Here is a 140,673-nt window from a genome sequence, read left to right on the forward strand (position 1 = left end):
GGGCAGCAGGGGGAGAGAGAAAATGGGGTGGCAGAAATAAGGAGAGCGGACAAGAGGGTAGCAGAGAGTGAGTGTGAGAGAGAGCAATGGTTCCACCTGCATTGGATCCAGCCCCCAATTGACTTTCCCTGTGAGTCAACAGCCCTTCATAGGGAAAAACAATTCCCCAAGAAAGAAAGAAAGAAAGAAAGAAAGAAAGAAAGAAAGAAAGACTATATCCCTCCAGCTCATCCCAGTCTCTCTCTCTCTCTCTCTCTCTCCCTCTCTCTCTCTCTCTCTCTCTGTGTGTGTGTGTGTGTGGAGAAAGAGAGAGAGAGAGAGTTGTTCACCATGGTTTAGGAAATCCTATGCATACTTATCTATGAGCAATTCAGAGGACATCACTTCCAAGTTAACCTGCACAGGATCAGGCAGTAATAAAGTGTTATTAATAAATAATAAATATCACTTCACTTTTTAATAATAATAATAATCTTGATGTGCCTCTTCCAGGTCATTCACACATGTAAATGTACCCGCATGCCTATGGAGGGGTAATAGCCAGTCATCAAATCATATCTTTGGCTGATATCATCTGCTTCAAGACGCCTTCTTTAGGTGACCTCCAATACTACTGTGCGTGACAAAAATTATGTATGCAGCTTTGGACAAAACTGCTAGTGGGGTGTCAGTATTAATAGACATGGATAACTAGTAAAAGCCACATGGGAAGGGAAAAAGCCAAATGAAAGATGTATGTCCATTTTAATTTATCATCATGCGTTAACTTGCTTATATGCAATCTGGGACCAAGATCATTTGTTTTAACCTAAGGACAGAAGTAAGAGGTTAACAAATGTGAATTTCTATACATTTGGAGGGGAAAGGCACTTCATTTCTTTCTTTCTTTTAAAACTGTTTTAAAATTTGTGTATAGTTTCCTTGTCAAACGATATGAGGTTCTGTCTTGTGGTGTTAGTCAGCCGTGATCTTACAATGTGTTCTCTGCCTCCTGTCAGACATATGATACTTTGTCCCGTAATAGACCAAAGTATCTCACAACCAGCTGAGCTCAGGGTCATTCCCAGGTCAGACTGGTTAAAGATGGCTGTCAACTCATTGCCAGAGTCACAAATGCACTTTAAATCACCTTTATCTCACTTAAAACATTGATGCTTTCCAGCGATGACTATAGCCATAATCATAACATCAAGATGCAATTTAGGGGAACGTTTTGTGGAACTACTGAAAACCTATCCCCATGTATGTTTATGCAAGGTCCAGCATAGTTAATGTTAGGGTAAAACCATGATATTATAAGTCTCTATATCATTAATAAAACAGCTAAAGTATTTGCAATATGCCCCACCGCCACCACCAAAAAACCCATTATGGTTTCCAGCTACATTACAAATGGTAGAGATGATCTTAAGAGAGAACCATGAGTGAAATCCATCTTTTTAAAAGTAGAACACTAATTATTATTCTGACAAACGTATGCAATGGAAAGAGTAATGACAACAAAAGACATTATAATCACGGGTCCATGTCACCTGGTGTTTTTATTGTGATAGATAGTCTCTTTAGATCCTTGTGCCTATCGAACTTCTCCATGTTTTTCACCAGTCTCAGTGGTATACCAGAAAGACAAGCCTTAATTATAAATTTGCACATGCTTTATTAGTGTGAAGACATTTCTCTGGCCTGTCATTCCTGTTAGCTACATTTATGTTGACATGCACCAATCACACACACACACACACACACACTTATATATAGCCCAGAGTCTTTAGAACAATCACATTACAAATATATAAGAAGCTTGCAAACAAAGAATTGGCTGGTTAGTTCAAATGGACATGTGAAATTCAGACTCCCCATCTGCCCCTGCACTGCTCAGCACATACACAACACATACCTCCCCCTTGCTATTTTATTATAAGAAGCTGATTTCCTTCCATTATTATTAGAAGACGCCCTATGTAACTGGCAGGATTTCTTTGTCAGGTCTACTTCAGTCTTTCCCAAGCTGGTGCGCTCCTTGTGTGGGAAAAATCTGTACCCACTGCCTTGCAATACATCTTTGGGAGTAAACCCTACACAAATCCAGAATAGAGTCTCTAAGATGGTTGGATGGTGCCTCATATGCCTCCTTCTGGCAACTCCTGTAGCCAAGCTGGTGCCAGCTCTGCTTTCCTTTGGACCACATCAGCGAGGCCGAGAGGGGTCTTCCCAACTGGGCAGCCCAGGACCTCCATACACACTGCCCAGGCTTTCGCCCTGGGGCGGTCACTTCAGTGCTGCTAACACAGCAAAATGGCACGTGAGGCAGCAGTTACAAGTTACTGGTCTCTGCAGCCACAGCAGTTTGACTTCACCCCCCAGAGGTGTCCTCCATTGTCTCTCAAGACAGATGGATGCTAACAACAGTTCCCATCACCCATGACCATTGGCCAAGCTTGCTGGCACTTAATAAGAGTTTGATTTCAACCATGTCTGGCAGGTACCCAGTTGGGGGTGGGCCTCTCTAGACTGTAAACTAGCAGCCGTGTGCCTCCTTAGCTACCTTGCCTATAGCACTCCCAAACGTCACTTACCTTGTCCATTTTCTTCTTACCAATAGTGCACAATCCTGGTCTCAGGTTGGTTGGTTGGTTGGTTGGTTGGTTGGTTTTTTAAGTCAGAGTGACATAGTGGTTAGAATGCCAGACTAGGACCAAGGAGACCTGAGTTCAAGTCCCCACTCAGCCCATGAAGCTGACTGAGTGACCTTGGGCCAGCCACTCTTTTGTAGTCTAGCCCTAGCTCATGGGTTTATTGTGAAGCTAAAGGGGAGAGAAACCCACATAAAGCCACCCTCGGTTCTTTAAAGGACGATTGGGATAAACATGTAATTAACAATGCCCTTATTTTACTTCTAATTTTGCTTCATTCCTAATTTCTCTGGGGCTTCTCATTTTCTACATTTCCATCACCCTGGGGTCCTCTCTTTAGGCCAGTGCCTAATGCGGTCATCAGCAATGCCTCCCCCTGACTTCCCTACTTATCTCTTAATTAGGTTGTGTTTTATACTCAGAAGTTCAACTAATGGTGTTCCACCCCAAGGGCACTCAGTTCCAGCCCTCCTGCTTCTCGCTTCTTTTCTGAGACTTACTCTCATGATGGTTGGTCAGCAACAGAGACGACTGGTGTGGAGAGCTTGTAGCAGACATCTCACCTTGAAGGCATGAGTACTCATGTGAGACTTCCATTGCTGCCAAGGAAGCAGGGAATAGTGGTGACTGGCTCAGTCCATTATACTGAGAGACACAGGGAACTCAGCTTCTAAGATTCTCTGAGAGCAATGGATGCCCACATAAATCTTTTAATTTCTGTTGGTGCCATAGGCCATCCCATGCTGCTGGACCCCTTTCTCTATAAGTTTTGAGAGAAATAAAATAAATAAAACATGGGGGGAGTTCAGATAAGAGGAAGGTTCACAGCCATTAGCTCATAAAGTAAAGTACAGTGAATTAGATGTTGCAAAGAAACAAAAACAAACCTGATCTGATACAGAAAAAAATACAAAACAAATGTTATGAATATCAAATAAAGCCATGTTTCATTGGAACTTGCCAGCAACTTGGAAGGCTTTAAAAGAGGATAAGACAGATTCATGGAGGAGAGGTCTATCGATAGCTACTAGCTTCCACAATTAGAGGCAGCAAGGCTTTTGAATACCAGTTGCTGGAAAACACAGGAGAAGAGAGTGCTGTTGTGCTCAAATCCTGCTTGTAGGTTTCCCACAGGCATCTGGTTGGCCACTGTGACAACAGGATGCTGAACTAGATTGGCCATTGGCCTGATCCAGCAGGCTCTTCTTGTGTTCTTAGAATATAAACAATTATAAAACCTTGAAACTTTCCATTCATCATCCATCCAAATCTACCTCTGCCTATTTTTATTTATCTATCCCTAATAGATGCATGTAAGGGACGTGGGTAGCACTGTGGGTTAAACCGCAGAGCCTAGAGCTTGCCGATCAGAAGGTCAGCGGTTCAAATCACCGCGACAGGGTGAGCTCCCGTTGCTCAGTCCCAGCTCCTGCCAACCTAGCAGTTCGAAAGCATGAAGTGCAAGTAGATGAATAGGTACCGCTCCGGCGGGAAGTAAACGGTGTTCCCGTGCGCTGCTCTGCTTCTCCAGAAGCGGCTTAGTCATGCTGGCCACATGACCCGGAAGCTGTACGCCGGCTCCCTTGGCCAATAAAGCAAGATGAGCGCTGCAACCCCAGAGTCGTCCACAACTGGACCTAACGGTCAGGGGTCCCTTTGCCTTTAATAGATGGCTATGCTATAACCTCCATAACATATTTCCGAACTGCTTCTGGCCTTTCAGCCCAAAATTGCATTGTGACTTTAGGCTGAAAGAGCAGAAGCCATTTGGAAATACAGTAGGGGCCAAAAACCCCAAAGTGTCGCCCACTATCAGCATTCCCTACCAGTGGATATATTAATGTTTACAGAATACATCACCATGCGTCCTAAGGCACATGTTATGCTACTGCACAGGTTCTCTGCTTGGATATTAGTGTAGAGAATTGCTGCTATGTCCCAAAAGCATTGTTTATAGTCAAACGATCTGGGGGGGGAAACCAAGGGTCACACGGAGGTTTACCAATCTTCATACAGGCCAATGAATTCCCTTCAGGGAGCCTCTCTAGCTAGTCTGACACTAGAAACACAGTGGCTTGTTGACTGAGAAAGTTAGCTCTTCTCAATTTCATGAAATCTAAACAACAAACTCAGTTTTGCGTCTCAAACAAGGGATGCTTTTGAAGGAAACCACCAAGTATTCAGAAACACATCGAAGAATCAAATGCAATCGCATTCAATTTCCAGGTTCTGATAGTGTAATAAGCAATTTAAGGAGCAAAGGGGGGGGAGCTGAGAGTTCCTTCAGTTTACCCCACAGGCTTCTGAGTCCATCTCTCAGATCCCTCTGCAGAAGCCTGTCAGCTCTCATTCCAACTCCAGCGTTTCTATATCTGTGTCTTGACCTCTGCCAGCACAAGCGTGTCTCTAGGGTTTGTGCCCCAAACAGAAATCAAACCCTGTAATCTGTTTACATGCCTAGGAAGTGTTTCTTTCTCAAACTGAAATCCCCAAAGATTCAGAACCTTGAGTCTCCTTGGAGACGTATCAAGGTGTCATGCCCTGCGCCGGGGTGGGTGGGGGTGAGGTAAAAAACAGTAGACCCATGTCCAGATCTATTAATTGCTTATTAGCTGGCTTTCCCCGAGGTACACATATATTTCCACAAAATAGACTTCCAAGTCACAGCTGGTTGCAGCTAGTTACAAAGCGAAGCTGGTATATGTCGACTTTCTAGACAACAGCTCCTAATCCCTTGTTAGAGTTCGCTGAAGGCCAAGATGTCACTAAGTGCAATTCCAAGCTTTTGAAGTCCTTCTGCCATTGGCTAGAGAGGGCTGCGTCATGAACCTTTTTAGTATTAAGAAGAACCAGGTTGTGGTGATGTGCAATAGCTCCGCGTATTCTTGAAAGAGATTAGACACCATTTGGCTTTTTCCACAGCTGTGATCCTGAAGGCGCTTCCCTAAAAATACAGTGGTACCTCGGGTTAAGAACTTAATTTGTTCTGGAGGTCCATTCTTAACCTGAAACTGTTCTTAACCCGAGGTACCACTTTAGCTAATGGGGCCTCCCACTGCCGCTGCACTGTTACCATGCAATTTCTGTTCTCATCCTGAAGCACATTTCTTAGCCCGAGGTACTATTTCTGGGTTAGCGGAGTCTGTAACCTGAAGCGTCTGTAACCTGAAGCGTCTATAACCCGAGGTACCAGTGTACATTCAAGCATATTTTGGACTGAGAAGTCCATATTTTGGGCCAAGAAATGTGCACCAAGAAATGACAGCACTGCAGCATGAAGTTTGTTACTTGGGCATTCCAACTGAAATATTAAGATTACTCACCAGCCCCTCTGCCCTGGGACCTGGAATTCATGGGTCTAAGAAGCCGTGCCGCTAACCCTGCCTAGCTCCATCCTTCTCCTTTGCCCATAGTTGTGCCTTGCAACCACTACCATCTCTGCACACTCCTCACTCATCGTGTGACCTGGGTGCCCAAAGGGCTGGTGCTGTTCTCTTGACCCTCTCTTATCTCCCACCCTGCCTAGTACTTGGATGGCCTGTTTTTGCAAGACCGTATCCTTCCTTCCTTTACCTAATGCATGTATGCTAAGGCTGCATTCAGAAGGGAAAGTCCTGCCCCTTGGCTGCTGCACAAACTACAATTCTCCTGCCTAAGGCCAAACCTGAGTCACCATCAGTATGTGATGTTTGCTAACCTTTGTGACATGATTCGGCTTGTACAGCAAAGAATATTTTTATAGCCTTATTGAGCATGCACCCTTCTTTAAATTTGACAGACCTGTTCACAGCCTTAAATATATAAAATAGATTAACATCAAATACATGGGGATTTATGCACTCATGTTCTTAAGACTATGCAGTAAAAAAAAAAAAAATCCTCAATAAATATATAAGTACACATTTTTTGACATTCCCCTGTCTTAGTATTTTTTATTTATTAGATTAGATTTAGTATGCATTTGTATTGCATATTCTATATGCATTACCTATACAGAGCACTGAATGTGTATATATTAAGGCTGTGTTTTATTTCATTCATAGGAAGTTCTGCCTATGGCAATTATTTACCGGTATATCTAAGAATATTCTTTTTTTTTTGCGGAATGTGGGTGGTGCTGTGGTCTAAACCACAGAGCCTAGGGCTTGCCGGTCAGAAGGTTGGCGGTTCGAATCCCCATGACGGGGTGAGCTCCCGTTGTTCGGTCCCAGCTCCTCCCTACCTAGCAGTTCAAAAGCACGTCAAAGTGCAAGTAGATAAATAGGTAGCGCTCCAGCGGGAAGGTAAATGGCGTTTCCGTGCGCTGCTCTGGTTTGCCAGAAGTGGCTTAGTCATGCCAGCCACATGACCCGGAAGCTGTCTGCGGACAAACGCCAGCTCCCTTGGCCTATAGAATGAGATGAGCGCACAACCCCAGAGTCATCCTCGACTGGACCTAATGGTCAGGGGTCCCTTTACCTTTACCTTTAGGAATATTCTTCACACCTGAAAATCTTTGTTCAGTTATACCAGGTGTGTGCACTAGAATTCTATCTAGATGCAGATTTTGCTATCGCCTCCAGCAATACAGGTCAAGACTAGACATCAGGACAACCCTCTGTTTTAAAGCATTTGGTCCATTCATATAACCATGTAGCAATGAAATTCAGTTGTGAATATCTCTCCCTTTCAATTTAACTGTCTCCTTCCTGAACCCACAACTTAAGTAACCAGCAGTGGAGGGCAATGAGGGCATCAGGCTTATCAAGTTGAGCTCCTTTTCTGTTTTATTTTATAGGTTTGACCTTTCTATCAGGAAATATTATAGATGAACTTGCTGCAGCTCTTCACCTGGCTAGCAAGCAGCTAAAGAAGAACCTAGTCTCCTGTGTTTTCTCTGCTCTTAAGTTCATGTCACCATTGCTAGAAGACGGCCAAAGATGTGGGAAGATGAACAGTGTGAGGAGAGATGCATCTTCCTTTGGTCTCAGCTTGATGGGAAATGATGAAAAACATCTGGGGCTATGAAAATGTCCAGTCCAAGTCTCTGTTTACTGAACTCTTTGCAAATGCCAGCATCTGTCACCAAGGAACCTCTGAAGGGGTTACCCTATCGCAAAATCCTGATGGCACGTCCAATACCTTTTCCCTAGAGTACATACACTGTTGTCTGAGGCAGTGGTGAAAGAAGCAAATGAAAGCAGATCCAGTTTAGGCAATCAGCTTATTAGCAGAATAAAGAAATCAGAGCATGAGTAATCAAGCAAGATGCTTCATTCATCTACCAAGATTTTAAAGAAGAAAGTATTTTCTGCAAGCACAGGGACGATATTGGATTTGTGCATCAAGCATATAGCATGCATTCCCGCCTACCATTTCAAACAGCAATAACTTGCTTAATTCTCATACGAGTTCATTGCTTTAAGTTCTGTGCCGATTGACTCTTCAATATAGGCTAAATCATTATTCTGTGAACGGCCCTGAGATCCTATGATGAAGGGTGGTATATAAATCAAATCAATCAATACAATGATCCCCGGTGCGTCATGAAGTGTAGTGGCTATTTCAGATTCTGTTGTAATGCCTAAAAGAGTATAGGTGCTGTCTGTGCCTTTTGACAAGGGAAATCTACTACTTCTCTCTGCCCAAGAGGACTGAAACACTCAGGAACCCTTTGCTCTGTTCCAAAGTAATCCAGGACAGGGACACATCCATAATTCAAAACCTGGCACTAAGTACAAACCATGCATAAGTGAATGCACCACCCACCAGTAGATCCAGCAGCAAGATGGCTGTGGGTTTAAAAAAAAAAAAAAAACTCATTTAAATTTCCTTACCTTCCCCATTCTTGTCCATGCAAGAAATTCAACCCTTTGGGTCAATTACTCACTCTCAGCCCAAATTACCTTGCAGGGTTATTGTGAAGATAGAATGTGGAGGATAACTATGTATGCCACCTTGAGCTCCTTAGGGAAAAGATGGGATATAGATGCAATAAATAAATGCCTTCTGTAGTCAATTTGTCTGTGGAAATCACAGAATTGCAAAGTTCGAAGGGACTCCAAGGGCCACCTAGTCCAACACCCACAATGCAGGAATCGCAGCTGAAGCTTCCCCAACAGATGACCACCAACATCTGTTTAAAAACCTCCAATGAAGGGGAGTCCACCAACTTCCTCTCTTTATTTGGTCAGTGGCACTTCCTGGTCAAATGTTTGGCCAGTGCAACCTGTATTCTCAATTTATTTTTAAGAGCAGTAAGTTTGAGTTCTTGCATTTCCTAGACAGAAGCTAAAGTCTTATACTTGCTTACCTGGGAATAAGTTTCACTTGAACACAATGGGACCTACTTCTGAGTAGGCATGTATAGGAACATATTGAAAGTGGTTTTGCTTAAAAAAAAAAAATTATTGAGGTTTTGCAAATAAATGGATTTAAGCTGAGGTTCTTTGATCTAACTGGTTTGCAAAAGACAACCTTCTCTTTGCCCTCTGTTGAAACGGAAGAGAATGGATACCTGTTGAGATGACCTTTTCAATTTATTTCTTCTCCACCATTTGAAAAACAAGTGATAACCAGCATGGTCAAGTTGACATAAACCTGTACTTGAATCTGGGCACTTGGGTAGGTACACTATGTGGCCTTAAGTTGCCTCCCTCACTTCTGCACCTGTAAAATGGGAATAAAATACCAATTTGGCTTAACAAGGTTGTTGACATATCCAACACTTTGAATTATGAGTACCCCTGGGAAGAATTCTAAATCATCATATCTATGTATTTGGGTGAGTGGGATATAGCAAAATGATATGCAAATAAGACAGGCACAGCTATTAGAATCCAAGAGAGTTCTGTCACTGGATCTGACATAGATTGTAAAACTGAAGTGCAGATAGAAAAATCAAATAGGAATTGAGTGCTCTTGATTTATGGATTAAAAATGGATCAGTCGAGGCAATTTTATTGGAGACTATTATTCATTTTGGGCTGTTTTCTCCACGGTTCTTTTTTTTTTTAATTAAAAAAAATCCTTTGCAGAATCAAAGCAGCTATTCTGTCTGCAGCGCTGTTGGTGTGGCATCTCTCGTCAAAGTCTGCCTGACAGTCCCCCTCCCCTGAATCATTAGGCGCAGGCCACACATTTCGGCTTGTGATCTCCCTATGAGTACATTTGCGTTCGACTTCAAGAGGATGTGGAATGGATATTTAACCAAAGAAGCAACTGTATTAAATCCAAGACGGGTTTTCTACAGGGTTGGTACCGGTGCCCAGGTGGCTGGGAACCCGTGCGTTCTAGGGCACCTTGTGAATATGACGCACGTGTCAGTTGCACAGGGTTATACGCTCGTTGGGGATCTGTGACTGACAGAGAATGTTCTGCGCACCCATTTCAACGAGTGCGTTTCCCATACCCTGGAGCAGCCTTTTTATTGGCTTATGAAGCCTGAACTGCTCTTATTAAACATAAGGAACCACAAGCAGCTACAGCACCTGAGTAGAACTGTGTTAAAAACTGCTTTTCTTAACTCAGAAACATAAGAAGAAAGCGATTGGGGAGGGGGGGTACCTATCGGAGTTCACGCGGTGTCTTTTTTTAAACTATGTTACCTTCCGGTGATATTTTGTTAATTCGGCGCGCTTTAATTTTTTAATTTTCATGTACCGCAAAGGTGACTCAGTGCAAACACATCCTTTCCGCGTGTTCACTGCTAAACCCGAAAACTGTCAAACTTTGAACTTCGAATATATTTTTCTTTCTCTTGTTTGCGCGCAAGTTCCAAATATTAAATTGCGCGCGTCTCGCATCCATAACGACGCCTTTGTCTGCAAATGGTCTGCAAAATGAGTTTACATTTTTGTTGCGGTCCTATATAAAGGAAGGGGCTGCAAAATTTCGTTTCATTTGTAGCCTTGGAGGATTAATACCGAAGTAAGCCACTTGCAATTATTGCCTGTAATTCGACCCATTGGTGGGGAAGCTCTTTAAAGGAGGTCTCTACCTATGTCGGTGGTGGTCGTGTGTGCTTGCACCCATCTCTCTCAAGACCGGCCTTCTTGACGTTACTTTCTTGTCTTCCTTTCTTGCCGTTTTGCTTCAAGAAACGGAGTTGCGCCTGTTTAAAATTAGAGTCTCTGCGGATTGCTAAAACGATCCCGTGGTTAATGGATGGCGCAGAAGTTTAGCAGAAGACTCTCCCCAGTCTTATCTCTCAGATGGTTCCCCGGCCCAAGTACCGCAAATCCGCCTGCTTTTAAGCCCACCAGTGACAAACGCGCATTGTTGAGTCCGATCAGTTGGCTTGTTATGGGGGGCCATTCGGATTCAAACCGATTTCGTTCCATTTAATTGTCTGACGCAAAATCTGGCGGGCTGCAGCGCGGCGTGGATCTGGAAATGCCCAGTTGTTCGCATTTGGATTTCCCGCAAGATAGTGATATAGATTATATCCACTAGCGTTCCCAGGTTTCTCACCCCAGGGGTTGCTTACCCTCCCTCTCCCCCGCCCCGCCCTGCACTTTTCTGTGTTTTATATTGATTTAATCTCTTCTGGAGCTTTTCCAGGGGAATCGTGTTCGGACCTGGTTCTCTGGAATTGCCAACGCCTTCGAGAGCAAATGTTCCTTTCTGATTCTCCCTTGACAGATTGTGCGAGAGGATTTCCATCCCAATCCTAATCACCCCCCCCCCCCCGCGGAATCAAAGAGAAGCAAAAGGAAGCATCCGAGAAAGAGCAGAGAAACGGAGAAGAGACAAATGCAAGTCTCTTCCCCTCCCCTCTCCTGCTCTGGATTCCCTCGAACTCGAGTGGGCAAACCGGGTGACAGGGATGAGCTTCACAAGCCAGGCGCGGGCCCCGCTGGGTTGAAACACCTTCCTCCTGCAGATATCTCAGCCTCGATCGGGTTTGGCCGAGGTTGTCCCTCTGAATTCCTGAGCTTGAGACAAAGAGCGGGGGGCACCCAGGAGAGTTTATGATGCACAAGCCATTTAAAAAAGAAAGGAATTTCAACTGTGAAAGACAGTCGAGGAACATGCCTAGAGGCCACAGGAATGGTGGAGGGGAAGTCTTTGGGGGTTTTTTACGATTGACCCCACCAACACATCTTTGTATTAATCGGCTGCATATTTTTAAAATTATTTTTAGTATGCCCAATTATTTTATTTTTAACCCATCTTCTGCCTTTCCTCGTAGGTGAGTTTTTATCAGCATCCACCTCTCTTCTCTTCTTTTTAAATGTGGTTACTAAAAAGAGAAAAACATATGACCCCTAAAACGCCCCCCTGAAACTAAACTCAGCGTAATATATTCGGTTACCAGCGAGAATCTGAAAGCAGGGGGTCCTGAAAACCTTTGCTTTGGATTAGTTCCGCAGATCTAATATGTGCGGTATGCCAGAAAGAGGTATATCAGGATCAGAGCTTTGGAAATGCGGCTGAATTTTCTTCCCCCAGGAACAGTGCTTAGAGGCGCACGCTTAAGAATCAGTCCCTCTGTATGCCTCTGCCTAGCGAAACGGCGCAGCATCTTTCAACGTTATCCCTGCGCTAGGACAAAACAATTAAAGATGCTCAGCATCTCAAAGGAAAAATGGGAAGCCGCCGAGTTTATGGGTGATAGTTCCTGCTAGCCAATATGCTAATGAAAATTAGATTCTGCCTCGAACGTGATCTGCCCGGAGAAAAAGGCTAATAAATTCCCATTCCGGATGCATTTATGCAGAGATTAGGTGAACTTTGACCTCTGGAGGGTTGTTGCAATTAGACACAACGTGCAGCACCTTCAAATGTTCGGTTTTTGCGTAGTCCCGAGGTCCCTTCCCGCTTGCTTTCATTAAAATACGGGCCGGGAGGAGCGTGCAAACACGTTAAAGAACTCGCATTTGTTCACACGAGCAAAGGCGCGCCCGCGCGCACACAGAATTTGAATTGTGCTCGCCTTTCGAAGCGTCTCAGCGGGAATTGTTAAGAGGCTGGCTGCATTATTATAAGGCAAGTTCTGTGCTTTCTCGATTTGGAAGCCCGCTGCCTTGATCTCAGGTAGGGCTTGCTTCAAGGAACATCTGAATCGCCTCAAATGGCCGCCTCTTTCGAGTGCTTCTTTCCTTGAATAATGCCGCCAAAACTGTCCTCAACCCAGTTAAGTCGAAGCAATGGGATCTACGGCTTGGCTGGAGACGGGCGTGGGGGTGGGGGAGGAGTTCCTTTAAATTCTCTGGTTTGTGTAGATACTGCGAAAAAGTTTGATCCAAAAACGCATTTACCGGGAAGAGCATTCTTGCTGAAGTCATCAGGGCTTGCTGCCCAGAAAGCAGATGAAAGGCCCGCGCTTTGCTCTGTATAATTGAAAAGTTGTTGTTGCAAACAATCTCCCTCTTTCACTCGCTTAAAAAAATGTGCACTGATTTTAACAATGGCTAAAGATCATCAGGGCTAGAACAAAGAAGGACTAGAAGGAGACGAGGAGGAAACAAGATTTTAACCCCACAACTGGGGAAAAAAATGTTTTTAGTTTTAAGTCAAAGGATCAAGTTTAGCATTAGAATAATAGACAAGAGGCTCCGCTGGGAGATGAGTGTGTGTGTGTGTGTGTGTGTGTGTGTGTGTGTGTAAATAATTGTTGCCTTTAGCAGAGAGCTGAAATAAACCACTGGGACACATTCTAAAGTGACCCACCGCTGAATTCATTTCTGCTTGAACTTTCGGTGAACCTGAGATTAAACAGGGGTGAGCAGCTAAGCAGTTTGTTGCGAGCTGCCTTTTCAACAACCCTTTTCAGACTGAGTAAATATTGATCGCTTTCAATCTGATTGCCCCAGAGGAAAACACCGAGCATCTCAATGTAGCCTCCAAAAGTAAACTTTAAAGGTGAACATCGAAAATAGATCTCAGGCTTGAAAAAAGACGCTCAATTCCTTGAGACGTTTGGCTGAGTTGAGGGTAATAAATATATACACAGTCATAAGAGGACCAGGATGCAAATAAGCAGACCAAGGATAGTTGCTGTTGGCATCTCTATCTCTATTTTATTATTATTATTATTATTATTATTATTAATAATAATAATAATAGGTGACACCCTCCCTCATCCTTTTGCACAATTTGGGGGAAAGGATGAGAAGATTAATCGCAAATTCTTTTGTAAATAAAGAGAACATGAGGCACTAATCGATTCACAGGTGTGATTAATCGATTTGGAGCAGCGATTGACTAATTCAGCCGCGGAGACAGCAGCGTGGGTTTCGGAGAGCCGTGAAACCGTGAAGCTCGGAGGAAGTTACCCCGAAGCATGCGTTCACAAATCTTCATTAGCACACAGTGTGCTTGGCTTTTATTTCATCCAAAGGAAGTCCCAGAGCCTTTATATCTCCCCTCAAATTAGGCCATGCTTTGGGGTCTCCTTCCAAATACCGTTCATCGATGAGAGAGTCCGCCGACCACCACACCATTTTAAATCCGCTTAGGATCGAGATGTCAGCAATGTTATTTGGCTGACAAGCCTATTGATCAAATGTCATATATACGTATATATCTATAGATATATGAGGGGAGAGGCCTCAGCTCCCAGTGAAGGGCGGTGTTTCTGCCTCAGCATAAATGAAGCGGCTCGAGAGGAATGCTTTTTCTTGCTGGTCTTTGTCCAAACCAGAGAAGCTGCAATTTCACACAATCTTAGTGGGGAGCAAGTCCATACTCAGCTGGGGGGGGGACGACAGATTTCAGGGTAAACGTGCCCATGGTCGAACTGGTTATTATTTAGGAAGCACTGCTGCGGCGGGCGTCAGTCAAGAAGCCTGCGTCACGAAAAGTGAGTTATTTATTCCTGAATAACCTCCACACGAAACGTTTTAGCAGGAAGGAGGAACTTTCTTCCTGGGGGATTTGGCCCTTTGTTGATGTCCCCGAATCTGATCTAAAGCGGATCGCAACGGCAGCCCTACTAGATGGTAAAATAATACGAATAAGGAATGGGTCTCGAAAGGCATGCTCGGGTGAATAAGGCGAAGATGCAGATCAGCGCATTTCCCCGCTCCCCACAAGAATCCTGGGAGCTGTGTTGGGAACTGTAGCTCTGTGAAGGATAAACTACAGTTCCCTAGATCCCTGGGGACGGGCGCTAATATGTATTGAAATGCAGAAGGTTATCTTAGGACAGCCTCTTCCCTTCACCGCCTGGCACATGCGTCCTCCTTTAAAAACACCCGCCAAACCCTCAATAATATTATTGCCAGCCTTTTGTTATTGTTCTCCCGGTTCCACCAAACGAGTCAGCAAGGGAGGAAGAGCGCAAGGGATGCGGAAGGGTCAGACGGCCGCCGCGTGCTTGAGGAGGGCCAGCCCTCTCCGAGAGGTGATCCCGATCAGGCCCTCTCGGCATGCAGAGATAGATGCCCTTTGGGTCACGAAAGCCTCTGGCAGAAGGCCATCTGCTGAGTTTGCAACCTCACCCTAGTCAACAAAATGATTTTATTTTTTTATGTATATAAAAGTATAAAGCGAGCGGGCGGGCGGGGGGCCAGCAGAGGAAGGGAGGATAAGATGAAACCTGGGTCTCCTGCTTTGAAGTTACAAGAAGGCAGTCAAGGGAGCCCTTTGGAGACAAGCCCTGCGCAATAGCAGGGGAGAGGGGCGGGAGGGGGTCTCTCCTCCTCGCCCTCTTGATATGGCCGATGCGCCTGCAAATTCAGGCTGCTCTGCCTTTGACACTTCAGCCGAGAAGCCTCAGACGACTCGCGCGCTCCGGCTCTCTCAAAACCAGCAGCCTCCGCTGTTGTTTTCACAGCCCGGGCTCAAAGCTTGTAAAAGTCTCCTGCAGATCTTGCAGCCAGGAGGGTGTTTTGTTTTGTTTTGTTTTGTTTTGTTTTGTTGTTTTAAATCCCCAAAGAAAGAAACACAGCTCTTCAGACGGGCTGGAATGGAATGGAATGGAATGGAAAGCCTCGATGTTCTGGCTAGAGAGCTTGGAAGAAAAAGCGGGGGCGCGTTAGAGGGTTCTGCAGATCTTTTAAAAAAACAAAAACAAACTTGTTTGCAAGTCTTTTCAGGAAGTAACTTCAATTCACCTGCCAGAACTTGTTTTCCAAATAGAGGGGGGCGGGAATGGTGTGGGGTTTGCAAGGACACGTTGGGTTGAACATACTTGGGTTAGAAAATTGTCTGCAGACCACGCAGGAATCGGAGTGGGATCAACAAGGATCTCTCCCTCCCTCTTTCTCCCTCTGTGAACTTTTATCGTGCTTTGTGCCTTCAAGATGTCACTGACGATTTAGAAGGCAGGGAGTGACGCTGGGGGTTCCTTGGACAGCTTTATACCCAGGGATAATGAAATGTGACTCTCTTAACTGGTGGCTTGTGATGTGAGGAAAGACCGGCCGAAGACAGCTTCTGCTTTTGAAGAGGACTCTGTTTACACACAGGTCAATATTCAGTTCGGGGTGAAAAGGTTAGCCCTTGACCCAGGAAGTTCCCGCAAGTATGGTTCAAAAATAGCTCCGCTTCCTTCGCCTTTCTCTTAATTGCAGAAGATAAACATGGATCTTTCTCTTTCTATTGATTAATAGACCTACTTTGTATAATCTCGGGGTACTGTACATAATGTGCAGTCAAAGGGCGCGAATAATTCGATGTAGGGATATCTGAGCAGCCGATCAAAAGCCACTCCAGGGGAACTGCAAAGGGTGCAGAAAGCTTAACCTCAACCCCAGACTCCGCTTTCCAAAAGATACCGAAGCAAAGTAAAAACCTGAGATATGAATATATTTATTACAGAGATTTGTAGGACCCGTAAAATTCTGCTCTGGATTCCTTTCTCTTTTTTTTCTTTCTTTTTAAACACAGAATCTCAGAACCTTGGATGATTGTACAGAAAAAAATCAGAAAGTACTCCATCACAAATGACAACTGATAGAACTCAGTGTTATTTTCACTGAGTACATCCAAGCGGTTGTGCATCATGCAAGTTCCGTCCACGAATCACATAAAATATACATTCGTTTGGCCATTCATCACATTCAGGAATTGGGCTGAAAAGACTTCAAGTCTAAGGAACGTTTCCTGGGGGTGGGGGGGGATCTCCCCTCTCCCTTTTTAATGATAATATTGGGGGTTGGGAATGTTCCAGCACAGAGTTCGGGAAAGGGGGGGATTTAAAGCGGGGGTAGACACTAATAAGCAAGGTTTATTTTTTAAAAACCTAGTGCAATTTCCACTTTCTTTTCTAGCTCGTTCAAAGAAATAGTAGCAACCTATGGTTTTTGAGGTATCTGATTGAGTTGAACAACTTTTCGTTCGTGACATCCTCACTTTTCGCTATAAAATCGAATCCAGTGTTGAGAATGTAACCACCCTGTTTAAGCTCATCATCTTATCTAAACATTTCTAGAAAATCCGTAAAAAGATAAATCTCTGGGACAAAGTATTTACAACCAACAAAACTCATACACACGAGAAGACAAGAGACATTAAATTAAAGTGGTGAAAGTTCTCGAAGTCGTGTAAACGCTTTCAATAGTGCATCTATTCGTGAATTTGGGTCTGACAGGTCTTTGGTTGGAGGAGAAAACGGTAGCAATGTCTTTGGCAACTCGATTCTGATCTAACAAATTCTCTTGATTGTTCCCACAATACAGTCTTTAGAGAGATGAAAACAGATCAACTCTGAGGAGCTGAGGCAGGCTTAGTGAGTGAATAAGCTACTCAGAGTGAGGTCCTAAACTCCTGGGCCACAACCCAGACAACGTGAGCCAGCTCCCATTGAAATCAACTGAGTTTAAAATAGTCACAAAGTCCCATCCCGCTCCTTTTCATGGGATTTAGGGATGATTTAACAGCGCAGTCCTGTGGCCTGCCTACTCAGGCGTGTTGGCTTCCAGAGAGCTTGCTTGCAGGCCTTATAGGATCTCAGCCTCAAAGTTGCTAAATTTGTGAGAGAGTTCCATGCAAATCAATGAGACTTGTCTCCAGATCAAAGGGTTCAGGGTGAGAGTTTGGGTTGCTCTCTCCGCCAATTGCGTGAGAGTCGGAAAATAAACAAGGGGATAAGTTCGAAACACAATAAATTTACTCTTAGATTGTGCCTTAGAGGGAGAATGAGGAGCAGCGTGTCTTTCAATTCGAGGTAGTCAGAGTGTCTGAGGTAGAGGAGGCTGGCGAAGGGGTACAGGGGGATGGGCTGGACTTTTCCGAGGACTCCTCCGCTTTCTCTTCGCTTCCTGTTGGGGTAGCCGGAGAAATGGGGAGCAAGCCCTCTTTCTCTCGCTTCTTCTGCTTCATCCTGCGGTTCTGGAACCAGATCTTGACCTGAGTCTCGTTCAGCTGCAGCGAGGCGGCGATCTCCACCCTGCGGGCCCGGGTTAAGTATTTGTTGAAGTGGAATTCCTTCTCCAGCTCCGTCAGCTGTTTGGTGGTGAAGTTGGTCCGGACCGTGTTGGGCTGGCCAACATAACCGTACTCGCCAGCTTTCCCTAGAGGGAGAAAGGAAAGAGAGAGAAGAGGGGGAGAGAGAGAAAGAAAGGAAGGAAGGAAGGAAGGAAGGAAGGAAGGAAGGAAGGAAGAAAACAGCAACAACAACCCACATCAGAAGCGTTAACTCGTAGCAATGATTTATAGGTGACATGAATCAATAGGCAGGCGCGCGCAGGTACAAACCATAGAGAATGAGCTCTTTAAGTGAAAGGAACTTTGTGGGCCAATCGGAAACCTGCTTATTCCTAAGTAAAGACCTAGCGAATGCACATGGGCTAACTTCTTAGTGTCCGCCCGTCCAGTGAAACAGCAACTGAACTCACCTAGATCAGGGGAGATCTGACCACCGGCTGCTTTGTGATCCACAGCGGGGACACAAACACATCAAACTGAGCATTATAATACGAACCCCAAATCACAACACGACCTTCCCCCCACCTCTGGAGAACCGGTACGCTTCAGGATCCCAGCCATACCTGTTCCCATCGTACCTGGGACCATCAAGTTGACCTGCATCTACCTTAAATGCAGATCTTCCGCGTCCACCTTACAAAAATAATAATAAAAAGAAGAAAACTTCGGGCCCGAACTTCCCGAAGTCCAGAGTGATCGCTCAAGCAGGTGACTCACCTGTTTTGGGAGGGTTCCTCTTCACTTTCATCCAGTCGAAAGTCTGGGCGGGAGGAGAAGTCTCCGACGAAGGGGAACCGCAGCCTTCCTGGTGATTCGAATGAAGTGGAGACAGGGGGTGGCTGTAATTGGTTAGGGTTAGGCTCTGTTGCTCGTCGCCATAAGAGGGGTGGATGTACTGAGCAGAGCCCACGGGGCCCCCAGCATAAACCTGGGGCTGCTGAACCACGGACGACGAGACGTTTCCAGAGTAGAGCGCAGGAGCGCCCTGGGGGAAGCCCCCATTAATCTCTGCCTCTTGAGCGAGTGGGTAGTGGCTGTAGCCCCCCGCGCCGAAGTTCTGCACGCCGTAGGTGGGCCCACAGCTCGGGTGGGCGTAGGACATCCCCAGGTTGGGGTGGTGCTGGTAGGTAGCAGTCTGGTGGTGGGGATGGGGGCTGATCTGGACCCCCCTGCCCACGAGGAAGCGGTCGTCCCCGTTGCAGTTGTTGGCACTGACAGCGCAGGACTGGAACGTGGTTGTGGTAATCCCATGGTCGGGGTGGTGGTGGTGGTGGCGGTGGTGGTGGTAAGCCCGGGGTGAGCAAGTGGCGGACTCGCCGTTGAGGATGGGCGGATAATCAAGGAAGGAATTCATCCTCGCCGTGTCCATCTATCACCGGTTGACCGGCTCTTCGGAGTCCTGGGTGACCGTGCCAACTTTCTCACTTCCTCCATGGGGGCCAGAAGAAAAATGATATGAATGTACAGTGAGACGGCGGCCACGTGAGGGCGGCAGCCAATGGCTGCTCCTCCTGCCAAAGTTGCCCTGCTCCTTCCTGGTGATGGATCACCCTGGCTGTGGCATTTAAATTCCGAGCGCTCCTCCATCAAGGTGACGCGCAGCCACCACCACCTCCCTCTCTCCCTCCCTCTCTCCCTCTTTCCTTCTCTCTCTCCACACCCCCCATCTCCTCCCCCGTCCCCAGTCAGCGCGTTGGGGTTTGAGAGCCGGGCCGGAGAGGCAGTGCGCGCCCAGGCGCTCAGCCTGAAGCAGCAGCAGCAAGCACAGAGCCGCCGCCGGAGGGGGCTGCTCTTGCATGGATTTACGAAGGGACAGCCTGGGCTTGGCAGGTAAGCAAAGGGACCCGCGCAGGGCGTCCCCAGTTGGGTAGCTGCTCCTGCTGCTGCTTTCTCCAGGGCTGTTGTCGAGAGAGCACAGCTAGGCTGAACCCTCTCGGCTACAGTTAGATCGCTTGGATCATTATGGTCTGCCTTGGGCAGTCTCCAGCAGTCTGGGGTTGCTGTGTGTGAGAGAGAGGTGGGGAGAGAAAGAGAGAAAGAGATCAAAGGGGCTGGGGGAGGTTTGGGGGCATGGAGAGAGGTAGGAGGCCGGCGGCTGAGCTCTGCCAGTTGCCGATGCGTCCTCAGACAGACCCCGGCGTGCGCGCGCGAACCGGCAAGAGTTAAAATGCGCTTGGTCCAGCCTCTCTCTCGCGGTTATTTGCATGGAAATGAGGCTCTCTGCAAGGCAACGCCATTGTTGCTGCTGCTGCGGGCAGCGTGGTTGGCTTTAACGCACGGGAATGGCGCCGTTGGCTCCTGGAGACGGGGAGTCAGTGGGGGGCAGTTGGAGCCGGCAGCCTGGGCTGAAACGGAGGCGGTAGTGTGCCTGCCTGGCGACTGGGTACTGGGTTGCTGTTTTTTTCGGACGATCCGACGCTGCTGGGCGCGGTTAGAGGAAGGAAGCGCTTATACAAAGGTTGCCAGGGAAGCTTTCTCAGGTTCTCTCCGGCAGCTGAGCCGCCAGAGCGCCTGTGCAAACTGTCAGGCCTCTCCTCTCTCTCACCTCCCATCCACTTTTGCTCCCCCACCCCGCTTCTCACGTATAACCTTTGCCTCCCTCCCCCCACCCGCAAGGAGTGTCCACGGGTTGAAACCATGAGGTCTAGAAAGATGCGAGTTTTTAAAATAGCAGCCCTCTGGATGGCATGGCCAGCGGTTAGGGGGAGGAGACTGTCTGGAGGAAGGGGCGAGGGGGTCGACAGCGCTCCTCCAGGCGCTTGATCACTAAGCTGCCGCCCTCCTTCCGAGGAGGGAAAGGGGGAGCCGAGGGAAAGAAATGGCCGGGCGTTGGGAGAGGCCTTTCTGGATTCCCTCGCGAGGACCGCAAGTGCTTTCTTCTCGCAGATGTAAATCCCTGATTCTGCTCAAGTCCGTGGCGCCAGGAGAGACGCCTGGCTTTCGGTGGGGCTAGACCTGCCCCAGAGGAAAGGCAGGGTCAGCTTAAACCTGGAGGAAAGCCCCTGGGTTGGAGGTGGGGAGGTGGTGGGTCCCACGGGGGCTTCATCTGCACAAAAAGGAGAGGTGAGCAGGGAGGACTCAACAGCACAGAATTCAGCATAAAATAATAGAATGGTAGAGTTGGAAGGGACCCCAAGGGTCATCTAGTCCAACCCCCTGCAATGCAGGAAGGAAAACAGGCCTGACTAAAAGAAGGCAAACTTTGCCTGCCGGAGTCCGGAAATAACTATGTGCACTTCTTATGCTTTCATCTTGCAAATGTCGAAATCAGCCCAATATTTAGTATTAGTGTGTTAATGGCTGTTGCTTCTATGTTATCTACACACACACACACACACACACCATGTATGATTCCGTACCACCCTAGTCCCTCTGAAACTATAATACTATTTTCATTCCTAAAATGCTGCTGATCTGGATTAGGCTGTTCTCCAGCTTCCCCTTTCTTCCTGCTCCCTCTCTCAAAACCGAGGCCCACTCAAAATATTGATAAGTATGCATTGTTTACTAAGACAAACATGCCCCGAATCTGGCTGTGAGACTTTGAAAGTCTCATGCGTACTTCCTGGATTTCATTTGGTAGAGCTAAACTCGCTCTGAGTGGGACTTTTAAAAACACTTCCGTTTGGCCCTGTAGTCACACCTCGGATTCTCTCATTCTCTTCCTCTCTCTCTCTCTCTCTCTCTCTCTGTGTGTGTGTGTGTATGTGTGTGTGTGTGTGTGTGTGTGTTTAAGAGTAATATTTATATATTCTTCAATTTACTGGAAGGAAGGAAGGAAGGCTACAGGGTTCCCTTTACGAGTAGCCCCATTGATTGCCATTCTACTCATTGCACGCACAGTCACGTATTGCCCAGGCACGACGGTCTGGGAGTAGATCGCATCGATATGAGTGGCCAACTCGTGGCCCGAGGAGTGGATTCACGAGGAGGCGTTTTGTAAAACAAAAGAACGTTCATGTAGGGATTTAATATTTCCCTAACAGCTTTAGATGTAAAACTATGTTGGTGCATGCCGGCTTTGAAAACAGGGTATAAATCCTGATCTAAAGGAAGCCTTGTTCCCTATGAAAAGTTGGTCATTTCATTTGGGCCCCTATCCTCTCCCTCTCTTTCTCCTTCCTGGCCGCCTTTCTCTGAGCAGAAACCTCCCTCCCGTGCCTGCTGCTTCGTTGCTCCCTTCCACACTTTCTCCCCCATTTCTCCGCCATTGTTCAGAAGAACTCTTTCCCCTTTTGTTATATTGTCTCTGTGGCCCAACGCTTTTGCATTCTGAAGCCAACACAATTCCTCTGTTTTACCAGAATGCAGAAGGAGACACATGGAGGGCGGGGTGGCGGCGGCCGGGGAGATCGGGGGAGGGGGACGCCTTTCCCAGTGTGGCGAAGCAACCACATTTCCCATTCCATGTCTGTCTTCTGGAAAACGCAAGCAGGCCCACAGAAAAGCCCCCTAAGCTCGACTACGACCTTTTCCAGAGCAGGCCCTGCCCCCCCCCCACCGGTTTCTCTCCCCCCCCCCCACCGTCACCCTACATCCGCCTTTGTTGACTCGGTTCCTCTGGTGGTTCTGAACGTCACTAAACCCATCTCTGGCCTTCGTTCCTGCGGCCAGGGCGCATTCTGTTTTTGCGTTCGAAAAATAATCTTTCGAATTTCTCTCTTGTTCGTTTTGAAAGAGGATATCTGCAGGGCTTGGCCTAGTTCTGATATGCGGGGGTGGGGAAGAGAATCTGCTGTGGGGGGAGTCGATTTGTACGCAAGGCTTCTTTTGTTCTTTGACCCGGGGCTCCCCCCCCCCCCCACACACACACACAACAAACCTGAGCGCTGCCTTCTCTGTATAAAAGGAAAACGTTCCGAAATGCACGCCCGGAGTGGAATTTTCTGTGTCACAAACCAGGCAAACCCTTAACAAAAAGCGGGGGGGGGGGGAGAGAAAAAGAGCGGGGGAGTGCCCGGGATTCCCTGCCGCACCTGAAGCTTAGCCAAGCTGTTGTTTTAACAGAGCAATAAAAATGAATTATGACTAACCGCCTCCTAGCTTAATGGTTTCAGACGGGGATCCCCAGCCCGAGCAAATACGTAAGAGGATTTTTATTTGTGCATGTGTTCCTGCAATTGATCTCTTTGATGACATTCTCATTCACAGAAAGCGTTTGATTTATGACTTTAGGAAGAATTGCATCCAGTCTTTCCAGCTATAACCCACGCAGCTCAGCGCCATCCCACTTAGAGGGGGTTTGCAAAACAGGGAAGCCAACGGCGACCACAACAAACGCGCGCAGAGGAGAGCAACCAGGAAATCGGCGCCTGCAAAGATCTGGGGAAGTTCTTAAGGAGCGGGCTATAAATATCTACGTTGGCATATCTACATACACACGAAGATGTATGCTAACACCTACTGATAGGGACAAAAAAGGAGGAGAAGAAAAGGGACACACTGGATTTTGCTAACAATCCGAATTGAAATCGGATTAGAGAATACACACAGCTATCCCCGCCTGGTAACACTTTTAAACGGACCTCATGACTCTACACTTGTTAGTCCAGTTCCAGTAGGACTCGATGCCCTCCAACAGCTTTTGTTCCGTAGACCTGGCGAAAACCACAGGATTTGAAAGCGATTTTTCATATGCGTTGCATACATCCTAACCGCGTGTGCTTGTGTTTTAATTCTCTCCTCTGATTTCCTCTCTTTTAGGTTTCTTTTCTCGGGGCCTTCGGACAGCTGGGAAATCCATCAAATGCCTTCCTTTCTCAGCTCTGGCTCTCCACACCACCATCCCTCCCCCCTTTCCAAGGCACGGGTCGCAAAAGAAATAGTTAAAAATAGCGTTCAATAGTAGAAACCAGTATACACTTCTGTCGATTTCTGGCCGTTTATGCAGCAAGGCTTGCTGTAGTGCTTTTTGTTTCCCCTTGCAATAATATGATATATTCTGCCTATAATACAATATCAGTTAAAACGTAGAAGAGAATTTTTATATAATGTTACGATATATTCAACCTATACTATAATAAATCGTTTGCGATAGCACAGAAACATTTTAACTTGTGCTTCTAATGTCTTATGTGCATTCAAGGGAGGGGGGATATATATTTTTATGTAAGTTTTGGAGTTATTTTAGGTTTCTTTTTTTCTCTCTCCCCCCTATTTGAATATTGAGAACTTTGGAAATCCATCATTTACCGCTGGCTTCTCCCCTAATAAATATATTTCTAACGAAAAAGGACGAAGGTTGTGACCAAATTGTGTTGTTTCTTTTAATTTTATTTCAGGACTAGGGGAGGGGCGGAGATTAACTTCCTTGTATGAAGCAGAGAGAAAGAGAAAGAGAGAGATAAAGAGATAAGAAAAATGCTTGTAGCAAACAAGAATTTATTCTACCAAAAATACTTATGACAACGCATCCTAATGTAATACAAAAATAAAAAGAAAGTGAAGATACAATTTTGATATGATCACTTTCTTACAGGCCTTATATATTGCTTTTCATAGAAGGACCTAGAATGGGACTAGGTTTAAAACCCGACACAACTAAAAATGTCATAGGCAAACGGCAAAATAAGCTCTCCAACACACCGAGAAGGAAAAATAAAAATAACCAGGAAAAGGGAAAGAAATTAAATCAAGTCATCCCCCTCCCCCTCCCGCTCCCCCAAAAAAGGGAAAGGAGAGGGGGGAAAACCCCTTTTCAGAAAAGTTGGTCTGTCATTTCTCAGTAATTCAGATGCTGCAAGTCAATTGTGGTAAGTGTATCTGTAAAAAAGTCAAAGCTGTCAGCTGAAATATCTACAGGGCTGTCGAGGGACCCTGGCAGACTGGGGGAGACTGCGTCGGAGAGCTGTAGGCAGGAATCTGCGGAGAAAACGCTGAAGTCCTGTAAAGAAGGCACCTCCAGGGCCTCAGGACTGTCATTGTTCAGGCCAGCTGCACAGTTCTGGGCCATTGTTGACAGGCAGTTGGGAACAGTGGGTGACTGATGCTGAAAATGTTTCAGATTTTTCTCATTGCTCGTTAAAGGCGAAACTGGGAAACTTTGGGACTCTCCATTGTGGACAGTGACAGCCTGCTGTTGCGCTAGTGCATTCTGCTGAAAAGTATAGCCTTCCCTTTCCGAAAGCGCGCCTGAGACATTGTTGAGGGCTTGCTCGAAGAGGGATTTCTCCTCCTCCTCCTCCTCTTCCTCCTCCTCCTCGTCGTCTTCTGCTTTCTCGGGATCCTCCAAGCCTTTGAATTTCCCTTCGCTGTTCTGGTTCTCCTTGCACTGGGTCTGCCTCTTGTGCTTCATCCTCCTGTTCTGAAACCACACCTTGACTTGCCTCTCGGTCAGGTCCAGGAGAGCGGCGATCTCCACCCGCCTCGGTCTGCAGAGGTACTTGTTGAAATGGAATTCCTTCTCCAGCTCCAAGAGCTGCGTGTTGGTATAAGCAGTCCTCAGCCTCCTGGAGCCCCCGGTCCCATTTTCGGAAATCTCCAGAGATTCTGCTTCAAAGGAGACAACAACAATCACCATTAGAAAGAGAGATATGAAAGGGAGGGAAAGAGAGAGAGAGAGAGGAGGGAGAATGTCTTATTTTAGGATTTTGAACATCCAAGCCTGGTGGGGGGAAATGAGCTAGTTGAAGCTGGGGGGGGGGGTTCTTTCTCTCTCTCTTAAAGCATTAAAATTTCAACTGCAACAAAATGGCCGCCCATGAATGCAGTAAATCCATTGTGTTTGCACTCCTGTGAGCCCGGTCTCTTGGACCCACTTTTGCTTCTCCCCCCACCCTCCTCGCTTAGCTCCAGGAACTTGATTTGCCTCCATCTCCCCAACCTGCCCATACCCGAGCAAACTTTGATATTAGCCATACAACAATTTATAATTAATGCATCAGCTGCTTAGCTGAGCAAGAGCAATCTATCACTCTTCATTACTGTCAAATATCCCAACTCTAGGACAGCGAGACAAGAGGAGGGTCACCTCCAACTCAAATAAATCACCCCACGCTAAACAAGTTAGGGGAGGGAAAAAAGAAGAAACTTTGTTTGGGGTGGGGGGATTTGGGGGTGTCGGCGGGGTTGGTTTCTGAGGAATCTGCCTGTGGATCCCCCACCAGACCTCCAGCGAACCCGGATTGGAGTGCCGTAAGTTAGGGAGGCACCCATCCAAGCGAGAGGGAGTGGGAGAGGAGAAAAGGAGATTATATGGAGATAGAGAGAGAGATCTCTGAGTCCCAGGAAGGCTGAAGGTGCAGCAAAGTCTTTGAACTGACCTTTGTGGCTCAGGCAGGCTGGTCCAGTGGCGGAGGCCGAAGGAGGCGGCAGGACAGTTTTCTTGGAGGCTTTTTTCTCCTTCATCCAGGGGTATTCCGGAGGCTGGAGGGCGCCGGCTGGCACTGGGCTGCCGCTGCTGGCATTGGGGCTGTGCTTGGGGCGGCTGCTGCTGCTGTGGCGAGGGTGGCTGCCTGGGTTCAGGCTGGGGATGGTCTGCTCAAAAGGAGGAGGAATCAGTGTCGAGTGTGAAAGCGTCGAGTTCTTGATTGATGAACTTTGAAATGTATCACCGACAGGGGGAAAAGATGTCAGGCACTCAGCGAGCGATGGCTGACTATTGATAAAACCAATCTCTCGCTCAAATTCGAAATTCATGGCCTTCAACTCGCAGCCCCCTTGGAGAAAAAGTTCCCTCTTATTTAGCGCTTCTGGGAGGGGGAGGGGGGAGCAAGGCCCAGGAAAAGGGGGGGGAGGGGAAAAAAACCGAGAGAGAGGGAGAGAGAGAAAGGAAGAGGGAGAGAGAGAGAAAAGGGAAAAAAATATCATAGAAGATCGCTGGTGGGGTGTTTTTTTTCTAATTCACTGATTACAGCCGTATGGGGACCGTGCTACTATTAAACTATTGAATTCATGGAGACAAGGTTGAAATTGGACCGAATTGGCTGTCACATGATTGCCTCTGCCCAATGACAATTTGGGCTTTAATCAAAAGAAGCCACTGTCTGTTTGATTGATCCAAAAAAGTCGGGAAGGAACGCCTCATTGGGGGCCAGCAAGGCATTATTTATACTTTTTAAAAGGGGGGAAAGGGTATCTCCGCCGCGCGCTCTCTTGCTCGCTCTCCCCCTTTTGCCTCCTAATCTGAAATGATATCTGAGGGGGAGAGAGAGAGAGAGAGGGTGTGTGTGTGTGTGTGTGTGTGTGTGTGTGTGTGTTTGCCTGGGTGGGTTGTCTGAGCTGCTGCTGCTGCTGTTGCTGCTGCCTCTGATGCTTAGCTTGGCCGGGGAGGCTCCTTTGCCCCGCTTGCCTCCCCTCCGCACACTCCCCCTTCTCATTGTTTGGGACTGTCAAGCAAGCGCCTTGCACCTCGCAAATCACGGGCGCACCTCTATCGGACGCCCTGAGTCATTAACGAAGTCATCCATTAATCTCCAAAGTTGTGACACCGCGGGCCCCCAACATCTCCACCGCAGCACAAAAAGTTCCACCCGGCCAGGGGATGCCAAGGAAGGGAGTCTTTGCTTATATTTGATTTGGGTTTGTTTCCCCCCCCTCCCCCCGCCCCCCCATCTCCAACAAAACCCGGACCCAACTCCGTGCTGAGGACTAACCACTTCCTTAAGAAAAAATTAAAGGACGGCAAGGTTGGGGTTTCCTCCCCCTCGATCACGACCTGGCATCCTTTCCCCCCGCAATTCTCTCCCCGTTTCAGCTGAGGGTACAGTATGGAGAACAATTGGCCGCCGGTCCCTGCCTCCATCCATTGTGTCGAAGGAATTTCTCCAGCAGCTTCGCTCCTAGGGGAAGAGTAAGAGCACGCAGGCTGGTGGGTCGCTACTTTCTCCCCGCAGTTGTCTTGACAGAAGCGGACGATTCAGAGGAGATACAGATTTCCATTAGACCCTGGGACTGTAAACACAGGTTCCGATCAAAAGAGGAAAGAAAAGCGGGGAGGGTGTCACAAAACAACATCCAGAGCATTCACACAAACGACACTGGGATCAGCTGACGCATTTTCTTTCCGTAGCCCCAATAAAATGGGGTCCGGCGAGTATTTCCCCCCCTCTCGATTCCAGTGAAATATGTCAAAAGTCAATGTCAGGGATTTAAAAAAAACGAAACAAAACCACAATAAGGCTGCAGATTAAACCAAAGAGCTCTAAGGACTGTGGAACTGACTATCCGTTTCTGCCCTTACCATCTTGTTTTGGAGCGCACGGTTTATTCGATTTGCTCATTCATTCCGCGATGCCGATGGTTTGGACAGGATAGCTCTTCAATCGCCTCAATTACTATTATTATTATCATTTTTTTATAAAAAAAAAAAGGTAAATGAGGGGAGGGGTGGACAGAGCTGGAGGAGAGAAGAAGATCCAGAAGGACACGGTGGGAACGAGGCGAAGGTTTCCTCTTCTTCAAAGCAAACCAGGAAAAAGGCCGCGCATCCTCCGGTTTTTTTTGGAAGAGGGCTTTCTGCAAGGCGAGAGGGGTGGGATGGAAGAGCTCTCTTTCTATATTTATACATTCCAGTGAAGCCCGAAAGTGCTCCATCCGCTACCTCGAGTCCTTGTTAGATTTCAGAGCAGAATCCTGAGCAGAGCTTGGAAGCGCTTAAAACAATAAACTGACCATTACATCTTCAGGTGGAGTGAAGCTAAGCAAAAAAATAAAGAGAGAGAGAATGTTTTTAAAGGTGATTTTTTTTAAGCAAAAAAGCAGCAAAACCCCCTTTTAATTTCAAGCAAATAAACTCCCACAATATGGATCAGGGGCTGAGGAAGGGTGGGGGAGGGGCCGAGATATTGCAATAATTTGTTCACATTTTTAAAAAAAAATGTAGATTGGGGTTGCTATTTAATGCATCTTTGACAGGAAAGGAAGGAAGGAGGGAGGGGAGGGAGGGAGGATGGAAAAGGGTGCCTTACAAATATACATGCTGTTGGAAGATGTAGGCTGGGTTTCTTTCCTCTCTCTCTCTCTCTCTCTCTCTTTTTAATTTTCTTGCTTTTACTCCAAACAAAGATCCGCTGAAGCCTGCGCACGATCAATCTTCCCGGGCCAAACGCTTTGACAGCTTCTGGCCTTTAAGAACACATTTGAAGCTTCTTGCTCTTTCCCAGATCAAATGTGGCTGAGAAAAGAAGGGGGGAAAGAGAGAGAGAGCAAGAAACGCGAATAAACAAGGAAAAAGAGGACGGCGAGGCTGATTCTGCTCCACAAATGGATTTTATTTTCCTGTATTAAGGGTGGGGATCTTGCTCTTTTTCGCATTACCCTGAAAGACAGCTCCGATCCTGGGGTTTTGTTTTTTTGTTTTTTAAATCTTCCCCCCCACCTCCTACAGAATATAGGTGCTAGAAGTGAAATGGGTGGGAAGGTTTGTTCGAGGACCCGCTAGGAGGAAAGGCGAACGTGGGAGAAGGCTGGGGCAGTTGGGTCCAGGAAGGCTTTGTGAGTCAAATCGGCGTGGGAGGGTTAGGGCCAGCATTTTGGGGTGGGAAGCCTAATAGAAAAAACACCTGGAACAAAGAGGCTGGCCAACAAAAAAACCCCATGTCCTCCACTCAAAACCCTCTGCAAAACCAAAACAACAACAACAGCAAAATTTATGTTTCTCTAAATGAAATCCGAACAGTATGTGATACAGTCGAGGGAGTGCAGGGAGAAAATTTAGGTGACCCCTTTCCTGTAAAAAAAAAAAAAATTCACGAGGAGAAAATATATGCTTTTTGACTTCCCCTTCCCAGAAAATTGTCTTAAAAGGTTGGTTTTCAATACTCAAACAGTCAGCTATTCGCCACTGATATAAGGCATCATCTCTCAAATTAATTTTGAACAGGAGAATATCCACCACGATCCATTTTCGCTTCATCTTCCTCCAAATGCTGCATTCCGGAGCTCCAATTTGGGAGTTTTCCCCCCCATTATAAGACTCTTTAAAAACAGATTAATGAGTTTTAAAAGGCTGGGTGCAGCATTTCTGCAGTCTGGAGCGCGTCGCTGTAAGTATATATGGGACTTGCCTAACTCAAGCTATAATAAGGTTTGTATGGATGGCAAAATAATAATACAGAGTTACGTTTCTTTGCATTGTAGTTAGCTACGCCTTGTGTTTATTTTTTTATATTGGGGGTAGCAATGTTATTGGGACAAGAAATCAGGAAGATTCTTAAGACTGTGAAAAAGAGAAGAGATGAATAATATTTCTACCAAGGTGACCAACATGGCGACAATCTCCTTCAGATTGAAATAACAGATGCTGAGTGTAGAATAGTTTCCCTCTAAATGCACTATTGTGTATACCGGTGTTCTTAGAATCCCAAACCCAATTGCTACAACAAATAAGCCCCACCGCTTTAAATTATCTGTTTACTGTTTGGATTTATTATAACTCGTTTATTAGCGCAGATCCATGCATGACGGTCTTCGAGACCAATTTGCTATGGATATATCAAAAGGTATTTCGGAAAGAAAGGATTTCATTTATTTTATTTCCCCTCCCCCTCCCCCAATAGAAGATTTACATTCGATTGCCTCACCTCGCCCACCCAATCTAGAAAAGATGTGGGTGGGGGTGCAGGATGGGAAAGGACGCTCGATTAACAAGTCGTGCGAAGATTATTAAAGCCCTTCAATTTCTAAGACCGCAGATGAGCAGCTCAGTACGTGGAGAAGACCATAAGGAACAAACTCTCTCTTTCAACCCCGGGGATGGGCCAGATCGCTTGGCAAACAGGCCTGATTTATTATTGCTGAATCTGTCCCTTCATTATTAGGGTGATGAATTGTATTTTGCCTGTAAACAAATGTGCTTTTGAATTCGTGCCATATCAAACATGAGTCTAACTACATGAGTCTTCGTTTTTTTAGCCTTAAGTTTATTTAATTTCGCCTCTTTTTCTTCTCTCCAAATCCCCACCCCTTCCTTTCCTTTTTAAAAAAAAATATTTCCCCCATCATTCAGCATAAACAGTCGCTGAATTGTCCGTTTTGGTTCCCGAGAGGAGCTTTTAAGTGTGGGAGTAGCGAGCTGCCGATCGGCTCAAAGGTCCCCAGTGCGGAGGCGAGGAGAGCCTTTTCTCCCATTAGGAACGGCTGGCTTCCTCCAGCAGAGAGTGGACCCAATATGGCGAGAGGGAGAACAGCCTGCAAGCGGGACCCAGCTCATCCTGCGGCCTCAGGAGAAGATTCCCTTCTGCAGAGGCGACGCAGCCACCTGAGCTTGATTTACAGCATATCGCTCCAGACATGAGGGACACAGTTTCTCTTCCCCACCTCCACCCCTTCCTCCGCTTCCCTTCGACCACAATGAATGCAACAAAAAACGAGCAAGCTGCCACAGCTACCTATGGGCTGCGTTTATGAAAAACGTCTGGAGAACTGCAGTCCTCAAGCTATGGTCGGAAAGGGCGGATCTTTTTCCATCTTGGATATTTTCAATGCTCCATTTCTCCCTACTGTTGTTGTTTTTTGAGGAGTGGGGAGACAAAAATGTGTAAGGCTTCTAAGCCTTGAAAGCTCAGAGAAACAGAGAAGACCTGAAGGTTGGATATCGGAGATTTATGTATTTAAAAGCTCCAAGGGCGTCAGTCCTTGTTCTCTTTCTCTCTCGCTTTTTTCCCCCTTTCTAAAATCAAATGATCATATCTTAAGTCTGTATTATTCAGAATAAAAACTTTATTTTTTTTTCCAGAATGTGAGCAGCAAGGAATGTATAACTTTCAAAACAAAATCTAGCTTTGTGTTGTTCTCGTTCAGGTTTACACATTTCCCTTTAGTTCGATGTTAACAGGCACCCGTTCCTGTTCCTGTGGTGGCCTGCTGTTTATTTTTCAGATTTTATTGCATTTTTTTTTCCTTCTTCTTTTTAAATAAAGGAGTTTAAGTTCCCCCTTCCAAATGATATTTCCTATGTATGTCATTTAACATACAGCCAGGTAAATATCTCCTGAATATTCAGGGTACAGAAGTTTATTTTTTTTAATATATTTATATATATAAATATGAACAGATGGGGATAAATAAAAAAATTTAAACACTTAGATTATTCAAAGTTTGCAAAAAAATATAAATAAATCTGAAAGTTCACCAGCATACACACGTTGAAAGACGTACACGTATTAATAAGTTCGCTCAGGGAGCCCCTGTTCAAGCGCCTTTTTATTTCTTTCTCGCTATTTAAAAGAAGTGCAATTAAAATAAAAATGCTTCCCCGGTTGGGATCGATTATGTACGAACAAATTCACATTTAAGAACCATCTGTATAGAAAATTTGTTCATATACCCTGTTTTGATAAAAGTGTTGAAGTTAAGAGTAGAAAGCCTATGTATACTCTCAAAGGGAGAACACAAGGCAAAGAGTTCAAGGAGATAAATATCCACTATTGAAACTAGGGAGCAATTCAAGCAACAGATATTGCTACGTCACATAAACTAGAAAATGCTTCTTCTTTTTTTAACCAAAAGAAAAGAAAACAGAAGCAAAACAGAAAGGGCAGGGGGAGGAGTTTAAAGTATTTTTCTTTTCTTTTCCTTCTTTTTCCCTTTTTCTTTTTTTTTAAAAAAGGCTGGGGGACTTTTATGATCCACTAAGTAACTGATGGTATATTACAGATGGGTCAGTTTGGGCGCTTCCTGAATTCTTCCCTGAGAAGGATGGTGAGAAGTAAGGTCTGTATATGTTGGGTGTGGGTCGCACGGTCCATGGTGATGATTGTTGCCCATTGGCCCACTGTAGTCCATGTTGGCAGAGGAAGGATGGGGGAGGTGAGTCAGACCAAAGATGGAAGGCCCAGAATTTGCCATGGTGTCCACATAATTGCCCCCAACATAGACGGGGCTTCCCTGTATATGTGGATTGCCATAGCCATTCCCTTGAAGAGGATGAGGGTCATATTCAGGAGTCACTGCTGCAGTTCCGGTATATCTCTTTTGTGGAGGTGGGCAGTTATTGAGAGGAGCCGGATATGACGTAGGGATGCCATAGGCGTTCTGATGAGGCTTGCTGAAGGATGGCGGTGACTGGGGTTCATATGGAACACTGTTTACTAGGGAATGCATAGAGTTCAGGTATCCTCCAGCAGCCGGAGGGACAGGACTTCTGCTGGGGGACTGTCCTCCTGAAGAGGTCATCATGCCTTTGCCCTTCTGATCCTTTTTGTATTTCATCCTGCGGTTTTGGAACCATATTTTGATCTGTCTTTCTGTGAGGTTGAGCAAGTTAGCCATCTCTACCCTTCTTGGCCTGCAAAGGTATCTATTGAAGTGAAACTCCTTTTCCAGTTCTACCAGCTGAGCACTTGTGTAAGCCGTTCGGGCTCTTTTAGAGGAAGCTTGCCCTGGGGGGCTTTTATCACCAGCACAACTCTCACCTATGCAAATCACACAAAGAACAAAGTGAGTATGGGGGCACCTGAACACACAACAACCAGTAATCATCAATCAGCCTTGCCTGAGCTAGTACATTGCAGGGCCTAGTGCAGGGGTCAGCAACCTTTTTCAGCCGTGGGCCTGTCCACCATCTCTCAGACCATGTGGTGGGCCAGACTATGTTTTGAAAAAAAATTATGAACGAATTCCTATGCCCCACAAATAACCCAGAGATGCATTTTAAATAAAAGGACACCTTCTACTCATGTAAAAACACCCTGATTCCCCAACCGTCCGCAGGCCGGATTGAGAAGGTTGCCTACCCCTGGCCTAGTGGTAGCATTGTCTCCTCCACACATGAGGTTGTCTGCTGTGACCAAAGATATGCTCAAGTGACAGTCATTTACTGCACCAATATATGCAAATTGCCTGTATCTCTGTAGGATCAGAGATGCGGTCTTTGAAAACCACTAGAAATGCGTCTGACCAGAAACCATGCTTTCATGGGAAAGATAAACACCATGGCAAATAAAGGTATGGATTTTGGGGTTACATGTTGTCAGCTCCCAAACCGCTAAAACAAAAGTTGTTTGCTATATGAATTGGATTACTCCCAAGTAATTGAATGAAAGTCCAATTGAAGTGGTAGGTTGAATTATTTCTTTCATATGGAACTTTAGAGAAGAGAAAACTTGACTCTTTTAGAATCAACCGCAAAAGTCCCATTGACTTTGGTGGGGTCAGGATAATGCGGCTGACATTCAGAGAGGTCCAGAGAACTTCAAAAGGTATATTCCATTAAGTATAACAAGATAGGTATCTATGTCAATACGCCGAGAATCAGAATACAAAAAGCCAAAGACAAACATCCATACTCCATCCACTTCCTTCCCCAAATATAAAACCAGCCTGGCTGCCAGCTCCACACACCAGTGAAGAATTACTTGGCTTAAAGCCAGCTTGGACACACTCAAGTGAATGGAATGGATAGGAACACAGGGCCAGCTCTGTGACTGGGAAGGACAAAGGGGCCTGCTGTAGGCAGTGATTTTAGGGTACCATTAAAGGGCAGCAAAATGGTTAATTGTTCAATTCATTGTGCTGGTTTTTTACCACCATGGTGGGGTGGGAGTGGGGACACTTGGACATTTTCCAAAACGTATTCAGCCTTCGCTGAGTGCACAGTCCAAATAAGTGAAATATTTCTGAAGTCACATCAAACTCCATGAGATTTTGGCTTTAATCCTATACCTTCTTACCCAGGAAAAGTCCCCATTGAACTCAGTGGGATTCCTCCTAGGTAGATAGATATAGGAATACACTGTTAAGCAGAGTTCCTAAGCCCCACAGAATTCCAGGAATTTGCTTCCAAGTTTAGTATCAAGCCTACATTACATTCAGTTCTGTGGGACTGTCCTTCCAACAGTTGCACCTAGTGAGGTATGTCTGCAGTCCTCTGCATATTTACTAATAAGCAAGGCCTATTAAACTGAGAAGGGTTTACTTCCAGGTTGACATGTTTAGAATTAGGCTGCCACCCTTAGTACTTTGACTGCCCGGGGTTTATGGATCAGAGCCAGGGTCCTAGATGATATAATATGCATGTAGATAAATATACAGTTTAAACCACAGTACATATCAAATAATCAGGCTTGTCAGTGTTGATACACCACTGTAACAATATTAGAAATGCATCAAAGAAAACATTTGCAAAAATTTTAGAATCTATTTTCACAGCACAAGATAAACTGAGGAAGTAAGTGGTAAACAGGAGCCAAATGCCTGGGGAGACTGACGCTAATACTTTTCTCATCGATTTGGGTTTACTTATGTAATAGCACTGTTGATAAACACTATAATCCACCCATAATGTATTTATGGACCTGCCTGCAAAGTGCTAAAGAAACCTAAGCTTTGTTTACCGTGCTTGTAAGGTTGCCAGTCTGTGCGCTAAAATCAAAAGAGGTTATGAATATCAAACAAAGCATTGATCTTGACTGCAGATAATGATGAGCTATTTTATTCTCATTACACTTCAGCAGGGATAGGTCACTGTCTTGTGACTGTAGCACTGTGCCAAAAAAGAAAAGAGAGAGAGAGAGAGAGAGAGAGAGAGAGAGAGAGAGAGGCACACAGGTCTTGCCACTGGTTGAAGATAGGCCTGGACCTTTGTATCTGGACATGATTTAATAGAAGCAGAAAGAAGGAGGGGGCGGGTTGTCTATGGAATGCTGAGGACTCCGAGGTGCCTGTTACAGTCATCTCAAAGTCTGCAAAGAGAAGAGCTTGGAAGCTAAGCAACTTCACATTCTTTTGCAAGAGTTTAACAGAGGTCATGCAAAGCAACCAAACTTCAGGCGTCCTCCTCTTTCTGGAGATCAGCCTCTTTGGATGTGTGTGTGTGCGTGCACACACACACACACGCACATGCACACACACACACACACACACACACACCATTACCTAAATATGTGCAAATGTAGCTGTATGTATGTATGCATTTGCATATCTATCTTTTGCTGTGTGTATGTGTAATAGATATAGATATAGATTAGATATAGATATAGATATAGATATAGATATAGATATAGATATAGATATAGATATAGATATAGATATAGATATAGATATAGATATAGATATAGATATAGATATAGATATAGATGATATAGATGATATAGATATTATAGATATAGATATAGATATAGATATAGATATAGATATAGATATAGATATAGATATAGATATAGATATAGATATAGATATAGATATAGATATCTCTGTGTGTAGCTATAGATAAGGCAATTTTTCTGATCTCAAGCCATTGTGTGTGTTTCCAATTTCCAAGTGAAATAGCTGGGGAGTGGGGAATCTAAACCATTCCTGCCAGACTAATGAAACACCTAGAAGTCAAGGATCTGAATAACTTCTGCTTAACGGCTTGGTGGATGGGGCTGCCTGTAAGTACATCCGCTCGGTTAATCTCTACTAGCCCTCCTCCTTTTGCCATACCTGAACTGGAGCCGCTGTTTTTCTGCTTGGTGTTTTGTCGAGACTCTTTCATCCAGGGGAATATTTGCTTGGACATGGTGGGCGAGTTCAAGATGGAGCTCTTGGTGGCGCTAGGCGGGGCGGAATTAGTGGTGGCATTCTGAGGTGGTGACACAGAGGGGGGTGGAGGTGGTGGTGCTTGCTGGGGGGCTGGAGGCTGCTGCTGAGGCTGCTCTGAAAGGACTGGGGGCTGGAGAGACTGGCTGGTGATGGTCCTCATACAACTCTCATTGATTTCATTGGCCTTGTGGTGGGACACGGTGGTGCTGCCGCCGCCGCCGCCTCCGGGGGACTGTAAAGAGCAGGCCGGTCGATGGTACTCCGTTTCCACCAGCGAGGAAGAAGGAGGCGGAGGAGGATATTGCTGCTGACTAGCATTGTAAGCGAAACCATTTGCTCCTTGGTAAGGATAGCCGCCATAGATCGCAGAGCTGTCGTAGTAGGTCGCTTTTTGCATTTCGTTGTTTCCCAATATTTATTTCACAAACTGACAGGGTCTTGACACCCTTAAAGAATAACATTGGCACCCCTCTGTCACGTGACGTTTTTCCTCCAATGGCCCGTCCTGGTAGACCTAGGGTGTAGGGAAAGCGCAGGAGAGTGAAGAAATAGTACAAATCCATCTTACTTTCAATAGCTAAGTGACATGAAAGCCATAACAGAAAAAGTGGTCAGCAATATTTAGCAGCATGACTTGGCCTGGAGGGCGAAGAGAATTTCGATAGTGGCTGGGATTTACTAGGCAGCCGGTACTGTGTGCTTTACTGCTCCGGGAGAGTGTAGTTTTCTAGGATTTTCATATCTATATTTGTGTGTGTGTGTATACACACAGACACACACACACACACAGAGAGAGAGAGAGAGAGAGAGAGAGAGAGAGAGATGAAAATCTACACACACGCACCCCACCCTTACTCTAAGAACCAATTTATCAATTCTCAGGAAAGGGACTTCGTAGGTTATTTAAAGGGAGAGTCTCTAGATAAGAACGACCAGAGTAAACTTGTGGTCACCGTGGGAAAGTGATATTTTCTCCCCGCCCCACCCCCAAAATAATGAGCAAATCCGTAGCTCTTTCCTCTTTAGACGATTTTTTTTGCTCCCCCCTCCTTTTTTATTATTAAGCAAACATCATTTTGAATTGCATTTTTTTTAAAAAAGCAAACAAGAAAAGGGAAAGCTAGAAGACCCATAAATAACTGTATCGCATTCGCCGTGAAGGGCTACTCAACGTTCTGGCACTCGAGGGATTCGAACACATGAACTGTTTGCTAGGAAACGTTTGACAAATGCAACCCATAATGGCCCTCGTGTGATGAAACAGCACAGCGACGAGGGAAACCCTTCTCCTTCGCAGTTTAATAACCAGCCAACTTCCTGCGCATAAATTAGCTTTAACTGCTGCGCCTTTAGACAGAGACACAAATCTGGCCTCCAGGATCAAACAGCCTCAACATGTAACCAAACATAATAATCCGAGGCGGCCTTTCAGCTAGACCTGCTTTTGTGGGACGTTTCCTTCGCACCCTCGGGCCTATACTGTATATTATTTCTGTCCATTGCGTTCTGCGGGAACAGCTAATAACTATTTCGGGGGTATATTAGGCACATACGAACTTTTAAAATATTATCATTCAGTATCTTCACTTCCCCCTCCCCCAAACCCCTTCATGTAATATACCCAAATTCTACCTGCTCAAACATGATGGATTGGGGGAAAGACACACACCAGGAACCTGAAAAACCAGCGTTCATCTCCATGACCACGGATTGAACTTTCCTACCAACTTAACGATAATAGGCTCTGTCTTTGGAACTGCTATGTAATTTGATGTATGAGGGTCATTTGGCTGGGAAAAGGAGAATGGACACACAAAACCGCAGAAGGCTCCTACAACCCAGGCGAATCTTTTTCTGTTCACTCCACAATGTTTACCTGCATGAGTACAACCGAGGTTAGAGATGGGCTTCCATTCCCAGGAATTTTATCTGCCATCTAAGAACTTTTTTTTTTTTTTTTTTTTACAGGCCGGCCAAATCACGATATCAAAACCCATCTATCCGCACCTTCATAGTTTCCCTATCCCCATCTTCTTACAAAACACCCTCGGTTCCCTCTTCTCCGCCAAGATGGTCTTGTGCCAAGGCTTATATTCTTGAAGAAAACATTACACAGCACCCTAGGCACCCACTCAAATTCATTACATGTGTTAGCATTTCAGTCCACACTCGTTTCCTTAGAAAACAAGGCACATTGTAGAGACAAACTAATTTAATAAACCCCTTACAGATGGCAGCTGCCTTTTGATTCTTATTATTATTTAAACAGTAATCAAGTCCTTTCTTAACCCGGCGGTTAAGAGCTAAAAATGTAGGCAATTAACTTTCTTTGGCTGCAGTTTAGAAACTGTAGCCCCGGAACACAATCCAGCCATAAACCGATTTCCTCCAGTTTGAGAGTGAACCGACTTAAACCTAAAATACCTAACAAACAAAAACAAAAAACCTTGATTGTAGATCCTACTGTTGCTATCTGTCTTCTAATCATTCTGCTAATTTCCGGGCTTCCTTTGCAGAGGCCTGTTATCTTCTGTGAACCACAAATTAGGTGGTGGGGTCTGTTATGATCGTGGTTCCCGTTTGATCAAATTCATAATATTTCCACGCTGTCCCAGGCGTTTAAGTTTTGTTCTTGTAAGCTTTGGCAGAGAGGCGAGAACCAGCTCAGGTGCAGGATGATGCCAAAGAGAGTGTGAAGTGAGAGGAATAAGGCAATTCTCATCCTTAAAGTCAGCAGCCCACTCCGAGCAAAGGTATACCTAAGTATTCTCAAACAATGAAAGGAGGGGGTGCTAATAAACAACTCCGGTTGAAATCATGGGCAAAACTTCCACGAAAGGACGTGGCTCTGGATCACATCTTATATTGTATTATCAATTCAAAGTAAAATGCACTCTTCATATCATTTGCCTATTGCTGATGATGATGCACAGATGTTAGACAAAAGGAAACTGGCGGGGAGGAACAGGTTACAAGCAAAATTAGGCCGCGCAGAAGTTTGTCACGCAACCCAGTGACTTGGCCAGCAGACTTCATAAAAACTTGATTGCTTATCGTGGGATCATACGCAGCCCAGTCTTACATAAGCTTACTCCAAAGTAAGTTCCATGGAGTTGCATGGAGTTTACTCTCGCTGCCTTATAGGGCGATCTCATGTCTATTTAACCGGGAAGTAAGTCCCACTCTATTCGGTTGGACTCCCTTCCCAGGAAGAAATGTGCGCAGGATTGTACTATCTCAGGATCCAAAAGTGTCCCAAGGGGTGAGCAAGAAGACTAGACCGACCCTTGCAAATAAAATATCCTCATCAATTAGGACTTTCCGAGCTCCTTAGAAACACTAGAAAGCTTTGGTGGAAACTTTTGCTTGGTTAGGGAAGTCTCCCTATTGCTTCTCCCACCCCACACTCAGTTGTTGTTTTTTTAAAAAAACAACAACAAAAAACCCTCCTCCCTTCCACGCCTCGATCCACAGCTCAGAAAAAGGCGGGTTGCCTGGACATGAGCCGATACAGTCCTGGTTGGAAAACAGGGAGACTGAACTGGCCTAAAAGTTTCAATCCTCCTCAACTGGCTCGTGGAGCGAGCTGCGGCGACCAATCTCGAGCTGTTTCTTTCTCGCGCTCCCGTCTTTTCCCTTCACCCTACTCAATCCAGGCGGGCACCCCCCTCTCACCCACCTTCCCTTCGCCCCAAGATTTCCTGCCAGATAAAGGGAAAGTGGAGGGGAGGGGGTGGGCAAGTGGCCTGAACTCGAAGCACCAGGGTCTATCCGTCACTGCCTGGAAGGAAGCTCCAGCCTGTGAACTCTTCTTGAACCGAGATTTAAGTCTCTGGTCATAAATCACCAGGACATAAACTCCGCCATTCACCACTGATAGCAGCGTATTTGTGGCCTGCTTACCTTAACTTCTGACGACTGAGGCGGAAGCCCGCATTTTGCTCTTTGGAGGCTCGACGACAGTCGCTCCCCGCCAGCCCTGGGAGCACGACTCTTCTCCTCAATCCACTGCCCCCCCCCACTCCACCTCGTGATTCCCCCTCCCCAAGCAAGTCCCCTCAGCTTCTCCGGGATGGGTCCCAGCTCAACTCATCTCCACCAGGACGAGCCCACGAGTACAGATGGGAGCAGCCCTGCCTTGATCAGGAAGAGGGCACGCGCGCAAGGGGATCTTTCTCCAGCTCGCCTCTGACGGAGAGCCACCCGCCCCTCCTCGCCCCGCGCGAGCCTTTACTTCGCTCCAGCCCCTACCTCCACCTCCCCACGCTCCTCGGGGCCTGGCCGCGATCAAGAGCCTCCCCAGGCTACGGGAGCCCGGCTTCTCCCACCTTGACCAGATTTTCTACAGGAAAAAAAAAAGCAGCAGGGATGTTTCTTCTGAAATCTTTGTGCGCCCAAGGGGGCGTTTGTTTGAAGGGGGGGTAAGGCAGCTGCCTCGGGAAGTCCAGGGCAGGCAGGCGAGCAGGCGAGCAGAGTGGGGGGTGGGGAGCGGGAAGGGAGGGAGGGCGAAGAAAGAGGGAGGGAGGGAGGGAAGCGCCGGGGCGGCACTGAAGGCCAGGGAAATTATGCAAATGAAGACAAAGGATGCTCACAAAGGGGTCACCCTCCCTAGACCGGATTGTTGATATATATGTGCGCGCGCGCGTATTTCCACGTTATATGAAGGTGCTTATGGTAGATATGGACTCTTTTGGACGTGCAGAAGGGGTCGAAACCTGGAACTCCTGGAAGGCTCGGGTGCTCCCCATTGTAATAAACCAGGAGCCCTCTGATCTGTCTACCACCCAGGCCAATCTAGACAGCGTTTCAAAGGAACGATTAAAGTAATGACATTTCGGGATGATGAACGGGCGCGCTCACCCGAGATAGGCAACCGCAGCCAGATGCCCATGTAAGGACGCATCTACACACACACATGCCCTTCCCCTAGGCTTACATTAACGCGCGCAACTAGATGCGGGATACCCACGCGACCGTGGTACGCAAACAAGCTGCAAAGATTCAACACCGAGAGGCGATTTCTTTTTTGCCACTGAATCCCGCGCAAATGGGATGTCACTCCCATAAAGACTCCGTTCCCAGTTAGAACCGAATTGCTGGCATGTTTGTCTCTGTTCAGATCAATGGAACTGAGACAGGCAAACCTACTCCTAAAGGGTGCTTAGGTGAAAGCCGATCGAATTGAAATCGACGGGGTTTGCTGGCGAGCAAACATCGTTAGGATCGAATGGGGAAGCTGCGCATCCTTCCGCGGCAGAAACAAATAGGACTCGGGTTCTAAATAATTTGGAGGGGCTCCTAGACTTTCTGAAGCCTAGGTGTGCGCGGAGGACCTCTGTAAATGCGTTCAGAGAGGCTAGCATGAAAGTCTTTTCATCCATAAAGACACACCTCTCCGTGTGTATTTATAAAAATACGCACACGGACATATGTAATGTTGTGGTTGCATGCTGATGGGCGTGGATGTTTGGTTCTGTGAACTTCAGTTCTCTTCCGCCGCCCCCCTCCTAGTCTTTGTCCTAGTCTCCCTTCTCCTAACCATTTCTTTATTCCCTTCCAACCACCAAACCAAATGTCGCGAGGTTTAGCCAGCAGAATGCTTCTGGGTTCCAAAAACAAAACAAAAAACAAAACCAAGCTGGACCTACGGAGAGCATCAAGGCTCTTCTAAGGCAAAACAAAGGAGCCGCTCGGCGCTTCAGACCTTCCGCGGTGCACTCGGATAAAGCCTAGGTGTGAATCTGACATGCCTTCGATAAAACCCAAGGTGCGAGAAATACAAAGGGCTCCCTTTAAACCGCAATGTCACCTTAAAGCAGAAACAAAGCAAAAGGAGGGGAAGAAAGAGGATATTTAAACACATGCACACACAAGGACTGTAAGGCCAGGGTAGCCTCTTACGCATACCAATGGTTTTTGTCATTTATGGCTAGGCAAGATTTATGACTCCGTGCGCCCAAGCTGTAAACAGAGCTTCACAACAGAAAACACTTGCTCCTCGTAGCAGATCGCGGCGGCTCCCAACTTGAAAGGGGAAAGCTGAGCGGCGTAGGAGGGGGCCCCCCAAAAATTCACTGGTAGGCAGTTTTTTGCTACAAACAACCCCTTGAAAGTTGCGCTGGAAGAGAAAACGCCTCTTTTGGTCAATAATCAACCTCGTACTTTTCTTCTGAAAGCTGCTGATGCTACACTTTTCCTTTTTTTTTTTTTAAAGCCACCAAAAAAAAAGAGGAAGATGCCGGCTAAGAAACTGGGGGAGGATTTGTGTGGGGAGCAAGGCGGGTGGCAGAGAGAGAAACCCTCTCCGGAACAAATTACAGAAGACGGTCCGGGTATCCACCGCGCGCGCACCCCACTTGCCACAAAGGCAGTCTTGGGATTCCCAGCAGCGATGGCGAGGTGGGAGCGCTCTGTCACACTTCGGAATTACTTTAGGATAATTTTGTGGCGAGCAATGTTCTGATGCAGAGATAACATATTTCACCTTAGAGGTAAATCAGATAAAGGATCTGTGGTTGGAAGCGGGGGTGGATTTCTAAGCCCTGAATATTTAAATTAAACAGGCTATTTAATTTAATAAGTGAAATTACCCCCCACCCCGAATTCTGTTCTAGGCTTTGTATCTTTTCTCTATCCAACCTGATCATTTAAAAATAAATAAATCTTACTTTTACTTTATATAGCTGCAGTTGCTTAATACTCTCCCTTCTAAGAAGCCACGATGTTTGGATTTATGCCATTGGGAGTCAAGCGGCATAAATATGTTTCCAGTTAACTGGATTATACTGGGGAATAAATGAATATCTCAGGGTGCCCCTCCCTTCCCTGAAAATCCTTTCTGCAACCTGGGGGTGGGCTGCTCACCGGAAAAACAAACAAACCAACCAACAGATACTACACTACATTTTGAACGAGGAGCTAAAGTTTGTAAAGGAAGATTTTCTCTTCTCTGGGTAGAAAATCCAGGGGAGTTTCGTCGATCATTTCGGCAAATAGCCCAAAGATTTCGGAATGCGTTGTGAAAGAAAATATAAATATATCTATTTCCTGGGAAGAGAAAATTATTCAGAACTCCGGAATAACTGTATTGCAAGAAGGCACCGAGAAGAACTACTCAACTGATTTAATTGCAGGGAGAGAGGCTTGTTTGGTACAGAGTCTTGATAAAATGCAAATCTGAGACGCTTAATACGCCGAACCTCAGCTTGGTTACTTGGAAGTAAGTACCATTGGCTTTTTATGGCATTTGCTTCCCGGTAAGGGTGTTTAGGATCTCAATCCCAGAAGTGTATCGCTTCCAACCTTAGGGAGAAGAAGCCTCTTTGGTCTCTTATCACTGTTTATCTTATCAAACCCCATATAACCGCTATTGACACTTCGTTTTGTATTTACTCAGCATATATACTGAGGATTTTAACCGGAATCATTATTATTATTATTATTATTTACTTACTTACCAACACTTGTGCACAAAAGCCCTTTTTCATATCAGCTTCAGCACTCCTATTATTTATGACTGTTTTAACTGGGTCAAAATGCACCAAAACTAGGTCATAAATCATAAGAAACCGTGACAAAGTAATTGAGCCACAATTAAAACTTACATTTTATTTATTTATTTTCCCAAAGAGGTTTCGGCCTATTTGAAATCTAATTCCCCTCCCCCCTCCCCACAAAGAAAAAAAGTTCCCCCACCTCTTTCATATCTATCTGAAAGAGTGTATAGAGGTGCATATGTGTAAAGAGATTCCTGGACAATTTGGATCCGCTTACTTTTCATTTATTAATTTAGGATCTGGTCGGTGAACAGATCAGGGAAGGGGGGAAATATACAATATCCGCAAGACACATTCTAGAATTAAACAACCATCATGTTTTAGATAAGGGAGTTTTATTCATAATAGAAGAAGAAGAAGCAGCTTTTGCTCCTTAACCCCCAATTCTAAAATCTAACCCTGAATTGAATAATTGCAACTGGGCATTAAGAAGGGAGAGGGAGGAGGCGCAGCAGCGTGTAGGCGAGCGCTCTGCCCCTAGCCCACTGGCAACATAAATCAAAAGTCAGCACTCTGACCTTTAGCAATGCTGGGACTCAGTGGTGGATGTAATTTTATATAACATTTGTCCCCTTGTATAACACAAGCAGTGCTTTCATTCCCCCTCCCCCTTATTTGCGGTGCATCTCCCTCCATAAAACTGAATGAATAGCTGGTTAAGACTTGGTGAGAGGTAAAGGAAATCTAACTGCGAATGTAAAGCTTTTGGAGAGAAAAATAGGTTCAAGCGCCCTCTTTTCCTTTCCAGATCCTTGCTCAATCCAACCACAGCTCCCCCCCCTCCCCGCTCCAATATTCCCATTGATTATTATGGGGTATGGGTGGATGCTTTTATTCCATTCTCACATAGGGAGAAGACAGGGAAACAGCTTGAAAACTGAGCAGGGAGAGCAGGAAAACCGCCTGGTTTCTTTCTGCTGGAATGGTGAAGATCCCACCAGTCGCGCGTTCAGTGGGCCACCAGTCAACAAAATACCAGTAAGTGGCATAAATAAAATGGTAGCAGAATTGCATACTCATCGATCTGAAGGTCCAGAATGAGAGAGAGAGAGAGAGAGAGAGAGAGAGAGAGAGAGAGAGAGAGAGAAAGAAAGAAAGAAAGAAAGAAAGAAAGAAAGAAAGAAAGAAAGAAAGAAAGAAAGATGGCTCGGATCACGGTCGCGTGACGCTTCCCAAAACACACTTAAATCAGCATCAGGGGTATATAATAAACAGGACAACCAAAAGCCTTGACTCTGTCCTCTCCAGCTTCTGTTGAGCGATTTAAATAACAACGGCCACTAAAGCATCCAGACCACAACAAAAAGCCACAACAAAGCCCAGCCACAAGAACACGCAGAAATCCAAAACCTATGGGGGGGGGGGCAAATATTCTCTGATCTGTTTGTTGCAAAGCTCTCTCTCTCGCCCCCCTTCCACAAGCCCAGGGAAACAAAGGGGGAAACGAGGCTTGCCTGGTGTCCATATACACCCTTAAGCTTTTTCTCCTGACCTTTGCCTCGCCCAGCCATAAGTCACCCACGGTAAAGGAACAATCGGCGGAAATACCTTAAAATAAAATCCATCCTCTCTTTTTTTTTAAGCGAAGCATCGCGTCCTAACAGTCCGGCGATAACCTTTCCATAAGGACCGAGCGCCGTAGCCCAAGTGGAAGCTCTCTCTCCGAGGGTGAGCGGGTGGGTTGGTAGTTTGGGGGGGGGGAGGCGGCGGCGGCGGCGGCGCTGATGGTGGATAATAGAAAGCAGTTCTTGCTCTGAACAGAAACGGAAAAAACGTAATCACGGGCGAAGCCAGTCCGGGTCTCCACTCCAAATGCCACAATAATGCGCTGTATTATGTGCTCACGTGGTCATACGTCAACTTAAATCCTTTTATTTGAAATAGGGAATCACTGAAGGAACAAGGGTTGGAAGCGCAAGTCTCGTGTGTGTGTGTGTGTGTGTGTGTGTGTGTGTTTCTTTCTCCTCCTTTCTTTTCTGTTTCTTCTCTCACCCCTCCTTAAGCTTTAGCCAAGAAAGGGGGGGGCACAGATTATCTTTTATTTTTTTATCCCACTCCTCCCACGAATATTTTTCTATATACGTTTCAGACGGAAGATAGGAAGAATCAACAATTCCCCCCCCCCTCTCTCATGTGATTACCCATAACTTTTTGAGGCTAACCTACTGGCCTCGTTCTGAAGGAGAAACTCTGCGCTGACCCTTAGAGGAAAAAGGGCAGCTGGCTCCATCCGAGATGAACTTCTGCCAGTATTTCCATAAGGAAAAGCCCTTCAGTATTAAAGGGGGGGGGGTATCCGCCATCCCACGGGCTCCTCTGTACTTCTATTGAATGGAGCTTGCTGAACACCCACGTTACAGCAGAGCCGTTGTAGGAACCCCAAAGACCCGTAATTACCTGACAAAAGGCCCAAGGATCCTCTGGTATAGAGTTGGTGGGCTTCTATACTTGTTAACACCCTAGGAGGACGACGAGGAGGAGGAGGAAGGCGTCTGCTGGCTTTGTGGTGGATCTACATTTTGCAAACTCTGTTGCGACCTTCTCTTTCAACCTGCGCTTACGCATTTCCTATGCAAGTACTTGAGTGATGTACAAAATTATAGGGTTCTGGAACGATGAAATATTTAGCGCGGAATAATGATCTAACTGTCCGGAGAGGGAGGGTTTAAAAAAAAGAAAAGAAAAAGCAAGCAAGAATTGGGGGGGGGGGGAGAGATCTCACACAGGTCCCTGGAGTGAGCCTCAGAAATGAATTAATCTTTCATTTGTATGCAGATCTAAAAGTCTTTTTCTTTCTGTTCAGTTTCCACAAGCTACATAGTGCTCTAACAAAGTGACCATGTCTTACAAGGCAAACGTCGTTTCTACCTTAAATGCATTATGGGCCCACTTTGCCGATGGTGGTTCTGAATTTCTTGCCCGGTTTCCTATGTAACATCCCTCTCAGCTGTTCCTCCAACCAACTCTAAAGCAAGTTTCACTGTATTCTATTTCTTTCATCACTTGCATTAGGGCTCGGGGCGGGGAGAGAACCCCATTTACTATGTGTGAGCAGATGAAATGTATCTTCTGCCAGCCTTTTGATCAAATTATGAGCCGTCCTCTTCCTTTGACTGCAACTTAACTTTTAAGAGGCTGGTGGATTTAACCGCACTAGTAACCTTCATCTCGTTCCACAACCGTGTTAAGTGGAAATGTGGGGATTTCTGCGCTCACACAAAAAGCTCCCCTTGTCACCCAGAAGCTCTCTAGGCTCAGAGTTTTCATAAGCTCAGAGTTCTTCTGAAAGCAACTTTCTTTCTTCCTTCCCACTGAACTCAGTGGCAGAATGCCCAAATATATATTACTTCGAAGCTACCTTTATACATTTTCCTTCCCGGAACATAGCCTTTAATGGAACCAAATTACACCGCTTGATAGGACTAGAACCTGCAGAGCTTAGGCCACAAGCAACCTTAAAAAAGAAAGTGAGGGGAGTATTCAAGGGAAACTTGTAGAATAGTCATAGGCATGTCCATCACTAATAGTTCCACTGACAAATGCTAAACTTTAAACAGGGAGCACCCTTATCCAAGAGATGGATTCCTAGGCATTTAAACTAAAGTGCCTTCAGCGCAGTCAAAAGAGGCCTTCAGAAGTTCTTCAGCAACAATGCAGCCAAAATTAATGGATAATGGAGCACATGGGGGAGGTAGGCGCAGCAAATCTTCCTGAATCTCGAGTAAAACGTTATCGACTGCTTTGAGTCAGAAGCAGAAAGATGACTTTACCAAATAGAAACTACAAAGCCATAAATCATAACTCTGGGGTGCAGATTCAACTTACACGCCTTAACGCCATCTATGAGTACATCCTTTCCCCCTTTCCTTTCCTTATTTTTAAACAAGGGAAGGGCCCTTTGCTATGTAGGTCTGTATTAGTTTTAACGATCAAGTTAATGTGAAATCTGCCGTTGAACTATTAACTCCGGTGCGTATTGCATGGATAGTGAATATGTGGGGTGTGTTTTTTTTTCCTAAGGAAAAGTAACTTCTTGGTGATTTATGAGGAGCTAATTCTTCAGGCTGTGCTTTATAGGAGACAAGCTTGCTTCACTGGAGTCCTGGTAACTCTGCTTATTATTTCTCCTTTTCAATACAAAAACACCCACCAAAAAGCTGACCTGGAATTCATTTGCTTGGGTCGAACTTCAGAGATCTTGAATTTTGAGAAATACAAATGGGAATGGACAGGAAGGCAGCAGCCTCGCCACCCATTTCGCCTTCCTCGCGGAGGTTCTCCGTTGCCTTCATCTGTTACTTCGAGGACTGGGAAATCTGAACGCTTTGGGGAGAGCTAAAAACGCTACATTTCATTTTAGGGAACAGGGCTAGGCTGCCCCGCCTCTTTCTGTACACATAGCAGTGGAATGCATGCGGAAGAAAGAAGGCGCGGAGTAGACAGGAGGTCGAGATCCAAGACACAATTACTTGGAGGGAGAGCGGGAGAGCGCTGAAATCAATGGACGTCGTTTTTCAAATGATTGGTTAGCATCCAAGTGCAACTAAGCTGTAAAGTCTCTACGAATTTGAAAGCATATTTACTCAGAGGTAAGTCCTATTGATTTCAGTGGGACTTTCTGCCAAGTAAATATACTGAGCAGAGAATCCTCCGAAGAAAGTGGGACTTCCCTTCCGCTATCCATGCTTAGATTAAATAAAGCGATTTGTGCTTTTTGCTTTAGAGGAATTGAGTTTTGGGCTTAGTTTAAAGTTCCGTTCCGCAATACGCCTCATTTAAAACGAATGCTGATTATTAAGGTTAACCTTAAAATGTTGTGTACACGGAGAAGAAACCGAGTGAACTTCTCTGAACATTTTATGTCACGTTTATGTCTGAAAATGCAAAGCAAGGTAATCAGAACTAGGAAATGACGTTCTCATAGAGACTCTGTTATTATCAGAGCCTGGTGTGAGTTTTTATGTCACTAGGTTTTGGGGGGGGTGTTGGGTTTTTTGGGTTCCTCTTAAGTAATTTTATCTTTTTTCGTTTAAGCACTAGGACAGCTGCGCTGCATCACATCTATTATCTTTTAAAGTTTGTCCAAATTTCATGCATCCTTATCAGAAAAATGGGGATATATATATATATATAATTTAAGCATTGAATACGATTCTTAGAAAATTCTAGGCTATTTCTGGGAGGATACGGTCAGGCTATATTTCAGACACTTGGAAGTGTTTTGTATTTTAAAGTAATTTGCCCTCTCCCCCCCCCCCTTCTTGGAATGTTGATAGTTTTAAATCAACATTTTGTCTTGAAATGGCTCAGGAAGGGGCATTCGCAGCGCCTTTTAGCAGGGAGAATTTCAACAAGCTGCTAAATCAACACAACAAGCCTTTGTAGGCTTGTAATTTATGTCTGCCGTTTAAAAGGTAGTAAACTAAACTAATTGTACTTCAGCCTCATAAAAGCAGGTAATTCTAGCAGGAAACTCAAGCGGTTCTACATATCCCTTGGACTTCTAACGCTGGTTAATAAAAGGGGGGGGGGAAATCATATGGTGGCGTTTTAAGCGTTTTCATCGATTTTAAGAACTGAAATGAGAGAATAGTGCAAGGCACCTCTATTAGGATTAAGAGCAGTTTTCAATGAATAGATGCCACCAATGAATATATTTCGTTTGCCTTCAGCTGGGTGTAAACGAGGCCACCTAGAGAAAATTTTAAATTTCACTACAACAGCAAGTAAAGCAGATGAGATATTACTGATTCCTAGTAGTAGTTGCTAGCAGCCATAGAGAATACTCAGGTATTCTAAGTTGCAAAGGTGACTTTTGTTCTCATGTTCTAAACAATCTAAAGCCACCCCGGAACAGCAAACAACAAGCAGGCTATCCTAAATGCAGAGCTGCTCTTAATCACGAGCCTATCCTGAGAGAGCTGGATTTTATAAGCAAAATGCATTTTCATTAAAGACTTCATTGGCTTCTCCAGCTCTTTCCAGCCCGTGTGCAACCCTCCCTGTTCTGAATGGCTCTCAAAGAATTGCTCTTACTTAGGCTCTATGTATTTCTTTGTTTGACAAGACGTGCATTCACCGACGACGAAAGATGAATTGGCGCAGTGCAGAAAATTCCAACCGATTTAGCTATTTATCAAACCCGAAGCTCACAGTAACCTTTGTAACAAGCGCTAGCAAACCGAATCCTCTTCTCTGCAATATGAAACTATTTTAAACAATTGGACAACAAATTCCTTTCTTTTCTTTTTCCCCCCTCTTTCCACCCACAGGGTTCTTACCTCCTCGCGTTTCCAACCACCGGACAGAATTGTTTCCAGATTGTAGGTGTCTTTAAACCGTATTTTCCGGTGCACCGGAGTGCTGTAAATAAAGAACAAGCAATAGCTAAATAAGAGAACTATAAGGGATGAGCATTATTTTCGAGACAAGACGTGGGTCAGCTGCTGAGTTGTTTTAGCAGATCCTCGGTGGGTATATAATCATTAAAAGGACGCTGTTGAGTTGCGGTTTTTTTTTTTTTTTTAGAAAAAAACACACGTAAAAATATTGCCTTTTGCAATCGTGTATGAAATTGAAAGATAAGCTCCTTTCTTATGAAGACAACTATTCTCCCTGTGAATATCTTATAATTCCTCTTTTATGAAATGTAAGCTTCATATTCCTCTGGGAAGCCTTTGTTTAGCATCATTTAATCAAGTAAGGACATTAAATACAACTGGCCACGTTCATCTCTGTTTAATGGCATAAGAATGTGACTCTCTCCTTTAAATGCAAGGCACACTTCGGTCGAAACTAGGCGCACACTTGAATCTGTGGGCCTGATCTGCCGTCCCTGAACTGTCTCCCATTGGCTGCAATTGACTTAAAAATCAGACTAGGGACAATAGCAACAAAAATAGTGTTGAAACAGGGGAAACAGACGTGTGTTGTGGGTTTAAATGGCTGTTCTTTGGTCCGTTGGCGGAAAAGTAGCTTGAAGATAAGGATATTGACTTTCCCAAAGCAATAATAATTTTATTTAAATATATTTATTAATCATTTATAGTAACAATAAGATTTTCGCCCTGCTTTCCGCAATCCACTGACAGGCCTCCCCCCCCCCTTTTAAATGTCCCGCTGGATTCTCCTTCGCCTGGCTAGCAAAAGTGACTGCTAATAATTGCTTAGTGCTGTTTCTTGGAATAATGTCATCGAAGGCTTGAAAAAAAAAGTTTTAAATCTCATCTTGGGAGAACTTGGCATGATAGAATTTGCTTTTGGTAATTGGATAGTTTGGTAATGACCATTATAATTTTAGATTTGGTGCTAAGCAGGCATCTAGCAGGACAAAAGAAAGGAGAAGCTCTAAATCGCTTACTGGGGGTTTTATTGCACTCCCACATTAGTAAGATGCTTCGATTTCTGGAACTGCCCGTGGATTTTGCCAGACAGCTGCTTCTATACCAAGGAGTATTTAAGGGTATAATAATATTTCTTGCTCGCTCTCTATCCTACCACTTCTCTATTCTGGGAAACTCCTTTGGTGTTTAACGTTCAAACTACTTCCTAAACAGCCCATCGCGTGGCAAACTGTAATACAATCGAAAGCAGTAGCATACAGAACCATTTAATGTGCTTACTATTAAATCAGCTTCGTGCTATTCAATAGCTTTTGGTGGTATATTTGGGGACGATTAAACTACATGCTATGATATTTTAGAGACCTCTTGGGGTGGGGGGGGGGGAGGGCTGCTCCTTTGCAGCTTTAAAGTTAGAAAGTAGCAATGGAGCACTTAACAAAACGCCATGAGTTAAAGGGGGGGGGGGACCTTATCACAAAACTCTGCTATTAATTGCGGTGCTTTAAACTGGGTACTAAATCGCGCTGCTTAATGATGAGTCATAGAGAAATGTGTCCATGACTTCTGTTGTCGTCCCCCCCCCCCCCCCGCCTCGCCTGCCTCTATTCCCTTCCTCACAATGCTTGCTGCTGGTGCCGCCGCCGCTGCCTCTCCGGTTTCTCTTTTTGGCCCTGCTCTGCGAGCCGGTGATTTATGAACGCCTGGCAAATTGGGGGGAAAACACACACACACAAAAAAAGCCAGGACTCCCGCACTGTGGCAACTTTCCACAGTGTGTGAATTAGTACTCGAACGTTATCAAATCGCCTCGCCTCGCTTTAGGTTTAATCACCAAAAAGGCATAATGCGACCACAAGGCAACTTCGCAACCAAGATGGAACATTTCGTAAATCTCCCCGTCGCTTAAGTCAAGGCTCCCCAATCAAAAAGGAAGGCAAGTGCAAACAATGAAAGGCAGTCCAGGCACACGACCGGCCTGCGCATACTTACCGACCTCATCCCCCTTATTGCTCGCTTAAGGAGTTTAAGGAGCCTTGCAAAAGATAAACCAGGTAGGCATGCTTTTTGGGGTTTTTTGTTTTTATATATTAAAAAAAAAAGGAAGTCAAAGAGGAAGTTCCCTTTCACTTCGGAAAGAATCACTCCTACTAGTGAGAACTGACCGTCACAGATCCATTCGTGAAGATCTGCATTAATTATTTAATGTCACGTGACATCCCATCCTTTCTCTCTCTCTCACCCCCAACCCTCCCCTCCCCTCCCCAACCCGGCCAGATTAAAATTTCAATACCCGAGAAGAACAGACACAACAGCTTTATCTACCCTCGCAGTGCTTCTCTATTGCTTATTTAGGCCTCATCATCTCGCCGGTTTTTGACAGCTTTTCAGTTTCTGGGGATATCATTTGGGCATTAATAACGCGGGGCTTGTCAGGCCCAGGCAGAATGAAGCGGCCGAGCCCCCGAATCAGTCATTTGAATTCGACTTTTTATTGTCAGTGGCAGCAGGTTGGGGCAGCAGACATGATTTGGAACCCACGCCTTTCATCACAACAGGGACCGCCTGATAAAAAGTCCTGGCTATAGGGATGTCAGGCAGGCGAGTCGGTAAGAGAACGGCCACGGCGTGGGCCATAACCCTATTTAGTCAGTATTCCCTTTGAACTGGTCGGATGGGGTGACAACTTGATTCTTCTGAGGTCAGCAGGAGTGTTGCCACCCAGTCCTGGGAGACAAAGGTGTTTCACACCTTGGCCAGTTCCAGAAAGGAAGCGAGGCAGGCGGAAACTCGACTGGACGAGATGCAATGAGGACTGGCGAGCACTTTAGGCGCGGTGGGTTTAATCTAGAACGAGCTAGTTGCACTTAGGGCCCACCGGTTTCAGGCATTAGCAGAGCAATCCTGGCCACGTCTACTCATAAGCAAGCCCCATTGCATGCAAGGAGGGTGGCTTCCAGGTAAGTGGGGTTAGGCTTGCAGGCTTAATGTCTGACTTGTCGCATCGATTTCAATGGCATCCAAGTGCAGGTACCTTAGGTTGGATTCAACCCAGATTTCAACGCGCTTAACTTACAGTTGCCTGAGCATCATATAATTAAAGCACATCTCCGCTTCCCCCAAGAATCCTTGGAACCATAATTTGTTAAAGGTGCTGGGAACTGTAGTTTTCTGGAGGGGTAAACGACAGCTTTCAGGATTCTTGAAGGAGGGGTAATATGTGCTTTAAAACGGGGGGGAGGGACTACTGCTTATTATTCATGAAACAGGCAAAAGCGCCAATGAGCTCAAATGGGGTCAAAGTATGAAGTTAAGAGAACTTGGCGGCCTAATCCTCCTGGGCCGCAGCATGGCCAAAGGAGTGAGTAAATTAAACTGCTCTGGAGGGAGCTGGCAATTAGCAGAACTGCAAAGCTAACATTTCCCTCAAAGCTGGGCAAGAACAATATCTTCACACCTACTCCTCCTTCTCAACCTAGCCAAGCCTGCGCGTCAGAGATTGTCTCTGCCCGGAGAGTAGCACTTCTGTCTTAGGTGTCCATCTGTCTCTCTTGTAATGGAAGTGTAGGGAAAAGACACTACTTTCTCTTTCTGAAACTTTCTCTTTCTGTCTGTCTTTTTTTTTTAATGTCTCTTCTCCGCATACTATAAATCACATCCAAAACCTCGCAGTTCTTGTTTATTGGTCTTCCCGGTCGGTTCACGCTGAGGTTGCCCGGTGAAATGGTGTCACCAAGATATTGATCTGTATATTTCTGTAGTGAACAAGCTAAGCAAACCGAGGGGCACTTCTCTTAAAAGGAAAGTAGGGAGGGGAGCAGAGTTTCAAGCTAGTTCTGTAGCGTCTGTTGGGCATGAAAGACTTGGACCAGGAGTGTTGGAGCTTGTAGAATCGTCTGGAGGCCTGCGGCGATCATTTCACACGCTCAAAGTTAGCAAATATGAGCCTAAAGTTTGAAGATGGGTTGTGTGTATTGGGGGCAGGGGGGGGAGAGAGAGAGAGAGAGACGAAACGGTCCTTCGCAATCCTCTAACCCTACACAGCGCCACGTACACACACGCACACCCTTCTGCTTATAAAATTGGGGAAAATATAGACAGCATGAGATGGAAACCAGCCAAATCCCACCAGTCTGGGCCTTCCTCCCTTCTCGTTCCCTTAAATACGCAAACCCATCTCTTCCTGTAGCTGCTGCAACCCAAAATGGCCAGTCCCTTCTCCAGGAATCCACGTGGCAATCCCTCTTCAGCATTGGATGGTGGCCATGGGTGAATCCCAAAGGCAGCAATAAAATAAAAACGCAAACAAACAAACCTGCGCCGCGCATGCCACATCTCTGAGTGGGAGGAAAAGGCAAGCAGCACAATTCTAGCCCTCCTCCCTTGTTTGTTTGTGGTTGGGACCCCTTAGAGCTTAGACCTTTACGCCCGAATGTTTCAAGGACTGGCATTTGCATATTCTCTGTCTCTGAAACATGAAGGCGCTTCCACCTTTAGGATCCAGAACCGCTTTCTTTGGTAATATACAATGAGTGTGTGTGTGTGTGTGTGTGTGTGTGTGTGAGAGAGAGAGAGAGAGAGAGAGAGAGAGAGAAACAGGGCAAGAGGAGCAGATTTAGGTCCAGCAGCTAGAAAGAATCCTGCCTTTAAAGGTCAAGGGTTTGATGGGTCAGTCTGCTTCTCTTAAAAAAACAATTAATGGGATAGAAAATTTGTCCTTTCGGTGAACTCTCCCCATTGCCCTCGCACAAACCAGGACAATGGTCGGGTGTAGTTTTCGAACTTATTGTTACATCGATTATGGCAGCCAAGCAAAAAAAAAAAAATCAACACCTACACATCACAGTGAAGAGCACTGCGTTTTCAAGGGGAAAGGCATAAACAGAAAAACAACAACCCCCAAAATCAAATAAAAACATTACCTTGAATGATGTTGATCTGCCACGTGCATTTTCCAGTCTTCGTTCTGTTCTCCACCCAGAAAGTATACATTTTCATGGCACAGCCAAGCGACTGTGTCTTTCTACATGAACCCATTTTCCCCAGGAAAATCCTTCGTGTCTTCTCAGACCTTTTTCCAAGAGAATGCCTTTCAGAATCGCTGTTGAATTACAAAGAAGTATTTATTGTAGGAGGTGATTAATGATTCCTAGTAAAATTGCTATTTTCAGCGTGATTTCATTTCGGGCTCCCTTCCCCCCCCCCAATGGAGAAAGAGGGGGAGGGAAAGGGGGGTGATCCAAACGTAATACTACGGAAGTCAGGGAAGATCCGCAATCATACTTCAATACTAATCATTGATTTAACAGTTTTGGGACACTCCTCTTGATTTTCGAGCGTCAGTGGATTTAGCAGAAGAGAATTCTCCAGGGTAGACCAAACAAAGACTTTAGACAAAAAGAGGTCCATGTTAACAGGGAGGAGAGGGGGCGATATTGTTTTCCAGCCTATTCTCTTTTATTTCTTAACAACAAGCAAACAAACATGCGGGACAGGGGACTTCAAGGATATAGTAAATAAGAAAGGAAGTCCTTTGGGGTGGTTCAGTTCGACGCACACTTCCAGATTATTCACAGCAATGTTTACTTCTCTTTTGCACGGCAAGTGAGACCACAACTTTTCAAATGGCGATGTCACCCTTCCCAGCCCAATGGACGAAGGATACATTTAAACTATCTGCTTATGCTTCCACGGCAGTTCTATCTGAGCTGTCTACAGGCTTTTGGGCTCAATGCGCCATTTAAGTCTCCAATATAAACCAGCATCGGATTATAGTTCTGGATATCAGAACGGGCCCAGAACTGTATTCCACTCTCCAGGAGGAGAATTGCTACTTATAAGAGTGCAACCCTAGACACACTTACCTGGAAATAAGCCTCACTGTGCAACAGTGGGACTTGCCTCGGAGTAAACATCCATTGGGGTGTAAACTAGCAACTTTCACCTGTACTTATTGCGTGGGTTGGTTAAGCTGTTCAGAAGACACCCCACACCAATGAACCTCCATGTCAAGGGCATCATCTGGCTTTACCATAATGTTTTGGGTGTGCGGCTTTAACGCTTCCGGTTTGTTCCCCTGCCAAAGAGCGGTGGGCCATTGGAATTCGACCCTCTTCCCCCCTGTGGAAAGTTACTGCGGCTGGAATAAACCAAGGGGTCTCTACTGATGCTGCAATATGTTTAAGCATTGATAGTGCAGTGTTACTATTACTGTTATTATTCCCTTCATTCTACTGGATTAACCCCGTTTCTCTTCACGCAAGGCGGGAAAGAGCTATATTTCCCCAATGGTGTAGGCAGAGGACACATGTCATGAATGAGAATTTGGGGGGATGGACGCCTTTCTTGTTCTACACACAGTGGACTGTATCCTGTAGAAGGAGTGGCTAAGCCGAAGCGCCTCCTGAGGGAAATGGGCAGGCTGCGCAGGCCGATCCACAACTCACTTAAAACTGGGTACTTGGATGGCAGCCTATTCAGCCCATCTACAACGACACCCCCCGGCAACCTGTTTCAATGGGAATTACTCCCAACTCTCTGGTTTCCATAGGCGCTTTGGTCTATGGTCCTATGTGGAATCCAGCGTCATCGAAAACGATGTGACTTCCTTACACATAAAGTGGTTAGGGTGTTTGGGACAGAGAAACGTTACTCCTTAATAAAACTAATTCGACTATAATGAAGGTGCTCGGCCTCTCCCAAGGAATGGGTTGAACAGCATGTACACATGACATCTTCGAGAGTTTTCATGTTTATGTCAACAAAGTCACATTCTAGGCAAATGCACGCTTCTCACGGTGTGTCTAGTGCCTTAAGTTTTATTTTTGTACAGAGAGGTGTGGTTTTGTTTTGTTTTGTTTTATTACCAGCACTGGACATTATATATACATCACACATTCACAAATGTGTACACATAGATTTCACAAACTGTACACGGACGTTTGACTATGGCAAGACACGGAGACAGAAATAGCCTTTATAGCAATATTGGTATACTTTTCTTTTTCTTTTTTTATAAAAAAGTAACAAATGCACCGTCGGGGGAGGATAATGCATCACGACTACAGCAGAGACTACACTTTTTTGTTCTTATTACACAGAAAACATACTTTCTTGGTCGGTAAGGGCTGGAGGGTGCTGGGATCTCTGGGCATCTTCCCCACTCCAACTTTCCAAAATACTTCCACGTCATAAGATGGCTTTGCTTCTGTCTGTAATTGAGAGTCCACGAATGTTCCACGAAACAAGACAAAGTCTATGACTTACACACACATGTCACAAAGTCACTTATTAACATATGTTGACACCTTAAAACATATCTGCAAAGGGTCCTTCTTAGGTACAGGATCCATCCTCAACTCTTTAATGATGCTGCAGGTGGACCGTATTTCCATAAATAAATTAAAAAAAAGAAACATGGTGGGAATGGAAAGGTCATATTTACAGAAGGTGAACACTTTGTCCAAGGTGTTTGGTTTTGGTTTTTGGTTTAAACACACGTGCCCTGTGACTGGTTCTTGTTCTGCATTTATGCCCCTTAATATAGTCCCTATGGCAAATTAAATCAGGCAGGAGCGGGACGTGTGATGGGTTAGGGTGTCCCTGCGTCTGTCGGGCCATCAGAGCGCTGCTGAGTTTGGGGTCGCCCTACCCCTGGGCGGTGGTGTCTGATGGTGCTGTGCTGACGCTTTGGCTTGCTGGCTAAGACTGGAGGGGTTGGAGGAGCGCATCTTGGTGTTGGGCAGCTTGTGGTCCTTCTTCCACTTCATCCTCCTGTTCTGAAACCAAATCTTGACCTGGCGCTCGGAGAGGCAGAGCGTGTGCGCGATCTCGATGCGTCGCCTCCTGGTCAGGTAGCGGTTAAAATGGAACTCCTTCTCCAGCTCCAGGACTTGCTGTCTGGTGTAGGCAGTTCGAGACCTTTTGGGCTCGCCTCCAGTGTAATTGGGGTTGACTGAGCGTACACAGGGGCGCACACACACGCACACACACACACACGCACGGACACAAAGGAGAAGAAGGCAACGGAACATTATCATTATTATATAATAACTCGACACTGGGTTTAGATTAGCCACAGAAGCGGGGAAGAAAATGGTTCACAGGCTCGTGACAATAGGAGACAATTGGGGAGCCATAAAAAATGGTGACGGGCATTTGGGTTCAAGAAAAGCTTCAAAGAGACGTGGCCCAGAGCCACAGGCAGGGCGATTAAATTTATGGGGACTATAATTACTGCCCTAACAGTTTGGCGTCTCGTAAATCTCTTGATAAAGGGCCCCGAGTACAAAAGGCTTCTCACGTGTGCGTGCGCGCTTTTTTAAAATTAGGAAATGCGCCAGCACACACACATACACACGTATATGCACCCAACCTCGGAGTCCAGCCTAGCCCAGCCTCCTCCACCTCGCCACGCACACAAACACATACAAGCCATCCCGGCTCCCCTTGGAAGAAGGTGGTCAACTCACCCGTGTTAACATGGACCTTCTTCATCCAAGGGTACACCACCGGCTCCTTGCCTTTCAGGCCGGGCAAGCTCTTGTCCGGCAAGAGCGGGCAGGCAGGGATTCCCCCGGGCGCTGTCGCCGCCGCTGCTGCTTCGCAATGGCGCTGGTGGGGCTGAGGCGGTGGCGGGACGTGGCCTTGGAGCAAGGGCTGGCTCGGGGCATGGTGGCCCTTCCGCGCGGGAGTCTGTGGAGCAGGCGGTGGCGGCGGAGGAGGCAGGGGCGGAGGAGGAGGCGGTGGCGGCGAGGCTCCGGGAGGCGGCTGCTCCTGGCCCGGAGTGGCGCTGAGGCTGCTGTAGCTATAAGGCGACTCCGGGTAGTGGTGGGGTGGCTGCGCGGGGTACAGCGCCTCGGGAGGAGGAGGCGGAGGCGGCGGCGGCGGCGCTGGCGGCTGGTATCCGGGCTCCCTGCTCGGCCGCTGGTAGTAATCGGGGAGAGGCTGGCCGGGGTGAGCCTGGTGGTGCTGCTGGCGCAGGTGCTGCTGCGGCTGAGGGTGGTGGTGATGGGGTTGCTGGTGGTGGGGCTGGTTCTGGTGGTGGTGGTGGTAGCTGCTCCCGCCGCCGCCGCCGCCGCCGCCGCCGCCGAGCTGCGAATATTCCTCGCAAGGAGGGAATTTGGGCTCGATGTAGTTGGAGTTTATCAAAAACGAACTCATGGTCATTAATTTGTGAAGTGCAAAAATACTAATTTTTCTCGCGTTGTCGTTTTTCTGGGCTCGAGGAGGCCCCTCCCCTCCTCCCCCTTCTTCCTTCCTTCCCTCCCTCCCTCTTTCCTTCCTTCCCTCCCTCCCTCCCTCCTCCTCCTCCTCCAACCCCCCCTTGCTGCTGTTGTCAAGCGCCTGCTGCCAAAGTTTGGGCCTCCGCTCCCCCCTTCCTTTCCAATTCCCACCCCAAGAGCCTGGAACACACGCGCGCGCAAACACACACACACACACACACACACACACACACACACAAACCAGTGCCACCCCCACCACCTGACCGGCAGGGCCAATTGCTACGCGGTTGGCAGAGCCCGGATCAGGAAATGAAACGCTGGTGGACAAGCCCAGGACGGTCCCTGTCTGCCTGTCTTGCCTTTCTCGCAGCAGAGGCAAGGAGAAGCTGGAGATTCCTTTCTGCGCGCTCCAGACAGCGGCAGTCAGAACCGAAGTCGGCGCAAGCGGCCTAACTAGAGAATTAGGCCCAGAGGAAAGCCTCCGGGCCATGCAGCTGTGGGCGAGGGGGCTGCTGCTTTGAGCGAGTTTCCCCAGTGAAAGCAGCGAGGGATCCTTGCTTGACATGCTAGGTCACCTAAGACTAACCACGCACGGTCGTTACCCCTTTAAACAGCTATGTGCTACTTAGAGTCAAGGTGGTTTAGACAGTGATCTGGGGCAGCCCAGAAGTGTATGTCGCAGGAGACGTCCTTGTGCGCTATCATGATGAGGGAACCAAGGGTAGTCCTTATTCCGGAATAATATATCCTCCTGAACACAAGCTGGGAGTTTGCGCATGTGTGCTATTTCTGACCACAAGCATCAGGCCGTGGGTAGCAACAGTGTGAGCAAAGTGACTGAGCGCCAGCATTGTATATGTATCTGAAACCAAACATCAAACGCAGCGTACGGTTTCGCTCTCTGTATCTCCAGCCCTTACCAAGTCATTGAAAGCAAAGGAAACGCAGTGTCCTCCCGAGACATAAAAGGGCACCCGAGATCGCGTGGTTTCGGGGGCATCAATGAGTGATTGGACGGTAGCAGTGCAATCAATGAGACCAGTCGATCCTATGAAAACAGAGACCACCTAATTGCAACTAGCTATTTGTTTCTCTCTGATACCTCCCGGGGGCTTTTAAATGTTGCTCTTTTACGATAATTTAATTATTTTTAAAATCTTCCACCCCGTGGCAAATTTGGAGCTGCGGGGGCATATCATTAAATAGAAAGGCCAATATAAAAAGACTTTTTTAAAAAAAGGTGAATAGATTTTAATCAAAACCTCCAGCAGACTAGAGAGGCAGTTAAAATCAAGAATTAAGCCCATTCACATGCCTATATAAATAAATAAAGCTATCTAGTGCCCAGGAAACAGTATTTCCCTTTAAGAAAGCGAGAAAGGGAGAGGAATTGGTTATTTAAAACAGAACACACTGTTATCTTTCACAAGTACCGTAAACATTGCAGTTGAGCGTCGTGAATAGTCTCTTCGACTTGCATTACGATTGCTGGAAATTGATCCGTTTGCATGACAGGAAGGAAAGGGAGGCGATGGCCTGACCTGGGGGGGGGTGTAATTGAAATCTGGACATTAAACTAGCCTTTATAATAGTTTATATTAATTCAACCGCTTGGTAGGTCTAGTGACCCACCTTCGTTTTTAATATTTGAGCCTTTAGGGACACACCCATGTAATATAATATTAATATTAGTAAGACATAATAAGAATTTGGAACTTGCTAAAATGCTGCTCTGCCCTCTTCCCAAAGAACCAGTTTAGTTTTAAGAAAAATATCCATATAATAGGAGTGTTCATTCTCATCGTGATTATTTCACTCGAAGTGTGACTTTTTCGGTTGTATCAACCGCTCATAGCGTTCATGTGGATGACGACTGCATCTAGATTAACCAGCTACAATTCTTTGTGTATAAATGTGTGTCAGTGCGCTCAATAGGTCCCGTTTTTATGCTCTCGTTGAATTTCTCTTCCTCTACTCTGTGCGTCTCCCTTAAACTGCTGAGACCTTGTTCCACGATAACAACAATAATAGTAATAACACTATTAATAATAATAATAAAAGTGCTGGTTTCCAGATACTATCGGAAATACCTCCGTCCTGGAAATGGCAAGAGCCCTCCTCACCCCCCACCTTGCACATCTCCAGTGGATATTCTATGTTTGCAAAGCTTTCTCGAATGCACCATACACTGTGGAAGCAAATATGATGCCACTGGCAAGTGGCAGGCCGTAAAACACTCGCATACAATGCGGAAGTCAAATACCAGGATCCAACACTTGGCTTTTTAACGCTGATTGCGCGCCTGTGACATTTGCAGGAATGACAACCGGCTCCAGTCCCGTTTTATGGTTTCAGGGAATAGTAGACCGGGATGCAAAGCTGCCCCTTTGGGGAGGTCTTTTGCTACTTACAAACAGCAACAATTAAGCCCATGGTTGGTGTTAAACGGCTAACGCAAAGGCGCAGGGTTTTGTTTCGCTTTTCCCTCCCCCTTTTCTCGCACACGCTGAAATGGACGGTGCGATTCTGGCACAGAAACACTGCAAGATGCACCTCTGACATAAACACTATCAATTTCCCTTGAGATCAAGCGGCGCCCTTGCATCTGAGGGCGATAGTAAATACCAGAAAACCACCATGCGTCAAAACCGCAGGTTTTTTCCCCAAAACAAAACAAGAAAAGAAACCACAACAATACAAGGAAAGCAGGTACCTTTTCTCTTTTTTTGTCTGTTGATTATTACCTTCGGAGAACGTCCCAGGGGCTGTTTAATATTAGCTCTCCTGATTGTATCTCAGAGCCTGGTCTGTTTCCCCCTGGTCAGCTTTCCACTGGGTGTCTCCTTTGCTCAGTTGCAACAAGCAATGAATACGATTCTAGAGCTGGGGCTGTAAATCTCCAAGGTGACCTAAGCTGCTCAGCTGCGGGAGCAGCCAGGGTTTCTCTCCCCCCCACCCCCACCTCCATGGGATTCTATCAGGCTGCAGAGATGGGCCTGTTCCTTGTCTTTGCGGTTTACATATCATAAACAAGAGCCCAGCCAAGACCACCAAGTTGTTATCTCATATGCGGCGGTTTCCACGTTCAGCCTCCCCTCCCGCTCCCTCCAGAGATTTATGGCTCCGCGGAGCAAATCCCGGAACGAACCTACACCGAACCCTGAACCCTGGCCTCCTGAAACTGCTTCAGAGCATCGCCTATCTTTTTTTTTTTTTAAACCACACACATTTCAGTGAGGGGGATTTCAGCACCAAGACCTCATCATCATCGCAGATCAAGGGAGGCTGAAGTTTAGCAGCTAACCAGTGAAGAACGTGGAAGATTGACCGAAATGAAAGTTGATGGCAAGATAAAATCCGAGGTTCCCAAGAAACAGGAGCCCGTCTCAGAACTGGAGCAAACCAAGTAAATGGATAAGCGGAGAGTGCCAACCCCGACTAGCAAGTTCAGAGTGTAAATATAGATGTGTGTGCGCGCGCATCGCAATCTTAGGTTGCGCTTTTATAGATAATCTATGCAATTAAACTTTCCAACTTGCCCACGCGCCTGGGAGGGAGAGAGGGAGCGAGCAAGGAATAGAGACGCGGGCGGGGGGGGGAGGCGGGGTGGCGGTGGAGAGCGACACCCGGCAGCCTGGCTTGAATTTGATTCGAGGCATTTTGAATATATTTAACCCAGCTTTCACTCTTGAATGCAAGCCTGCCCCAAGTTTCAAAGTGACCGAAAAGTGACACCGGGCGCATTTTGTTTCTTATTAATCTTACACATTGACAGTCTTTGTTAAATAACAAGGCGTGCCCTTCACAAAGCGACATTTTCATATTTGTTAGACGCGCTGACCTGAAGTTCACCTCGGCCTTGGACTTAGGGGTTTTTTTTTCTTCCCCTTCCGAGGTCTTTAAGAGCGTCTTTAAAAAAAATAGCAAGGGGCAGAGAGAGGCTCTGGGCAGGTCACTTATTCGCAAATGGGGAAGGAATCTTAAGGCGGCCGTGCGAGAAAACATGTAAACGTTGTGATAACGCAGCGGCTGCGTTTATCCTAAACTTCCTTTGAATCAGCAAAAGGTCCTTCCAGGGAACTGGATGGTGTGATGGAGTTCCTATGGAGTTCATTCTTGGGACAAGAGGTTGGGATGTTCTCCTTCCCCCCCATTCCGAAATATTGGTGATTTTATTTATAAGGATCTAACTCGTGTGTGTACGTGTGTGTGTATTTGGCAACTGGACTTTGAGGTCCTGGGCGTCCAGGACCGTAAATAAGCACAATTCTAAAGAAGGGGAAGATGGGGCGATTGGCATCTACATTTGAGGCTGAGAAGGCTAATCTTTTCAAAGGTCGCGTTACGCACCAAGTACCAGTGTCTGTGCTGCGCTAGAGGTAGGACTATATGGGTATGACTCCAATCAAAGCAACAAAAGCCCACTGTGTCGTTTTTATTTTTACCTTTTAAAAAAATGAATGAATGAATAGAAACCAACTTGAGAAGGCAATACTTCTTCCAGATGCACTTTGAAGCCCTTCTGGAAATATTCTGTATTTGAAAAAACTTGTCCCCACTCCCACCCCCCCCGCCCAAAATTCCACCTTAAATGGAAGCAAAATAAATTGGCACTAGGAGTCCTTGGGAAAGAAAGCCAGGTTTCGCTTTGCTGCTTTCCACAGAGATCTTATTCTCTCTCTTTTTTCTCCCTCTATTTTTTTTTTAGTCAAGTTTTTCAGGACAGGCGGAGTCAAAGAAGTGTTGTCTTCGAAACAGTCTCCCTGGTCCTCTGTATATAAAAGGGACGTTTAGGCAAACATTCCGCCTTGCAATGTTCATGCTTCCTATAATTAAATTTCCAAATAGGCAATGCAGTATTTCAAGGGCAAAACCGAAATAGCAGAGGCGTGTTTTTAACAGTGTGTTGTGAATAGCATCCCCCGCCACCTTACAGTGGTAATTTCAGTGCAAAAGCACATATAGGAGACACGGGGGGACGGGGGACGTTGCAAGATAATTTTCAAGAGAAGGTCGCTGATGAAAAACCAAAATACATTGCAAATATGTTTCCTGGAAGCCCAATGTCTTCGCCTTATAATTAAAACTATTTCTTGTCGAACGGGGAGGTGTTCCCTAGCTCTTTGTGTATTTTCAAAGCATTGACAAAGCCTTCGAATAATAACTTGCTTACTTTCTCCTGCACGTTATCTCTGTTTCGACACCTCTGAAAGGAGCAATCTCTCCTATGTATTTGCTTAGTAATAAACCACTCACTGGATCTCTGGGAAATATTCTGTATTTCTTAGGACTGAAAAACGCACCTTCTCTGATTAAAAAAAATACACAAAAGAAACAAAACACCTGGCAACACAGTGAAAACGGAAAATCCATCTCAGGAAGCAATCCTACTCATAGCTAAATAAATAATCCCTACTTCCCTATTTGAAATAAATAGTTATTCAGATACAAACACGCTTTGGAAAAAAAGAAGGAAAAAATAAAGCTTCATTGTGGCTAAATAAGGCGGCCAAAAGGGTGAAGGTGAATAATATTTCTTATTAAACGTATAACCCTAAAGGATGGGGGGGGGATTCAATTTGCATAGGGTCATTCCTTAACTTTCACTCAGAAAGACAGCATATCTGGACTTCTCCAGTATTGTCATGCTTGTATTTTATACTCCTGCGAGATCCGGCAGTGAGATGGTCATCTCAGTCTACTCGCTTCCTCAAATATTGCTATCACCCAGCAGGTAGTCTTCTGGTACCCACTGGGCAGTTAAGAACTCAACTGGCACCTCATTGAGCCTTTTTGAGAGGGCTAGCTGTGTTAGTCTGTTGTAGCAAAGCCGAACAACACACACACAAAAACAGAGTCTTGTGGCACTTAAAAGCAAGACAATTGTACTATGGCGTACGCTTCTGTGAACAAGAGTCCACTTCGCTGAGATTCAGAACTATTAAAATCCAATGGAAATTTCCGATGGACTCTGATAGGACTCGCACGAACCTTTAAAATGCATTGGTGGTGGTGCGTGTATGCGCAGTTGTGGGGGGGGGGAATGTGCGCCCGCATTCACCTGATGCATCTGCCAGCCAACGATATTCAATGGGGGAAATGTGGTTGATAATTCAAGATGAAATACAACGTGCATTACTCTTTGAAAAGAGGGATTTTCTATCCTTTCCTCGGTAATTGAGGTCATTCAACCACTAGAGTTCACCTGGAGTCCATACTATGATACACGCCTAACTCAAAGCTATTTTATCTTTTGTGTTGATAGTCAAGATCTTGGCTATAACATTGACATCAAACTCTGTCTGGGCGCATGACTAAGAGTGGCGCACAACGTAAACTTTTGACCCTCAACTTTTTGACCTAGAGTTGTTACGCCCTAACCACAGAGATATACAAAAGCGAAGCAGCTCCTATCTCCTTAAAAGAATCTCCAGCTCTCTTGTTTGTTGCCATCAAGCCTTGACTGTTTCCCTTTTCGCTAAGATTTTAAGGGAATGCAGTTTTTGCATGGCTGTTTGTTTGGGGTTTTTTTTAAAAAAAGAGCAGCCTCAACGGTTTCCATCACTGAAACCGAATTCTAAAATCAAACGCAAAGCCCAGACACCAGCGTGGGAGATTAACTAGATTATACTGAAAGGAACGATGTGCTTTCCATTGGTAGATGTGTAAATTCTGGATGCGAAGTGGGGCGCAGTGACCGGGCAATTTATCCAGGCTGGCCATTGTGCCATCTTATTTATTTAATAAAGACCCTGATCCAACGGAGTCGAGAAGCCTTGGCCACGGAGAGAGCAAGTTGACTGTGAACTTGGTCTAAAGCGAGCTCTGCTGGCGAGTTCTGGAGTGTGCAGATTTATCTTAGTTTCTGCATTTACTTAACCTGGCAATGAACTGCGAGGGCTGCCATTTATTATCCAGAGACAGACTTCACCTCGAGCAAGGACTGTTTCACAAAAACTGCAATAATTACCCAATAACCTTCATAACAAATATTATTATTGAAAAGCCCATTTCAGAGGGTTATGTGGAGAAGGAAAAGAAGGGGACAGGCTCCCTGGAAAGAGACGCCCTTTGGAAAACATGGTGTCTTTCTCTCTGAGATCACAGTGCATTGTTTGCGTCCAATATGCAAACCATACAGCCCTGTGATTGTGGAGGAGCTGTTTTCGAGAAACGCTAGCCGCCAGGGAAACTACTAGGATTTTGGAGAATCGTGAAAACAAAGCCTGCGAAAAATAGAGGTTATGTGATCAGAGTGGATAGAAAGAACAAAAAACTCCCAAAGGCCGAATTATACAGATCAGAAAATCAGATGAAAGAGGGGAAGAAAGAGAGGTATTACAGGAAAGATGCAATCCAAGTGCTTATGTTCTCGATATTAGAATGTAATGTTGAAAGCTGGGCAGATAAGGTAGAAAACACTTGCAATTTCACTCTTTTGAAGACAAGGAAATTAATTCGTTAAGATAACGCCACTAATAATTTTCCCATGATGCTTTGTAGTGAGGGGCACGCGCAAACCATCGAATCATGTGACTTAGAAAAGCCATCTTACGCTTTAAAGAAAGTGAAGTCTTCCGACGCCCTTGCTATATACACACACCCTTGTCTAACCTTTAATGGCGCTGGTGCTTACATCTGGGCCAGCGAAGTACTTCTAAGGTTCAGAATTGCTCGCGGTAATTTAAGTAAAATAAACCATACAGTTGTCAGAGAAAGAAAGTAACAGTGATACGACAGTCATCACCATCAGATCTACTTGCACTAAATACACATACAATATTATTTTAAAATGGGCTTTACATTCCGGAGTTTCGGGTGGATGTGTTTTGCCTAGGTTATTCGGTAGAGTGTTTCAAGGTGGCATGACAGAAAACTAGAAATATTTTTAAATAGTGACAATTCCCATAGTTATTGGCATGTTCAATGAATTCATCTTGTGTTTAGGGGTTGACTTTTTTTGTGGGGGTTTTTTGTGCGTGAGGAATTTTGCCTACTCAGAAGAAAGTCTCGTTGAGTTCAATGGGATTCACTCCCAGGGAAGTGAGTATAGGATTGCAGCCTAAATGACATTGTTCACAAAGCTGTATGTTTTTCACTGGCTAGTATCCATTCAGTCAACTAGCAATCAGAAGGCTGGATCGCTAGGTAGCCACGGTAAAAGTTAACTAAGCATTCAGCTCAATGAATTGTTTTCCCCCAGTTATAAAATCAGACGGCATCAGGATTTCCCTATTCCATTCCTGAATTCTTTTGAATTAAATCCAACAGACTTCAGCACGATTTTCTTCTGCCTAGGTATGGAGCAGATTGACCACAACCTTCAGATAGTCTCATCCAAGACGATGAGATCACATCCAGCCCCGAATGAGCTTAAACTGGACCTTGTTTTTCACTAGGAAACAGAAGCTAAATTTCAGTTCATGTAAACTGAAGTAGATTAGCACCTGGATTTCAGTGATATTTTACTTGGGGAAATATCCCCTTGAAAGCCTGGACTCGAATTTCCCAGTAAATACTTTAGTAGTCCAACAATAGTCCCGTTGGATTTTTTTTTTAAAAAAGTGTAAAATCAGGTCCTTCCCTTAACTAGATTATGGATTTGTAATTCAGCCATCTGTTTCTCTTTAGGAGATATGCATTATATTTAAATCCTTATTTTTTCTACTGAAAAAAGTCTAGTCATGTTTTCAGACACGTGTATACGCATTGCTAACTATTTAAGGTGTAGGAAAGTAAATACCATGAAAAATGCCAGCTAGTATTAGCATTCGGTTCTGTGTGGTTAATTCTGCCACATAGGCTTGGACTAAATGTAAAAACTAAATGTAAAATTAAAAACTGCTCCTCTCCACCCAGCATTGCTAGCGTATCCATATGTATTCAGGGAAATGTATAAAAAATATTTGAAGTGTTAAGATATATATTCACTTATTGCTGCAAGTTTCTCAACCTTCTAATATTACCCACCTATACACAAGAAAAAATATCCTTCATCAGAATATCTCTTTCCAAAAAGCCACTAGGACAGGGCACGCTTATGTTATATTACGCTATTATATCTTCTGACAACACTGTCTTTTCCTCTGATGTCCAAAGCGATATAAGAGTGGAAAAGCATATTCTAGAACCCCACACGCTGATAACAATCTGTTGTTGTTTTTTAAAAGGCAGGAATTGGGGTGAGATCGTTTCAAACCTCACGTGGGGTCACCTCAACGTATGAGCCCATTTGTAGGGGCCCCTCTTACTTTCTTTTTCAAAAAGAGTAGGGTCCTATCTTGCCAATTCTTAGTCACCTGCATGGCTTTTAGCTACAAGGCGCTCCAAAGATACAACTGATAAGACTTAAAAGCTGCTCGTGTGAGCAAAGATTTCCAGGATTTGGCTCTGGCAGTACAAAGAAGCTGAGAAGAAAGAAAAGGAAATAACAAAACAAAACAAAAAGAAGAAGGGCAGTGGAAAAAGGGATGCTCTTTCACGCTCTCTTTCAACCCTGGAAATTCAAAGACTTAAAGTTGAATCCGGTCATAAAGTTTATTGCTGAGTAATCACACTCTAGTGAGAAGAGTCTACTTAAATAGAAAAAAGGAATGTTGAAATAAACAGGCAGCTGGGGCCTACCCTGCAATTCCCAGCCAGTAATGTGTGTATGTAGATATATACACGGATATCTATATAAATGGGGTTATTTACTATCGCCTATAAACCTATGCGTATTGTCCTTCATAATTCCAAGCACTCCAATGGCACGTAGAATCTCCTGTAAAAGTTACAGTCAATTTGTTCCTTCATGGGAAGGGATAAAGGAACCAGTGGGAAATGAAGACACTGGGGTTGTGGGGAATCTACGGGAAGGGTGTAAATTGCGTATATATACACTCTATGTACACACAGAGAGGGACACCGAGAGAGATGTAGGTAGGCGAGGGTACTTATGAAGGAGAGATGAGTCTCAAAGAACCTTAACCACGTAAAAAGTCAGACTTGGAGCGCACCTTCCTTGTCTTTTAGAGACGATAAGTTGGAAAACTTATCTTGGAAAACCTACGACTGCGTCAATTCCACACACATCCCGCCCCGCAAAGACAGGGATGCCCAGTCTACAGATATAGCCAGATCTATGTTCCTTTCATTAAAATATATTTTTTTGAAAAAAATCGCCTGCGGACTCTCTGCCCCCTCAATAAACAAAATCACTGGGCACGGAAAAGTTCCTGAAGCAAAGGAAGTCATTATCATTTGCCGTAGTCAAAGTAATTAAAGTTAGGCCTCAAAATCCATCTCTGCCAAAGTCGCTTATTGTGGTTTGCCTGGATTTGACGGATAAAATTTTAAAAAGGAGAGGTTAGATAAAAATGGGGAGGAGGGACAACGGCCCCCCACCCACTGTAACCTGCACCTTTCAAATATTATTTCTTCCCGTCCGAATCAACGGGGCAGCTTTAAGAAGGAGCCAGGCAACGACAGGCGAGCTCTTCACTGTACAAATAAACTTAAGCAACTTGTGCACGAAACTTACCTTAACTTGCAATGAGCCATTTTTTCAGAGAGTATTTGAGAACTTGGGGGAATGGATACTTCTGTACCTAAACCTGACAATTTGAATGGCCAGGAGGCGCACGTAGCCTGCAAAAGAGTCAAATGAAGTCCATCGTCAGTGTGATTATATGTTATGTGGTATATAATGTTGGATGACAACTCCCCAAAACCATAAAACTTACTTTAATGGCACCACGTGACTTTTTATAGCCAGTGAGCCTATCTGTCTGTGCTATGGATGATTTTACGATCTAATTCATAGACAAAACCCTATTCATTTGGCACCCAAATGTCATATAGCCGGAACTGGGGCTTATAAAGTTTACTGTTTTATAACTTTTAAGGGAAGGCATCAATGTAAAGCCGTCTGTAAATGTGCAAAGCTTTAGTTGCGCTTAGAAGCTCGGGAGAGTTAACCATTCAAGCTCTGGTGAGGGTAAGTAACGTTACATTTCCTAGCAAAAAAAGAGTAGCTGTAGCGAAAATAAATAAATAAATAACTGTTATATCGAAGGGTGGAATTTATCCCCACCCGCGCAACAACAGCCACAAAACCCTTCCCCAATACTTTTTTTTAAGAGTGCAGAATAAGAAGGTGGGTGTATCTGGTCTATTTAAATACTTTTTTCCCCCATGTTGGACTGGTGCTCACAGATGCAAGACCTTTCTGGCAGGTCTAGCTTTCTTTAACTTATGAGGATGAACCGATGGAGATAGTATAAAGCAGGTTCTGGAGATGATAATGTTGTTGAAGAAAGGACAGTCTTCTTCTTCTTCTTCTTTTCCTCCCCAGCCAAGAAAGAGCAGAAGTTTGGGGCATTCCTTCTCCCTCCCACCCCACTTTCCAAGACAAGGAGTTGGCTGAGGGTCTGTTATTGTGAGCCCTCCATCCAAAGAATAACTTTACAATTCCAAGGGATCTGGGGCAATCGTGTCTGCATCTACTTTGAATTTGGGTTAGGTCCTTCTCCAACTTTGCTCTAGTTAGAGTGATGAAGCTAAGGACATCTCCGTTAGGGTAGAAACCAAACTACCCGCAGAAGTAAAAACAAAAACAAAAACCGGGGGTTCGATGGGGAAGAAAGAAAAGGGGGAAACCCTTACAATAGAAAGTTTATTTTTTTTCCAGTCAGTTATTAAAAAAAAAAACAGTTTCTTTTCAAAAGCCGATCACATTATTGTTGTTGTTGCTGCTATTATTATTATTATTATTATTTGCTCAAACAGCCAGACTTTGATTCTATGTGTAACTTTGTTCACCAAAAGAAAGGAAGGAAGCTATAAGAGAGAAGAGGGGGTGGGAAATACGTTACTGAAGCTGCGCTTAATAAAAAAGCCACTTCTAAGACTTCGTGCAAAGAGAGTCATATACAAAGGCACAAGCAAAGGACATACTGTCTGGAATTACAGTTTTCGTCACAGATTCACTATTCACTACACGTTAGGACACGTTCCGTTTTTGTATTTCGTCATATTCACCTCTACAACAGCCATTAATGGACACAGGGAAATAAGATAGGTCGTTTCTGATCGGAAATCTCGGCCACAGCTTGGAGCTATACAGACACTGACACGTTTTGAACACACATGCACAGCAAAGCACAACGAGTGCAACACACAGAGAGAGAGAACATTGGGAGTCAAACAGGACTTGTAGGGGAGCCAGAAGGGAAGGACTTGAGGGGGAAGCGAACGAGGGACCAAATCGTCCTCCTTTACTTTTGTGTTTGTCTAGGGTGTCTTCCCCCCCCCTCGGTTCCCCCCTCCCACTTCACAGTTACTTCAAGTAACACCACTCGCTTCATATAAATAAGTTAAAACATCTACATTGTCCCCCCCCCTTCAAGACAAAAGCCATTCAAGACATAAAATGCACGGGAAGCAGATCTACTCGTAACACGCGCTAGAGAGAGAGAGAGGAAGAGAGAGACGCGGGCGGGGGCGGGGTGGGGGGCTCAATTAAAACAGGCTCAGAATGAAACGATGGGCGAGGGAATCTTCAGCCTCCCAGAGAAGTTGGAGCAAGTCAATGTGGTCTACAGAACGAGGGGCAGAAGGAGAGCGAGAGCGGGAAGAGGCTACTGACATTCCACGCAGGGTCAGCTCAATTATAATACTGCTCAGTTACTCGGGTTTTTTTGTTTTGTTTTCTTCCGGGGAAGGAAGAAGGAGAAGGAGCAGCAGCAGCAGCAGCTTCAGGGCCGGGGGGTTTTCCTCTTAAGGGCGGAAGGCTCCTCCCGCCGCTGCCATGCTCATACTCTTCAGCTTGTTATCCTTTTTCCATTTCATCCGCCTGTTTTGGAACCAGATCTTGATCTGTCTCTCTGAGAGGCAAAGAGCGTGCGCTATTTCAATCCTCCGCCTGCGGGTCAGGTATCTATTGAAGTGAAACTCTTTCTCCAGCTCCAGGGTCTGGTAGCGGGTGTAAGCAGTCCGAGCCCTTTTCCCTTCGGGACCCCCTATGTTGTCTGCAACAAAAAATAGAAAGGGGAGGACACGGTTTAGACCTTTGGCAAGAGGAGACGTCCCACTGCCGCCACCCCGGATCCTTCCTCTCCAATCTTCCTCTCCCTGATTTCCTTCTCTGTTTGGTATGGGCATTAAGTTGGGAGAAAATGATCAACAAGTAGCTCCTTCTCCTCTCTCTCTCTCTCTCTCTCCCCACCCGCATCTATCTCTTCTCCCCTTCCCTCAAATAATATCCCGGGCTCTGAATTTGAGCAGCCTCCCCTTTGCCTCTTCTGAGGAATTTTATTTAATCTGGGGAAGACAGGGTGGCAGCTCCCTTCTGCACCCCGATCCTTAACATATTACTACTCGCAAGTAAAAGAAAACAAAACCATTTGGCTTCATGAGAACTTACTTCCTCCTGACAGTATGCTTAGGGTCCTGGGCAAGTTGTTACTAGAGTGAGTTTTACACAAACATAAACACCCAAACCAAGCACCCTCTGAAGTTCTGGTCCCACTCCTGATCTGAACACACTGTATCTGGGAGTCACTGGGAAGAATTTCCAAGTGCCCTATGGACTGCAGGACTAAGCCCCCCCCCCAATTGCCCCCCTCCAATCTCCTCTCTTAAGTTTTCCTTCGAATTACTTCCCTCCCAGAAAAAATATTTTTCCCCCACACCCCCTTTCTCTCTCTCTCTCTCTCTCTCTCTCTCTCTCTCTCTCACACACACACACACACACACACCCCACACACACATTATTTACTCAACTTCTTTTTTGATATAATTAGTAACGGTGTTTTTCACTGGACGGTCCTCGTCATAAATTACAAGGACTGACACGCACTATTCAAGATCCCTCTCTCTCACACACACACACACGCTTTCCCTCTCTCTCCCCTCCCCCCAAATTTCAATTACACCTCACAGTCCGGGAGACTTAGAAGAGTTATTAAAGAGAGCTTGGCTCACCCTACCCCGATTTCCAAAGTCCCACTTGCCTTTTCCAGGAGGGACCGGGTTTGGGGGGCGGATTTCCTCCGCATAGACCAGACGATCAGACAAGCAGGCAGAGGAACACAGAGAGCAAGAGAAAGCACATTTCTTGCCCACCACGTTTCCTCTTTTGCAAACAATCTACCTTCTCTCTCCCTCGACACACACTCCCCCCCCTCCCCACCCCTCTCTCATACATAGATATTGTAATCCGGGCATGCTTTTTACCATGGCTTATGTGCAGTTTTCTCATCCAGGGGTAGATCTGGGGCTGTGGCGGCTGTGGAGCTGTGCTTTGGTCGTTCTGCTGGGGATTCGCCTGCTCGCTGCTGGCCGGGGCGTCCTCCTCGGTGTCTGGCGACGTGCTGAGCCCTTCTCTGCCTAGGTGGTGGGGGTTGTTGCCCGTGCTGCTGGCGCTGGTGCTGCTGCTGCTGCTGCTGCTGGCGCCGCTGCTGGAAGTGGACGAAGTGCTGCTCGAGTTGGCCGTGGAGTTTTTCACGCTGCCGCCGTGATGAGCGTCGCCGCTGACAGGCGAGGTGGCCGCCACGGCAGCGGCGGCGGCGCAGGGCAGAGGGTCAGGCGGAGGCGAGTGAGTGGCCCCCGCCGCCGCCCGGCTGGCGTACCTGGCCTCGGGGGCAGCGTTGGCGGGGTAGCTGCTGCGAGCCCTCTCCGAGGGGCCCCCTGCCCCAAAGTGGCTGGAAGCCGAGCGGCCGACGCTGAGGTCCATGCCATTGTAGCCGTAGCCTCCGCCGCCGCCGCCGCCGTACCTGCCGGAATGCATGCTGGCGGAGTCCCTGAATTGCTCGCTCACGGCACTGGGATCTCCATAATTATGTAACGGGTAGTCCGGGCCATTTGGATAGCGACCGCAAAATGAGTTTACAAAATAAGAGCTCATTTGTTTTTTTTGTTGATGATTATTTTTTTGTTGTTGTTGTTGGTTGGGATTTTTTTGTTGCTTTTTTTTTTTTGATCGGGGGGCTTGATTTGTGGCTCTTTGCTTCGTTTTTTGGTGCGTCTATAGCACCCTAGCACAATTTATGATGAATTATGGAAATGACTGGGACATGTACTTGGTTCCCTCCTACGTAGGCACCCAAATATGGGGTACGGCTTCATATCACGTGCTTTTGTTGTCCAGTCGTAAATCCTGCCTGATGACCTCTAGAGGTAAACTCGTGCACTAAATGGGGGAGTTTGGGTGGATGCTGGAAGGGCTGGGGCGCGCGCGCCGGCGCGCGCACCCGGCCGCCAGCTCGCGACTGTCAGTCGGCCTCGTGCGCCACCCTCTGGAGGAAAGCGGAATCTTCACCTCCGCAACAACCCCCCCCCCTCCGGCCCAGCCAGGGGCTTACTCGCAAGTCTGGGGTCGAATCGAGGTTACAGCCCATTATAGCAAAATTATGGCATCTCTCACACAGTTCCATTAGTATGGACCAATTTTTAAGGGCTATCGGCTCCAGATCAGAAAACCAGCAAGAATTCAGAAGCATAGGGGAGAAATAATATATTCAACCTTTCCTTTTCAATAAGATTCTTTTTAATCTTGCACATTCCTTTATTATTTTCTAACATCCCCCATTCTGCTAGAGATTCTTTACAAAGAATAGCTATATAAATAGACACACACACACACACACACACACACACACATATATATAGGGATTTCTTTTGCGGGAGGAAGGGAAAAGACTAATTATTATTGAAGCCAATTAGAGGAAAGCAATAAACCCCAACATTCTAGCAACAATTACTATGGTGTCCTTTTTTCTCAGGCGCTTGAAAAACCAGGATAAAAGGGGTTGCTGGGGATCGATCGCTGTGTATTTTTAAAGATCAGTGCCGATTTCAAAATTTCCTTCAGCTGAGCTGTTCTCTAAGCCTCTTTTAAACAGCATGGAACTAAAAGCAAGCAAACCCCAGTATCATTTTATGACACCATGGCATATTGTCTCCCTCCCCCACCCAATTTTACAACAACATATTATATATAATGGTAGTGATCTTTTGAGGGGTAGGATTTCACTATTTCACTTTTATTAGTATTCAGAGTCATTGCCCAAAAAGTACACTTTTCATAGTATCGAAAAAGACCTTTGCATTTCCACATATACACAGAGGACGCCAAACACACTTAATCGCATATATAAAGACACATTTTCACTGTCACTGTTATTTAAAGCAAACCGTGCTTGTGCCGGATCCTTCTTCCACACATTCTCAATAAAAGCATAGAATAGTAGCTACATTTCGACTTTGCTTCCATCACCATCATAATTTACTGTCGTTGTTTAGAAATTTAACCAAATGTGAAGGGGGGGTTGGGGAAACAGCCACGATTCAGTATTCTGCCTACTCCTTCAATAGTACTCAGAAATCAAAGTTACCCTCGATAGTCAAGTTGTGTTTGTGAGCGTGCATATACATGTGTACACACACACTCTCTCTCCTCTAATTCGAACTCTACCCATCTCTGCCTGCTTAGAGATACTTCTCCCTTTACTTTTTGTGCTTTTAATTACAGTATTTTGAGCTTTGTTGGGGGTTTTTTAATGCAGGCTTTTGCTAATTAGAACAAAACACTACGCAAATATGTGGCCATTTTGAAACATCCATAGCAGTTCATCAACACTTCAAGGCTGTATTTAAAAAAACAACAACAGAAAAACGCTTAATCTCATTATTGAAATTTCCCCTTTCCCTATTTTTTTTTTTTTGGTGGGGTGGGATCCTAACTATATATTTCAATCATATGTACAAGGAAACACGCTTTTCCTAATCTGTACTGTAATATTTCGGTGCCATAAAGTCGCCATAGTGGCAACTTTAATCATGGAGTCTTTTTATTTTTTGTTTTGTATTTTTTTTAAAAATCCGAATGAATAGGCTCAGGTCTGAGGTGAAAAGGAGACGAACAATGGCACCAATCTATCCCGAGTTAGCAGCAAAGACATAAATAAGACGCCTGTACATCTCTGGCCGTCCTAGAATATGGAGGTTTCCCTCTGAGCAAGCGACCGCCGCTCCCCCTTTTTTTGTCCCTGGAAGCAATTCCATCAATTTCCAGTCCTTCATATTAACACCGATGCTCCACTTCAAAGTTTGTTTGGTGTGGTTTTGTTTTTTTTAAAGAATCTTGATACCATCTGAAGCATATCCTAACCTCCACTTTGGAGACCTGACTATGTACACCACTCCCTTCCATGACCATTTATCCTACCGATCCAGAAATTCACAGTTAATTGCAAATATATATAGATATATATAAATAGGTATATATTTTAATCAAGCCTTTGAAAGTCGTCAGAACCATTACAATACGAATTATATCTATATCTATATCTATATATTCCTGGAGGAACATAAGAGGGGAGGGGTAAGGGGAGATGTAAAGAGCAACTAATGAAAGGGTATGGTGGCAACTCCACACACACCCCCGCCTCGTTGTAAGCATTGTTTTACTCCCCTGACTTTTCCTCTGTTTCTTCTCCCGGCTGGGTGGAATTGATGAGTTTGCTTTCTTTTTTCCATTTCATCCTCCTGTTTTGAAACCAGATTTTAATCTGCCGCTCAGTGAGGCAGAGAGCGTTCGCTATCTCAATCCGTCGCCTCCTGGTTAAATATCTGTTATAGTGAAATTCCTTCTCTAACTCTAAGGTCTGGTATCGGGTGTAGGTCTGCCTGCCCCGTCTGCCGTGCGTTCCGTATACTGCACCTATGGAAGGAAAGACAAGATGGTCTCAGTTGGAGAGGCCTTCGTGCTTTCTGTTAACAATGGAGGAAAACTGCTTCGAGCTGCGCTGGTGCGTGTGTCCCCCCCCCCCTCTCTCCCACCCCCAGCCCATATCCTTGCATAGGAAGATATAAGGAGATGCGTGGGAAAAGTTCAGTCCCTTCCTCAACGTTTCCCGGGTTAAATATCTCCCAGGGATATCTAGTTGGTAGCAGAACTTTGGGAAGCGAATGTTCGTATTGACGTCGGGGCTAAAATTCCGCGCTCAACACGCAGAAAATACCCTCATATGGCACACAAACGGGCACATATGCACACGCTGTGACTGACTCTGTGTGGGGTGTGTAACATTTCTATCTCGCTGTGGCGTCGGCAAAAACTCAGGCTGTAATCCTATACCCATCTACCTGGGAGTAAATCCCATTGAACTCAACAGAACCTACTTATAAGTGAACATGCCTAAGATCACGCCGATAGGGTACCTGGGCAGGACAAAGTTAAGCAGTTCCATTGGTTTCCAGAGGCATACTCGAGCAGGCGCACGTCCTTAACTCTGCTCTATTTAAAATAAGTGCGACCTGAAAGTGCTTAACTTTGTCTGGACCACGACCTTTCATAATAATTAAAGCAACAGATACCAGTTCCTGAGCTCATTTATTTGCAAGGCCATTGATTTCAGTAAAGCCTACTTCCAAGTAAGTGCTCTTAGGATGACAGCCTAGAAACGAAGTATAATTACAAAGAAATAAATCCTAATATGCATTCTTAAAGCAAGAAGCCCCCACCCCAAAGTCTTATATTTACTGCAGTGTGGTGACCCCAAAAGAAACAAACTCACAACGGAGAAGGTAAACTTATGTAGGAAAAACCTGAATAAAAATGCGTTGTGGAGTTTAAATTTTGCATGTCTTTTCCTCTCCTTTCCAATCTTTTCCTTTAAGAGGGACAAAGGATGAAATTCTGATCCACTGAAATCAATGGGAATTTGGCCATTGATCAAGTTTCCTCTCTTCCCACCTCCTCCGCCCCCAGTAGATGATTTGTGTGCGTGCACATATTACTGGAAAACGTGCATTCAGTAGTTAATACTTACACACTAATGAGTGGGTGAAGGGAGGGGGAAGAGAGGATCTGTCTTGCAAATATATTGAGCAGTCAATACAGAGGGCATATTCCTTTGCATCAGTCTTTGGCTCTCATGGAAGCGGGCTTCTTTTAATCATGATTATTTCGTACTAGTAGCAGCAGTAACCACCAACCAAGCCTACAACGAGCACCAGATCTTAGTACTTTATACCGAACTGGCTCTCAGGTATGACTGTTTGGCATTGCAACCTTTATCTGCTGACTCAGACTTTAGGCGACCTTTCCTTTAAAATAAATAAATAAACGCATACTTTTTCAAAGTAGCCCCCCCACCCGACCTCACCCCGCCCAGCAGAGTGTCAGGATAGAGGAGAACCTGGAGAGGAATCTCAGTCTACCCATTTGCTTGCAGGTGACACTGGTCTTCATAGATCCAGCTCACCCCCCTGCAAAAAACCCCCTCTCATATTCCTCCATCCTCCCCCAAAGCCCTTTATCTCTCTCCCCCCTCACCTTCACTTTCACCCCCACTCGCCCGCCCACCCCTTGAGTCTTGCTTGCATCCCTGTGACTTACCAGCGCACGAGTTCATCCTTTGCATCCAAGGATAAACAGGGCTGCTGTACTTCCGGTCGCTTCCTTCCTCGTTTAGGATTTTGGCCGGCCCGCTCTCGGGCTTGTACTGCTGGTCAGAAGCAAAGCAGGGCAGATAGTCCCCAGGGTGGCTGGCCCTTTGCTTGCCACTGCCGGAGGGCGAGGAGGCGCCGCCCAAGTCCTTGTCTGGATAGAAGCAAGAGGCTCCATAGTCATAGGATGCCCGGTTGCAGGCGATGACCGTGTTGGTGGACTGTTGATAGAAGCAAGGTGAGGAGTAGGTCTTGTCCTGCAGGCTGCCGGCCCCATAAGAGGCTGGGAAGTGCCTCAGAGCCTCGTACCCAGCTGGGTAGATGGGGATCTGCCCGAGGAACGACTCCTGCCCATTAGGCAGGCTCCCCGGGAAAGTGGGATTCACAAAATAGGAACTCATTGACGCTCCCCAGATCCCGGACCGTGATTTGTTGTGTATTAGTACATCTGGCTATAACTATTAGTAGTCATCGAAGTGGTTTGTTTCTGGATGGCCGAGCGCCAAAAGCGACAGCAGCAAATAGCACCAGCTGATGGCTCGGCAACCAATGAGAGAGCGGCGGAGGGCCCTTCTCCCCTGGGACCCGCCGCCACCGAACCAGCAAAGTTACAAACAACACCCCCCAGCCGCCGTATCTCAGCCGCCGCCGGAGCCCGGCAGATGGATGGCAACTTGGAAACAGCGGTTATCGTCCGCTGTGCCAAAAAGCTGGAGGCGGGGGGAAGGCTAGAGAGGAATTGTGTGTGTGTGTGTTGTTGTATAGATAAATAAATCAAGGTGATTGTAGACACCCAGAGCACAGCCCCGCTGGCATCTGTAAGCAAAAGAGGCACCTCTGCAAAGTTAGGGTGTCTAGACTGAAGGCGTTATGAAGCAGCACCCAGGAAACTCCCTATTGATTCTCCCGCCAGGACCCTTCAGCCTCCCCCCTCCCCGGAAGATGAAAGCAAGGCAGCCGGTTGGTTGATTTATGTGGTATCTAAGAATTTTAAAAATATAATAAGAAAATGTCAAACAAGTTCGAAAACGGGAACTTCTGCTCACTGACCGGATTAAAAAGAAACCACCTCAATTAAAAGCTTCAATTATTTTCACATATTCCTAGTCTGGGGCGGGGCGGGGAGAATAAGCTTAGTCATACAAGGCTTCCCAAAAGGTTTCGATTCAGGTAATAATAATAATTAATAATAATGTCGAATACAGCTTAGTCTAGTTTTATTTGGTTAGTAAAAAAACACGCGCGCATAGATAAGTCTCTCTGCAATGATTCTTCTTCTTTGAGCCTCTTGGTGGCTGAGGAAAAGAATCTCGTCTGTTCAGCTTGACCCAGACAATTTTAATAGTAAATCGGAAAGCAGGAAAGAAGTGAGGATGTCTCGACGTGGTTGTTATTGTGTGTTGGCAGTGGGTGGGCTTTTTTTGTTTGTTATTGTTTTTGGCAAAGGAATCCTCTCCAAAGTAGCTGAGAACACGACATTGTTTTTCTTGTTGACATTTTTTAACTCGTCAAGGAATATATCTGCAGCTTTAGTCCTTGTTTTTGTCTCCGTCTGGCAGGCAGAGGGGAAACCCGTCATGGCGAACTCTGCACAAATACCCTTTATAGCCAGTACTTTGGGTGGGGGGGGGCTGCCCCTTTTCATCTTTATATTTAACCTGGCTGTTGTGGACTCCCCCAGACATCACCTAGCAAGCACCACACTGTAATCCCTCCCCCACAAACGTGGTGGAAATTTTAGGGTGATGAAAAGAAGGCGGTACGCCTAGGCCTAAGGTAGCAGAGGTACTAATGCTAACATCTGATAGATCCACGCTTTTAATACATTTGATTCATTTCTAAGCACGTTTACTCAGAAGTAAGTCCCCCCCCCCAGCCCATTAGGACTTTGGTCCCAAGTAAAGTGTCTTTAGGACAGAGGCCCACAAAATGTTTTCTGTGCCAATTGCCTGGGTAGCGATTTACACTTCCCTCCACAGACTCGGGTTTTTGAATGGGCGCTTTAAAAACTATCCCTCAATTGGCTTGAAAGCCGTGAGCTTTGTCCCAGTTGCAATCTGGTTTGTTTCATTTCCGGAGTCCCATTACGGGATCTATAAAACAGCAGTAAGTTAAAACGTCTCCCCACCGTGTGCATTGTTTGCGCCCCTCATCGGGGTTTCACAGGGAACTCTCGATTACCTCCAATAATGGCGAGTGCTTTCAAAGGACTTCCCCAATCTTTCCGCTAAAAGGTTACCTATAAATGCAATCGATAGTATAGGTGGGAGAGCTCAGAAGCAGAGGAACAGGAAGCTAACCATTCGCCGAGAACAACAAAAAATGAGTAAATCACGTTTCAAACATTTTTACAGTGCAGATATATAACGTCAGGATGCACAAGGCACTCGAAAGTGGGAAACTTCATACGGTTGAAGGACAGGTAAAACATTTCTTCACTCTCTATTAATATTTTCAGGAAGTTGTGCTAAGGTTCCCCTTCCCATCAGTTTTAATGAACCAAAATGCCACTCTCAAATCATCCTGCAAAGACCAGCAGCCAGTAAATATACAAACTGTAGGGAAGTGCCTGTAAATTCAGCGCAATATAACGAAGGCATCGCCCTCATTTTTCTTTTACTCACCAAGAACCAAATAAAGCAGAATTTAAAGTAGGAAAGTGCATGCAACGCTCGCCAGGTCTCTTAACGAGGTTATTTAGCAATATGCAATGTAATAATAATAATAATGTCATGGTTACAGTCCAATGTACAAAATATATATATATCAAGGTCTGCCAGTAGAAAAAGTCGCCCCTCCCCAACGAGAGGTTCCGAGACCCACATCTGCTAAGCAGAAGCCTTGCCATAGACTGCAGCTTCTCAATGAACCCAGACAAGCTCCCGGAGACACATTCCTAACCCAAGCAAGGTAAACAGCTGGAGTGGCCCCGTTTAAAAGAAAACATGCAAAACTCCAAAACTTTTTTTTTTTTTTTTTTAAATATAGCAGTACCCATCGATTTAAAATGTGTGACTACCCGTTTAACAGTGCGAGGATTTCCCCCATCCACCCCCTTTGCTCTCGGGCTTTCATTCAGTCGAAGCCATAAGTCAAACAAAGTTAGAATACAGGTGCGGGCGGCAGTTACCCTCTTAAGCTTAAAAGCTCCGTTTCCCTAAGGTATAAATCCACTTGCAAATCCTTCTTATGTTCGGAGATGTAACAGAAAGCAACATTTAACTAACAGCCGCTAATCCAAACAGTTCTCGCAATCCCAGCTATTGTTTAGACTGAACGTGTTAGTAGCCCTTCCTGGTCCTTCCAATTCACCACGCCAAAACACTCAGTTCAACAACCATATCTTTCCGGGGTGTCCCCTTCAAATCCCGTCTGCCACGTAAATTTTTTAAGCTCTCGCGGAAAAAGAATCCTTAAAGCGATACGGCTTGAGGTGGGCAACTGAAGGCCGATTTTTACAAATAGAGTTTTCCAATGGAGAACCACCCGCTACGTTCTGCGGGGCTGTGTGTGTGTGTTTGGATGTGTGTGTGTGATACTGGCGGTTGCCCCAGCTCACTCTGCGTCCAGTACCACCTTCAACCACACAGTGGCAGCACTGAGTACTTGGCGATAAATAATCCGACATTCACTGCGGTTGCAGTCAGCCAGATACTGCAATGCAATGCACACGTAATTCTTTATCAGCTCGGAGAAGTGGGGGGGGGGACACACGCATCGTTCTGAACACATAAGATAATTGCTTCTCATCTTTAACAACTGAAATGAATATTTGAAGATATGCAATCCGAAATATTTTCCTCCCAGAAAACCATTTTAAGGAGACGACACAAAATGGGCGCATCACACAAAATTACGCACCCTTACGAAAATATTGCTTCACCACATCCCTCCACCTATACCAATTTTGAGGATAATTTTCTATTATTTCATTAACCTGTTTTTCTCTCACATCCACACAAACACTCCCCCGTCTCCACCAAACAAAAAGCCGCATTTTGTGATTCTGAAGTAAGCTTCCTTATTTCATTTAATCCTTAATTATCATTAAGGAACAAGCTGCATTTCGGGACTTTAAAAAGCTCCTAATGTTATCCAGGCGCCATACGATATACGTGACTACCATGCTATTGTACGTACATCTTCATCTGAAGATGGAGCAATCCAGTGCATGCATAATCTATCCTCTGACGTTACCGGAATTAATTTCCACCTAACATCTAAAATGAAGCGATAAGTTCCTAAACTCTCTATTTACATTGACAGATCTCATAGCAACAACAACCACGCATTAAACAAACAAAAAGTCAAAACGCACCCGCTTTGCTAAAATACACATTTTAGAAGCATTCCAGGTCTGCCTTACTATCAACGCAACATTTAATGAGACGGTTTCTAAAATCTCCCGTGGCTTCAAAAAAACACAGGTTATTCTTAAGCAAATGTAGCTGCAGCCGGTGCTAAAATAGCATATCTACAGGCTCACTAGCAGTTCTGGTCTGTTTTGATTGCACCCGGCGCAATCCAGGAAGCTTAGAGAGTCAATTGGCACCATCGCACCTTTGGCGGATCAACATTCTATGTCTAATCTGTTTCAGAGAAGGATGCTGATTTTCCAGGTTTGTCTAGTCTAATGTTATAGCAGAGGTTGCTCGCTCATGCTGGTAGTTCTCTGAATTTCTCACCTTTTTAGGTTCTGGCTTGCAGGAGCCCCTGCTACTTTGACAGCTGTCGCTTTGGCTGCACCGGAGACGAATCGCCCTCCTTTTGGTGCCAGAAGAAGCAGGAAATTAGCCAGGTTGCGAGTTGAAAATCTGCCACTCCAGCGCTTTGAATCCAATATGCCACACCTTCCGGCGGAGGAACTGGAAATTGCCATCCAAGACCTGCGTTCTAGGCGACTGCCTGCTCTGAACCTCCATCCACCCGGCTCCCTATTGACTTACAAAGGACAAATGAAAATCGGGGGTGGTGGAGGTGGGGGGGAACTGAAAAGCCAGAGAGATCCGAAGCAGGACAGAGCTGAGCAAAAGAATGCAGCTCTATTCTCGCCAGGGAAATTATAAAAAAGTTCATGTTCACGGTTGCCATCCACATGACCATCGGCAACCAATGGAGGAACGGAACCACTCATAAAGTTGTATTGCAAAGTTGTAAATTTTCATAAACAACAACGGATTTATGGCTCTTTCCTCCTCACTAAGAAAGAGGCAGGACTTAGAGAGGCGCCATTTTACCAGAGAGGCAAGCTCTAGATTTTTTAAAGGACCCACAGCCTGGACAATTTTTGAATTGTATTTTATAATAGGGGGAATATTAAAACTGTGCCACACGCTTTTAACAGAGCAGCAGGAAATCTGCCCTTATTCACTCACCACTCTTATTTATCTTTCCATATATATATATATATGAGAGATAGCACTCAGTTTTGCTTTAAATGAATAAAAAGGGGGCGGGGAGAAAAATTGCTCGTAGGAGAAATATTTTGGGAATATGCTATGGAAATAGGTTCTATACGTGTTATATCTTTGCTAATGGCATTGTCCTTAATTCCGTGTTCCGGGGGCTAGCGTGCACCCTCCAGACGGCGCCTTAAAGCGCCTTATAGTCATTCCATTCCAGAAATTTCAGTGACTTCCTCTCCAAAGTGCGGACTATACCAGCTTATATATACCTCGCGAGATGCGTTTGAAAAACAAATCCTGAATTAGTTAATTAGGACCTACTTCGAAATCAGATGTATGTTTTCCAACGAACCAGTAGACTCATCTTAAGCAAAATCTCTCTTTTATATCCCCATTATACTATGGGGAAGGAACTCTGATTGGAATCCACGAGATTTCCGCCCAAGTAATATTTGGGTTTGCTTGCTGGGTGGCTAGCAGCCTGCTCGCTCATTCTCGTATATAAAGTAGATCACTGTGAGAGCAGATCTTAGTGATTATATTAACATTCATTTCCAAGTACCAGGTTGAGAGAGTTATCGTTAATTGCTTTGGGTTGTTTTGTATATACTCGGGACTTTCGCATTTGGATGCGGGTCTGCATGTGTGCCTAGACGTGTATATAAATGTTTATATAGATATGTAATTTTTAATAATAAAAAAGAGAGGATATTTTGTCAACAAGCATTTTTTATTTCTGTGTAACATAAAACACATCGAACGTGGGCGATACACGACAGCACCTCCGAAGAGTATTCACGCAGACGCACACACACACGCACTTCCCGCCCCCTTCAATTTTAACACGAGATACCTCAATGTTCACAGTGGAAAAACACATTGTAACGTACATTTTATGAATAAAGTTTAGCCAAAACTTTCAAGGCAGAATTTATTTATACAGAGTTGTCAACGTTGCTTCATGCTACAAAGTTTGCCTAACCAAGTACAGGCTTCCCAGCAGATGACATGGTATATTTATCAATGAGGTCCAAGAAAATCAGAAATGGCTCAAGCCTCCCTCGATCCAATATACAATATTCGTTCATTGTTATGAAAATTAACGCTGCTTCAGACTTAACACATTCTGGCAATAGGGAGAAGGGAATAAGGTGGCTGAGAATAGGTATATGTGGCCGGTGCTTAAATTCACATCTTTTTTTCAATTTGTTGCTTTGTGTTTTTTTCAGTTGCATCAAGCAGAATGGTAGAAAACTCAAAAGGGAACACTAAATCGGCCTTGAACAGAGCCGCACAAAAAGGACGCGATGAAACCGCTTTGTACAAATCCTTGGCGATGGTTTAACCATCAAATTCGGCCTAGCTAAGACTTGTGTGACGAAAGCTTACATTGCAGCATATTGTTTCCACTTAATAACAGCCTTAGAATAAATATATTATTATTATTATTTAAAAACTTTAAATTATACTCAACAATACCAGGCATCAAATCCTGTGGCGGACTTGGGAAGATCTCCCGTTTCAATTGTTTTCCCTTTTATACCTTATGCGCTACGCTTGAGGTCCTACAAGGAAGTCCGCTTTAAGTATTGTCGTCTTTCCTTTTTGCATTAATAAAATACAGCATACTTTTGAAGATAGGTAGGCGGAGCTAGATAACAGGTAGTTTGGAAAATAGGTAGTACAAATCACTGCAGCTGAGTGTAGTGGTTAAAGTCATTGTTTTCTCCCGCATGGAATTCAAAATTCCCCACCCACCCCAAATCCTTCTTCAGGTTATTTTAAACAAAGAAACAACAACAAAAAATTTCAGTAACTGGAAGTACATCGATCCTCAGCGTAAATTAGGTAGTTTGAGTGTGAGCCTAATGCACTTGTCCCTTAGCGATTGATTGGGACCAGTACAGTCAGGTAGTTTATTTGGAAGTTAAACTATATGGGGCTCCCCCAGCGCTTTCCCCCCTTTTTCTTTTTCTTATTATGTGCAAGTTACGACACCCCCCTCCCCTCACAGATACCAGGGCGGGGAGAAAAATCTATCCGTCTATTATGTAACAAAAAATAATAATACAACAGGTTTGGACATTCACAGCCAAACTGGTCCGGGTGTTCAAGTGATAATTTTACTCTTAGTTTACACAGAGCTGCGTCTCGGATGCTCTGGGAATGCGGAAGGGCCAGTCGAGGTGAACTCACCTCTCCCCCCATCCCTTATAATTGGAATTGGCGATTGCAAGGGTCTCCTTTTTAAATAGATTTTAATTATTATTTGAAGAGAGCGTTTACAATGTCACGTGCATACAGAAGACGAGCGCTGGGCTCCGGCGAGCGAGAGCCCGGGAGAGGGGGGGGGGAGTTGTCCGTTCATTCCGCTTCCTCTTCCTCTTCTTCCTCCTCCTCCTCTACTTTCTCCACAGAGGCAGTAGCTGATGTGCTGTCGTTGGCCGCCGGGGCGCCGCTGCTGCCGCCGCCGCCTCCAGCTTCTTCTTTATGTTCCTTCTTCCATTTCATGCGCCGGTTTTGAAACCAAATCTTGATCTGCCTCTCGGTCAGGCACAGGGCGTGGGCGATCTCTATCCGCCGCCGCCGGGTCAGATAGCGGTTGAAATGGAATTCTTTCTCCAGCTCCAGAGTTTGGTAACGGGTATAGGTCTGACGCCCTCTCTTCCTATCCGGACCTGAAGAGAGGATTTGGGGAGGCCGGGAAAGAACCACCGAAGTTAGAGGACCAGGAAATAGTTTTACAACACTGGCAAACAAATAAAAAACAAAACCCTCCTATTTCCTATTCTCTCTCTCTCTCTCTCTCTCTCTCACACACACACACACACACGAGTCCCACCCCCCACCCCAATATATATATATATATATATATGTATATGTATATCGGAAAGGAACAGCAGCATTTCAAGCCTGCTCCTGTCTACTCAGAAGTAAGCTCCATTGAGTCCAGCAAGGCGTAACTTCCAGGCCAAGTGGGTAGAAGCTGACCGTCCAATTCTGAGACACGTCTACTCGGAAGCAAATCCCACTGACTTCCTGCACAGTATACTAAAAACTGAAGGCTTAGCTTTCCCTCAAGTGCCCCGGGCAAAGGCGACAAGCCGGGAGAGACTGGGTGGGTGGAGGAATTCGGGTTTTAACCATGTAGTTTAAATAAACAAACCCAGGCGGGGGGAAAGAGGGCGATTGACTGAAAGCAAACTCTCTCCGGTTTTGCCCGCCACATTCCAGACTCTGGCGGAAGTCAAAGCGGTGTCTGGAACTCAGGGCTCGCTTTCGCTCCCAGTTAAAAGAGCAGGTCTTCCTGTCCTCCCGCAAAATTAACTGCAGGTTCGGATTTAGGTCGCTCCAATAACCCCTTTCTTTATTGACATGCCTACCACTGACCGTCTATATTTCTTGCGGAGGGTGGGTCAGATAAATAAGAGGGAATCAAACGTTTTCGCTCACTCCAAGAATAGAAAGCTCCATTTCCCCCCTCATATTCTCTCTCTCTCTCTCTCTCTCTCTCTCTCTCTCTCTCTCTGATACGACCCCCACCCCATCCCAGTCCGCACCCCCGGCTCTTCTCTCACTCAGCATTACCGCCCCCCTTCGCCAGTGCGGGCGAGGAGAAGCGAGGCTCTCCCCCTGCCAGTCTCCGGCCACCTTCGCCATCACCCTTCCCATATTTCCCTAGGGCCTCGACCAAAAATTCAACCCAACGCTCCCATTCCATATCGGGGGGGAAAGAGAAAGAGAGAGAGAGTTAAATAAATTTACGAGGCTAGAACCCATTAATTGGGCAATAAAAAGTTTTATGAGACTCATTTACATACAATGCCACGGGCTTTCTGCGCAATGGCGCCGCTTGCTCTAATTAAAAGCAGGCAGGCAGGCAGGGCAGGCGCGCGCGCGCTCCTTGCGTGGAAGTTGCCCCCGCACCCGCGTGGAAGTTGCCATTCGCCTGCTTGGCAGCGCTTTCAATCCAACGCCCCCCCCCTCCGCCCGGCCTTCCCCGCCCGCATCTCGGTTTTGTCCCCCCCCCCCTTCCTTCCTTCCTTCCTTCCTTCCTCCCCCATACCTGAAGACCTCATCCAGGGGTATATCCGGAAATTACTCTCCGCCTGGCTGTGCAGGTTGCTGTCCTCCGCTTTGTCACAGCTGGGCTTGGTTAAGTCATTGCAAAGGACGGGAATGTTCTGATCAAAAGAGGAGCAATGCAGGTTGTAGGCATCGGAGCCCAGGCTGTATCCGGAAGAGAACGGGCTTTGATATATGGTGCTGTTCACGTTGTACAAGGCAGGCATGGAGGAGGTGAACGCGCTAGCGCCTGGTCCATAGCCGCTTCTCTGCGAGTTGGTAGCAAAGGAGCAAGACGTGGGCTCCGCATTTTGGAAGAGAGAAGCAGCCCCCGTCGTATATTTGCTAAAAAGAGCGTTCACATAATACGAAGAACTCATAATTTTGACCGGTGATTTGTGGTCCGGTAGGCTTCCGTGTCGGTTTTACGAGGTAGCGTGATATATGATAACATTACACCCCCAGATTTACACCAAACCCCATTTTCTTTTGGACTGAGCTGCCTCCACCACGTGACCAGTCATATGACCCCATCCTCCAATCTCCTCCTGCATCACAGGTGGTATAGATCAGGGTGGCTCACAAGGTCCTATGATGGAAGGGGAAGAGGATCGAGCCGACGCCTGGCCGATTCGAAGGCGAGGGGGAGACTTGGCCGCTCGGGCAGCTCCAACGGGGCCCGGGTTCCCGGAGCGACTCCGGATAAAGCCGAGGGAGCGCCGAGATCAGCCCCGAGGCAGAGGGAAGCTAGAATAAGAAACGTCAACCAGTGTTTTGAAATACACACTTTCCTCTTTGCATCTTTATCCTCTCTACCCCCATTCTCCTCGTCTTTTTTTTGTCTTTTAAGGGGAGGAAAAAGCGTTTCTGTTCTGCTCCTGCATATACCCCACTCCTCAGTCATATTTCCTGCAGAGCTGGAAATAAACCACAAACACAACTCTGAGTTTCCATGTATGTTTCCTGTTTGTTTTTCTTGTTTCTTATCTCTCTCCGCCTTTCAGCTCCTCCATATTCCGAAAGGGGAGGGGTAGAGCTGCGGGAGGGAAAGTACATTTAAAAAAAAAAAAAAAACAAAGGCAAGGTGCCCATAAAAATGCCCCCATAGTAAAAACAACCACCACCATTATGCAGGATGTGTTATCTGCGTCTGTCTATCTCAAGTGTGTGTGTGTGTGTCTGAATGAACTCATTTGGCAAATCCTTCTGTATCCTGCTCTCATTTATTTTTCCTCAGGAAAGGAAAGAGTGAAATATTTATATGAGAGGCTTCCCAATTTGCTCGCAGATTTATTAAGATATTGACAGACATATTCGGCTAATCGCTGCTGGCGAGATGAGTGAAGGGTTGCTAAATACGTGTTCTATCTTCTCTCTCTCCCTCTTTTGCCAAATTCTCTTCCTCAGCAACAAAACACAAATAGAGAAAAAGAACAGTATATCTAAGGGAGGACGGGTGGGTATCTTTCCTAAAAAGAAAGGGGAGGAGAAGAAGAAGAGGAAGAGGAAGAAGAAGAAGACGAAGAAGAAGAAGAAAGATGAAGGCATGTGTCTACTTTTGCCTGTTCCTCTTACTCCAGGAAGGTTTATATCCAGGAGGGAGTTTTGTTTTGTTTTGTTTTTCGGTGATCATGCAGCCGGTCTGCCTTTACTAGTGCTGATTTCTTCTATCCATTAGCATGCATATTTCAGCCACCCCCCCCCAAAAAAAAATGATACAGTGGGAAATAAAATAAAAACAAACGGACTTTCAGCACCTCTTATTTTAAAAAAAAAAATCGAAGAGACTTGGGATGCGGACTCAGGTTTCTTTGTTTTATCCTAGCTTCTTCTTTTTCCTCCCCCGCCCCCGGGGTAAATAAATACCTACCTCTGGTTTTATGTGGTGGTGTTGGTGGTGTCGAGAGCGGTGGCATATGTGTGTATGTGTGTGTGTGTGTCCCAGATCTCGGATAAGGCAGCTCCTTAATTTCTAAACACTCGGCCCCCACCAAGCAATAAGAGGACACGCCATTGAGGATGTTGCGCCCTACCCTTCCTTTAAAACGGATCGTAAAACTAGTTTCCTTCCCTCAGACGGGGGAGTTTTGGTAAAGACAGCTTTTACTGCCCTGCTATATTGCACATCATAAACTGGAAGGAGGACAATGAGATTGCCCCGGAAATTCTCCCTTTAGATTATAGTGTTTGGTATCCTGTGTGTACAAAGAGGTTCTCACCAGTTTAAAATTATGCCTGGCCCATATTTCGCAGGGACACATTTTGGCAACCCAGGGGAGGGAAGGAGGGGGGGAGGGCTCAGCTAAGGGGCCTGAGGAGGCCCGGGTGCAACAGGGGCTGGAGAGAGGTGTTGGTGTACAGTTTTGGAAAGGAAGAACATTATTATCATGAACTCGTCTTCACAATCAGTGATATGGACTGGAGTCGGTCCTGGGCGCGGAGACCGCCCTTCGAGGTTTGCTTTGCTATTCCTGGGAGAGAACAGTCTGGTTGCATCGACAGACGTCTTTGGTTTTCATTCCGCCAAGATCGGTCAACGCACCAAGATGGCTGTCAAACCCAAAGGAAGAAAATGTGTGTGTTGGGGGGGGGGGAGAGGCGTGTGGTGCAAGATTGCGGGGCTACAATAATAATAACACCCCCTCAAAAAAAAAAAAACCTTGAAATTTTAAGAAAGAAAGAAAAGCCTCCTGAGAAAAATAATAAAGGGCTAAGAAGTTAGAAGGGAAGGCGAAAGAAGACCTGCCAAAGACGACGAGCCAGATCAAAGAAGCGGAATTAGACGGCATTCTGCCAATAAATTGCTCCTCTGGTGACAACGCAGCCAAGATGCCAGAAGAAAGCAGCAGCAAACAGAACCGGCAGTCTAAACTTGGGTATTGATAAGAGCAAGACAGAATTTTATCGATGAGTCTTTAAAGGACACCGTTAAGTGCAACTAGCTTTGAGGCCGAGGTCTGGGAGGATCAAACCGCACACTGCTTTCTTAGACGTGTGTGTGTCTCAGTTCTGCTGGGATTATATAAATATATTTTAAAATCGCGTTTGCCTAAAGTCACTTTTTGGAAGCGCTACTTAAATTGGGAAGGCCATCACACACACACACACACACACACACACACACACCCTTGTCCACGGCCTCCCCTCCAGGAAATAGGGCGTTTTATAATAAAGTCTCAGGACTAACCCTCGCTAAACGGAATGTCCCTTCGCAATGAGCTCCGAATCACCTCCAAAGTACAGACTTCCAGTATAAATAGCAAAAAAGAGGGGGGAAATGATTATTCACTTCTAAGCCATGTTTCCGGGATACATTACCGGTACATGAATGCGGAAATTTAATGGTGTCCAGTTTTAGAAGATGCCTCTATCCTCCATCCCACTTAAAAATTAAAAATAAAAGATACGGTGGAATGGATACTGCTTAATTATTTAAAGTTTTCCCTAGGTCACTCATTCCATCCAAAGCGCCCTCTCCGCCCCCTTTAAAAAATTGTAACCTAGAAACTGCTGCTTTCTAGGTTTCTCTAAACAAACCTCGTTTAAAAACAACCTCCACCCACAGAATAAAAAGTTAAAAATAAAGAGGATGATTTAAAAACACACACACCAACTGGTCATTCTGCAGGGTGGTTTATTTTGGAATCAAGCAAAGAATTTTCTGCAATTTGGACTTGGGGTATTATTCCGCTGTTTTAGCTGCCTTCTTTATTCCCTCCATTGATCACCCATTGTCCAAATTACTTACAACAAATGTATATATTCGTGTTTGCATTTTACTGTAGCTGAAGTCATTGAGGACAAGCTACATTAAAAGTACACACGAGACAATAAGAATTAACATTAAAAGCTGCCATGACCAGTCCTTCGTTCATATAAACGACATTTTCTACTGGGGATTTGTATATGTACAGTATATGTAAGTTCCATCCTAAATAAATGCACAATAAATTTCCAGTCTTTTTTAGGAATCAGGTTGTTCGTTTTATCCTCCTAGATTCCTATTAAGGAATTACAATGAAATATGTTTGATAATCACATTTAGTGGGTCATTTGACGGCTAAACGTTCTTTTTCTTTTTCTGGCAGGGAAAAAAGACGCAAACTTAAAGCATTTCCCCAATAATGTTATTTGTCTTTCTTGGCTCTTAATTTCGGTACAGTAGGCACACATTTGTGGTTTGATTGTCTTATTTATTCACAAATATCGAGTCCATTCATCTATCTTCGGTATGTATGTTTGTGTATATGGCTCATATACTAATCGATGGAGCCGTAGAATTCAGAAGTGAAGGAGAGGTGTGTATACAATATATACAATATATACAATATATACAATACACACACACACACACACACATATGAAAGAGTAAATAAAATGCCGTAAGAGTTCTAGCCTAGATTCGTACAGGCATCTTAGTCCTGCGGTGTACTAGAACTGTTATCATCTGCACTGCATAATTAAACCGGGTCCCACAGAGATGAAATTGCTTAAGGAAGCGAGCGGGAGCCTTTAACTGCCTCAAAGACATCTGGTGAAGAAATTCAGTGGCCGGTAAATAATTTTCAAATTAAATTTTGTTGCCGAGCCACCAACTTAGAGCCCGGTGAAAAGAACGTGGTTTCCGAAGGATTCTGGCCCAGAGCAGAATGGAACCAAAGGCAGGGATCACTGGCTGAATAAGAGATTAAGATGGCGCCATCCATGTTCAGCCATTCAAAAGCTCTCCCATTGCATTGTGAAAACTGTTTACTCCTAATAAATACCTTTTTAAAAAATTGATCGGAGCATTTTTTAAAAAATAAAATTAAAAACCCACGTCTAACTGTGTGTTGTTGTTGTTTTTTAAATACACACTGAGCATGTTTCTTTAACAACTCTGCCGCGACTCAATCGCCAGCGTCCGCATTCCAAGCGCTTTGAGATTCCCGGCTATAAAAATTGCTTATGCGGCCTCAATATAGCGTAGTGCAGTCCTATACAGGTCTACTCTGAGGTAAGAAGCCTTGCTACATTCATTGGGGCCGATTCCCAGGTAAATTGCCTAAGCCACGAACGGGTTAATACAAACGATTATATTGTGTGAGAATATCTGCTTTGACTTTGTGCATTATATATCCCTTACATTATATATCCGTTATGCATTTTCATTAGTCGATTACAATATACACGGGATGTTTCACCCAAATGCATCTGTATAAGTTTAAACTGTTTAAATATATTCTCACTGTACATGTGTTTGATACGTGCACTCAGGCGCGCGACATATTATTTGCTCTTCCTGCGGTCAAATTAGCAGTATTCTTGAAGCATGCTTCAAGCTGAGAGGGGAAAATATCAATCTGTACAGAACTGGCAGGATAATACTAATACTAATAGTTACAGACGGAGAACTTTACCATTGCAGTTATTGACTTTTAAGAGTATTAAATATGGAAACACGAAATACTGAAGCATTAAGGTATTCCTTTTAGTAGTGGGATATAATATCGCCTTTTGTTAATATCAAATCAGGAGTTTCAAAACCGCATATGCTGCTCCTAGGAAGTCGACATTTTAGAATTTTTTCCATTGGCTTCATGGCGGAAATCGCCCTTGTTTTCGTGGAACAACACTGCCATCTGCTGTTCTGTCCTGGTAACCGCAAGCAATAAAATAGGTGCAGGAATCTGACGAACGTGTAAACATAGCTGATATCTATCCCTGCAAACGCTTCGGTAATCTACTTTGCCATGCAGTAGCAATTATAGAAAAGGTTCCAGCGGTATATTCATTAAAGATAAACGTTCACCTTACAGCCTACATTTCAGAGGGGAAAGGGCTAATAAAAACGAGCTATTTCCGCAGAGCCGCTTTATCTAAAACAGCCAGACAAAACAAATGAAAGGGCTTTTGTAGAAAATCTTAATTGTGGCTGGACAGTTGTAAACTCATTAAGGGCCGAATTCCAGACAGTTTGCAGACCTGCCATTTATTACGCACTTCCAATGAGGATTCTTTGAAGTCCCCACTGTCTGCAACAACAGAGGGCGTCGCAACATCCCAAACCACTGGGACAGGCATTAATTAGAACTCCCCCCCGCCCTTGTTTTTGCAGACAAGAACTGTTTCGCTTCGTGTTAATTTAATGCAATTTACCAGAGATTTCTTTATTTTTAAAAATAAAAATTAAAAAGGCCAACAAAACTCCAAGTGATTTCCCCTGCCTCTCTGAACCTTCGAACATTTTCAAAGCCTGAGATACTGAGTTCTTGCCTTCAACCCTGCAGCATTTTACACCCCATAAACGGTTACAGCCGTCATTTTCTTTTATGGCACACTATGGCTCTGAATTTTCTTAACAGCTTCTTCAGCTAAGACTTGTTAGCTGGAAGTGTGCGGGCTTGTTTGTGCCTTTAAAATAAACTCTTCTGCAATGAGCTACAGAGGAGTCCCTGTTTGGTCTTGTGCACAACTCTGCTCTAACTGGTATTTTTTTTTATGGGGGAGGATTATAATTTCTGAGCGGAGAGCCGAGCCTGCCCGAGGCACGACTAAACTCCCAACGCGTCAGAATTCCTTTTATTGTTCATCCGTTTGGACTGCCCACCCCCACCCCATCGCCTGCATGTATTCGTTAAAGCGTTGGTTAATCTCCATCACCAACACCCCTTTGCCAACCAGCCCGATTTTCTAACCTGAACTTTTTAAACAACGACCAAAAAACCTTTCTAGCGTCCATTGCTGCCCGATAAGCCTCCATCTTTGGCTGCGTCAAATGCGGTGTGTTTATTTCGCGGGCGAGACTGCACCGATGACACAGAAAGCAGCTGGAATGGGTTTTACTTTGGGAATGCTTTCTCTATGAAGAGACATGGATGAAATTTCATACTCTATGGATTATTTGCTTCTGGAAGCCAAGCTGATTTTTTAAAAATGAGAGTTGAAAGCGGGTACTAACTAGATTATTCCTGCAAAAGGTCACCGAAATTTTGTCCTGCTGCTTTGGTTTATGTTTATCAATTTCATTATTATTATTATTATTATTATTATTATTATTATTTCACAGCATCTTAACTAATTAAAGACACCCACACTAGTTAATATCCTTAGTTTCCAGTTCAGGGTTCTTTGCAATCGTTGGATAGCCTGGGCGCAACATGCCTGGCCGAGTTACTCCACTGTCTTCCTCTCCCAGATTCCACTCGCGTTTTCGTTCGGGAGAAGGATTTGCCATGTGAACCATAACTGCTTGGAAGTTAAGTTCCATCAAAATGAGTGGGTCTTCCTTTTGAGTAACCGTGTTAAAGGACCAGTGTTAGGATTTTGCTTGCTCTCCAAAGGTAAAGATGGGCAGGTTTTGCCTTCTTAATAATCTTAAAAACAGCACAATATTTTTTTTAAAAGAATCAATATATATTTTATTTAGCAAAAAGTTAAATATCATTCTGGACACAACTATTTGGTCAGTAGGCCATGAGGTAACTATTGCAAAATATACAGTGTAGCTTCTGCATAAACATAACGTCCAGGACTTTTTATTTTTTATGTTAATAATCGATACAAATCTACAATAACCAAAAGGTAGGTTTTTTTAGAGTGTATAATTTATTATCAATAAAATTAAACTTCATTACAATAAGAATCAATTAAATTCGATTAAACTCAAAACGTAAACCATAGGTAGTTACCTTCTTTTTCACATATAGGTATAGCTCCGTTATCGGAAAATTGCTCACGGGTGCAAAAACAAGATTCAAGCTAGCCTGATTATTAAGGGTTTCTTTCTTTAATATATAGATTATGATATATACAACTGACGAAGACTGTACTATATATATATAGATAGATAGATCGATCAAGTGTGCATACGAAAATGACTTGCTTCAAAAGAACGGGGGGATCCACAAGTCCTTGGCTATCCCAGATCATGCCCCCACTTTTGTGTTTAAAAGCTGGGATAGAAAGAGAGCGAACGAATTGGTTTCCCCCCGGTACAATCCAAGGTTCACTGTCTAATAATGATACAGAAAAAAGGACTCCTTACACTACCGAGCTATACTCTATGCAACCTTTATAATAAACAACCTGAGTTCAAATTGAATCCTAGCTTACACAATCACATCTGGTACAGCACCCAAGCACAAAAAATTGAGTCACAAATATAATTACCACAATAAAAGACAGTGTTCAAGTATTAGAGCAGACCTCTCTCTGCCGCGCAAAGAGCAAATAAAATTAACTACGTCGACTAACCTACACAGTCTGTAAAGAATTGTGCATTAAAAAGGTAGTTTCTTTCTTTCTTTCTTTTTCTTTCTTTCTTTCGTGAAGGACAGGTAGATTTAGACAAGCCAACAGATCAGCCTTCCGAGTTTAATGCCCCCCTTTCCTTCCCTATGATTAGAAAATGATAAATCTGGGTACCTCCATAATAGCACCGGGGCACAGCCATATCTCATTGCACGCTGGCGAGATACATTCAAGAGCTGCATTGGCCAAGGACAAAACAACAGCAACAACCCCAGGGGGGTGGGAAACCCCAAATAATATTAATAATAATAATAGCAACAACACATGAGGCCTGGACACAGTCTCGGGGTATGCTGGGAACAGAAGAGGGGAGGATTGTGTTGTGTTGCGCTGGAAGGGGAGATTTTTGCTGTTTGAAACGTGATTAAACCTGGAAGCAGAGCATCATTCATCCTTCGCTCGGTCTTTGTTGATTTTCTTCATTTTCATCCTCCGGTTCTGAAACCAGATTTTCACTTGTCTCTCGGTTAAATTCAGGAGCCGGGCCACTTCGTACCGTCGGTCCCTGGTGAGATACATGTTGAACAAAAACTCCTTCTCCAGCTCCAGCGTCTGGTGTTTGGTGTAAGGGCACCGTTTTTTCCGAGTGGATCTCGCGTGCAACCAATTCGCGGCCGGGTTGTCTGCAAGGAAAACGACGCCAAAGAGGGTTAAGTTGGCGAAGGACAGAACCCCGCACCAACACCCCCCCGCACTGCTATTATGACTGCACCTCCACCCCATAGGCACACAAACAGCACCTCCTCCCACCCCCACCCCCAAGCCACCACCTTCCTTTTGAAGAGCATGGATGCCCTGATATTGGTGGTTTACGACATTCCTTTCCTTTGGACAGACATACAGGATGGGGTCAGACACAATGGACTCCAAACTGAGACACATGGAAAAGGTCACGTAGAATTACGCGTAGTAAAAAAAGAAAAAGAGAAAGGGAGGGGGGGGACCCCACTGGCCACCGCCTCACTTCTTCATAGTGTTTATATAGGGTGTAATTTCAAAGCCTGCCTTTGCTGCTTACCCTCCTCTCAGCCAAGCCCCCTGATTTCTCTCTCTCCTCTCCCCCTCCGGAAAAAAAAATATAGGACCGGTGCACAACCCCTGAGAATAAGTGTCATACGGAAAATGTTTCACTTTCCAGTTCTGACCTTCTCTTATATAACCGCTGGGCGCTTTCAAGGAGATAAGGGAACACACCCACCCGGCCCTGTCTTCAAGCTAAGCCTGGCTTGCTTTAGGTGGGAAAACACCCACTCACACATTTGCATTTGGCATTATTTGCCGTGCCTGCACTATTGATCCGCTAGCTCAGTTCTAAAGGCAAGCGAAGGTGTTAGCAACAAGCAAAGGAGTGGAATAAATAGTCGCCAAAGAGAGGGCTAAAATGAAGTTAGGAAAAACACACACACACACAAGAACAGTTGTTGTTCTTGGCTTTCCTAGCTCAGCTAGTCGTCACAAAGGGATCAGATTCACATCCAATGTTTTGTTTTTCCTCGCCTCTCCCAAGTAACTTGGGTTGTGCGCGACCACCACCCTCTCACGCCGCCCCCCCCCTACACCGCCCGGCTCTCTCCTCCCATCCCCCCAATGTGGCTTTGTAGCTGAAGCGTGCGCCCAGGAAAACACGCTGGTGACGCGCCCCTGCACACTGTTGCGACAGGGAGGTCATGCTGGACTTTGCTGGCACCTTGACGCTGAGAAACACACACAGACCTAGCTGGCTGCATAGACCGTGAGCCTACAAAGACTGGCACCAAATATGTACATACACGCGTATATGCATGCGCAACCATATTCCCGTTTTACGCACACAATTCTACACACACAGAGATAGAGAGAAGCTCAGGGGTGCCGCTGGACGTTCTTCTGTGACCACAGAAGCCCCCACCCAGCCACCCACCCAGCAGCCATTGCCGCATAGCTCACGGTAGACGGTGGCTCTCGACACCCAGCCCCCTACCCACCCGCCCACCCTCCTCCCGCCCAAGCCCAGGCGGATGGCACTTACTTGGGTCGATCTGGGGCTTGTCTCCGTTCGCCTCGCTCTCGCCATTGTTTTCCGAGAACGCGCCGTCGTTGCCTTGCTTATCCCTATCAGCTGGAGGAGAACCACAAGCATAGTCAGTCAGAGAGAGCGCGTGCGTGTCAAAGGTGGTACAGTCACCCCTCCTGGCCGTGAGCGGTTCAGGTTTAATGCCGTAATGCCTGCTGGCCGGCAAGCCCGGGAAAGACAAGGAGCCCGGCATGGGCTCCAGCCACGAGCGCATGTACCTGCCGTCGGGCGCTGCCATTGGTGCCTGGTGATGCACGTACGGGTGGTACACGGTGGGCACATTGTTAGCGCTCGGCGGGTGCACGGCGTTCCAGGAAGTGCTGAAGACGGAGGTTTTCGACTGAAAGCTGCACGGGGTGAACTCGGGGTGGTCTCCAAGGGTCGCCTGCCTGGCCGGCTGACCTAGAGAAGCCGAGCCATAGCGGGACTGCACCAGCTCCTCGCTGTCGTGGATGAGGAAAGAGTCCACGTAGTAGTTGCTGAGCGTCCCCGAAGAAGACATAGCCATCCAAGCCAAGCCCCAGCCCCAGCCCCAGTGCAAAAAAAGGAGAGGCAAGACCTGGCGAAATTATGAAACTGCAGATTTCATGTAACAACTTGGTCCTCACGAAGAAGTACAGTCACCTAATAAGTTGAAGGCTGCCTGTCAGCCCATTGGCTGCCTCGCGTCACATGGCCGGGCAGCAGAACAATAAAGTATAAATCAGTCCGCAGGCTATTAATGGGTCAGTGTTTTCCCGTCATCATTTTTATAGCAAAGCCATATGTTTTTATGCAAAGGGATAGACGACTTGTACGGCAATATTTGTTTTAATTGTGGCTGATCGAGATTAAAAGATCAGAATTTTGGGTATGGCCACCTTTCTAAAGCGGACTATTTTATATCATAATTAATCATCCCATCAATGGTCCGTGTTCCTTGCAAAAAAAAAAAAAGCCAAGTCTCTCTCTCTCACACACACACACACATACACATACTCACTCACTCACGCGCACACACACACAAAGACAGGCTACCCTCCTTGTGATCGGAGACCTTCACATAAAATTATACAATAATTGAAGCAATAAAAAAGCAAAATAACATTGGCGGCATACTGTATTTAAATATATATTTATTATATTTCATAAGGAGTTATTGTTTCGGGAGCCACGGGGTTGTTATTAAGTCAGTAACTACGAGCATATTCATTTGCATCGCTGTGTTTCACAGCAGTAAAAATTTACGAGTGCCTGGAAAGGTTAAATTATACTATTGTGTTTAGTTTGGGAACTCACTGTAAATAATACTGTGCCGTTGAGTTCAGAGCTAACTGGGGCTGGCAGGGAAAAGTCAAATCCAACACGATTCCCCTTTCGAAAAGGGAATCTGCCCACCGCCAAACAGAGCAGGAGGATAACTGGGGCTGGGGGCGAGAGATCTCAAATCGATATCGAAATTTGCATCTTTATCCGCGCCTCTGATCTAAGAGTCCTCGGACCCACAGCCAGGAATCCCTCACTGTGGAATCGGACCCACAACTAGGAATCCCAAACACCCACCTCCTGGCTCCTCAGTAATCTCTTTCTCTTCTCTCTCTCCCTCCCCTCACCCCCTGCGCAGCCCCCGAAATAATTCCAGCAGCAGAATAAGGCAAGGAACCGCAGACACATTTAAATTCTGCCACAAATACTAGCTTAACCTGCAGGTGTGGGAGACAATTGCCCTTCTTGCTGTTTTTCTTTTAAATAATATTGTGACATTTTATCAAGAAGTTGTTTGATGCCCCGTTCTTTGACAACTAGATAACCTTTATATTTTTTATTTTTATTTTGGTAAAAGGAAGAGACCAAGTCAAGAGGAGGAATGCAGAAGAGAACTTTTATGCGGGAGAAAAACTGAGCGGACACATCCCCCTCGATCAAGTTGACTGCGGCGGGATCCACGGCCACTGGGCATTTTATCACTTCTGTCTCTCTCTCTCTCTCTCTGAAGTGTAACTACACATTCTGTCAAGAACCGGATAAAGCACAGCTATGTTGGAGACTGTGAGTGTGTGAGACTGTGTGTCTGTCTGTGGGTGGGGAAGGAATACACACACACACACACACACACACACACACACACACACACTACACTATACACTATACACACACTCACACACACTTCATGACGATTAATTCCTAAGCATGCATGAAAGCAAAATAGGAGCAAAAATCCTGTCTGTCGCCTGCCTTAAAGGGGCACCCTCTTTCGCCCTTGCATTTTTATGCAGTATCCCCGCTGGCGGATCGCATTCCCGAGCCGTCGGATTTTAGGTGCAAATAGTTATTTACTCTCTGGCACGTTCTTATATGGCTTCTGTAAGCGGCGGAGGGTTACCGCCGTCTAGGAAAAACAAGGAGAAGGTGATACGGTTCTCAGATCAAGTCCAGTGTTGTGGATTAAAGTTATGACTAAATGGTGGATTGTCGGTGACATTTGCATTCATTGTCTTTCTCCCGAGGATTCCTAAACGTCCCCCCCCCCTATTTATTTATTTCTCTTTCTTTCTTTGGAAAAAAAATGCTGTGTTCTGCTAGTGGGAGGAGGGGGAAGGATCGAATAAGGATCTCTGTATTTTATTTTATTATTTTATTTTTTTTAACTCTTCGTCAGGCTAGAGACGGGGCAAATAGCAAGGAAACCGCGTGCTAATGAAATTCGTCTGTGAATATTGTGAGCGCAAAAAGTATGGTTCTCATTAGCTTTACATCACGTCAGCGTTCTTTTCCCCTTTCATACTTCTCCAATAGCTGAGTCTTGAGAAAAACTTAAATTAGCAGTCAGTTCTCTTTTTTTGACATAAGGTCCCGAGATTACAAGAAACAATTAATATTTCACAGATCCTCAGCAGGAACAATTTCGCAGGGGCGTTGCTGGAAATCTCTTCCCATGCCTCAACAAAGCCATTTTTTAAAAAAAAAAAAAATGTAGACAAATGTCTTCCTATGTAATTACAGCTAAAGTATGTGATCGCCTTAGTGCGATATCCTCAACAGGAGAGAGGAGGAAAATATTATTATTAGTCGGTTACTCTCCTGGAAAGACGGAAGTCTTACGTCATTTTTGTTTAAAATCGAGAGTCAGCTGTTGTGAAATATGCTGGCAGAACTTCCTTCCTCCTAGAAGGAGAAAAATAATCTTAACAGCAGGATTCCTAAATGTTTTTATGACTTTTTGGGGTTTCGGAGGCGGTAGTGACTTTTCATTCCGGATTAAGCCTTTGAGAGTGGGAAACAACGGGAATGATCCAGCTGCAATCCCCGACACTTACTACAGAGTAAGTCCCATTAAAGCTCAGTGGGACTTACTTCTGGGTAAAATTGCAGTCTAAGGCTGCAGTCTCTTTACCCAGTTACCTAGAAGCGCCATTGAACTCAGTGGGGCTTACTTTTGAGTAGACGTGTAGACATTTGAAATGTAAGGCTCGCGTTACAATAAAGGAATAAACATTTCAGAGCTCCCTTTAAAAAGCTGGCTGCTGAACCATTAAAATTAAAGAATTTAAAGATGATTTGTTATATTCACCTTCGAAATGATAGAAAGGGATAAATACAAAGTACTTCGTATGTTAGCTTCGCCATTTTCTTCATTTGGTGCAGATATTGTATTTTCAGTATAAACAGGAATCATTTTTTTAATAGCTCGGCTTTGTAGCTCATATAGCTGACTTCCATTTAGTGACAAATAATATGAAAATGGAGAAAGCCTCCTCATTAGCCGAATTCCTGCTTTCTTTGAACTGTTAATTACTTCCAATGAAATAGGCTTCGGGTTGGAATAAGGCGGCTACCAGTCTTTGGACATTACCCTGAACACATAAATTTGGGACTTACTCCCGAGTAAGTGTGGAGTAGCCGTGACATATAAACAACCCATATACACTGACCCGCCCATTTCGGGAAATTTTCGCCCAGGTTAAAAAATGTTATTACTGATCTCAACAGTATTTATTTCAAGTTAGTGTGCATATATGGTGGCAGCTTCAGAGTTTTAATAACTATATCTGGTTACACACACACACACACACACACACACACACACATTATTAGGTTTTAACCCTTGAACCTACCTACCAGACAGATCAAAGGAAAAATAAAAACGCCGTTTAAGGGTTATAACTGTGTGCTCGCACTTTATTTACTTATTTTACACAGAGTCTGAAGTAATCAGTATGTTCCTAAACATATCTAAGCAATATAATTGTCTAATGTTTCTCTCTCCCCCCCCCCATATATTCCACCTCCTTCTCCCTCTCATTCATGCACACATATATATGTGTGTACACACAGAGGCATATAGAGATTTCTCTTTTTAGAAAGAAAGAAAGAAAGAAAGAAAGAAAGAAAGAAAGAAAGGTAGTCCTAATAGGATTTGGATAATATTCTGTAGGAGGTAATGTATTGTGCACTGATATGGAGAATTCCGGGTTCTTGGGTTTGTCTGTTTTGTTGTGTTTTTAGCTTTTAAATAAGCTTTGCTTGAGATAAATGACCAAACAATGGTCGAATGATTCAGAAGCAGCACAGACTTCATACAGAAGGCTGGCCATGGTAGCTGCTTGCATACAGCAATGCCCTTCTTTCTGTATTCATGTGGGGGGACCATGTACGTCCTCTAGATCCAAGCCGTAGGCACGTGCATTCGTGCAAACACAGACACATACATAACTACACAATGTCCATATTATAAGCAGCAAAGCCCCGAAACACTTATCGTGTGAACTTGTCATTTAAATTATTCAACTATGGCAAAGGCTCCCCCCAAAATTGACGGGACGGTGTGTGTTTGTGGGAGGCAGAATTAAACAAATCTGATTTCTCCAGCCCTTTTAACTGTTCTCTGAAATGTTCGGAAACTTGAAGGGTGGGGGAGGGGAAAAAAAAAGAATATAAAGGATATTCCCGTGCGTTTCCCAATACCCACGCACCCGTACCCACCGCAGGACATGGAAGGGAGAGGTCTTGTTCATTTACAATAGCTGTAAACAATGTGTGTATCCGGTGTAAACAAGGCGCTGCAGCTCCTTCGCCTCTCGCTGGGCTGCTGCGCATAAATGGCAAGGCGACAGCACAGCGCAGCCTCGAGCCCAAGCGAGGTCGCTGTTGCTTATTCCGCCTCATTGGAATGCAGGCGCCCGGACACACTCCAATAATGATCGTAACCGAGGCCTTGTAAGCTACAGAGAAATCCTTGGGGTCCCCCCTCCCGAGTTTTCCTGCCTCCCCGGTCTCCCTCTTTCCGCCCCTTATGCCCTTAGGGTCTGCATTCCCTGCAGACATTGGAAGGACTGTTCTAGCTTCGGGGTGGGGGGAGAAACAGCGGAGAGAAAACAGAGTGATTCTGAAGGCCACCACTGTAAGTAAAGGGAGAGCAAGGGCTGTGTGTGTGTGTGTGTGTGTGTTTGCGCAAACGGGCCGGCGGCTAGACCTCATAACACAATATAGCTCAATAAAATATAATGAGATAGAACCAGTAAGCAGGACTGGAAATTGCTACCAGATTCCCTCTCTTTACAGCGGAGTAACTGAAACACACCCACTACATATGGAGGAAAGCAGGGCAACAGACATTTTTGCGAATAATGCGAATAATATCACCAGCAACAGCAGCGACAATAATCAAAGTATCCAATGATACGGATTAGACAATAAAATCTGGACATTCCTAAACTGGCAGAGTGCACCTGACCTTGAAGGAAACCTGCATGAGAAAACCCGAAGACAACCGATCCTAGCTAAGCTTGAAGGTCTCCTCCAATAGCGCCTTCAAACATTTCCCCCCTCTTCCACCTTGGCTGAAATGGATTAATTGAGGTGGCCGGAAAGGCGCTGGGTTTTTCGGCGCGCAGAAGGCAAACCAATGGCATTGGGACTTAACGCCTGCCGAGGAAAGGTAGCTTGCCAGATTTCTTCGGTAAAAGGCGGTATTATTAGTATTGTATCGCTATTACTACGAATGGACTCCGGCGCTTATTCTTATTCTTATTAGACCCGGTTGATGATTTCAAACTGAAGTAATTAAGGCAGTTTCGTGCTGTAGAGAGAGATTGAGATCCAGCCCCAACAACATGAAACTACCTAAACCACCGACCAGTTCTCAGGCTCCTAATTAAGAGGGCTCCCCACTGCCGCTTTCCTTAGGAAACAGGATCCCGCTTCGAATAAATATGGAGAGACACCAATGCCCCAAAGAAACAGATTCCGAGCGGGTGGGGTGGGGTGGGGAAAGCCCCCACCCCCCCCAAAAAAAACCGAACAGCAACAAGACCTCACCCTTCCCACCGCCCCCCTCCGCCCTCTCCACCAAAGTCTCGGTCTACTCCATCTCGGTCTACAAACTTTCCACATTCTTGTGTGTGTGTTTTTTTTTTTTAAATGAAGTTCTTTCTCTCCTTCTGGACCCGCCAAATCATTAGAAACGCCTTTGTGCCCACTTTGTCGTCACTCCGTTTAATCTTACTCTCTACGTTCCATCATAGTTCTCTAACTTAGCCACGATCGAATTAGGGTATGATGCATATTAAAAATGCAACTTAGAGAAGGAGGCAGCGGGGCCAGGCAGGCCTCGAGAGGCAAGAATCCTCGTATACATAGGTTATCGAAGGCGATCAAGATGCGCGGGTTCAAAGTCTGGAAAAAGAAATGGCTACACAGCCCTTTCAGGCTCCCATCACCACCGCCTCCACTCCCACCCCTTCCAATCTCCCCCTCTCTCTCTCCTCCCCACCCGATTCGCCTTTGTCTGGATTCTGGAGCTGATCAACGTGCAATGATACAGAACCTTAATGCCAAAACATTCTCCGCTTAAGCGCATCCGCAAGCAGGCAGGTAGCGAAGGGAAGAATAAACATGGCGGAAAAGCTGATCGATCAAGGAGAACAAGGCTCAAGATCCTCGTTCCCACGTGCTCACCTTTTCAGAATCGCCTTTTTTTGTATGTGGGGGCATCTAGGTTTTCCTCTGGAGTTGAAAAGAGCTCCGAGCGTCTAGTGGGGTAGTTTTGTTTGGTTTAAAATAAAAATAAAAAACAATAGTGGATCCTTCCTCGTGAGTTAACCACCGAGTTATTTTAATAAAATAAATAAATAAATAAAGAGAAGCCCAAGTCCTCTAACTTCGCAAATAAGTAGCCCTTGGCTTCCTCTGCCTGTGCAGCCCCTCAGTCAACTAAAACCACTCGTCCAAGACAGCAACAATCCAGATATACTAGCAAGTCATAAAACTGAACAAAAGCCGACAAACCTTACAGCACCATTGCTATATGGCCCAGACAAATTACGACCGTCTAGGTAATATTTAAATAGATTCCTAAAGTAATTGCAGGGGGCTCGGGCAAACTATTCCTGTTGTAAAAGTTCTTGGAGATCTGAAAGTAGGACCATGAGAATAAACAGTCACAAACGAGGTATTTTTTTTTTAAAAAGAGGGTGGTTCATTCCATGCCTTTTATTCTTCTTCCAAGAGAAACATAAACAGCGTCTCCATTTTGTCCTGTTTTTTTTTTTTGTTTTTGTTTTTTTGTTTTGCTTTACTTCCACGCAGCATTACAATTCATTGGTTTTAAGGTAAGGAGGGGATGGACGAGAGATAGAGCTAACATCGAGAATAACGCTATAGAATGCTTTGCTTGCAACAGTATCGGCATTTTAATAATATTAATAATATTAATATTAATAGACATTTATACATATTCTGTATTCATAGATATTTTTTTCTTTAAAAAAAAAAATCTTCTCTTTGCACTACACGCTTGACCTTTTTCAACGCATGTAACTTCACAGTATCAAGGAAACCAGGGGGAAAACTTTCACCTCCCTTGCTGTCCCCCATAGTCAAGTCAGGGGGAAAATTCATCTGGTGGTCCAATATACATAGAATAACACACCTCTCCGTGGACAAAGTCGTTTCTCCTCTCCAAAGCGGGGAGATTTCTTCCTTCCTTCCTTTCATGTGCTTGCCAAGCGTAACTAGCAGTAACCCAAAGGTATCCAAAGCAAAAACTACCTCAAGTCATTACCTACAACCAGAAAGTGTAAGATTTTAGCCAATAAAGCAGACAAAGACTTTCCTCTCTCCTTTTGGGGGGGGAAGGGGAGGAGGAGGGGGAAGAGGTCTCATTTTCGTGGCAATTTTAAAAGTTGTAATATTAAATATGGATTTTTGGGTATGCGGGGGATTGGGCACAAACAAACATATAAGTGCGCCAGCCTTGGCTCCTGACACCATATTCTATAACCTGATTTTATCTGGATCGGCTAGACGCATGCTTCCTATTAAGCAGCGGCGTGGCCAGATTTTAATTATTCAAAACCATCCTCGGCTCAGATCCAAAACACCAGCTACTATTACAGTGGGGTGGGAGAGAACGCAAGTTGCCTTCAGTCTTATTTGGCTCAATTTTCTGAAAATGGAGTTTGGGAGAGGGGTGTTGAGAAGGGGAGGACAATAGGCATCTAGGGTTCTGAAAACCATTTCCCCCCCTTCAGCACCAGCCTTTCCAGACCGGGCATTTACTGAGGGCAGCAGCGGACATGGATGGGGTAGTGTGCATCAGTTATGGCTTCATCCCAACGAAATCAATTACCAAGAGGCCATGGAGAGGCTGAGGATGTAATTGAAAGGCTCGGACGCACACAGGTGCGAGTAGCTAGAGGCTTAGGGGGTGGGGAGGAGACCGGGGGGTGGGGGGTGGAACCGTCCTAGCTGTTCAGACCATCAAGATGCGTGCCTAGGGTTCATCAGGAGAAATTGAAGTTGGCTGTGAGCTCCCGGATTCGATTCTCCCTGTTCATTTTCTTCAGTTTCATCCTGCGGTTCTGAAACCAGATTTTGACTTGTCTGTCTGTTAGGTGGACTGTGCGGCTGATCTCTAGGCGACGCTCACGAGTCAGGTACATGTTGAACAGAAACTCCTTTTCCAGCTCCAGAGTTTGGTGCTTGGTGTAAGGGCATCGCTTCTTCCTGCCACTTTTTGCGGTGAGCCAACTGGCTGCGTTCTCTCCTTTTGAATTGCCTAGTTTTAAGGGGGAAAATAAGAAAAAAAGGGAAGGTTACCAGAACGACACCAGGAAAACTTGGGCGGCGTAGCGTGGATGGGCTGGGGGACGCTTCTGTACTTAGTACCGAATATAAATTTGAGAAGGGCACTCTGGCCTTCCTTCAGGGTTCCTGTCCGGGTCCCTCTTAAATTGGTAGCCCCCAAAGGAGAGCGAGCATTGCAACACACTCCCTGACTTTGCCGCATCTCGCTGGTCTGAGAGACCGGATCGCTTTTGGAGTTGACACCGATGCGCACAAATGCCTTTGGCAGTGGCGTCTTGCAGGGTTTTGCCTCTGCTTCAGTCCTGGCCGTTTGTTCTCAAAACACTCGTTGCGAGACCGCCCCCTGCTCCCTCCCCTAAATCCAGATTATTTGAAAATGTGGTCGACGCTGCCGAAGCGCTCGATTAAAAAAAGAAGAAGAAGCCCTGGGTGGCTGTTTTTTTGGTTGGGGGTGGGGTCGTTTTCGAATTGTTATGCCTAATATTTCTGGCGAATGAGGGCTGCAATCCCATCTAAACTACTCCACACACCCTTCCAGAGCAATCCCTGGCATGTTCGCTCAGAAGTAAGTCCCACTGTGTTCAGTGCGGCTTACTCCCCGGTAAGCGGGTATAGGAATGTTGCGTTACTGAGAATCAAGCCCGTTTAATTCAGTGGTGCAACAAACAAGCAAGCATAGGAACGGGCTGTGCGTTTCCAAATTCAAACTAAATCTAAACCGTTGGGCAATTTAGCGCTGAGATGGTTCTTACAAGCACACATTGATGATGCACATTTTTTTTAAAAAGCACATATGCCTTTCTCTTTATTTTTTGGAAGTACATGTAGCTGGAGGTGGGGTTGGGGCGGGAAACCCAACTCCCTCTGTGTGCATTTAGATAACGATATGCATATGCATATATGTGTGCACACACGTAACATGCTTCATTGCATCCTGTTTCAGAATTGTGGGAGAAACAACAACTAAAAGCTTACCCTGCGGAGTTCCCGGTTTTATTTTCTTATTATTATTTTATTATTCCCTTTAATGGGCATCATGAAATAGAAAACTCTTCTGCAAAAGCCACTCGCCATCCCCGCGCGTTGAAATGAATGACTGAGCACCGACCAGGAACTCTGGCATTCTTGTACAGCTCCCATTCATTCCAATGACCCTGCGTATATTTCAACACAGAAGCCTTGTGGCGCTCTGGAGAGCCTCTCGCAGCGCAGACTCCAGCAGTCTAATTTGATAGTGCTTCATAGAAGAGAATTTTAACCCAGCTGCTTTTTTTTTTTTTTTAAGGCATCCAGGATCGTAAACTAGAACTTAGCCTGTTAATGGGCTTATTTATTGGCGCTGGCCCCTTGCTTACTTTGGACGCTTTACAAACATCTATGTTATCTCTGCAGTCACCTCAGCATCACTTGAGGCCAGGAAATACAGAGCTGCATTTATCTCTTTTTCCTTTTCTTCCTATTTTGTCTCTTTTCAAGCCCTTTGCCTTTAGGATTTTACCCATACTCAGCTTTTCTTTTTGTATGGCTCATAAACTCGAAGGGGTGGATATATCAATATTTATTTATTTACAGCATCCCAGCGTCCAAATATGAATGGCAGCTCAGCATGTTATGCTAAGCCGCTCTATGAATGGCCATTTTGGCCAGCGAAGGGGGCTTCCAGTATTCTGGGCGATTCTCACCCCCTTATCGCATCCCACCCCTCCTGGTTTTTGTGGCAACGGTGCCGGCTGCCGTGCGCGGGGGCGGGGGAGCTAGGCGGGTAGAGAGTAGTGCATTTATTTTTTGCTTACCTAGCGTTTCCTTCTCTGGAGAGGGCTTGCTGTTCTCTGAAGGAGCCGGGGAGAGTTCTTCGGGGGCCGAAGAGGAAGCTTGCCCTTCTTCCTCACTCCTTTGGGCCACGCAAGCCAAAGTGCTGGGTGGGGATGAATCCTCGCTGTCTTTCCTCCCCGAATCCGGCGGTGGGACTGCAGGAGTCAACGCTGGCGGAGTTTCAAAGCGCACTTGAGGTTGCGGGGCGAACTGGGAAGGAACCACCATCTGCCCCGGATGGTGCTGCTGCTGCTGCTGTTGGTGATGATGTTGATGGTGGTGGTTGCTGTTGTTGCTGTAGCTGCTGCCATTGCTGCTGCCGCTGCTCTTGCTGGTGCCGTAGGCTTGAGACAAGCGGAAGTAGCCTGGGACGGGCACCCCGGCGGCTGTCACGTTGTTCATGGAGCAGACCTCCGAGCTCAGCCTTGGGAAAATGGACAAGTCGGTGGCCGCAGCCTCTTTGGGGCCCTTCTCGGCGTCATAGAGGCAGTAGGAGCTCTCCTCTTTGATGTTGGGAGCGAAGGAGCAGGAGGTCGCCTGCGGGCTCTCGTGCTCTTCCAGGCGGCAGGACCTGGGGGGATCTAGCCAGACTTCCATCCCTGACATGTAGGCGTGAGAAGCCGGCGCCACGCTTGGAGAAGGGCCTTCATTGCGTTTGCTCAGGACCGGGAAAAGCCCGTAGCTTTGCAGCCCATAGGACAGATCGGACGCCTGTGGCAGGTAGACACCGCTGTTGTTGGGATAGTAGCTGCCGCTTCCTCCGCCTCCTCCTCCTCCAACTCCTCCGCCGCCCCCGCCTCCGCCTCCTCCGCCTTCCCCTCTGCTTGAGGCTGAGCTGATCAAGGAGTCCACCAAAAAAGAGTTTGCAGCGGGGCTCTCCGAGCATGCCATGGCCGTGGTGGAATAATTTGGCGAAGAGAGCAGATAGCCCTTTCTGGCTGACATTTCTTGTGCAAAACATGCTGGATATGATTAGAGATACCCCCGCGCCACGGCGAGTGCGTGCAGCCAATGGAATCCCAGCCCTCGCCAGCAACCCCTCCCCGTTTGGTTTCGTAGGCAATGAGCTGCTCTCAGGTCCACTGCTGAATTTTATATATGTGTGTGTGTGTGTGTGTATGTGTGTGTGTGTGTGTAATCGATGGTGCCACATAGCTGCCCTTGCCTAGGTACCCGGGGTACAATTGATGTTGCCACATATAGGCTGCCTTTTGCCTGCGTGTGAGCAAAGGAGGGGGAAAGGCGCGCGTGGGCTCTCGCGCACACGGAGAAGAAAGGGGAGACAAACAATAGAAAACAATTTGCCCCGATTTTAATGCAACCCATAATTTAGCCAGGCTTCCTCTTTAAGCATATGCGCTAATATAAAAATGCAAAGGAGCATATTAAGCGTTCAGGTCATAAAGCGAGCTGTAAGTGAACCTTTCAACATCCCAACTCCCCTCTCTCTTTCTGCCACCTCGCCACCAACATTCCCCCTCCCCCTTTTGCTCTCCCAATCCCATCTCATACAGCCCATGGCTGTGATGAAATTATTAAAACCTCAGTATTTATTGTCAAGCCCTGGGACATGCTTTTGCTTACCTATTTTTAGTGGCGGTGATTATGGCATCACGGGCCACTGGAAGTTCTAAACCAATCTGACCTCCTCACTAACACTGAAGGTTTACGGACATCATAAAGTCACCCAATGTCTCCTCAAGATGACAACGACACTAATGAAGAAAATTCTCAAGCCTGGCTCCCATCTTTGAATATTGGCATATACATGTTTTACGCGGAAGCAAGTCCCACTGTGTTCAGTGTGGGATGGGTGGGTTTACTTTCAGCTAAGTGTACATATAGAAATACCGGCTCAGAAGTGAACCCCCGCCTGGCAGAGAGGCTGAGGAGCGCCACTGTGAAATATTCCTGTCTAGCGCCGCAGAAGCAACAGTAACAATATAAGCCCATCTTTGTTGACCCAGTAAGCAAGTATTGTATCGAAGTCTTCCGTATCTGGTCTTAAACTAACATGCGAAGCAGAAATATCTGGTGTGTCTTGTAGGGACGAGGGTAGCAAAAGGTCTCACAGAAAGTGGATGCGAGATATCCTCAGATTAACATTAAATTCTAATGGTTAGTGTTCGTTTTTTCGCCCCCAAGGGGGAGCATAATAATCACACACCCACTATACATTCAAAAGTGCGCCACAAGCAAATTATCTCAAAATATCCTCATTCTCAACCCATAAAAGGCTAAAAAGGACTGTTAGACAAAACTGTGTAGCCAGTTCGTAATTGTGGCGGAGATGGTAGACAACCAGCAGACAAGAGAGTGAGACCGGCAGACGGGGGCAGATAGATAGATTTTATAATGGGGCGAGAGAGCGAAAGAAGGGCTCCACTTCTCTCTCTGCCTCTCTGTCTCTCATGTTCTTGGCACACGTTGTTTGGAAATAATAAAAACTTGAGACAAATAACATCTCTTATTGTCCATGGAGTCTTTTAGAATTATTATTTTTTAAGAAAAGAAAACAAATATTTGTTTAACTTTTTTTTTTTTTTAGGTTACAAATCCCTGCGTTAAGTATCTCTTCTTCCAAACCGCCCCAGCTGGTAGGATTTAAATGATCGCCTGTCTCTGCTCCCAAGCGAGTAGGAATATTCTTTTGAACAATTCAATATTGTGTTGTAAATCTTCTGCTCGGTTCCGTTTTGGCACCCACTCCCTCGTCCATAAAGCCCTCAAAAGCGCTAAGAATGCCAAGGGAATCGGGAGGCAAAGGCGCTGCCTTATTTTCCTGACCAAGCCTTCGGTGTAGTGAGTGCTGCAGAGAGGGTGGCTTTCAGATATACCCTCTCTCTCTGGCACGGCATACCCTTGGCTTTCATACAATGCAGGGCGAGTCCTGCAAAATGCTCATATGCCACTCCGCACATTGCCCCCTTTCCACACCATGGAGGGGTGGGTAGGGTAGGGTTGATCTGCCAAGCCTCGCATGCCTAATAATGTCCGGGGTTTGCCTACAAAAGTGGGGAAATTCCCTCCCTTACTTCTGGGATTCCCCTCCGCTTAGCTTCTAAAACATTCAGAAGGCAGCAGGACACAGAACGCGAGTTTTCTCCTAGGCAAGTTAACGCGAAGGAGGCCTCCTGAGGTTTCTGGCTTGTCGGATGGGAAGCCTGGCAGAGATAGTTGCAACTTTGCCGGGCCCGTAAAATCTTTATGGAAAGGCAAGACGTCCTTCTTAAGCCACTTCCACCACTGCCATACCCATCACCCTCACCTCTCATCTCCTCTCCCACCAGCCAAGAATTGCACCCTGGGTTTTTCACTTCTGCTGGCTTCCAGCACAAGTTAAGCATGGAGGCAGAACAACCAGAGGCAGGGGGTCAGCAGCCTATAAGAAGAGCCGCCTTCCCCACACCCTGGAGTAATATTGTCCGTGTTTCCCCAACTCGACTTAACTTACACTGTGTTAATGTGTGAGGAACAAGTTCTTATCAGATTCCTAGGAGGGCAATATGACTTCCAGCAAAATTAATGCCATATAAGGAGCACTTTTATGGGCTAGCAGATTGGAAACGTATTATCAATGGGCTTAGAGTTGTAACAGCAGATCTCCTCGCAGTGAAATGGGACCCGCGCGCACGGCCCACCTTCGCCTTTCCCAGGACTTGGAGGGGCTAAAATCAGGTAGATCAAAACTTCGAGAAGGGGGAATCTCGTCCCTCTGTGCGGTGTGTTGATCCCCGCCTTCACCCCTCATCTGCCAGATCCAAAAGAAATGAAGCGCATGCCTTGAAAAATCTTGCTACTTATGCAACAACAACAACAGCCGTCTACCTGGGGAAGGGTCCGTTGGCCAATAAAGGAAAGATACTACAAGTCTGTTTAAAAATAATAATCACCCCCCAGTTTAAATAAAAAGATTGCGAATCTATAGATCCCAATGGAAAGAATTCCCTTCCGCCATTCCTCTCTTTAAATAAGTGCTACAGTGAAGGTCGAGCCGATTCGTGAGTCTAGCGAAGGCGAAAAACCTGGAGATACGGGAATTCGCACCTTATAAGTGCACGGGCGACTGACCATTTCCCGTTTCAAAGAGGTCCAGGGGCATCCCGTGGGCCACTTTGGAGGTCAATTGGACCTTTGGTCGGATCCATCCCAGCAAGACTCGGTTTCTGCTCTTAAGATTCAAGAGAAGACTCGAAGGGGAAACTGGCGGTCGAAACCAGAGGAGCGGGGCTAGGAAAATGGTTTGAAACCTCTTCTCTTTCAGGTTAGAACCGCTTGCAGCTGGACACACACACACACCCTCTGCAATCAAGGGTACTGTTGGTTCCTTTTCACTCAAAGTATAAGGCAATAAGGAAGCAGCACCTCGTATCCAGGGCCCCCTTTTATGGTTGCGTTTGTGGGACCCAAAGCGTCTGGGCTTTGATGGTCAAGGCACCCAGGGCCGGATCCAAAGCCCGGGGAGGTCAATGGTAAAGAGAAGGCTAGCATTTGACTCGGGGAAGCTTTTGGACCGCGCGAGGAGGTGCTCGTGAACTCGGCTCTCGGCGCCTTTTTCTTTAATCGCTAACAAGGCCAAAAGCATCGTCAAAGCCAGTGAAGTAAAACTAATAATGTGCACTTGATTTTTAACTATAAAAGATAATGGTCAATTCTAGAGCAAACTAAACTACTTTGGCGTGCATTGTGTGTAGCGGTAACATTTTAAACACTTAACAATGTGTCTCGGACATTAACCAGGACTTTATAGCATTTCTTGAGACTATTATGCAGGGCGCGCGGGGCGGGGGGGAGGGAGAGAAGAGAAATGACTGCTTTTTCATTCTGCTCCTGCCAACAAACTCGTCTGGGAGATTGGGAAGTGGGTGGGTGGAGGGTTGGCGGGTTAAGCACCAGCAAACAACCCACCAGCTCTACAACCAGGTTGCGCTGGAACATGTGGGTCGGCAAAGCCTAGAGTCTCCTTAGTTGAGTTATGGAATGGACCGAAGGCTCTCAGAAGCCACCCAAAGGGCTGGTAGTTTGAGGTGAGGGGTGGGGAGACGAGCTTTTGTACACTGCGGAGACACAGATATCCTATTAATTTTTTAAACAACAACAACAACACCACAGTTATTGGTCCAAAAGAAATATAATGGCTGCATTAGTACAGTCGTTAGGCTGTTTTATGAGTTTGAACTGAAAATTTAAAAAGACTGGAAGGGCTAAGGAAGACACAATAACTTAAGCCAAGTTAGATCGAAGGAGGGATTTCCCCCCCTACCACTTTCTGTCTCTCTTCCTTTAAAATCCCACTCGCTGAAGAGAATGATTTATCCGCTACTTATTTTCAGGAGGAACTAAAAAGGTACAACATTGTTAAGAAAGGGATGCTATTTTGTATGCTAATTAAAACGGGCTTTATATTTCTGACATGGGTAAATTGAGGTTTTGCGGGGAAGGGGCTGGCGGTGGGGGGGGCGCGGAGAGGAAGGAAAAAGTGTAAAAGCTATCATGGGAGTCGGAAGGCTGGCTGCCTTTAAATATATAGCCGCAGATTGCATTTTGTAAATCTCCACCCAAATTAATACAATCAGTGCGCACTTATTTAATATTAAAAGTGTCAGTTGTCAAGAATGTGACTGTGTGCCAAGGCAGTTTTCCCTCTGGAAAAATTTCCAAACAGGCGGCTTTCCATCAGGCGTTTTAAGAACTGCATCTCTGCGCCAAGAAAAGGTGTCAAACGACTACCGAAGTAATTTTTTATCTTCGCTTCGAAATTCTTTCAGGTTAAAAGGAGGGGGGAAGGGGGGAGAGGGCCTGAAGGGTAAAGAGTGAGCGACGATCGGGTTTGGGAGATTTATTTCCTTTAAAATTTGGACTTCGTTTGCACCTTAAGCCCATTTTTTTCCCTGGCAGCTGGGATTCTGGTCTGGCTGAAATCCTGCTCACCGGTTTGCTGGTGACTACCTTCCTTCTTCTCTCTGATAGCGATGGGATTTATGTGCGGGCAACCGAGCGCAGGATCGCAGCCTGGCACCCCAGTGTTAAACGCGTCGGTCGGGAAGGAAGTCCTGCTGGTTTCAATAGGACATCCTTCCGCGCGAGAGTGGCTGGGACCACAGACGTATATGAATGCGTATTTACTTGGACGTAAATTCAGTTGAAGTCAAGGGCATCTCTCCCAAATCAACGTCTCCTAAGGAATGGGAGCAGAGCACAAGTCTTTTCAGGTCTCAGTGGGGCTCACATTCAAAATAAGGCCATTCCAAGGCCTAAGCTAGAGGATCCGGAGCATAAGAAAGTTATTAAATACTACAATCCTGCGCACACTTAACCTGAGACTTGAAGCCCTATTGAATTTAATGCGACTCACTTCTGGGTTAGCAAGCCTAGCTCCAGGCTAGCAGACACGTATCTAGCATTTTCCGTCGTAGACTCCCGTCTGGTTCTAGTAGCCCATTATGTTGTGCACGTAGCAACGAAATCTGGAGAGAGTGCATTGATCTGACTCCAGCAAAGTTGGATTTCTCCCTTCGAATAATTTAGGCCAGGCAATAATATGTTGAAGTCAAAGCGAGGCGCATGTCTGAACCTATGCTGCTTCTTTTCTTTTCAACGTGAGTTTGGCACACTATTTCAAACTAGGAGGCAGCAGCTGTTCGCGGAGGGATATCTATTTGCATTTCTAAGTTACAGCGTAAAATTATAATATAAAATTATATTGAAGTTCGGCCATGGTTCGTTCTCAGAGGCATTTCCTTTGCACAGATTTGGGGTGGGATGGGGAATACTAGATATCTGAAGCAGACGTCGAAGTGGAAGACGCCTCTTTAAAGACCCTTAGGCGTGCTTGTGTGCGAAAAAGCAATCGTAGCATATTATAAACGTAGAGTCATTTTCACCCTCTTCCCCCAAGCACGCTATCCCAGCTTATTAGAAATCGAAGCGGGTGGGGAAGAGTGAATATAAGGAATCAGCTACAAGGAAGGTTGCTTTCTGACCTAGATCTACAGCAAACTTAATTTTACCACCAGAGGATATCTAGAGACTAACCACTGTGGAAACCTGTTTTTTATTTATATTTTTGGATGAAATGAAAGAAAGAGAAGCAACCAAAACTAAAAAAGTATGCTTCTGAATACACGTATTTATTCATTTTTGCTGGTTTCTTTTTCTTTCTTCTTGTTGTTGTTAAAATGAAGGGGAAAACCTCTCATTTGAGTTTGTTATGCTTAAATTTTTATCATTTTATGTGGACACCATGCTACTACTACAGAAGCACGAGGTAACTGGTGACGTGATCTGCTAATGAGACCTAAGAAATTGATTAAATAAAAGCAAGAAAGTTGTTGGGCTGAACGTTTCCCTCCTATTAATCGCTTGCCTTTGCTTCCATAAGCACTGGAGGAAAGTTCCCTCGGAAAAGAGGACACCATGCTACTACCACAGAAGCAGGAGCTGACTGGTGAAGTGATTTGCTAATGAGACCTAAGAAATTGATTAAATAAAAGCAAGAAAGTTCTTGGGCTGAACGTTTCCCTCCTATTAATCGCTTGCCTTTGCTTCCATAAGCACTGGAGGAAAGTTCCCTCGGAAAAGAGGACACCATGCTACTACCACAGAAGCAGGAGCTGACTGGTGAAATGATTTGCTAATGAGACCTAAGAAATTGATTAAATAAATGCAAGAAAGTTGCTGGGCGGAACGTTTCCCTCCTATGAATCGGTTGCCTTTGTTTCCATAAACACTGAAGGAAAGTTCCCTTCGTCTTCCCGCCTCGCCTCCTCCACCCCAACTTAATAACCGAGTAAAGCTTTAACACTGGACTTCAGAAATCATAGTTCAGTAGGGCGGTGCGTAGTCAAGATAAGAGACTTTCTAACATAACACATGACTCGAACCAAAATATGCAAGCCGAAGAAGTTAAGACCACAGGCGGACTGCTAGAATAAAGTTGGGCCTGTCTGAGTGGGGTAAAGTGGGGGGGGGGGGAATCGCATCGCGAGCTTCTGTAATCTGTAATTTATCCCAAGGTCAGCTCGTCGACTGTTTAAGAAATCAGGACTGCTCCTCCTAATCTATCCTGGGTGCTACACTGGTAACTCTCACCGTTAGCATCTGATCCCAGGCGCTTTACGCGAAAGGAAGCTCAAGAATATCCCCTCTGGATGTTGTATAGGCAGCAATCTAGAGAAAACTAGGTATCCCTCAATCCTATTTAAGTAATTGGCCCGATCAGAATAATCATAACACGAGATCCCTGCAAATTCGCTGCAGCAAGTATGCTGATGACCGTAGCTCCAAGTGTCCAGTTAAGTAAATTTCCTGTTATTGTATACAAGGGTTAGGCCTTCCAGATTATGGCTCCGCTCTCAGAATATCTCTACAGCAAGTACGCTGCAGATCAATAGAGACAGGATCAACAGAGATATTTTAAATTCAACCTCCACCCAGGAATTGGCTTTACATGAGATCGCTCCGAGGTGGGGGTGTTAAGCGAAAGGAGCTTTTACTCTACATCCAGCTCTATCGATTTCCAGCTCCTTCTGCTTAGAGTGGAGGAGAGTGACGCTGCCTGGGAAGAAAAAGGCATTTAATAAATATCGCTGTAAACCAACCATAGGCGGGCGAACTCGGCCAAACTGGAATGAGCAAACCACAGCTCAAGTCCAATAGCTGCCATTTTCAGTCTACGCCGCTATAGATCTAGTTGATAGAAGACACCTAGCGTCCTCCAGACAAACGTGGACATCCATAATCCTGTATTCCCAGGGATGCAGCTTTTATAAGAAAGCCGCCGTCTTGGCCTACCTACGCTTGTTTCACCACCGCGTGAGCTGCTTGGCAGACCTTCAACCTGAAAACCTTTTCTCCACTCCTTTCGAGGAGTTGCTCTCTAAACTTAGCAAGCCTTCAAACAATACTTTCCACAGCCAACCTTTTAATGACTGGCTTTCCGAAAAGACACCACACCCCTGGAGTTCCACTTCCAAAAAGAAATAAAAATAAACGTGAAAGGATTTAATCGAGAGCAAGTAGACCTAGAGGTCACCCCAGCTGCACCTTGATAAGAGCTGCTTCCTCTTTAATCAACCAAACTTAGCCTCAAAGGAAATACTCACCCTCTGGAAGCGCTGGAAGCCCGGAGTAGTCAGCCTTGAGAGTGTGTGTGAGAGAGAAGCTCCTGGCTCAACCCTTGTGCTTCTCCGTGAAGGAGTGAGCAATCGGCTTCACCTTACCTTTGCAAATCTGAGCGTGGAAAGTGAAATAATATAATGTGCAGCTCCTAGAACGCAAGGGGAACAAAGGCCAAGATTTCAACCCCCCCCTTCCTCTCCCCCTCTTCTCCCACTGCGGCTTTGACATTGATCTGAAGAACGCCATCTTGTGGCAACAGCGTTGCTCCGCAGAGCTGACCTGCCAGCCGGTTTCCAAATGCCCCGCGTTAAACGAACGGATGCTAGCGCAGACAATTGCCCTCCGCAGATCTACCCTCCACAGCTCAGAGATGGCTGAAACAAACCTCCGCCTCGTTTATAGCCCAGCTTTCCCAGTATGCAAATAGAAGAGGGGGGGAAAGTCGAGGGCACTTTTATAGCTGTATTGTCCCGGCAACACATATGGGATGTCCCCCCACCTTTTTTTAACTGGGCCAGGAAATCACCAGCAGCCTCTCCACAAAACTGGAGAAACTCCATGAGTCAACCTAGAGATGAATAACCAGTTAATTTTTAACTAGCGAAGGAAGTTGCTGCCTGAACATTTATTGCCACCCGCCTATTCCTCTCCCTGTCTTCTCCCTCTCTTTCTTTTCTCTCCATCTATCTTTCTATCTCTCCCTTTTAAGAGTTGCATTCCTTTGTAGCATGCTAGCCAAATAAACAAACAAGCAAGTGAGCTCCATTCTCTCTCTCCTCTCTCCCCCTGCGCTTCATCTTTGTACATTTCCTTTGACCAGACGCTGTCTGGCTTAGGTGGGGGTTGTCAGCAAAAGCCCAGAGCCAGTTAGCCCTTCACCTCAAGGTTATGGGTGATGTCCAAAGCAATACAGAAGTTCAAAGCCAATAAACAATAGGAGAAAACAGTATGTACTTTCTCTCCTGATTAAGTGTAAGAGAGGAAAATCAACCTCATGCCACATCCTCAAAAAGGTCTTCGGTGGGTTGTTTTTTAATTTTTAATTTCCACCCCCGCTCGAGAGATTAAGAACGAAAACCACACACAGCCCATCTGGGCCTCACTTGCACGAGGAATGCCTCCCCATCCTCTTTCCCTAGGAGTCACCACAGAGGAACCAACACGTTTCAACCAATATGCTTCATTCTGCCTCGCTATCATTGCCGTTTTGGGGATCAGATCCTGCCACAAACATTTCTTAGCACTTAAAGGAGTGTGTTCAGAAATATGGCGCCCGAGATAAACAAGAGCGGACCAGCCCAGAAAAAATCACCAGCTTTTCTAATAGGTTTTACACCTGTGAGCAAATGTATAAAGCCTGTAATCTGCAGTTACTTGAAGGAGTGATCCTCCACCCCCTCCCACATCTACAAACCGGTGAAACCTGGCCTCAAGCTCGCTGCAGTCTGCCTACGCATTCATAAATACCAGACATGTTGCACTGCCTTATCCTGAAGGACCACAAGCAATAGGTGAATGGAATTTCCATGAAAGCATCCCATTCAGGAGCCATGATTCAAACTCTCAGAGCCCAGATCAAGGAATATCCATGAATACAACACAAGGATTAAAAAAAATATTATTATTATTATAAATTTCCCACATGTTTATTTTCGTTGTGCGCCGTACCACTGTATACATGCCACGAAAGACCTTCGCATAGTAAAAGAAACCGTATTTACATATATGACGATACATATCTTCAAACAGTGTTGGAATATAAAGGTATTGCGTTTTGTGAACCGTGTAAAAGAAATCGTGTCCCTTTTCGAAGCTGGTGGTTTTTACAACATTCTAGTCGCCTTATCTTTCTTGCAAAGATTTTTTTTTTAAAAAAAGGACAAACTCGACATTTTCCAAGGAAAAGGACCGTTAAAAAAACATATACCAACCAAAACGGATCATTTAAAAATGTACAAGTCTTGTAAAACACCATTCTCGTATGAAATATACATTCAGATATTCTCGACAGCAAGCGACTTTTACAATAAAACACAATATCCTTTGTAAACTGATATAGACTTTTAAATAGTTCTTTCTTTTAAAATTCGTTGTTCTCTCTCTCTCTCTATTTCTCACTCTCGCTTTGGTTCCTGCAGGGAAATATACTTCTTTTATATATATTTAAAATAACTCCAGGGAACTCTCAGTTCTTTGATTCTGCCGCCTGAGCGATTAAGTAGGGCTTTCGACACTTAATAGCGAACAAAAAGATCTGAAAACCAATCCACCATATTTACATTGTTTGCCTTCTGCTTGGGCTTCTAAGGGAAAGAAAACGCTAGTTATTTTAATGATCTGATCTCAGTGCATTGCACACATCCAGGGTCCAATTAAGTGTTGTGTGGTATTTGCCAAACTGTCCTTCTCCACAGGTATTTCCTGAAGAAAGTTTGTGAGACAGAAGCCAGAAGCTTCCTTTTACGGTTTCCCCCTTTGGAGCTATTAGATTAGTCTTTCTTTCTCCCTCTCTTTCCACCCCACCGTGCACTTTTATTTATTTGTTTGGTTTTTAATTTTCTTTAAGCATTTAAATAAGAACATAATGATTTGTCTCCAAAGGGATGGCCACTTTTCGACAGTTGTTGTTCATTTTTTGTTGGGGTTTTTTAAACGAGAGCTAATGCACGTGGCTATGTGTTTGACTCTTCAGTGATTGTTTCCTTACCATATATGGCGAATTAATACCTGAAATGGTTTCAAAAGGAGACTGTCAAACCTTCCACGCCATAACTCCCTATCAACAGCACGGTTAGACTCAACACTACTACACCTCTACAAACATTTATGATTGGCCTTGCAACTGCTTAAATTTTTTGAACTTGGTCAAGAGGGTAACCGCTCTTGCGGAGGAAGGTTTGTCATTTTAAGGGTCGAGGAGGGGAAGGTGATGGGACGGCGGCTGTGCATTTAGAGGTCGCGGGGGCTCCTGTAGGTTTTCTTTTGCAGTAGTCCATCAGGCTCCGGTGCAGCCATGGGTAGCCTTTCAAGCAATGTTCCACAGTAAAACCAAAGTAACATAGTTTTAGACCGACACGAATCCAATAACTCACTCCCCGCTTTTTCACGTGTGAACCCGCGTTGGGATGAGTTGCAGTGTCTATAGGTAAGAGGTATAAAATTGCCCTCAGAGCAAAATATGGGGGTGGCGTGTTTGGAAATGCGGGTCCAGGGTGTAAACCGTTTCCAGTTGATATGTCAAGAGCTTTAAGAAGAACTTTTTTTAGGGGGGAGGGGAAAATAGCGGGAAACCCCAGTTGGTTTACATTTTTATGGGGACGGAAAAAAATATTAGTGTGGTGTTTTTCCCCAGCGTCCTCCGTCACTTTGCACACCTCCTTCTCATAGGTAACCCTGTGGCTTGACCTTGTCATGGGCGAGATCTGAATTTAATCTCATCTTGAAAAACGCTACGAGTTTTTTAAAGCAGTGGATTAGCTGAGTAATATTGTAATCGGTCCCTGTTAATTTTTTTCTCTTTCATTCTTCTGTTTTGAAACCATATTTTTACTTGACGGTCGGTCAAGTTGAGCATTCGGGAGAGCTGGAGGCGTTTCTCTTTGTTTATATAGACACTGAAGAAGAATTCCCTCTCTAATTCTCTAATCTGATATTTGGTGTAGGGGCATCTCTTTTTACGGGTGCGTTGTCCACCTGTGGAATGACAAAAATAAAAGGCAGAAGCCATTAAGTCTGGGATCAGATAGGGCTGGGGGACGACTGCAATTCATATTTAATAAAGGGACATTCTTGGGTTGAACCATTGAGAAAAGGCCTGTTTATTAGCTACATAAAGTTGACGCTCTGTTCCGTTCTGCAGCTGTATTAGCCTGACCTTTATTTGAGGAACATATTTGCATGGAATATTCCAAAATCCCAACATCTTCACTTCGAAGCATCACTTCAGGCAGTACACCTGAGGCGCTATGCTATGAAATTAAAACCCACAGTGTCCAAACTACTGACTCCCTAGTCAGCAGAATCTGCAGTGCACAAGATCTAGATGGACATCGCACAAGCAGTCTCCGAATAATACAATGCTTGGCGCGGGAAGGTTAAGAAGGTTGATGGCAGACTCTCTGTAACCTAACCCAGCTGTGACACTGTTCTTGCAACCCAGTTTTGCAACTCAGTTTTAAGAGAGGACATAGGGAGCTTCATCGCTTGTTTCACCCCTGAAGGACATTATGACACCAGGATCTGAGAAGCCAAATGGGCTCCTGTACATTGACCGAGGTTTTTTTTTTAATCTTAAACTTGGTTTTGCTTTTGTGTGCAGCTTCCTTTTGTTTAAAAATAACAAAACAGTACCCCAGCGCCTTGGACAACCACTAGTTCATTACATCTTATCACTCGCATCTGGGGTGTGTGTGTTTTAAAATTAACCCCTCTGCTATATTCTCTCAAGACCTTTCGCTCCTTCATAGCCACACTGGGGTTAATGTTCATAGCCCCCCTCCTTTAATGTTTAAAGGCTTTTTACATTAAATATTGGTGCTATATTTCCTTGCAAACACACATACACACAACACGTCCCCATTTGCTGTTACAGCTCATTACAAGGCTATTTTCCTAGGCTTTTGAAGGAGAGGGGGTGAGGAGCAAGAAAAATCTACATTAAAAAAATAAAACCAGGCAGTGACAGGTTGAATAGCAATTGTAAGTAGCAAACTGTTGGGCAGAAGGCAACACATACTTGCCACATTGTCTTAGGAAAATGGCTTCCTTTAGACAAAAAAAGGCCAGCTTTAGGTTAATCTGTTGCTTTAACTATATTGCTACAGTGCAGGCAGCTAGTTTTTCTGCTAAACGCTATTCCCGGGCAATCGTTAAAAAACTGGGATGGCTTTGAATCCAAGTTTCTAACTAGGCTTCTGGGGCAACACATGGCTTTTATAAAAAAAAATCCAAAAAAAGAGAGAAGAAAAATAATCACAGGATTACATGGATATCAAAGGACTCAGAAATCCCCTTTTGGGTGCATTTACAGGCGCAAAACGTGCGTTATTATATTTTCAAGAGTTTGACCACAGAGCCTTTCTCTCCCCAACATCCTCTCTCTCTCTCTTTATTCTTTTTTTATGATTTAAGGGGGGGGGGGACTTTTCCTTTTTTTTCTTTTTTTGTTTTAAAAAGGCATCCATTGGCCGGTGGGTATTTCACGGCCAATTTCAGTCCCCGCCACGTGATCTCTCCTTTTATAACAAAGTTTTGTTGGGGGAAATCTACAGGCCCTTCCATAAACCTTATATGCTTATAAAACAGCATATAAAAATTTAACAGCGGCGGTGCGCTAAGATTTCCAAGTCCGCTTCATAAAAGCGCCAGGGCGCTGCCTTTATACGTACTGGAGCTGCTGGATTTCTCCTCATTGTTGCCGGAAGACGAAGCCGGGCTGCTGCTGCTCTCCGTCCGCCGCCGCCGCTCCTTCTCCTCCGCAGCCGAGGCCGCGGCGCTCGCGGCAGCCGCCGCCGCCGCCGCTGATGCCGCGTCCCTGGCGCAGCTCCCGTCCGAACTTGACGTTGCGCCGACGGCGGCGGCGGCGGCCGGCCCCGGAGCGGCTCCCCCTCCCGGGGGCATCTTCTCCCCGTTCTTCTCGCCTGCATAGTCCGAGTGGCTGTCGGCCGTGCCATAAGCCGTCTCGAAGAACTGGTCGAAAGCCTGCGGGAGCACCCCGTTCCTGCCCACGGTGCTATAGAAATTGGAGGAGACGCTGGCGGCGGCGGCGGTGGCTGTCGTAGCCGGGTGGTGGCCGTGATAGACGGCGGCGGTGTTTTTCCCGAACATCTCGCTCATGCTGGCGGCAGCGGCGGCGGCGGCGGCCGTGTTGGCGGCGGCGGGCAGGCAGTCTCTGTGCATGATCTCCTCGGCCGAGTAGCAATGCGGGAGGTTGTTCCTGTGGTGCCATTTACTAGCCGGATCAATGGCATACTCGCGGAAGGTGACTTCCCGCACGGGTTGGACCTGGGGTAGGTTGGAGGAGTAGGAGTATGTCATGGGGCGAGAAGACGGGGTCTGGGGCAGGAAAGAAGGGAGGCTGGAGAAATCAGGACCCGACACGTAGTACGTGCAACTTGGCAAATACATATTAGACGAGCAAGGGACACGCTCATCAAAATCCATCATTAGGCTACCTCGGGCTCTCCGCATTAGCCGAGCTTAACATGATTCTCTAATGCAGCTGCCTCTTTGAAGCAGATCCGTGAAGTAAGAAATTTGGAGACGTAAAGCTGACGTGGAAATCTATCCCCATCCTTAGCAGGGAGGCGCTGGTCACGTGACCAAATGTTGAAATTGACAAGCTGCGAGTATGGGCCCTCTCTCCTTCTCTCCCTCCCTCCTGTTCCCCCCCCCCCGCTTTTCCCGCCCCCTCCTCTTTTGTAGCCATCTCAAGGGAAGCAACAGATCGTCACTTTTGGTCTTCTGGCTAAAAAGCACGAGATCTAAAGTGCAACTCACGCGGGCCTCGTGGACAGTAAGGAGGACAGAAAAGACTGCTGGCCTCTGTCCGGCTCTCCTTCTTTCTTTCTCTTTCTTCCTTTCTTCCTTCCTTCCTTCCTCGCTCTCTCTCTCGGCCCGCAGCCCTTCTCTTCCCACCCGCGCGCGCAATCAAGCTATCTTGAGCCTATTAGCCCGCTGAAGTGCCCACGGATCTCTCTCCCTCTCCCCCGCACCATCTCTTCCCTTCCACCCCCACCCCTTTAAAAGCACGCTGAGTCGCTTTCATGAGATGCCGTGTAATCTCCTAATTCTGCCCAGATCTTGGCTTCTGGGAAGCGCTGCTCCGCAAGCGACGGGGTCCTTGGGAAGGGCTCCTCCGGAAGGTACTCGCCCAGCCCTGCAGGGGTTTTTGTTTTTCTGTCTCTCCGAAGGCATGGTCGGGGAAGAATGTGCCAGGGCCAAGTCTGTACTGATTTTCATGGTGAATGGATGACATGCTCGCGTTCATGTTCGACTTCCGAAGGCGCTTAAACGCCTTCCTTTCCTACGTACTAACCTCAGAGAGCCTGGGCTGCTTCATCCTAGCTCTGCTCTAGGCATTTCACGGTCTTTTATGCTCCCTTAACAAGGCTTTTCCTCTCCGTTCCCCGCACACACACACCCTCCCCATCCCCGGCCTCCTCTCGCTTTGAAACCCCAGTTGCTCGATTATTTTTATTTTTGTCCATTATTACATGCAATGCCAGGACGTCTTTGGATTGCAACCCATCAGGTGAAAGAGCAGCAAGCGACCTAAGGGCAGCTGCCTACCTGAGAAACCCACAGCGAGGTTGGATGAGCCCTAGGCGCGCGCCCCTCCCCATCCTGAAAGGTGTTCCTCGGAAGTAAGTGCCGTTCATTGCAAGGGACTCGTGAGGAGCATTAGAATTCCAACGGGTGAGCCGCAGCAAGAAAGAGTCTTGCGGCACCTCTATGGCCAACGCGTTTCCATGATGGCACAAACTGGCGTGGACTGGAATCATTTGGTCAGAAGCACCAAGCCAGACATATATCTGCGAGCAAGAAGTATGCAAAATTAGCAGGGACAGGAGGCAGACGAGCCAGGATTTCGGCGGGTCTGAATTTCAGCGTTAACGTTTAACTGCTTAGTGGCTCTATACTGTATAGCACTAACCCCAGTCTGCAGAAAGACCTCTTTTTTTAAAGCTTTGACTATAGTCGGAGGAAAGGCGGCCTTATAGAGAGGAAGACTGTATAGAGAAGTGATCAGGGTTGGAAGCCCACTCCACCGATTCAGGATTTAGGCTCATTGAACTCAGTGGAGCTTACTTCCGAGGAAGCATGCGCAGGAAAAAAAGGCAACTGGCTGTGTTTAGAAGTAGCGTCCACACCCAAGAGTAAAAGGAAACCAGGTGGAAGTGCTGCTGGTGGTGTGTGTCTGTGTGTGGAATAATCCTGCCAAGCGACAGGAAAACCTACAGCAACCATGTCCCACCCTTTCCTATGTGTACCCTCTTAATATGCTTAATTTTAGGAAGATCCGTGTTTTGGCTGGATCTGATTATAGCGGGGGGCAGGGTGGGGAAAACAGAACTACCACAAGGCCACAGATAACTCACTATGAAATTGGTGTAAAAAGAAAACCCCGCGCACATATCATTCCAGGGGATGTCATGATCTCTTGGGGGTAACTTTTTTTTTTAAAGGGAGGGAGAAATCCTTTTTTAAATTGCTGTTTTACCACCCACCCACCCACGTAACTTCTTTTTTTTTAATACACCAGAAGCTCAAAGTTCTACTGTACATGCTGGAGATCCGGGGATTTGAATGTCAAGATCGATTTGTTTATTTATTGCTGAACTTATCGTAACTGACTCAATAACAAATCTAATCATGTTGGGTCCTGGGAGGAGAAAAAAATCCTCATTATGTATTTTCTCTGCGTTCGATTTAACTGTATACGAAGCTGCAAATATCAATAATATCTAGTAATTACTTTGTAGCGGAGTAAACTAATTTATTAACATTAATGTTTATATGCCTTTTACCTCGCTCTTTCTCTGGCTCCCTATTTTCTTTTCTCTCCCCCCCACCCTCCCCTCTTCTTTTTCTTCTTATTTTACAAGGGTTACCAATCACAAATCAAACGCTTTGGACATATCCCTTTAATGAACTCTTTATTTTGGATCGCTGGAATAACTTTTATGGGCCTTCAACGGTTGTGAGCTGAACTTGAAATTATTAATTAATCTCCCTCCTTGTCGCATTTGCCAAGAGAGTGGATGGAAATAAGAGATAAGCGTGTCATCAAAGGGCTAGTTACAGATTGCTTGGGTCTGTGTGGGACTATAAAACTGTTTTATTTCTTTTCTTTTAGAGTGGGGGGGGGGGTGAGGTGCAGAAATATGCAACACTGATGCTTGCCAAATTGGCCTTAACGACAGCCTTTTGATTTTATTTTCCCTCCGTCCCGAATAAAACAAGGTATCTGAGAATTGTATCTAGCTTACATTTGTACCGTATATACATATGGTAGAAAATACATAATGAAGATCCCCAGCCCCAGGACCCAAACCATATATATGTATGAAAAGATTGCTTGATTCCTTTCCCTTCCAACTGGACAAGAGTGGATTTCTGAAGGCTCCCCCCTTTTCCTCCCCAGTGATAACAAAGGCGCCACCATTGCCCAGACTCGCTCCTCCTCTCCTGCCTTAGCAAACAACTTTCTTGCACTTGTATGGAGGGTGGGGGGGCGGGGGCTTTTACAGGCTCTCATTGAACCCGGCGCGTCTAGGAGAACCGAAAACAGTTCTAGACTGGCCTGGGGTTTTATGGCACTTTTGGCAGTCAACTTCAGCTTGTCTCTGAGCGGACATGCCAGATCCGACCGACTGAAAGCCAGGAGACAGACAACCACCTACACGGATTTCCCCCCCTTCCCGCCTCGCTGGTTTCAATAAGTCTGCTGCAGCCTTAGGTGAAAAGGGGGCAGGTTTGGAAGCCCAAGGTTTGTTGTTCGGAAGGACTCCAGGTCCTTTAGGTGACCGAGAGCCTTGCATGTTCAAATCCTTTCAGACAAAGGGGAAATTAAGATGGGGCGGCGAGGAGGATATAGGATGAAGGAAGCCTGTCCAGTTGTCTGCACCTTCAGCCATCTCCTGTCTGGCTTGGGATATTAGTGATGGGTTTTCGTTTTTCGGAAATGAATTAGATACTCGGAGATTTGGGGGCAGTTGCATTTTTGTGCAAAGGAAGAGGTGGCGGTGTGTGTGGTGGAGGAGGGGTGGGGGACACACACTATGCATTGACTCCTGGCAACCGCTTACATTTGTGAAGCCATTAAAGGCTATTATGCAAAGGGACAAGACTTAAGGGTGCCGCTAGTCTCAGAATTAGTAGGCACCCAAGGCACACTTATCTCTGCTTTATTTGCTGCTAAGTGATAGGCCGCTAATGTGTGCCTCCAACTCCTCCAAATGGGCCCTCAGTTATGGTGAGCCTGCTGTTAAGGTGGCTATTTTGGGGGCTTATTTGTTTGCTCTCCTTTTTTCAAAAAGCCTCCCCCTTGAATGCAATATCCTCGACTTCCTCTGCTGAGATTCGGTAGGAGGAGGGAAAAGGAGCTGAGGATCATCCCCTGAGCCTGCGCCATCCCCACAATTCACCTTGAGCGAAAGCCACGTAGATACCACGGAGGTGTTTAGTTTGGGGTTAGAAACCGAGGGTCTCAATTTAAGGATTTAAGGATTCAGTGCACGTAAGTGGGGGAAATAGGAAAACACATGCCTCCACTAAACGAGGAAGAACGGTTTCCATTCCGGAAGATTATAGGCTTTCTCTTCGTCGCTGTAACGAGCACAAGAATAAAGATTCGAAATGCTCCCTTTGTTCTCTAAAGACCTCGCTTTATTATATGTTAAATGCCTCTTCGCTTTCTTACCTATAAATTGTCTAGTATGGTTATATGCCAGGCGCCCGTCGCTCAGATGTACACGATATTATAGAGAACGGTTGCTTCTTTACGGGTATATATTTGGCAGATGTTTGTGAAAATTCGCTTATCACGTCTTTTTCTTAATGTATAATGTGTTTTGCCATTGGGCCCATGCTGTACAATTTTATTTTATTTTCAACTGATCTCCTTCAGTTCAGATGTACAGCGGTACATGTCGCTGAACTTAAATGGGATTTAGGTCTGCGGCATTTGTCATGTTACTGTGGGTATATGCCCTCTATTAGCTAGGTAGGTTGCATATGGCACCTAAATGGACAATCAGGAGAGATGCTGGTTTGGGGTTATCGATGCTGCAAGTGACTCCTGGCTTTTAATTTTCCATTACTTAAAACAAAAGCAGCTATGTAAACGAAGTTTCATTGCTGTAGAACCATTTATAAACTATGCTTATAAATGTATTCTGTCCCATTGGCCATTATTTTCCCTCTATTTGCTGTTCTTAAATGCACACTTGCTGTTATAGAAATGGCCTACAAATACATAAATAAATTCACAGGGCATGAACCAGAAAAAATTAAGCATTTTCATTCTCCCTTATTTCAATGGTGAGAGATTTTCTCCTGTTTTCTGCTACTGAACTCAGTGGGGTTTAGAATCACTTGTACACTGGATCATGTCCCTGGAAGCAATTATTAGGAATATTGAAAATAAATATATGTTTAAAACAGTATTTCGGTTGTATTTCCCTAACAGTGAATGGATATTAACAAAATACAAATTGTGGAACAAGGTGCTGTTTTTTCTTGCAATTTGACCTAGAGATACTGGTGTCAGTATTTACGTTAGAAATTAAAGCAAATGCATTTGAAAACGTATTTTTGTTGCCTGATGAGATGGCGCTAACTGATTCCGACCCTATACATATTTGATTAGAAATAAAGTATGGGCCCGATCCTATCTAAAACTGGAAGTGTTTCATTGACATCGGAAATCATGGCTAGGTTAAAGTTAAGGGTTTTTAGTTGCCATTAGTTTAAGCAAGAAAGATTGACTTTCCTAATTAAGATTATTACAACCCGCCTAAGTTACTTTCCCTATCTTAAACTGCGTTTGCTTCCAAGCAAGCCCCATCGCTTTCCACGAAATCTGCTTCCAAGTAAGTACCCTTGGAGCTATGAACAGAATGTTACATGTGCTTTCAAGATACGAATACACCGCTTACAGACGGCAGTCGTAGATGTGAATTTTCTGTATGCCTTTCGTCCACCTCAGTGCAGCGTTCGTTTCATTATAGCACTCAGCAACAGCTTCTGTGATAGACAGGGCGACTGTACTGTACACTTCATAGCGTTGCATAAGCATTTGCAAAAAAACCTGAGGTATTCCTTTAGGTGTTGCAGTCAGTGTTTCTGTAACCGACTGGCCGGAGAAGGAGCCACATATTCATGCTCTTGTGCTTTGCGTGTGCATTCTGGCGTGTACATTTATTTGACCACTCTCCTTCCCCCACTAAATGAAAATATGGGCAGCGCACACAATTACAGGATTCACAAGACTTCTTTTGAGTCCCAATACATAAAGCGTCCAGATGCAAGGTTCTCAAGGTGTTTAGAGCAGCTAACTTGGTTTGAGAAGAAAAAGCAGGAGCGTGAGGGGTGGAAAGGTCTGCACGTTCCCTAATGGACAAAACACACCCGGTTCATATCCGCGAAATCCCTAACAAATCAGCCATTGCAGAACGTAATAAGCACCAGCCGGTTAAACCACAGCACTGTAGCTACTACCAAGGAATTTATATTTCTAGCATTTTTTCCTTCAAGGTTGCGTCTGGATCTGTCCCAGCAGATCTGCTGCTTCAAGAGAGTAAAACACACGGACACCGCTCTTGTAAATTTCAAATACATAATACCCTCTGACATCCTAATGAGAAGTCCAGCCACGGATTCTGAACCTGGTGGTTTTTCCTAAAGACCGTGAGGTCAATGTCTGGTCTGCAAAGCAGACCATTCCCGTTTATAAACAACCAAAACAACCGCAGGACAACATTTCAAGTTTGACATATTTAGACGTATTGTCACAGGTGATGCCTTGAACTTGACCTTAAGTTTGTTAATCAACAAAATCCACGAAAATAAAACATTTTAATGCAATGATCGTGCTCTGTTTCATTCTTTACTTAATGGATGAAAAACCGTTCAATTTCTTTCATTTCTCTATTCCCAGCATTGAAAATTTATTTCTTGTTCAAGACTGTATATTTGAGCAAACATTTTTTTATTTCATTATACCTGTTGTACCTTCAGTGATTTCACTAATATTGTTCTTTGGATACAGAAAAGTAATTTGATAAAGGGTTATTATTTTAATCACCTGTTAGGTACAATAAGTACAATAACATATATGCTTTTTTAACTCCCCACATGGGAGGTAAAATATATGCTTTTAAACAACTATAGAATTAGTACGACCTATTATAACAACATTTTGTTCCAATAAGAAAACGTTTATTATTTTCCCTAAATCACCAAGTGACGACACAAAGCTTCTCATTATTCTGTGCTGCAAACTCACTGTAAAAGTCATTCTTGATAATCGCCATATTCACCTAACATACAATATTTCTCGTCTCCAGAGTTTCTCGGTAGCTTCGGAATACGAACTTCAGATTTTTGAAGGCCTTCAAACAAACAAATTGCCTGCGTTTTTGCAATGCTACTCTGCAATACTGGACAAAAAAGCGAACCACGGACCATTTAAGCTGTAGTAGAAGGGAATAAGACAACTGTATTCTCATTGGGCCTCGTCGTCCCGCAATCCTAGGAGCTTTGACTTGAGACTAAGGTTCCATTCATCTCACTGTAACTTAATTATGGGTAAACGTGGTTAAGATAGGACTGAATATCATTTTCGCACTACACTGATTAAATATACATTCGCTGCTCACAGAATACTATTATTATAGGAAGGGGCAGAAGGGAGGAGCATTTATTTCCCGAAGAACCAAAGCAAAGCTGCGTGACTGCGAATATTTAGTATGGCCGTAAGGTCCATTTCTGCACCATTTGCATCGTCTTCACCAGAAAGGAGCATGAACATATTGATAACCAGAATGGGAAGGAATCTTAACCCCACTGCGAGTCTAATATGTTGGAGAACCTTCTTCTACAGTACCCGCACCAGGAACAGAAGGGGGAAAGCGCAGGGGTTTTTTGGGTGGGTGTTATAGAATACGCTTTTCCCACGGGGGTCAAGCAAGGATGATAGTGAATAGAGGGGTCTACTGGGGGGGGGCTCTTGTCCCACTCTGGCCCCGCCTATGCTCTTCTGCATCGTTTGCATCAAGACTGCCTCAGTAATGCCCCGAAAAATAATAATAGCCAGAATAAACTCGTTCGAATGAGCTGCAGGGCCGGAGAAAATAGTTATAGCCCTTTAGCTGCATTGAGGTTGAACTGTATCTGTATCTATCTACACACACACACACACACACACACACACACACACACTTTGGTATTATTTGCATCAATAATGAGAGAGTGGGCGGGAACAATAACAAGCAGAATAAATAGGTTAACAATAAGGGCGAGTAATAATTACTCTGTAGTGCCCTGGGTTTGAACTGGATTGATAATCCTGTCTTTGCATCAGCAACGAGCGGAAAAATAGCAGCCAGGAGAAATTGGCTAAAAATACACACGGAGGGGCAGCGCCCTCATCTAACATTTCCTCAACCCTGTCCCTATCTCCACACAGCTGTCCACCCTAGTGGGTCTCCTTGTTGCGGTAAACCTTATTTATATTTAGTCACACGCAATCCATTAATTTAGGGAAAAAACCAAGGCGTCTTCGATTGCCATCTAAATCTTCCCTGAGGCATCCCTCGCCCAAGTCCAGGGTCGGATAAAAAAGGCTTTTAAACCACGAGGTACCCCCACGAGGATATTTCTGATGTTCCAAATACTCAAAATGGAAGACGGCTTAAGCAGAACTATAGAAAGCGGGGCTGTTCCCTGTTGTGCCTAGGAATGCTGTCCCAAAGATAAATAATTGTAATAAAAGCTGTGTTAATAAATCCATGCACACATTACGAAAGCTTCTTATTTGACGGCAAATAGATTTTTGGACGGCGTGAGGAGAGGGAGGTGGGACTTCCAGAAATTGCACCTCGAATTGTGGCGTGAATAAAATTGCAGGCGAATTGCAGGCGAATGTTACTTCCCTCTTTCCAGATAATAAACACTTCGTTATGCTGTAAATGGGGTTTTTTTTGGGGGGGTGGTAAGGAGGGGGGCGGTTAGTAAAAAGAAATATGTTGGTGCTTTTCCAAATATTATCTATATCTAATCTATATTCATCGATAGACAGATACATATGAAACGTCAAAGCCGAGGGGTGGTGAAAAAATAACGGCTTTGGGGTGAAGGTGTGGGAATAATACTGTAATACATCCCACAAAAGGAAAGACAGAAACTCATAGAAAGACAATTTAGACGACACCGATCGCAGGCACGCATTCAGCAGCGGCACCAGAAATTTTATGAATACATACATATTCATATTCACATGGCATTGCCACGGGCGTGGAGATTATCAGAATAATCTTACCCCATTCTCCAAGATCCAGTCTACCGGCGCAAAACATCAAAGAGGAACTGGACAAGCAGGTTTCGGATCTCGCCTCTAAAGCTCCAGATCAACTCGGATTTTAAAGGAGGGGGGAAACCGGGAGAGCCGGTATGCTAATAAAGCTGGATTGAGGCCGGCTGATCTAGACCCCCTCCGGGTTTTGAATCATCCGACGATCGGGAAGCAGAGCCCTTAAGGTTCGTCTGCTTCTTCTCGTTACGAACTTGAGCCAGAACATGCGCCCAACATCTCACGCTGACTTCTCCTCCTCTCAGATCCCGCTGCTTAAAGTTCCGATGGAGATGATCAGGCCAACGAAAGTGAGGGAACGGGACTCAAGGGCGGTGGAATCCCATACGTGTCCTCCCCCCACTAGTCCCACCAGAGGGAAAGTCCAAATGTTTTTGATGGCGGGACACCCTGACGTTCCCTCCCCAATTCACCATGGGTCACCGTACAGTAATGACCGTGGTTTGTGCGTTGTAGGACTTGACCTTTACTACGTCGAAGAGGGGCTCTTTCTTTCACGCTGCATGAGGAGATGAGGGAGGGAGGGAGGGAGGGAGAGGGGGCGGAGGAAAAGATGCGCTCTTCGGGGATCTTTAATCGGAAATCAGAAGCAAGAGCGGCAAAAGCCACGGGCTTTTTCCTGCACGCCATATTTGGTCTATTTCGCCAGCGAAAGACAGCCAGGACCGTTTCCTCCCCGGAGCTTGGAGTTAAAGAATTAAACGTATGCAACGCAGAAATGGGTGTGTGGGGGGGGGGGGGGAATATCCGGGAAAGACTTCTGCTTCCCTACAAAACTAAAACGAAACGAAATCTATCCTCGTCAATAGATTAGAAACATCCACTTTCATTATTGACGCGCCTTTCCCCTTCCTCCCCCCCACCCCCACCTATCATAAAACAACCAGTGGGGTCTTGGGGAGGGAGGGAAGGAGGGAGAGAATCCAGGAGCAAAGTGTGTGTGTGTGCGTGCGCAGGCGAGGGGAGGGCGTTAAAGAGAAAGCGACACAATTTATCTCGGACCTTCACAGATCGCTCGAGCTCCATTCAAATCTGCGGGACAATCTTTCAGTACCGCAGAATGAGCGGCTGGAAACTATTATCCACGATTCTGCTTTTCCCCTGTGCCTAAGAGGCTCTCCCCCTCCCCGCACTGCTCAGGAAGCCCGTGTTTTCCATTTGTCCGGATCCAACAAACTCAGGCTCTTTAGGTCTTCCTCACGTTAAAAAAATAGTTACTCGTCTCCATTTGCAGAGGGATTTAGATACTGAAACGTATTCCAGTTAACACACACTGATGCCATTTTAAAAACCAAATTTTTAAAAACACTCACTGACATTTAACTTTCATTTACAGTTGGGCCCTAAAATAGTTGACCGATATATATATTTCTAGAAATCTAAGTCTTTTCCTGGATAGCACAAGCTATTTATATCCCAATCATTGCAATCTGAAGCACTAAGCGCTTGGTGTTTTGAAACGGAAGTATGTTCGAGGGAAGAAATGGCCTAAGTTATAGACTCGCAGTATTACTTTAATTCTGATTAGGAAACACACTGCTGTCAAATTTTATTTCCTGTTGAGAAAAACACATTTGTTGCTGCCAGCAATTTGAGAGGTTAGAATGCGGATTATATTCTGGAGTCCTATATATATTCCTTCTACTTTAGGTGATTATGTAGAGCTTGCAGTTGAACGTGATGCACCTCTAACTTTTCCAGGATTGGCACCATCTGAGTTTACAGTTAATCTTACTTCGCCGTTCCCTACCGCCATTAAAAGTCAATATGCATAAACGCTAATCATTTCCCCACATTACTGTATTTCCTAGTTAGGGACAAAGTTTAATACCCAAGGTGGTTAGGAATGTTTCCGTTTTGGAGGAAGAAGAAAAGGTGTGTGTGTGTGTGTGGAGCGCAGTATATACTCACAGACCCCCCCCCCCATGCAAAACGCAACGATTTAGGAAGGGAAGTTTCTTAAAACTATATTGGTGTGTTAAACACGTTTGCTTTGAGAAGTAACGGAGGTTTTCTTATTGAAATTAATACAAAAACCATCCTGGTGTTTCTATGGCAGAATGAAGCAGGACAAGTGGAAGGGTCCACGTTAGCGCCAGGCTCTTTGGAAAGGCACGAATGCTGCGTGGGAACTCGCAGCGAACTCAAGGCAGGCATTCGTAGTGGCGGGCGCATTTCATTAGTGATAGATGTTCTTATAAAGCAGATATTACGCATATATTTCAGAACGAAGGCGGCAGATGGGGAGAGGGGGAGAAATGTGACCCAACAGCAATTTGTAACCTGGAAATATATGTGCCAACAGTTTAGGGGTAAATGAAGGCCATAAATAACAGGCACCACACCCTACCGGAACATCTAGGCATTCCTATTACCGAAGCAAAAGAGAATGAATGAGGGGATTTAATGGATGCAAAACCAATAAGAAAATGGAAGTTCATTCTTCAAGCACAGTTTATCAAGCGGCCTGGTCTCTCCAATCTTGATACAATATAATAGGACATTGCATCTCAGGCTGAAATCGTATCTACGCTAAGTGTTAGCTCCGTTGAACGCAGTGGGGTTTACTTCCGAGTAGACACATACATGTATAAATAAGCGTGTTGCGGGTCTCATCGTAATCCATTATACGATCATGGATTGTGAGGACAAGGCAGAGCAAGGTGGGATTGTTATTGGGCTTGAGGTGGACCCAGTCCACTGAACCTACAGTAGCAGGATTTAGCCCCATTTCCCACCTAAGGCTGAGATCCTAAAAATCAGTGACCGGGGAGTCATATCTCTCGCAACCATTTGGAATTACTCCCAAGTCAATGTTTTTAGAGACACGGTGTAAATCTGAGTAAGTCTAAGCAGCCTGTTTAAATGGGCGGTGGATTTGTGCAAAATGAACCATTTCCCCTTGGCCTGAATTTCATGGTATGTCTGAGAAATCGCTGGAGATTATACACATCAGAATATGATTTCCTTAACAAATACGCGCGTGAAATGTTAAGTTGAAGCACTAATAAAACCTAGCCCTGAAATCGGAAGCTTCTTGAGCTATTTTAATCAAGCGAGAAACCCGGGGATGTTCATGGAAGAACACCAGAATCCGAAATATTTCATATGGAAATTAAGCACGTTTGGAATAACAGAATTTGCTCCTTAACAAACAATTTTAGGATCGGGGGTGTAAATCTACTAATATCCCATATATGCGTTTTAGAAGGCTCAGAATTTAAACTATAATGCGGCAAGTTATCCAGAGGAACTTAAGTTTCGAAATTCAGGGTCCGCATCCGAAGGGTTCTGATTTGTTATCGTGACCTTTTGTAGAGAATTCACCATGAACCGCACAGCCTGCGTCCGATTTTATTCCCCTGCATTTCTCAGGGATGAGGTTGACAATGACTGCAGCCGAGAAGAGGAGAACATATCACATGGACTGCGTTTCTTTTTTTAAAAAGTCTTTTTGCGAGGTGAGGGAGAAAAGGATAACAAACCCTCTTTATTTGCCCATGGCTGAATTTCCAGGGTGTCGCAGACTCGCAGTCGAACTGAGAAAACGTGATGACCAGAGACCAGCTGGCTGACTGAGCTTCTTACGCAGTTTACTTCCCATGGAGGCATTTTGCAATGGCTTCCCAACGGGCCCAGGAACGGACAAGCCTTCTTGGGATTGTTAGTTGGGGCGCGGGAGGGAAGAACAAGACTCCATTGGATACAAACACCCTTTTGGCACGCAATTGCTCATGCTGCAGCTACTACTACTTCTACTACTACTGCCACCACCATTCCCAATATTACTGCAACGTTTGTCTATATATAGAAGTAAGGCTGAAGGAGTCCTGGTTTGGGACTAGAAATGCACACGGATATCTTAAAAAATAATTAAAAAAAATACTCAGTCTGCAATTAACAGGAATGCTGTGCTTTCAAAACAACCACTCATTTTCAGTCCGCACTCCTCTTAGTTAATCAGAGGAGGTTTCACAAGAAGTAGATGTAAAAGAGGTTTTTGTCTCACTCCATCCCTCTTGCTGATATTTTTAAGAAAACTGGAGTTACCTCTGTGTGTAGGTGCCAACCTACAATGGGAATGTTTAGAGTATACGATGGCTCCTGCCTGGGTGCAGAATTGGAAGGATTTTTACTGTTGTTGTTGCTTCAGTTATATATATATATATCGCTCTGTGTGTATATCACATTAAAGAGCATTGCATTTATTGGTTTAACGTGGCATGGGTAAACTTTAAAAGCAAAGTGCCAAAGTATGTAGCAGATGGATTCTCAACTCAGTTATCTCCAACGAGTTCGTGTAGCAGTCCCACTGAACTCCTAAGGATTAAATCTGGGTTCCTTGTCTTGATTTGGAAGACGATATTGGTTATATAGTTGTTAATAATGTACTCAGACGTGCACGACTGCACCTCTTGAGTATATCCACAGGCACAGATTTATGCATATTTTGGCATTTTCGTTCCATACAATGCACATATATTCCCATACCTGAAATAAGTGTTTTGAATAATAGTTTACGCATTCCATACATGATAAAAGCTGCATTAACAAAAGATGTTCACAGTGGTTTGCGTATTGCAGAACGCACGGGATCCACCTGTAATCCAAGTATACATTAGCATATATTTATGTGCCACTAAATGCCATACACTCACACGCCAAATTACACACGTGTAAACTAATAATATGTGCCATCATGCTCTCCAATTAATTGTCTAGTCACATTTTTTGGTGAGGCTTTAACTACTGTTTTTAATTATTGGAACGTCCGGGAACTTATTTGAAAACACTTAGAATTGTACCTAACCCCACAGCATATACAATAAAGAGTAAAGAGTGAGGTCAGTACGAAAAGCAACTTGGAAACAAGGGTCCAGAATTTAAGAGAGGTAACTGGGCGATATTGTATTATCCAACCCAATTTGTGCCCTCAGTGTCTTCGGGCAGTGGTAGATCATCTGAACTCCTACATTGGGATTCTTTCCAAGAGGATAAGGACAGTGGGGCACCTAGCCCCGCGAAGGTCAGGGAGTTTGACCACAGACTTCAAGGGAAGCCAAAATCCCTATTCGCATTGTTCAAGGAAGATGAGTTCTGACGTGCAGCGGGCAAGCTGAGACTGAGGCGCACTTTCCAAGGTCACAGCTCTTAACATGCAATTAGTATGCAGGAAACAAGTAGCGAATTACTTTCCCAGCAGCGCCGCAAAGTTCGGAACTCTTGCCCTTTCCCTATTCTGGATAGTTCCAGGTGTGGAGAGCCCGTCAAGGCGTCTAGGATCCATCGCTAAAGTCACCCAGAAGCCCCCTAAGTCCTCACTAACGCCATATAAACACTCTCTGTAAAAGCAAAAAAATGCTCTGTATGTTAGGAAACAAATTCCGGTTGCTGTTTTGAAAATGCCATTCCACAGAACCAAAACATCAGTTTATTTCTACTTGCATCCCCCTTATTCTCAGTTTAAAGATAGCCGGTTTTCGCTTGCATAAGATCTCTGTTGTCTGAGAGTTTTAGCTCCGTCCGTCTTCAAAGAAAAGCAGTGAACTTGGACCTCATTGGGAAGGGAAGGACCAACCAATCTGAGCATCTCAGTCTCAGTAGCTTGAGAACTGAGGTGGCAGGAGGCCTTAAGAAAAGATTTCTGGAGAGGCTCATTATTGGATTGCCAGGCATTTCTGCCAGATACATTAAAATAGCCTTTCAATTCAATTCAATTCAATTCATTCATTCATTCTATATTTCACCGAGCAAAAAAAAAAAAAGAGCCCACAATAAAATCCTTCAAACAGTTCCTTTTTCTAAGAGATCATTTCGCGTTCTGAAATACTACCTGAAGGTATTAACAATTTATACTGTATTAAGAAGACCACTTTACTGGGTTGTTGGCCGTGCTCAGTTGTCCCATTAAAATTAAGGGCCATGAATAACTTAGGCACATTAATTTCAATGGATTTACTCTTAGTAAAACTTATTGGGTACCACCCACTGTCCCAGAGAGTCACTTTAAATAGCTAAAAAAAATATGAAAGAAATAAAAGGTCATGTGACATCTTAAAGACTAATACAGTTATTGTGACTTAAGCCTTGGAGGACCCCCTGAAGACGAGCAAAAGTGAAATATACATTGGTAGTTATGTAATCTCCTACAGGACGTGTATGCGTATGTGTATATGTGCACACATATGCGAACATACGCGCATGGATGTACATGCACACATGAGCGTAGCCAATAAAATTCAATAAAAATACATAGCAAACTAAGGTTCTGGCCCCCCACAAAGGACTCCCCCCTAACAAAAGGCCTGCCCTCCCTATCAAAAATACGCCCAAGCATGCACACACATTTTCCCCTGCCTATCACAGAAAGAGAGTCCTTCCTTTGTAGCACGTTAAAGGCGAACAGATTTATGGCGGCATACATATGCACACTCGTGCACATCCATATATCTCGACTGGTGGCGGAGAGATAGACCTACGAGTCCTGACGTTTCTGAAAAGATCGAAGACGTAGCCAATACCTCAGGGTCGCCTGTGATAAGTTACGATCAGTAGACAAAGTATTAGCGTTTATTTATTATGTCTTTATATATGTAGGGAGCCGCCCAGAGTGGCTGGAGCAACCCAGTCAGATGGGCGGGGTACAAATAATAAATTATTATTATTATTATTATTATTATTCGCCTTAAAAGTTGCCTGACCGCTCTAATTAGGGTGGCGATCAGGCAGCAAAGAGCTCTTGGAGATATATATATAAACAAA

General features: G+C 45.3%; 10 protein-coding genes and 3 long non-coding RNA genes across 20 annotated transcripts; 3 read left to right on the forward strand and 10 right to left on the reverse strand.

Moving 5' to 3' along the window:
* Positions 1 to 16,354: 16,354 nt before the first annotated feature.
* Positions 16,355 to 19,356, reverse strand: HOXA1 (homeobox A1; the record flags this gene model as incomplete). The annotated part of the gene is made up of 2 exons (XM_080975351.1): positions 16,355 to 18,073; positions 18,705 to 19,356. The coding sequence occupies 2 exons, from the start codon at positions 19,354 to 19,356 to the stop codon at positions 17,718 to 17,720; spliced, it is 1,008 nt and encodes a 335-aa protein (XP_080831477.1). The 3' UTR covers positions 16,355 to 17,717.
* Positions 19,357 to 19,701: 345 nt separating this feature from the next.
* Positions 19,702 to 24,222, forward strand: LOC308459745. The gene is made up of 2 exons (XR_013978301.1): positions 19,702 to 19,817; positions 23,139 to 24,222. It is a non-coding gene; the product is annotated as an uncharacterized lncRNA (long non-coding RNA).
* A 129-nt stretch (positions 24,223 to 24,351) lies between these two features.
* On the reverse strand, positions 24,352 to 28,656 carry HOXA2 (homeobox A2). Its single transcript, XM_080975349.1, has 3 exons — positions 27,724 to 28,656; positions 26,249 to 26,677; positions 24,352 to 25,475 (listed from the first exon to the last, which is right to left on the reverse strand). Exons 1-3 carry the CDS (start codon positions 27,731 to 27,733, stop codon positions 24,709 to 24,711), a joined length of 1,206 nt encoding a protein of 401 aa, XP_080831475.1. The 5' UTR covers positions 27,734 to 28,656; the 3' UTR covers positions 24,352 to 24,708.
* A 24-nt stretch (positions 28,657 to 28,680) lies between these two features.
* On the forward strand, positions 28,681 to 31,869 carry LOC308459747. Its single transcript, XR_013978303.1, has 2 exons — positions 28,681 to 29,971; positions 30,934 to 31,869. It is a non-coding gene; the product is annotated as an uncharacterized lncRNA (long non-coding RNA).
* Positions 31,629 to 83,831, reverse strand: HOXA3 (homeobox A3). 8 transcript variants are annotated; one of them, XM_080975341.1, is made up of 6 exons: positions 70,093 to 70,226; positions 61,004 to 61,111; positions 55,269 to 55,447; positions 50,287 to 50,368; positions 36,351 to 36,963; positions 31,629 to 33,340 (listed from the first exon to the last, which is right to left on the reverse strand). In XM_080975341.1, exons 5-6 carry the CDS (start codon positions 36,844 to 36,846, stop codon positions 32,577 to 32,579), a joined length of 1,260 nt encoding a protein of 419 aa, XP_080831467.1. In that variant the 5' UTR covers positions 36,847 to 36,963; positions 50,287 to 50,368; positions 55,269 to 55,447; positions 61,004 to 61,111; positions 70,093 to 70,226; the 3' UTR covers positions 31,629 to 32,576. The 8 variants fall into 8 exon arrangements, with proteins under 8 accessions (XP_080831467.1, XP_080831468.1, XP_080831466.1 ...); XM_080975342.1 differs by lacking the exons at positions 61,004 to 61,111; positions 70,093 to 70,226 and adding an exon at positions 83,690 to 83,831; XM_080975340.1 differs by lacking the exon at positions 61,004 to 61,111 and having other exon boundaries at positions 70,093 to 70,199.
* Positions 57,149 to 59,629, reverse strand: HOXA4 (homeobox A4). Its single transcript, XM_080975339.1, has 2 exons — positions 58,818 to 59,629; positions 57,149 to 58,300 (listed from the first exon to the last, which is right to left on the reverse strand). The coding sequence occupies exons 1-2, from the start codon at positions 59,512 to 59,514 to the stop codon at positions 57,966 to 57,968; spliced, it is 1,032 nt and encodes a 343-aa protein (XP_080831465.1). The 5' UTR covers positions 59,515 to 59,629; the 3' UTR covers positions 57,149 to 57,965.
* On the reverse strand, positions 71,213 to 74,722 carry HOXA5 (homeobox A5). Its single transcript, XM_080975352.1, has 2 exons — positions 73,788 to 74,722; positions 71,213 to 72,580 (listed from the first exon to the last, which is right to left on the reverse strand). The coding sequence occupies exons 1-2, from the start codon at positions 74,455 to 74,457 to the stop codon at positions 72,330 to 72,332; spliced, it is 921 nt and encodes a 306-aa protein (XP_080831478.1). The 5' UTR covers positions 74,458 to 74,722; the 3' UTR covers positions 71,213 to 72,329.
* LOC308459746 lies at positions 72,088 to 83,835 on the forward strand. Its single transcript, XR_013978302.1, has 3 exons — positions 72,088 to 72,210; positions 81,359 to 81,426; positions 83,698 to 83,835. It is a non-coding gene; the product is annotated as an uncharacterized lncRNA (long non-coding RNA).
* On the reverse strand, positions 75,575 to 81,350 carry HOXA6 (homeobox A6). Its single transcript, XM_080975354.1, has 2 exons — positions 78,955 to 81,350; positions 75,575 to 77,274 (listed from the first exon to the last, which is right to left on the reverse strand). Exons 1-2 carry the CDS (start codon positions 79,403 to 79,405, stop codon positions 77,018 to 77,020), a joined length of 708 nt encoding a protein of 235 aa, XP_080831480.1. The 5' UTR covers positions 79,406 to 81,350; the 3' UTR covers positions 75,575 to 77,017.
* Positions 83,836 to 85,120: 1,285 nt separating the features above from the next.
* Positions 85,121 to 89,074, reverse strand: HOXA7 (homeobox A7). Its single transcript, XM_080975355.1, has 2 exons — positions 88,476 to 89,074; positions 85,121 to 87,087 (listed from the first exon to the last, which is right to left on the reverse strand). Exons 1-2 carry the CDS (start codon positions 88,852 to 88,854, stop codon positions 86,774 to 86,776), a joined length of 693 nt encoding a protein of 230 aa, XP_080831481.1. The 5' UTR covers positions 88,855 to 89,074; the 3' UTR covers positions 85,121 to 86,773.
* Positions 89,075 to 95,847: 6,773 nt separating this feature from the next.
* HOXA9 (homeobox A9) lies at positions 95,848 to 99,462 on the reverse strand. Its single transcript, XM_080975353.1, has 2 exons — positions 98,775 to 99,462; positions 95,848 to 97,389 (listed from the first exon to the last, which is right to left on the reverse strand). Exons 1-2 carry the CDS (start codon positions 99,325 to 99,327, stop codon positions 97,151 to 97,153), a joined length of 792 nt encoding a protein of 263 aa, XP_080831479.1. The 5' UTR covers positions 99,328 to 99,462; the 3' UTR covers positions 95,848 to 97,150.
* Positions 99,463 to 106,563: 7,101 nt separating this feature from the next.
* On the reverse strand, positions 106,564 to 111,490 carry HOXA10 (homeobox A10). Its single transcript, XM_080975348.1, has 2 exons — positions 109,679 to 111,490; positions 106,564 to 107,856 (listed from the first exon to the last, which is right to left on the reverse strand). The coding sequence occupies exons 1-2, from the start codon at positions 110,640 to 110,642 to the stop codon at positions 107,582 to 107,584; spliced, it is 1,239 nt and encodes a 412-aa protein (XP_080831474.1). The 5' UTR covers positions 110,643 to 111,490; the 3' UTR covers positions 106,564 to 107,581.
* An 8,969-nt stretch (positions 111,491 to 120,459) lies between these two features.
* HOXA11 (homeobox A11) lies at positions 120,460 to 125,177 on the reverse strand. The gene is given in 4 exon segments (XM_080975350.1): positions 120,460 to 122,510; positions 124,205 to 124,310; positions 124,312 to 124,338; positions 124,341 to 125,177. Coding segments are annotated over 4 exon segments (1,032 nt in total). The 5' UTR covers positions 125,007 to 125,177; the 3' UTR covers positions 120,460 to 122,277.
* Positions 125,178 to 140,673: the final 15,496 nt, after the last annotated feature.

The sequence above is a fragment of the Podarcis pityusensis genome, assembly GCF_964106645.2.
Source record: "Podarcis pityusensis genome assembly, chromosome: 12".
Lineage (NCBI taxonomy): Eukaryota > Metazoa > Chordata > Lepidosauria > Squamata > Lacertidae > Podarcis > Podarcis pityusensis.

Coding starts and splice junctions, on each gene's coding strand:
- HOXA7 (XM_080975355.1), bottom strand. CDS start 88,854: ATGAGTTCTTCGTATTATGTGAACGCTCTTTTTAGCAAATATACGACG. Junction 87,088..88,475: donor CCCCTGGATGAGGTCTTCAG/GTATGGGGGAGG, acceptor TCCTCTCTTCAG/GTCCGGATAGGAAGAGAGGG.
- HOXA4 (XM_080975339.1), bottom strand. CDS start 59,514: ATGACCATGAGTTCGTTTTTGATAAACTCCAACTACATCGAGCCCAAA. Junction 58,301..58,817: donor GAAGGTCCATGTTAACACGG/GTGAGTTGACCA, acceptor GTGTACGCTCAG/TCAACCCCAATTACACTGGA.
- HOXA9 (XM_080975353.1), bottom strand. CDS start 99,327: ATGGCTATGTCTTCTTCGGGGACGCTCAGCAACTACTACGTGGACTCT. Junction 97,390..98,774: donor CAAGCCCCAGATCGACCCAA/GTAAGTGCCATC, acceptor TTTTCCTTGCAG/ACAACCCGGCCGCGAATTGG.
- HOXA3 (XM_080975342.1), bottom strand. CDS start 36,846: ATGCAAAAAGCGACCTACTACGACAGCTCTGCGATCTATGGCGGCTAT. Junction 33,341..36,350: donor AAACAGCGGCTCCAGTTCAG/GTATGGCAAAAG, acceptor TGATTTGCATAG/GTGAGAGTTGTGCTGGTGAT.
- HOXA10 (XM_080975348.1), bottom strand. CDS start 110,642: ATGTCAGCCAGAAAGGGCTATCTGCTCTCTTCGCCAAATTATTCCACC. Junction 107,857..109,678: donor TCCAGAGAAGGAAACGCTAG/GTAAGCAAAAAA, acceptor CCTTAAAACTAG/GCAATTCAAAAGGAGAGAAC.
- HOXA5 (XM_080975352.1), bottom strand. CDS start 74,457: ATGAGCTCTTATTTTGTAAACTCATTTTGCGGTCGCTATCCAAATGGC. Junction 72,581..73,787: donor AAAACTGCACATAAGCCATG/GTAAAAAGCATG, acceptor TTTTTGTTGCAG/ACAACATAGGGGGTCCCGAA.
- HOXA2 (XM_080975349.1), bottom strand. Junction 25,476..26,248: donor AGCCTGCCTGAGCCACAAAG/GTCAGTTCAAAG, acceptor CCTTTGAAGCAG/AATCTCTGGAGATTTCCGAA.
- HOXA6 (XM_080975354.1), bottom strand. CDS start 79,405: ATGAGTTCCTATTTTGTGAATCCCACTTTCCCGGGGAGCCTGCCTAAT. Junction 77,275..78,954: donor AAGGATGAACTCGTGCGCTG/GTAAGTCACAGG, acceptor TTCCTTCCATAG/GTGCAGTATACGGAACGCAC.